General features: G+C 40.5%; 14 protein-coding genes across 20 annotated transcripts in view; 10 read left to right on the top strand and 4 right to left on the bottom strand.

Annotated features, from left to right (window-relative positions):
- Positions 1-3,587, bottom strand: part of lbhl (LBH regulator of WNT signaling pathway, like) — an 18,738-nt gene extending 15,151 nt beyond the window's left edge. The window contains exon 1 of the mRNA XM_027280652.1: positions 2,951-3,587. Within this exon, the coding sequence (XP_027136453.1) occupies positions 2,951-3,036 (86 nt within the window). The 5' untranslated portion in view covers positions 3,037-3,587. The remainder of the gene's footprint in view (positions 1-2,950) is intronic.
- On the top strand, positions 552-6,737 carry LOC109141194 (complement C1q and tumor necrosis factor-related protein 9). Its single transcript, XM_027280655.1, has 3 exons — positions 552-864; positions 5,297-5,366; positions 5,629-6,737. Exons 1-3 carry the CDS (start codon positions 811-813, stop codon positions 6,021-6,023), a joined length of 519 nt encoding a protein of 172 aa, XP_027136456.1. The 5' UTR covers positions 552-810; the 3' UTR covers positions 6,024-6,737.
- Positions 6,738-6,844: 107 nt separating this feature from the next.
- polr2i (RNA polymerase II subunit I) lies at positions 6,845-11,691 on the top strand. 2 transcript variants are annotated; one of them, XM_019270654.2, is made up of 6 exons: positions 6,845-7,021; positions 7,225-7,279; positions 8,998-9,071; positions 9,626-9,700; positions 10,527-10,578; positions 11,485-11,691. In XM_019270654.2, exons 1-6 carry the CDS (start codon positions 6,960-6,962, stop codon positions 11,545-11,547), a joined length of 381 nt encoding a protein of 126 aa, XP_019126199.1. In that variant the 5' UTR covers positions 6,845-6,959; the 3' UTR covers positions 11,548-11,691. The 2 variants fall into 2 exon arrangements, with proteins under 2 accessions (XP_019126199.1, XP_027136458.1); XM_027280657.1 differs by lacking the exon at positions 6,845-7,021 and adding an exon at positions 7,093-7,120.
- Positions 11,692-11,839: 148 nt separating this feature from the next.
- On the top strand, positions 11,840-14,187 carry pglyrp5 (peptidoglycan recognition protein 5). Its single transcript, XM_010733573.3, has 4 exons — positions 11,840-12,151; positions 12,279-12,474; positions 12,657-12,775; positions 12,940-14,187. Exons 1-4 carry the CDS (start codon positions 12,007-12,009, stop codon positions 13,113-13,115), a joined length of 636 nt encoding a protein of 211 aa, XP_010731875.3. The 5' UTR covers positions 11,840-12,006; the 3' UTR covers positions 13,116-14,187.
- Positions 14,188-15,883: 1,696 nt separating this feature from the next.
- On the top strand, positions 15,884-18,202 carry foxg1c (forkhead box G1c). The gene has a single exon (XM_010733600.3). The coding sequence runs from the start codon at positions 16,031-16,033 to the stop codon at positions 17,249-17,251; it is 1,221 nt and encodes a 406-aa protein (XP_010731902.1). The 5' UTR covers positions 15,884-16,030; the 3' UTR covers positions 17,252-18,202.
- A 2,767-nt stretch (positions 18,203-20,969) lies between these two features.
- snrpd2 (small nuclear ribonucleoprotein D2 polypeptide) lies at positions 20,970-25,347 on the top strand. The gene is made up of 3 exons (XM_010733574.3): positions 20,970-21,117; positions 22,235-22,414; positions 24,860-25,347. Coding segments are annotated over exons 1-3 (357 nt in total). The 5' UTR covers positions 20,970-21,115; the 3' UTR covers positions 25,035-25,347.
- Positions 25,348-34,904: 9,557 nt separating this feature from the next.
- On the top strand, positions 34,905-58,022 carry vaspb (vasodilator stimulated phosphoprotein b). 2 transcript variants are annotated; one of them, XM_027280552.1, is made up of 14 exons: positions 34,905-35,377; positions 48,712-48,883; positions 50,940-51,120; positions 51,996-52,062; positions 53,270-53,367; positions 53,722-53,978; positions 54,178-54,311; positions 54,511-54,562; positions 54,732-54,759; positions 54,888-54,927; positions 55,145-55,201; positions 55,778-55,853; positions 56,051-56,108; positions 56,200-58,022. In XM_027280552.1, the coding sequence occupies exons 1-14, from the start codon at positions 35,373-35,375 to the stop codon at positions 56,232-56,234; spliced, it is 1,260 nt and encodes a 419-aa protein (XP_027136353.1). In that variant the 5' UTR covers positions 34,905-35,372; the 3' UTR covers positions 56,235-58,022. The 2 variants fall into 2 exon arrangements, with proteins under 2 accessions (XP_027136353.1, XP_027136354.1); XM_027280553.1 differs by lacking the exon at positions 55,145-55,201 and having other exon boundaries at positions 34,906-35,377.
- A 615-nt stretch (positions 58,023-58,637) lies between these two features.
- LOC104921126 (clathrin heavy chain 1) lies at positions 58,638-83,375 on the top strand. 5 transcript variants are annotated; one of them, XM_019270695.2, is made up of 35 exons: positions 58,638-59,030; positions 60,759-60,966; positions 61,414-61,416; positions 65,472-65,740; positions 65,987-66,148; positions 66,312-66,425; positions 66,620-66,793; positions 68,980-69,177; positions 69,547-69,747; positions 69,985-70,137; positions 70,267-70,389; positions 70,692-70,829; positions 71,011-71,175; positions 71,309-71,489; positions 71,610-71,773; positions 71,926-72,051; positions 72,258-72,400; positions 72,525-72,759; positions 72,899-73,021; positions 73,219-73,364; positions 73,474-73,657; positions 73,760-73,952; positions 74,113-74,270; positions 74,414-74,578; positions 74,697-74,804; positions 75,150-75,317; positions 75,500-75,649; positions 75,773-75,904; positions 76,123-76,233; positions 76,395-76,565; positions 76,769-76,990; positions 77,902-77,922; positions 81,362-81,399; positions 81,491-81,566; positions 81,684-81,825. In XM_019270695.2, exons 1-34 carry the CDS (start codon positions 58,989-58,991, stop codon positions 81,519-81,521), a joined length of 4,920 nt encoding a protein of 1,639 aa, XP_019126240.1. In that variant the 5' UTR covers positions 58,638-58,988; the 3' UTR covers positions 81,522-81,566; positions 81,684-81,825. The 5 variants fall into 5 exon arrangements, with proteins under 5 accessions (XP_019126240.1, XP_019126237.1, XP_010731878.2 ...); XM_019270692.2 differs by lacking the exon at positions 81,362-81,399 and having other exon boundaries at positions 58,639-59,030; positions 81,684-83,375; XM_010733576.3 differs by lacking the exons at positions 61,414-61,416; positions 81,362-81,399 and having other exon boundaries at positions 58,639-59,030; positions 81,684-83,375.
- A 252-nt stretch (positions 83,376-83,627) lies between these two features.
- On the bottom strand, positions 83,628-87,412 carry cfap45 (cilia and flagella associated protein 45). Its single transcript, XM_027280061.1, has 12 exons — positions 87,238-87,412; positions 86,984-87,094; positions 86,712-86,824; positions 86,378-86,522; positions 86,125-86,295; positions 85,848-86,026; positions 85,492-85,621; positions 85,248-85,394; positions 85,005-85,118; positions 84,708-84,901; positions 84,368-84,592; positions 83,628-84,278 (listed from the first exon to the last, which is right to left on the bottom strand). Exons 1-12 carry the CDS (start codon positions 87,238-87,240, stop codon positions 84,212-84,214), a joined length of 1,599 nt encoding a protein of 532 aa, XP_027135862.1. The 5' UTR covers positions 87,241-87,412; the 3' UTR covers positions 83,628-84,211.
- A 1,572-nt stretch (positions 87,413-88,984) lies between these two features.
- Positions 88,985-92,911, top strand: slc37a4a (solute carrier family 37 member 4a). Its single transcript, XM_027280054.1, has 8 exons — positions 88,985-89,275; positions 89,672-89,904; positions 90,616-90,859; positions 91,220-91,378; positions 91,489-91,574; positions 91,771-91,884; positions 92,029-92,167; positions 92,374-92,911. The coding sequence occupies exons 1-8, from the start codon at positions 89,128-89,130 to the stop codon at positions 92,538-92,540; spliced, it is 1,290 nt and encodes a 429-aa protein (XP_027135855.1). The 5' UTR covers positions 88,985-89,127; the 3' UTR covers positions 92,541-92,911.
- A 101-nt stretch (positions 92,912-93,012) lies between these two features.
- trappc4 (trafficking protein particle complex subunit 4) lies at positions 93,013-94,896 on the bottom strand. The gene is made up of 5 exons (XM_010733580.3): positions 94,676-94,896; positions 93,940-94,114; positions 93,679-93,782; positions 93,361-93,487; positions 93,013-93,264 (listed from the first exon to the last, which is right to left on the bottom strand). The coding sequence occupies exons 1-5, from the start codon at positions 94,848-94,850 to the stop codon at positions 93,186-93,188; spliced, it is 660 nt and encodes a 219-aa protein (XP_010731882.1). The 5' UTR covers positions 94,851-94,896; the 3' UTR covers positions 93,013-93,185.
- A 146-nt stretch (positions 94,897-95,042) lies between these two features.
- rps25 (ribosomal protein S25) lies at positions 95,043-97,645 on the top strand. The gene is made up of 5 exons (XM_010733581.3): positions 95,043-95,172; positions 95,755-95,844; positions 95,955-96,138; positions 97,382-97,480; positions 97,577-97,645. The coding sequence occupies exons 1-4, from the start codon at positions 95,170-95,172 to the stop codon at positions 97,474-97,476; spliced, it is 372 nt and encodes a 123-aa protein (XP_010731883.1). The 5' UTR covers positions 95,043-95,169; the 3' UTR covers positions 97,477-97,480; positions 97,577-97,645.
- Positions 97,646-101,021: 3,376 nt separating this feature from the next.
- On the top strand, positions 101,022-111,662 carry sgcg (sarcoglycan, gamma). Its single transcript, XM_027280055.1, has 8 exons — positions 101,022-101,285; positions 105,608-105,809; positions 106,423-106,527; positions 108,253-108,340; positions 109,155-109,274; positions 110,107-110,179; positions 110,328-110,451; positions 111,282-111,662. The coding sequence occupies exons 2-8, from the start codon at positions 105,615-105,617 to the stop codon at positions 111,447-111,449; spliced, it is 873 nt and encodes a 290-aa protein (XP_027135856.1). The 5' UTR covers positions 101,022-101,285; positions 105,608-105,614; the 3' UTR covers positions 111,450-111,662.
- Positions 111,663-112,562: 900 nt separating this feature from the next.
- sacs (sacsin molecular chaperone) lies at positions 112,563-136,864 on the bottom strand. The gene is made up of 11 exons (XM_027280053.1): positions 136,359-136,864; positions 136,190-136,254; positions 135,821-135,929; positions 134,578-134,728; positions 131,429-131,519; positions 131,265-131,350; positions 130,725-130,836; positions 130,303-130,449; positions 128,276-129,761; positions 127,789-127,880; positions 112,563-126,090 (listed from the first exon to the last, which is right to left on the bottom strand). Exons 3-11 carry the CDS (start codon positions 135,841-135,843, stop codon positions 114,539-114,541), a joined length of 13,740 nt encoding a protein of 4,579 aa, XP_027135854.1. The 5' UTR covers positions 135,844-135,929; positions 136,190-136,254; positions 136,359-136,864; the 3' UTR covers positions 112,563-114,538.
- Between the last annotated feature and the right edge of the window lie 3,603 nt (positions 136,865-140,467).

The following is a 140,467-nucleotide window of genomic DNA, read 5'->3' as shown; positions in this document are numbered from 1 at the left end:
CTGGCCCGTTTTCACCCAAGACACCCGACCATTTTTTTATAACCCAGAACAAGATCTCAGAATAAAATGCGCCTTTCTGCATTACCTAATATTCTTAACACAGTCCCATACGTTGTATGCGTGGAGGGATTTTTCGTGATCGGCTACATCAAATGCCCCCTCAAAGCCTTTGAGTATTTATTAATTTTATCTCAATGAGTTATTTTCATTTACCATTATTTTATTAACTTGATGACCTTCCTGCACTCTACCTTTTTCGTACCTCCTTGTACTTGATTGTACTTGTTTCTAAATATTTTTTTTGTTTGCTTGAAATCATTGTACATTTAAAGCAGAGATCTGGAGGTTAGAGGATAATCGGTTACAGATAATGGATGGATTGAACAGCCTCATCCTGCATTGGAAAAGAGTTCATATAGAAGAGCAAAAAACATGTGTAGGAGCCATATGTGTGTGTATGTTTTATTTGACCACTAGAGTGTAGTATTTTTTGTTTCTGTCTATTTGGTAACCACCCAGCACCAGGTGTATATAATAGGATTGAAATCAGTTTGAGTTGAATGGTGGTGGGGAGCGCACCAGTTCTTACTGGCATCACGGCATTTCTTTATTTTTGCAATTAATGGGAACCTCACCCGAAACAGAAGAAACTTTTGCACATTATTTTGTTTTGCCTAAACCGAGAGAAGAACAATTCACAAACCACCAGTGACTAATCAAGTTTCTTTTTGGTAGTCACAACACAAGTAAGAACTGTATGGATGGAAAAAGGCATTATTGGAAGGAGGCTGCTGCGTGGATTGGGAAGCCATGGATCTTGGAAATACCTCTTCTCTTCACCAGACAGTGCTGCAGATGACAAAGGTAAATGAGACACAGCAGATAATAAAAACTAAGATACTGGACTGTGTTGATGGTTTGGATTTTGGAAGTGGATATCATGGATATATATGAAATGGAAAAGTTCATTGGAAACTGGAGGAATTAATTATCACCTGTAAAAGACTGAAATTATTCTGCTGCCAACATCACATGTTGACAGTTTGGAAATGGAAGAAAACGTTGAGGTTGAAAATGTTATTTCTGAGGAGTGTGCTGCAAAAAGTGATGTGGACAAAAGAGAGAGAAAATTAACTGTAAAAGGTGTTTCACTTCTACTGGAAAATCTACAAAAGAACTGGAAGTTAAGCTTCAACCAAGCATCCAAAATCAAGCTGAAGATTGGTAATCTGGTATCTGCCAAAATAACAACTAATACTTTATGCAATGTGAGAACCTTTTTTAAATGAGTTTAACAAGCTACGTGATGCTGCTGCTGAAACTCATAATGTATTGTTGGAAATGCCATTGCCAGAGGAGGAGTATAAAGGGCAACAAATATGGTTTGAGCAGAAAACTAACGCAAACATGAATATCTTGAATGACGTAAATAAATGGAGGAAGGAAGCAGCACTAATGCAACACGTGGCTGCTTTGGAAAAGAAACATGCACTGGAAGCTCAAGAGGAAAAAACTGCATTTTGAGCAGGAAAGATTAAAGACAAAAGGAACATGAAAATGGAAACCCTATTAGCTGCTGCTACAGCTCGAATAGCCATACTGAAAAGCAGTGTAGTGGGAAGTGACAACAACCATCCTGAAACCTGCTTGGTGCACGTCCTAAAGAAAGGAAATATGAACAAACACAACTCATAGAAAATCCCACTTCAGTACAACAAATGCAATCCCTTCAAAGGTCACTGGGAGGCAATATAACTGTCTTTAATTCACCACAAGACCTCAGGACACTCAACTAGGTACCACTCCACAAATGACCACAAATGAAAATGTAATTCAGAACATTGTCAACATTATGCAGCGACAAACAGAAATCACTGCTCAGTTAGTTCAACAGCAGCACTCAGCAACTCTTCCACCTCGGACAATACTAATATTTGACGGTGACCCTCTACAGTAGGGATCTTTTATCATGGCATTTGAACAGGGGGTTGGAAAAAAAAGTCACTAATCTCCAAGACTGCTTGTATTACCTAGAGCAGTACACAAGGGGGCGACCGAGGGAACTGATCAGAAGCTGCTATCACATGCCAAATGATCAAGGCTATGACAGAGCCAAGTATTTGTTAAAGGCAATGAAACGAAGATCGGAGCAGCTTACATGGAAAAAGCCTTAAGTTGGCCATCAATTAAAGCTGAGGATGTTTGTTCTCTTCAAACAAATGTATTTTTGAGAGGATGCTGTAATATGATAATAAGTTTACAGTACATGGCAGAGATGAATGTACCATCAAACCTGAAACAGCTTGTGATGAAACTTCCATACAAATTAAGAGCGATGGAGAGCAGCTGCATGTGACTTACAGGAGAGATGTGGAAGCAGAGTTTTGTTCTCTGATTTGATCCATTTTCTAGAACAACAGATCAAAATTCTCTCTGATCCTATTTTTGGTAACATACAAGACATGCAGACTACTACATCTAAAAGAGAAACTCTCAAAATTTTTAACCAGAAATAAAAATCCTGCAGCTTTCAGCACATATAAAGTCTACAGAAACACCAAACTCCCATGCCTTCTCCATATCAAAAAGCAAGGCTACGTCATGTTGCATATGTAAAGATGATCACACAATAGATTGTGTACAACTTAAGAACAAGATGCATCGTGAGAAACTTGATCTTTTAAGGCAGAATGGTGTTCGTTTTGGTTGTCTAAAACCAGGTCACGTCAGCAAGAGTTGCAAAAATCTTTTAACATGTAATGTATGCAACTCCAAGCATCCCACAATGCTTCACATTGCAGCTAAATTCAGAACATCTGGACAGCCAAACAACGCTGTTGTCCCTCAGCAGACCTGTGCTCGTACTGGGGGCAGTAAACAGAAATGTGTTCTTTCAATTGTACCTGTGCAAGTAAAGGCTAAGAATGGTAATAAAATTTTGACAACTTACGCTTTCCTGGATCCAGGAAGCTCGGCTACCTTTTGTACAGAACGCCTGATGAGACAGCTAAACATGGACAGCATCCAAGCACACATTTTCCTGCAAACTGTGGGATAAGCACAAACTGTAAAGACTCATGTTCTGACTGGACTAGAAGTATCTGGTTATGATAACAGGTTTTTAGACTTACCTGAGGTTCACACTCAAAAAGCCATGCCAGTTACAAGACACAACATTATAACAGAAAAAGATCTCAGAAAATGGCCTTATCTGCAAAAGATTAAAATTCCCAAGCTTGATGTTGGAGTGGATTTGTTGATTGGCACAAATGCCCCAAAGCTTTTGGAACCTTGGGAAATCATCCACCGCTGTAATGATGGACCCCATGCTGTTCGAACTCTACTGGGGTGGGTAGTGAACGGCCCACTTAGAGAAGGTGGAAGTGATACAGGGAAGACTGGCTGCCCTACTGTCACTGTCAATCTCCACTGATAAAGTGGAACAGCTGTTGATTACCCAGTACAATCATGACTTTAATGAAAGGTCATGTGAGGACACTTTAATGTCAAGGAAGGATATGAGATTTCTCCAGATTATGGAAAAGACAACTTGTCTTAAACAACCACTCCTGTCACTTTTTTTTTTTTTTTTAACAGCAGCATGTTTGACAGAGTGTGTGGAAGCTGGAAATGCACTGTTGGGTCGTAAAGTGCAAAAAGACGCCCTGGGACTCTAAAGGTTTTCATCAAACTGGCTTCTCCTTCAGGATTGATAGACAGAGCCTTGTAACAATGAAATCCTGTTCTTTTATGTTTCCTATTTTTATTTGTGCCTTTTGTGTCCTGTGTCAGTATGAAGGTTGTCTGAGTCTCATAGCACTCTATGGATTAATGTAGAAGTGTGATATTGATCTTTAGTCTTCATTCTATACAAAATACATGTACATGCTTGAACCATCAAACTTGATCCCCACTCTTGAGGGGTTGAGTTGTGGCGAAGCTGGGCTTGAGTCTCCCTCATTAAGATTCTATAGTGCGAGAAACAAGACAAATGGAGGATATTCAGGTTAACAGCAATTTGTCTACAATCAGCTGTGTGGTCTTCATAAATATTATGATTTTCATAATTTCAGATAAGTCCCATGTTGTAAAGAGAGAACAGGTTGACTTTTATTTCAGAGTAGATCTGGGAAAAGGACAACAGACATGATTAACAAAAAAAAAAACATAATTTCATTGATTTCATTGTCCCCACAAATACATATTAAATTCTGCAATATAAAACCCCAAAAATACAGTACATTCAGAATTAATCTATGAAATGTACAACATGAACAATTTAACTTAATTACCTGAAATATTTCCATCTTCCAATCAAAACAAAACCCCACCTCCTTTTGGTCTCCATAAAAGGGTACCTATAGAGGCATGCTCCCTCTTTACTCCCATGCCCAGAAGCATAGAGGATTGGAACCAGGTGACAAACAAACTACTGTTTAATTGTAAGCGATAAAAATGTATATAGCAAACAGTGAGGGAGTTAGCACTTCCTCACATCCCATGTTTTAGCCTATAATGTTTAAAAAGCTGGCAGTTCTTGCCCAAGGCATTTTAATATAGCTTAAAACAAAAATAGTTATGCAAATGAGGTTAAAAATGGGCAGTGAAATTTTTTCAAAACTACATCGAATAATTGCTCGAATAATAAATTGCTGTTTAAATTAGAAAATGGCACAACTTTCTCTGTAGCCGCCAACGGATAAGCACAGACTTGTCCTGAGTTTTGAGCCAATCACAACAGAATAGCACTGTGCCCTGAGGTAAAACTTGATAGTTTAAGTTTGTTAAACAAAAATGAGTAACAAAATGAGTAACCCAATGACTCTCATACTCATATACTCATACTGTTTAAGTAATGCAATAAAACTAACCTTTAAAGTGGTGTTTACTCAAACCGTTTGCATAGAATGAACTTTCGGGTTAACAGTGTACACAAGGAATGTTTGTCATTGTTGTTCTTCTGTAAGTCAAAACCTCCCCTGTCATTTAAATAGTATGCACTGGGGCTCTTGAGGTTAATGAACAGGTAGCACCTGCATATCAGCTTCAGCCTGTCTCTGCTCGTCATAACAACATTTGCAGCATTCACCTGCAAGACACTAACAGGTAAGAGGCTCCAGGTTTAACTGTTATTTATACCTGTGTGTATATAGTGTTAAAATGGATATCTTATAAGTGTATAGTGTTAAAGTTTAAACCTCTATAGGGTTTAAATGTTTTTCTTGCTATTACTACTATCTAACTTACCATCAACTTAGTGCGTGGATTAAACAATCCTAATTATTGTTTTCAACAGACACTCACTACGACATCATCAGAAGTCATGGCTTATGAACCAGGACGTGGAGACAACCTTCCTTCAACAGGTAAAACATAAACGGCATTTGTGGTATTATTAACAGGGTGAATTATATTTTAATGCAAATGTGACTTATTCAATACAGAGCTCCCACCTTCTCTTTATTCTGCACCTTAACGGAAATCAGAAAGACAATACATACTGGAGAGGGTCTTGCATTTTTAAGAAGTGAAACAATGTCCAGCTCTCCTCCCAACAATAATTTTCATACTGTCCCTAATTTTTTTTCACAAGTCCTAATTATCATAATGTCAATGAATGTCACCCAGGTACTGTAGCCTTCACAGCGAAGCTGAATGTCGATGACAGCTATCCCTGTCACTCTGGAGTCCTGAAGTTTACCACTGTGCTGGTCAACGAGGGAGAAGGTTACAGTCCTGACACAGGCATCTTCTCCTGTCCTGTGGATGGCTTCTATCACTTCACCGTGCATGTGTCTGTGTATGGGCGTGGGCAGTGTGCAATATTCAAAAACAGGGAGAAAGTAGTGTCTCTGTATCACACCTCTCTCCCTGATAAGTGTAGCCAAGTGGCCAGTATGAGCAGTGTGATCAAACTGTCAAAACAAGACGAGGTCTGGGTGAATATCTGGGGGCCTGGCAGAAATGATATTTTTGCAACTCAAGATAATGACACTGTCTTTACTGGGGTTCGTTTGGGTTAATGACATTAGTGTCAGTAAAGTTCTTGGAGGGGCTTTTTTTTCCCCATAATGAGCCAGTACCACTTCAGTGTATTCTTATTATTCTTTAGTGAGGTTTGTTACAATTAACACAGTTGTGCTTTTGCATCAATAATTTAAATGTTTTACTGAAGTAAACTGTGTTGTGCATGACCAATAATAATGTAATGCTGTATGGCTTTATTATAAACAAAAATAAAAATGCCTGAATGTTCTTTTTTCTTGTGGCTTCCCACACTTAGAGACACATTTTCAAACCTCTGAAAGCTATAGCACGATGGAAAAAGTGACAGAGCGCCACATTTATTGTCAGGTTTAGCTTCAAGCAATAGGTTTTCCTGTGGATTCAGACAGTGGAACAAAAGAGTCAGTATTTGTTTGGGTACAGTTTTGTGAGTACAATTGTGAGTTTATGGCTGAGGTCAGATAAGTTAAGCTTGCTAAGGTTTAAGGTTGTGCATTAAAGCTAGTGACAGGCATGTAGCCACATGTCTTGATGGTTTCCAGAGCAAATTTTGTGTTCACAGCTCTAACAGAAAATAATACTGTGGAGTCTTTTCCCTTTTCCTTCACATACTGAATATAATCATTATCAATAGTGATATTAGTGTCAAAATATCAATAAAGTTCTTGGCTGGTATTGGCTTTTCTTTTTCCACAGTTACTGAAATTAACATTGATTTTCATCTGTTCTAAAATAGCAGTAATGTGGGGCTTAATTGCAAATCAAGTACGCCTCAAATATTTTTTTCTGTCTTCCAACAGCTAGAGGCGCTGTCTCAGAAATCGTCACATCATCAGTGCACGCATGCGCAAATCGTCTGTTTTCAAACGAGTGGCAGTATTACGGCGGTAGAAAGCAGGCGCTACATTATTTACTATTTATCAGGTTTATCTTCAAACAGCGTTTCTTTAATAATGGATTTAGACACTGGAGCATACGAACCGGGATTTGTTGGAATCCGGTTTTGTCAAGAATGGTAAGAATAGACTTTAGATAAGTTAAGCTAGTTAGCTATCCAGCTAACATTTAACGTCACGCGTCAAAGCTGATTAAAGGCATGGTAACCTTAGCAACGGTGTGTTGGTAAACGGCCAACCGATAACAAATGTTACGTTTTATTCTGTAAAATTATCCAAATGCTTGAAAAACCTACTAAATACATTGACTTTGTTTTTTCAGCAACAACATGTTGTACCCCAAAGAGGACAAGGAGAACCGTATCCTGCTTTATGCGGTGAGTTTCCGGTTGAAATGGGTAGATAGCAACATAGTGTTACTGTTAGGAGGTTTGTATATATCTCAGTATGCCTTACTTATATACCTTAGTATACCTTACTCATATACCTTAGTATGCCTTACTTATATATCTCAGTATGCCTTACTTATATACCTTAGTATACCTTACTCATATACCTTAGTATGCCTTACTTATATTCCTCAGTATGCCTTACTTATATACCTCAGTATACATTACTTATATACCTCAGTATACATTACATATATACCTTGGTATACATTACTCTTATATCTCAGTATGCCTTACTTATATACCTCAATATACATTACATATATACCTTGGTGTACATTACTCTTATATCTCAGTATGCCTTACTTATATACCTCAGTATGCCTTACTTATATACCTCAGTATACCTTACTTATATACCTCAGTATACCTTATTCATATACCTTAGTATACCTTACTCATATACCTTAGTATACCATACTCATATATCTCAGTATGCCTTACTCATATACCTTAGTATACCTTACTCATATACCTTTAGTATACCTTACTCATATACCTTAGTATGCCTTACTTATATACCTTAGTATACTCATATACCTTTGTATACCTTACTCATATACCTTAGTATACCTACTCATATACCTCAGTATGCCTTACTTATATACTTTAGTATACCATACTCATATACCTTAGTATACCTTACTCATATACCTCAGTATGCCTTACTTATATACTTTAGGATACCTTACTCATATACCTTAGTATACCTTACTTATATACCTTAGTATGCCTTACTTATATACCTTACTCATATACCTCAGTATACCTTATTTATATACCTCAGTATGCCGAACAACCCTGGTGAATAGAGAAGAATCATTTACAACAGTATCCATCTGACATTTGCAACGTAAACGTAAAAGGATTGCAAAATATTGCACTATAGTGTAGTGCTGTATTCAGTTCACTACATTCTGTATTCTGTTAAATTGATAACGCTGATCTTAATCTTAGAATATTGAACCTATTGGACGTATATTTGATGTATTTTAGGGAACACATTCCTCCAGAAAAGGTTAAATTACAGCATTTAAATGTAATTGACTCTATATTATTATTCTAACATTGTCAAATCATCATAAGATGGCTCTGCGTTGCGAGGGAAAAGATATGATTGACTATAAATGTCTCAGATCAGTGCAATGAGTAACAGTTTAATAACACCTCCAGAAGAACATAAGCATTTGTAATGATAGATGAGCCATGTGTTACTCTGGAAACTCCTATTCATTATATACAAAATGATATATATAGTTATATAATATAATACAGTCCATGTATCTTGTATCTCGTTTCGGTCCACCTTCACTGAAGGCACACACATCTCATCAGGGGAAATTACTGAGGGACTAGGTAACCTCAGGACTCAGTGGATCATGTTTGAGCACTCACTAGAGTTTAGTTTATCTGAGGAATAAAACAGAAGTGATGCATGAGCCAACCCTTTGTTACAGGCTTTGAATCAAAGTGTGTTTAGTGTCATAAGTCTAAGTGATAAAACAGCGATCACTCCAAATGTGCTGATGCTTACATTAATACAGCATAGGCTTATATTGAGAGGAATGGTTTGTAGCACAAGAAGGCAGTGCACTTAAATGTCAATTTTTACTCCTGTATTAATTTACTGAATGCCCTGTGCACAGTGCAGGAACTGTGACTACCAGCAGGAGGCAGACAACAGCTGCATCTATGTCAACAAGATCACCCACGAGGTTGAGTAAGTAATAGAAACCACCATGCCAAATAAATGGCTACGATCTTGATTAGCTTGGAATTGATTAATGCTGTTTTCACTGCGTCAAAGAGTAACCTAACACCCTCTAAAAATCTCGTTTTTAATGACCTCCAATAGTTTTAACTTATCATGTTGCCGCAGTGATGTACAAGTGTACACGGGACCCTGTGGCATTACTGGTCTCTTTGGTTACAGGTGCAACAAAGCACATTTCTGTCTGTTTCTGAGAAACGCGTTTGAAACTTTTCAGCCTGGTGTTAAGTTACTGTTTAACAAATCGAGTTAAATGGAGAATCTGGACCCTTTCATGTGCACACAGGTACAGCAACCTTTTAATGGGATCTCTTTAAAAGTCAGTAAAAGAGAATCCCTTGATTTTAATTGTGCACAGCCAAACTGCAGAAATAACTAAACACACATTGACCGACTACTCACGACTCACTGTCTGTTGTACATACAATATTAAAACAATACATGAAACATCAATCAGTAATTGTTGATAAATCATCCAGCATCTTGCTTCTGTGTTTCTGCAGTGAGTTGACACAAATCATCGCTGATGTATCTCAGGATCCAACACTACCAAGGACAGAGGACCACCCCTGTCCCAAGTAAGTTTTAACATAATACATACATTGTTAAATATGTTTCTGTGAGCTCCTACAATTTGTTCAATGAAAGATTTTGTAAAATAGGATAATTATAGAAAATGTGATAAATAATGATAGTTATTATGGGAATAACTATTTGTTGTGTGCTTGTTGTGTTAATTTAGTATAGTTACAATTTTGTGGACATAAATCAGAGAAACGCACTTTGGTAGATTTGAAATCTGCATTAAATGAGTTTTGACCACAAGAGGGCACAAAGTTGAGTCCTAGATCTCTAATTCACAGCAACAGGCCTTTATATACTCCACCATATTAAACAGTTGCCTGAAGTTTCACTCATACCAGAAACAGAGCAAACTCGGTTTCTCATTGAAGTCTTTATTTTCACCACCTGACAAATAAAAGCTGAATATTAATGTGGAGTTGGCCTTGTTCTGAGGTTAATACTGTATCTTTACTTGGCTGAATGATTGACTCTCTTCACCAACCATGTATTTATTTCACTACTTCAGCTGGACACAACTATGTTCTGACTGTCCTGACTGGAAGTCATATGCTTTTTATGGGCATGTGGAGGCTGAAGTGACTAATCATACACATGGGTGTGGTTTAAGCTGGAGAGCTGCAGGCTGGGTTTCAAATCTCAGTCAGATCAACAATTCTGCGCATTAAACAACAGCCCCTTCACACCACAAAGAGAGATTAAGCTGGCTCAGCTCATTGCCACGACAAATTGCACACACTGCTTGACTGTCTGATGATACATTGTTACATTCAGTGTCTGTCTTTGTAATAGTTTCTAAAAATTGTGTTCCATCTCTGCCAGATGTGGTCACAAGGAGGCAGTGTTTTTCCAGTCCCACAGTATGAAGGCTGAGGTAATGACCATTTCTAATAAAATACATTATGCATGACATCTAGTCTTAATATTCTCTGTCTATGAATAGATTTACAGTTGTCCCTCACTATAACGCGGTTCACCTTTCGCGGCCTCATTTTTTTTTTAGTATAAATTTGCATGCTTTTTTTACAGTGTACTGTACATTATGAACTGTACTGTGTTCGGCGTCCTGATTGGCTAAGGGAGTACTGTACAAAATGCGTTCGGCTAGCCAGATTTACATAAATGTTCAATCACTAGCAGTGTGACTCTGAAGTGCTGTATGTTTGCAATTTTTCTACTCGAAAAACCCATAATGTCGATGAAACGAACTGCAAGGGAAAAGGCACCTGTGGTGGCACCTGTGGTCGCACCCAAAAGGCAGAAGAAGATGCTAACCATCGTAGAAAAATTTGGATAGTATTGGACAGTACTGTATTGTACTTATTTTTGTTAAATCTGCGAAAATTTGAACTTTGAGAATGTTTAAATAAGAGAGAAATGTGAGAAAATGTTAATGCCTGTCTGAGAAAAGTGTATAGAAGTGTGTGGTTAGGGGTTTTACGGCCTTAAATCATGTATAATAATTGTAAAAAATAAAGCTGATTACTTTGTGGATTTCGTCCTATGCGGGTTATTTTTAGAACGTATCCCCCGCGATAAACGAGGGACCACTGTACTAGCTTTTTGTGGTCAGCATGTCATTTTATACCCATTTGTGTACCATTAAGAGTACTATGCAATACTGTGGTTGTGCACTTTCCCACACTCACACTTATTATTTATTTATTAGATACCATCAGCATTTATCAAACTCATCCTATCATATATTTGATTTTTAAGAAGTGAATGGAAGATCTACTATTTTAATCATATGCTGTCTCATATCTGTTTCTCCTGACAGGATGCTATGAGACTGTACTATGTCTGTACGGCACCTCACTGCGGGCACAGGTGGACAGAGTAAAGCTGGTGATAATGGAGAGGTCTAACATTCGCCGTGTGTCAGTTTGTCAGAAACCATCTTGTGAATATAATGTATTAATAGTTTTTTAACAGTTGTAATTTTTTAAATGTGTTTGCTTACATTAAAAGAAACAGAAGATTCAAATGTCTCGAGTTTTTAATAAAGCAAATATGTAAATATTCTTCCAGTAAAAGCATACACGCTATTTGAATATTGCAAAACAGAGAGTACTGATTTCCCCTTGAAACTCCTATGACTAGATCACTTTGAAACAGTCGTGCTTGATCAGTGGGAAGGAAACTGCCAGTCTCTCTGTCACGCTGTGGAATGGTGACAATGTCGATTCAACTTCCTTCTTTTTCAAACATGTATATTCCAAACAACCTGTTAGGCAACTATAGAGTATTACTCAGCCTGCATGACTAGTGGGAAAGTAACGTGTGTGCTTATTAAAACAACATGTATCCACATGGAACAACAGAACAAGGAAGGTGTACTTGCCGTGACCACACCTCCTCAAACATTGATATTCCAGCTGCACAGGCAGTTGCCAGCCAGTCGTCAAAATCAAAGGAATCTGCGCACAGAGAGATGGACCAAAAAGGTATGATAATAACCATTATAATTCTCTTGTTGCATTCCATAATTGAATGAATCATGAAATGCAGCAAGACAACTTTTAACAATTTATTTTGAGTATTTTCTTGATCAGCTTTATAATTGCTTTTCAGTGAACATTGTTTCCAGGGCGCAGTGGGGAGCAGCTGCTCCTCGAAAAAAGGAGACCTTGAAGGACTGTGCCCAGAGAGTTGTCATACACCACACTGCCCTCCCAAAGTGCACAGGCATGAAAGAGTGTGTGGACCGCCTTGTCAGCATTCAGAGAGCGCATATGACAGAAAGACGCTTTGATGACATTGGATATAAGTGAGTAGTTCTGTTGCCTTCACTGCTCAAACCGTCCAGGGAAATATCATCTTTGAGTGATGTTGATATAGTATTTGATGTACAACATGGACATAATGGATGGATATAAATTATGTATTTCTTGAGTTTCTCCTAGTTTTCAGTGTTATAGGATCCTCAATCACAATGTCTGTATGTTTCAGTTTTCTTGTTGGAGGGGATGGTACAGTGTACGAGGGCCGAGGCTGGGGTGTGGTAGGAGCACATACCAAAGGCCACAACCATGACTCGCTTGGGATTGCTTTCATGGGCAATTACAACAGTAAGTTTGCTTTACTATTTGCATTGTGACTAAGTGTGATTAAGAGCATGTCATATGTCAAGGGAAGTGCATAAAAAGCTGCAGTTCCCATAAGCTCATGGGTGGTTTTATGAAATCTAGATAAGCTTTTCACATAATGATAATGCTGCTTTATTTCATTTCAGGCGACGCGCCAAGCACAGAAGCATTATCGGCAGTCAAACAGCTGCTGCAGTCTGGTGTTTCTCAGGGATTTTTACAGCCAGAGTTTGTCCTGTTTGGGCACAGAGATCTGGGGTCGACACAATGTCCAGGAGATAAACTTTATGCTGCTCTACCACAACTGAGGGGTACCACATAAAGTCACTGCAGAGTGGAAATGTCTTTCCCTACATTTTATCATGGGTTTCTCCTGAACTAAGGGAAGGTTTGTGTGTGTAACGGGTGCCGAAGGGGTCCTGCAGAGGGAGCCATCATATGAGATGGAAGCAATCGGCACTGGCTGTCTAATATGTGTAGTTTAGAAACTCAAAAAAATCACTGCACTTCAACTTATCTGCTGACAAACTCTCATGGTAGTTCTCACTTTTTCAATTTCAATATATTATTTCAGTTTGCTTTTTTTTTTGTTAAGTTACTGTGCAATATTTATAAGGTGGGCTATACATTTTACGGTGTAAGATAAATCTTCACATGAATTTTACTTGTTCTAATGTTATGCTACAGATCTTTTTATTTTCTTTTTTTAATAAATACAACAATATTATGACTAATTTATTTTTTATTTACATGAGTTCCCAGCAAACAGGATTAATTCAGCTAATGATAAAATCTACCATTCATAAACCTGCAAATTGTTTTTGCCGTGTTCTCATGCAAATGTCTTCAGGGTGCCACTGCGATATCATTGTAAACAACACAAGACATGACATTTAACTGAGAAAAAGATCCAAGGGGATTACAAGTGTTGAGACAACAATGCGTGCTTTCTGCAGTGCCTGAAACATTCCCAACAAGTGCTCACTTGTGCTGCACAGGGATTATGGAGGGAGGCCCCTATCAAATTGACTAAGAGATGGTATAATGGTAACAGATTATATGTGTAGTTCTGGTTGTCATATCTAATGTCTGGCATATGAACTGTAAAAAAAACACCCAGCTGAACAGTTGATTAATAACAAAGAAGAAATTTTAACAAGACATTGGATGTCTGATAAAGTAATTTACAACTGGCTGGTTAAGTATCACATTTAAAAACTGAATGTTCACTTGAACCACTGTCTTAAATTAATTTGTTGTTGTAATATTCCTAAACAGACTAGAGGTCAGCCTGTAGAAGTGAGGTGAACCTTTTTTTGATTAGCCGAGGTTTATCTTGTTTTTGGTATTTTTTGTTTTGTGACATTTTTGTCTGTGACTCTTTTTTTGGTTGAATTTCCTCTGTGGGAAATTCAACCAAAACATACACTGTGTTTTCTCTAATAAAAGGGAACTTTAAAAAAATATGTTTATCATGCTTCTAGACCCTATTTATGCCTTTTTATATATCTTATATCTCTTTTCCTGAAATGCTCATAAATGTCCTTTTTAGACATGTACAGTCATTTAATTTATGGTCAACAAAATGAAAAGCCTGTTTTGAGCTATTCTCTTGTCAAATTCAGTCTGAGAACAAACCACAGATATCCTGTCCTTTTTTGTCTTTGGGATTTGGAAAGTGTATAACCACGCTGTTCTCTGCTTCTGTCGCAGTCGTTTATTCACCGCATCATTGAAATGTCTAGCATGCTGAAAACATTATTAAATCTTTTTCAGGTGTTTGTCCGTGTAGCAGGATACCTGAAAAAGTGTGTGTGGTGACCTTTCAACCAACGCGGTCACATGTAGAGCATAATATAACACAGGGCTGTTTACTGTGCTTCCAAGAAGACAGTAAAACATTATCTGGCTTGCTGTCTTAACATGCCTCATTCACATCTGATGGGATGAATCACTGTCTTCATAAGTGAAGAAAAACAAATCACCTCACTCTCTCTTCCTTTAACTCTCTCTCTTACTCACACACATACACACACACACTTTAATGAATCCACTTGGCCTTCATTCTCCTGTGAATATTAAATAATAGTAGAAACACATAGGCTGCTTTTTAAAGAAATAATTTCACAGTCTTAAAAAAGAAAAATTGGTTATTTTGTGTCACTTTTGATGAAACCTCATTAAAAATGTATTTAGGAATATGAGCATGGTATCAGCAGCAGCAGCTATGTCTAGATGATATTTCCAAACAAATTAATTTGGATCACATTACCACAAAACCTTGAGAGAACCTGCAGAGATTGACAGTATGGCACCCTGTGATGGGCTGTTGGTCCGGTTTTCTGTCTGCTCAGTATTAAAATAAAATCTCTGGTGCATTTCCTTCTTTTTTCACAAAGATGAGATTGTTTTAAAACCTACAGTAACAGATTTAGAAACAAGTGAAATCACCTTATGTGATTTGCTCAGATTAGTTTACACAACATGCAACTTTACAATGCGTTATAGGCCGAAAGCACTCATTCATCCTTACTCATTTTTCTTTCTTTTGTTCGTCATTTTACCAAATCATGAACAAAGTTGCGAGGAGAGAAACGGAGGAAAATACCGAAAGATGAAGCCGGGCCTGAGGGCAAGGCGCGTGTGAGAGGGTTGAGTTTCATGAATCACGGAAGTGTTAGAATTGAGAGCGAGAGTTCACCGATCAGTCACACAGATTGACAGCATGCTCGTTTCATCCTGGATCCAAATGTGTTTTGGCACGGTTTGGGTGGGGGATCACGTGGGTTTGGTTATTCCAAAATATTTCTAAGATTACTTTGGATTCTTTTGATAATGATCCAGATTTGCCGTTGTCAATAAACATTTTAAGAAATCACATTCTGTCCTTGTTGTTTCTTTTGATTGTACCGAGAAAAAGTGATTTAATATGTGGTAAATAAAGGATCAAGTCCTCTCAAAGTATTTGGAACATGCACAAATTACGCCCCCAAACGTGTCACTGTTAGATCCAGTGACAGAGTAATGCACTAGCCTACTTTTTGCAGGTACAGTAACGAGTCCTGAGCTGCTGTGATCATGCGCATTTGTTGTCCCGCTGTCTGGCCAGTGCCTCTTTGGCTCCTCACCACTTTGAATCAGCGCATCTTTGCTCTGTGGCTTCAGTGACGCGCTCTGCTCTGATCACCGGACGCCTGTGAGGATTTTTACTTCAGTTGTAACTTTTCACCATTTAGGATGGAGGATTTGAAAACTTCCGACCGGTTATTTCACAAGTCCTCATTCAGCATCAGCAGCCTGTTGTGGAGACGAGAGGGAGTGATGGGTGACCAGGAGTCTCCTTCTCCGTCCCAGAAGCTGCGCGCCGCGCATCCAGAGAAGTCCGGTCCAGAGGGAAACTTTGGCGCTGAAAAGAACTGCGACAACCCCAAACAGTGCACTAAAGTAGAAACCAAATCGGTGACTGCTAATGGAAAGCGAGAAGGAAACAAAGGAGAATCAAAGAAAAGCGGGGGCGCAGAAGAAAGCGTTAAACCTGAGAAACCTCCTTTCAGTTATAACGCGCTCATCATGATGGCTATCCGCCAGAGCCCGGAACGACGGCTCACACTCAACGGCATCTATGAGTTTATCATGAACAACTTTCCATATTACCGACAGAACAGACAAGGGTGGCAAAATTCAATCAGGCACAACTTGAGTCTGAATAAGTGTTTCGTTAAAGTGCCGCGTCACTATGACGACCCGGGTAAAGGCAACTACTGGATGCTGGACCCTTGCAGTGAGGACGTCTTCATAGGTGGCACATCAGGGAAACTCCGGCGCAGGGCCGCAGCTGGCTCCAGGTCCAAGCTTGCACTAAAAAGGGGAGGAGGTCGTCTGATGTCTTCCAGCACTGCAACCAGCGTAACCTTGGCCGCAGCAGGTCCATTTTACTGGCCGGTGCCGCCGTTTCTGCCTCTCCAAACACCTGTGCGCACCCACCTCGGCGCAGGGACTTATCTGGGTTCTCACCCACGCTTCCCCAACCACGCTACATCGCTTGTTTCTCAGCGGTCCCGGTTGAGCTCAACAAGTGCTGCAGACGCCGACCGGTTCGTGCAGACGCACCAGGAGATGTCTTACATTGGAGTCAGTTGCGCGCAATCCCGTCGACACCAGATTGGCGCAGCCTGCACCGCTTTCTCCACATCCATCCCTGCATGCACCCTACCACTGTCGGATCCGTGCTCTTTTAACATGATCTCTGGACAAGCCAGCTACTTTTACTCTCACCAAATACCATGTGCCGCAACGTTTAGTCCGTGCCAAGAGGAATGCGCCGCGTCCAAGACGTCTCCCGGACAATTCTTATCCAAGAACGGTCACTCAGACCTCGGGGGATGCTGTAATGACTTTCCGAATTACTGCCCTCAAGTCAATTCAAGCCCTCCTTCGTCTTGGAATATAGAAAAATAGAGTAACGGTCTTATCTAAGATTTAAAATACTGCTGTAGAATTTAGATGAACAAAGTTAGTAAATAAAAGGCAAGAGTAGCATACGTAAAACAGGAGCCTATATCTGCAAACTGCTAAATTTCTTGAGTTTATGAAAAATATCCCGCAATATTTCTCTAATAATTTCTACAGTTAAAAATATATTGATTGAAAAAGTCAATGTTTTGCACTAAGTATTTCATAAGAACGCGTGTTGTGTCAAATTCACAAGAGAATTACGCATAAATTACACCACCTTCTGACACACCAGATTTTCCAAAAATGTGCAAAAATCTGTATATTTGTTATTTTGAAACACAACAGTGTGACCAGAGACAGGGTCAAATCACCATTTAAAAAAAAACAATGTAATTAATGGCTATACTCGCATCTGCTGAAGCTATATTCATATATACTGTTTTAGAAACAATGTTCTCCACTTCATTATTTTCCACATACGTGTATGCACTTGTCAGTATAGAAGTTGAAGTGATGTTTGCGCGCATGTGTCACTATTTTAGGCCTAATGCCACCATATGAAAAATATCCTTCAGCAAAATACCAGGGTAAAAAAAAAAAATCAATTAAAACATTAAATAAAAACGAAACTATGATTTTGTCTAAAGTTACTCGTTTGTCAGCACGCTGACCAAGAACTTTAAAGGTTGTTTAAATGTTGTGGAATAGCTCTGATATAAGCGAGTGTAAGCAAGAAAAAGAAAACTCCGGCTAACCTAATTTTTAAAATATGGAATTCTTTTTAAAATCCCGGGAGGTTTTTAAATGTAGAAAAGTTATACAGTGTACGTTAAAAATAATAATAATAATACAATGTCAAATGACAAATTAAGCTGCTCATTTGCTGCATTTATTGTCCTCGATTTTGTTAATGTTGCAACTATCACATTACTATTTAAATTAGTCTACATGTAATTAAACAATAAATAATGCATTTTTAATTGTGCTTTCTCTTCACCTCATTAAACTGTTGTTGATTGTTCTTAGTTGGCTGTGTTATTAAATGTTTTATTCTGAAGCCCACACAACAAGGAGACTGATTTAACTGTAAAAAAAATATATATATGACAGATCCCAGTGAAGTCTCGAAGACATCCTGTGGGACTCTATTTTCTTTTTTCACTAAGGTTCAAGAGTTCAAATGTGCACCTGAAGCTTTCTCGAGGAGACGTCGTGTTGAAACAGACTGTGAGACTGTGATGTAACTTCCACAGGTAGACATGACATTTCCAGCCTGATCTTATTGATCTGTCTCATGTTTCACCGGTCGGCTGACATCACTGCCTGTTAAACTTTCCTTCACCTCTCCCTGTCTTTCAGTCTGAGATATAAAATCATAAAAAAAAATACATGTATGAGGATACAGATTTGAGCAGCTCCCTGGACCGCTGCCTCCCTTTTAGACAAAAGACTCTTTATATCAAAAGACCCCAGCCCCGTCACCTTTCTAAGCCCAGTCACATTCACAGTCGCCTGTGGTTAAAGCAGACTGGGCTAGATCAGGTAACTTCACTGTTGGCAAACTCACAGTCTAGATAGATGCGATGATAATAATATTTTCATTACTGGCATGAGTAATTGTGGTCGCATCACGGAGAGCAAGGGGACAGAGCTCTGAATCAACAGGTTCATAGTGCAAGGTAAAGTTTTATACCCAGAGGCAGGAGTAAGGAGATACTGTTTGCTGTTAGTGTAATAAATAACCACCTTCTTTGACAGCTCTTCTAATAATCAGAGAGCTATAAATCACGCAGAACAGATTAATTAACAGATGGTTACACTTTGTCTTTAATACAAACGGTTGGATTGAGACAGTTTGGTGCTGATATCTGTTGCTGATCATGTTATGAAATACAACATGGTTTCTGGTTTCTAATGATGTTCACTTGGCACACTTGACATGGCATGTTGAATTTGCCAACATTAAGTGAAATAATTTATAGTTACATCAGTTAAGGAATGGTACAACATACATTTAAAGGTGAAGACAAGGGGAAATATCTATATTTATTTATTTATTTTGGTGAAAAGAAAGTAGTGTCAATTTTTTTTTGTAAGGGTAGGGGAGTTTATATATATATAAATCACAGATTTATATTTCATTTAATTCTTCATTGAAGGTCACAAACTCTGTCTTTCCTGTGACCAGGGGACACTGGTCCTTACTTTACATCAGGGATTTCTTTTCCAATCAAGATGTGATTGTAGGATCAATATGTCAGTTTTACAAATCAGAATGGACATCGTCATAGTTGTTAATTGTTAATAGTGACTGGATGTCACCTCTCCACTGAGTGGCTATGGCTCCATCTTCATAAATTTGTATCATAAACAAAAACAGCACAGTAAAATGTGTGAAACTGCATGTGAAATATTAAATGAATTAATTTAATTTGATTTAATTCAGCATCACATGTTGCTAAATGTCCCAGATGGGGAGGTCTTTTATTTTCTAGAATAAATTATAAAATTCAGTCCCACTCCCTGACCAAGTTATTTCCATGCAGTCCCCAAAGAATGCTTCAACAATCATATAAATGAAAATATAGCATATATATAAATGACATTTAAAATGTATCATAAACATATTTTTCAGTTGTTTCCGAGTAAACCTACAGGTTAATCTCTGATCTCTTAACTGCGAAAGTGTTTTCAGATTACTGCAGTCCCATCACATGTAAGACTAATGCCACGCTGAGCTCATGTTACAGTCCCACTGCTCCACAGTTTAAGATGTAAGCCTTTTTGGCTGAGCAAGGTGTGCTTCATAAAGATATAGAGCAGGTCTGGAAATCAATCCCCACACACTCGCCTCTCTCAGCAGCACACAGGCTGCCATTATACGCAGCAAGTGGCTTCCACAGGTAGATCTGCCACCCCTTTGAAATAAGGTGGGTGGGTTGTATACCTCCAGGCGTCTGTCTGTCTCTTGCCAGAAAGCCAATATCTCAATGTCTCATTGCTGCTGTGCAGATAACGTAGCCTACATCCACATTTCTCTCTCACACACACATACACACTTTTCCCTCGTACTTGTTGTGTTAAAGAGCAAAACAAAGACTTATCTGTTTGGGTCTGTGGTATCACTTTGGCTGCTCCCTCTGCCATCTCTTATCCCATGACAGTGTATATATGTGTACATATATTCCTATGTGGCCTCTTATCTTCAGCCTGTAGTAGTGGAACAAGTATACATTTCATTGTAAATAAAAATAGCAGTAGGTCTACCTGTGAACTGCAGGCCAACACTGTAAAACTACTCCATAATGTCAGTAAGCATTCAAAACTGAGCATACTATATACTCAAAATGTGGAGTATCAAAGTGTAAGCAGGCTACATATTATGATATAGAATATAGTCAGTAGGCTATAATAAAAAAAATTAGTCCGATTTTTTTTTACTTTACTACAATTATGTTGTGACATAAAATATCAAGGTAAACATGAGAGTAAGTAACATGTACATTTAAAAAATGTACATATACACTATATACAATAACACTACTTTAGTACATGTAGCGTATTTTCCACTGCTACCAACCTTTAGTAATAGTTTATGATCAAAAATACAAATCAAGTGCATCGAAAATATTATAATAAAAAAGATCAGGAAAATAATAAATAAGAAAAATAACAAATTAGGAAAATAATAAATATTTATAACGTGTTTGTTTGATGTGACCCGGAAGTGATTACGAAACTTTCAGGCGCCTATTGGTTGACCCGGAAGTAGCACGATCCACGCGAGTCTGTGAGAATCGTTGCAGATACGAAGTCACGAGGAAGGCACGAGCTTAAGAGGACTGTTTTTTTTCTCAATCATCAAACATGTAAGTGTCCGTGAAGATGAACCTGGTTCATACGAGGTGTTTGTCTCTGCACGCTGGATCGCAGCTAGCAGCTAACCGTGTTAGCATGTGTCCGGTTAGCCGCAGCTCGTGAAGCCTTTGTGTGTCTTTACTCAGCTGAGTTACAGCCGCGTTATTGTTAGAATATAAACAAACCTAATTCATACTTTTAAAACCTGCTTCGATCCAACAAAGAAGCGCTGCGAGTGGAAAGTCACAGTTTCACTAATATGAGCTAGTTAGCCGAATGCTAACACTGCAGTGTTTGAGCATGCGCGATGAGTTATCAGCTGGTTTAAGACAAAGGAGCCTGAAGTAAAAAGTAATTTAGCACCTGAAAGGTAGAGGTGAAACTGTCTTCTTGATGTGTGTGTGTGTGTGTGTGTGTGTGTGTGTGTGTGTGTGTGAGAGAGAGAGTCCTCTCATGATAAACAGTTTGTAGTGCCAGCCTGGTGAACTCTGATTAAACTTTTACATTACAGTGTTTTACAGATATATTTGTACTTCTGTCATGTGTATAGTATGAGTGTTTTACAGATATATTTGTACTTCTGTCATGTGTATAGTATGATCATTTTCTGTCCACGTCTATACATTTCTTACACATCAAGCATCCTGTGAAAACATCAAATTCAACTTTAAACCAGTTGAATCAAAAGTGTTTTTTTTTTTCTTTTACTGTAATATCACACTGAGGCTGTCAGTGTTCCTGATGTACTAATGCCAACATGCCATTCTTAGACTTTGTTGTCATTCAGCTGTACATTCACAGTGCACGTTTGAGTGAAATTTTGTTACAAAGGCTCAGAATAAACACAAGACATGGTGATAACAGTATAAACATAAAGTATATGAAATATAAAAGAAACAGAGACACAATAAAATTGTGACTTATTCACAGAAACGTAGCAGCTTAAAAAAAGGTATATGTAGCAGCAGGATGTATTGTTCAACTATGAATACTGCAAATATTAACGACGGTGTAAAGTGACTAGTGTCGTGTCTGTGGGAGAGCGGGTTCTGATCATATCTCACAACATTATTCATTTATTTATCATCCACATTTTAACCGGTGGTTGTTTTGTGTCATTCTTTTCAGGAGTCTGTTAACAAAGCCCAAGTCAGAGATGACTCCAGAGGAGCTCCAGAAACGAGAAGAAGAGGAGTTCAACACCGGCCCGCTGTCTGTGCTCACCCAGTCAGTCAAAAACAACACCCAGGTCCTCATTAACTGTCGCAACAACAAGAAGCTGCTCGGAAGAGTCAAGGCTTTTGACAGGTACTGAGCACAGTCACTGACTTATTAATCAACACATTCATGTAACAGTGTTAGAGTTTAATACTTGATTGTATCACATTCTTTCTAATTACTTTAAAATTAAAATGGTATTTTTACTTTACACAAATGGGCTTTACCTGCTTATATTATAACCTTGAAAGTCGGTTTAAAAACACTGATTTATTTTTTATCTTTTGGCTCCTGTCCCGATTTATTAATGAACACTCAGCTGTCTGCAAGATATGAGCCACTGGTATTAGTTAGTTAGTAAGTAAGTTAGCTAGTTACCTGAATCCTAACATTGAGCACAAAAGTGTTTGAGCATCCGTCCTCAATTAGTTTTTTTTTTTAAAATTTGTAGCAAATATCCAGGTGTATTATACTGGCGCCAGTCCTTGTGAAGTCTTGTTTATTATGCCAAACTACAAGAAATGCATCATCTTCTTAGCAGATTGATTCTCAAAAGACCAAAGTGTGTGAAGCAGACTGACAGACTCAAGAGGGAAGTCAGATGCTTTCAGAGTCTTCAAAATCCATTAGAAATTTGCACAAATTTAAATCTTAAATTAATCAAAATTGGATAATTAATAGTAGATAATTCCATTTAAATTACATTTTTGACAGTCGGCCTGATACAATAACACATTTCTAATCAATTACCGATCTCTTATTTCATTTATTAATGAAAAAGAAAAAGATATATATAACATTGGGCCGCGTGCAAGAAAAAATAATAAATTAATTATTAATAAAATATGATTTATATTCTTGTCCTACGTTTCAGAGTTTCGAGTGTTTCAAGTCAGATTCATGAAACCTAACAGGACATACCATATCAAAAACTGCTAGTTTCAGCCTGTTGAATGCCACTTGTTAATGTTGAGGTATATGTGAGATTTGTTAAGTCCTTAAAATTGCCACGGGCTACATTTTTCACTCCCTTCAAACAATGACCCGCAGTTAGTATCATTGGTAACACCTGTGTTTGCTGTACTATTTCAAATGGCTGCCGTGAAAAGGCCAGTGGTCTGACATGAGGCTAAAAACATCTCTAGAGGAAAGCTGTCCATGATTAATCTGTGAGGCGGTAAAGAGGATGTGATAGTGACAGCGATATTAAACAGGATAATATTAGAGCCTACAGAAGGTAATGTCGCACCGCAACAGAGGATGATACTGGACAGCGACCTGCATGAAGACCCTGAGGCAGCTGTTAAAGTGAGAATAGTCCCAACAGCTACTGAGCTGTGCATCGGCGCTTAAGCTTTTTCAACACTGTCTCAAACTACAATTTAAAACCAAGTAAATGTTGATCGTTGTCAGGGCGGTGTTTAGCTCAGTCGGTAGAGCAGCTGTCCCATATGCGAAGGCTCGCTGCGGAGGCCCATGTTCAAATCCCGACCTGCGTGGCCCTTTCCCGCACGTCATTCCCCATCTCTCTCCCCAGGTTTCCTGTCAATCTTAAGCTGTCCTATCAATAAAGGCAAAAGGCCAAAAAAATATATATATATTTAAAAAAAGTTGATCGTCTCAATAATAAAATGGCTGTTTTTTTTTTGTTTTAGTTTTTTTTTTACAATAAAATTATTTCAAGGATGGCATAAATAAAATACCATGGATGATTAAATTACAAATTGGCTCCCATTGTATTAAAACATGAACTATTTATTTGTTTAATTTGTTTATTCATTTGTCTAGTCTTCATTTAATTAATAAAGTAACTGTTTTGTTTTTTTGTAACATCTGTAAACTTTGTTTTTTTAACACCTATTCAGCATGCAGGAGGTATCAGGAGGTTGAATTATTTCACACTCCTGATGTCCCGCCATCGCTTCAGGACAGCGTTGTAACTGCCTGACAGCTGTGACAGATTCGCTGTGTGACCGCAGCAACCAAATTTATTTTTGTCCCCCTTCTTCGCTTTCTTTTTTTAAAGGTGGTGCAAAATATGGCCATTAAAATAACAAAATCTAAAAAAAACTCTGTTGGAACTGCTCTGGTGAACAGAATATTGATTTTGCATTAAGTTTGTTATAAATTGGGTTCAGCTCACATGCTCATCCCCTCTCCCTCTACTCCCTTTCCTGTCTCTGTCAAACTGTCAGGCTCTAATAAAAGTCCAAGAAAGTCCAATAATAATAATAAAATGTTTGTTATATATATTATATTTCTTAACATAAATGACTCACTCTGAATTCATTTAGATCTAGGTGTTATGAGTCGAACTAGGGTCTTCCCTTGTGGAGAAAGGTAGACTATTACCACTTGTAAATTTTGTTCATACCTCATAGAAATAAGTAAATAAAGAAGTATAAGAAGACTGATGAATATCACATATTCTCTTATACTGCTCATTCCTTAAGAATGAATCTGTTCTATAGTTCCTTCCAAAATAAAGTAATGCTTTCAAGTCCCTATGTTTGACATCCTCGCTGTCGTTTTCAGGCACTGCAACATGGTCTTGGAGAATGTGAAAGAGATGTGGACGGAAGTTCCCAAGAGCGGGAAAGGAAAGAAGAAGTCGAAGCCGGTGAATAAGGACCGCTACATCTCTAAAATGTTCCTGAGGGGCGACTCTGTCATTATTGTGCTGAGAAATCCTCTGATCACAGGGAAATGAACTGTTTATTTGCACCTAGATGAACCAGTCTCAGAGCATTTTTTTCTTCAGTTTTTTTGTCTGTTTGTTTTGTTTATTTGATTTTTCCTTTGAACGATTTGAAGATGGAGGACTACCGTTAACGGAAACCTCTTTGTTTTGTTTCAGTTGTTGTTCTTGGATCATCGAAGTCAAAGGTTAAGATACATAGTGACAAAACGATGTCTGTACTCATTGGAGAGCTATTCAGGCGCTAGAATACCTGGTTTTACATTATCAAGGAAAGTCTTCTGTATTTTTCATTTTAATAATAAAATGGTGACTAAATTCAAAAGTTGTCAAGTTTTTTTTATTGCTTTAAGCTTTGAAGTGGTATAATTCAAATTCCCAACATTCATATAGATAAATCTGTTACTCATTTAATTTTGGATATGTTTACATACATAGTGTGTGTTTACATTCTTCAGACCTATATAGCGGGGGTTTTATTTCCTCATGTATTCAGCACACCATCACATGTATCGCAGAAAGCCTTGCCAACAACTTTTTTTTTTTTCTTGGCTATCCTTGCCAGCCTCCTCCACCTCCACCTCCACCTCCTCTTCCCGCTGTCACCCTTTTCACTCTCCCCTGACAGCATCTTAGGTGTCGGGCTTGATTTCAGTCAGCAGCGCTCAATATGCGACAAACTGCCGTTTAAAGGCCCACTGCATTATTGATGAGACCAGATGTGCTGACTGTCACTTCACACCCTCATCTCTCTCCATTTCAGGCCGTTTCCCTCTGCTGCTCAGCCCCTCCTGACCACTTTGTTAATTGTCTTAATAGCTTAACAGCGAGTCTCGACTTACTTCTCTCTAACAGTTGGCACCAAATCTCTGCTCTTTGCTGCTTTCAAATGTAGTGGTCAAGTGCACGAGATTTTGATTGTGTCTGTGTGTGTGTAAATAAAAGGCTTGTTTGTGTGTGTTTTTTTAGTTTTTTTTTTACATTTTTTGGAGAGCTGAATGTTATCGATTTCTGTATGAGTGATGAAATCCCCTTTTGGTTTAGTCCTACGTCTTTATAACTCCCTGAAAGTCATACTTGTATCCAAAAGCCTCTTATATTTTTTTATACAAATCTACTACACTATGTCTAAACTTTCCTTCCTGCTACAGTATCCTGTTGTCCTAATATCTTTACTTTTCATCTATTATACCTTGCATTACACAACACCTTCCTGCTCTTAGTATTAACCCTATCATGCCTAAGGCCAGCACCTGTGGTAGATCTCTGTTTGAGTAGCAAGGCCTCACTGATTTACGGCTCTCAGGTGAAGCCTGCGGGGTCAGAAGTGGGACTCAGCCACAAGGAGAATCAGTCTGAGCACTGGACTTGAAATGTAGTGATACCTATTGCTCTTGTGCTCCAGGCAAATCTTGACGTCCACCAAAAGTTCGAGGAGATCATGTTGCCAGAGCCGGAAAACTTAAAGAAAATTTTGCACAGCAAGCCCAAGGCATAAGAAAACATAGCAGCTGTTAAAGGGCCCTGTGGCCACCAGGAGGCCCCCAGATGAGTCAGGTGCTTGCTTCGTTCATAGTTTAAATATTAAAGTTAATTTAGTCTGATGTTCTTTTTTGCTTCTGAACTGACTTAAGGTGTTGCATTAAATTTCATTTCAATAGGTTTGAATAGCATTTGAGCATTCAGCTTCTTGGTTTTAAAAGATATGTTTTATTGAGGCCATTTTTCATGTATATTTATACAAAAAAAAGGAGACAAAAGGAACAAACATACACAAACTCAGTAACCCTCACCACCCCCACTCTCAACCCTGGAATAATAGAAACAAACAGTATATAATAGTAAAGGGGAGCAGTTTTTGAAGTGATGTAATGGTAGTAAAGCCAGAAAAGAGCCCCATATCTTTTCATATTTCCCTGTATTCTGAATAAGATTTTTTTAGGTGTGCTCTAGGATGTTAATTCACTTAACCATTGTCTCTGTGATGGAGGAAACTCTGATTTCCAGTTCTGCAGATTACACTTCTTACCAGCTTTTACCAAGCAATATGGAATATTGTTTCATAAAGCTTGTATCTAAAGTTTGTATACCTTCCAAAATCCATATCCTTGTCAGGGGGAATCTTGATTGTTGTAGTTTCTGAAGCTATACTAATAATGTATTTCCAATAGGCTTCCAGACGACGACAATTCCAGAGCATATGAAGCAAGTCCCCCTCACAGGCTCATCGGCATTCAGTTTCATTCTTGAGCTTGAAAACTTTGTAACAAAATGAGTCAACTCACGGGTCCATTCATACCTCATGGTATCTTCATCAGTAAACTGAGCTGTCTTGGGTTGTCAAACAAGGTTATAAATATTTACAACAAAAAACAAAGACCCTTAAGATAAAGATGATTTCAAAGACGATGAGTTAAGCGAGGCTGAGATGATTTCTTACAGTGATTTCATTTTTATTTGCTCTGAATATTTTGCCACTGCCAAGTGTGTGAGTACGCCCCACCTAGGAAGTAATTGTTACAAATGCAAGAAGAGACGGCAGAGAAAAGCCAAGATATTGTAATTTGATGAAGATACATAACTGCATGTATTCAGCCTACTGCTCATGTATTTGTATTTTGCTGCAAGTGTGCAGCATTCATTTCACACATCTTATTTCTACAGATTGATATGTGATGAACAATAACAAATGAATGGTAATATGTCACAATTTATAATAAGTTATAAGTAATAATAAATAGTAATAGTGACCCTTGGGTTTGATGGCAGGGAGGAGGTTTTCTACTGTAACACTAACTAAGCCTTTAGTTCATGTGATTGTACATCTCAGCAGCAGCCTAATCTCACAGGAAATGTATATTTGTGTGAAAACACAAGTCAGGCTTTTTGTCTGATGTCTACAAAAAGTATAACTAAAACTGTAGCTATTAACTGATATAATTTACGGTAAACCTAACTTCTAAAACTGGAAATGATGAAGCACCAATTCAGTGATAATTAACACGAAAATACAAATATGTAGAAATGTTACAACAAAAAGGGCCCACAAATGTGTGGGTACAGCCTGCAGTTAATGTGATGTCACTCTGAAATGAGGCTGTTTAGATTAGAGCTTTAGATTAGTTTGTTAGCCAGGCTGGCAGGACTGTGAGCTCAGAGCACCGAGGGAGTTGTAGTGTTTGCAGCAAGAGGAGGTTTTTCAGGCCCGGGACACAGGGGAGTACAGACAGGGAGCAGGCCGGTGTCAGAACCGGAGCTGGGCAAACAGGACAATGGACAATGATGGAGGAAGCTAAGACAAGAAGAAAAAAAGAGTAATTGAATAACTGGCAAATAATTTGTGAATTTGTGAAATGAAAGGCTCAAAGACAGATGCCGAGCTGGACTTTTAAGTAATATTAGCTGGCTGTTATGTCTTGTGTTGCTACACCTGGTTGATGTTTGGCTGTTATCAAAGTTGTCATATATCTAATTTGTGATCATAAGTTAAATGCACATGTATATGGTATTGCATGCAAAATCGCAAATATACCTATTTCTACACAATGTTTCTCTCACACATATAGCTGCTTACAGGCCTGCATGATGGCCACATGTGGATGGCCTCATAAACTCTTTGTGTTAAAGGTGTCCAGTGGATGTTGGGCCACAGGCAAAATAAAGATAATTTCAGTTTTATCCTATTTAATCCAAGTGAAATTAATGTATCAAGAAACTGTTAATTGTTTTTTAATAAAACCCATCTCCAAATAATTACCTCTCAGTTGCAGCATCCTGTGACAAAGCACTGTCAAATAGCTGGCGGGTCTATTTGGAGATGCCTGAGATAAAAACAACTTTGTGGACCTCATTTGTTGGGTATCATCGTGCACTTCTCTCATGTTACTTCACTCATTTCAAAGACACTTCAAGAAGTCTCTTTCCCTCCAGATTTTGGGGAGGGTGAGAGAGATCCATGAGCAGGAAGGCAGATGTTTTATTCAGTAGGTAAGCGATAAGAGGGGGGAAGTGTGATTATGATAGCGATCGGCCATGCATCGATACTCGAGCCTCCGAGCAACGCGACACCGTGCAGCGCATCGATCGGACCCGGTAACCGGAGCCGCCGCAGCAGTTTGTTTTCAAGCAGAGCCGCGGTCCGGGTGTCAGAGCCCGGCCAGGCCAGGTGGAGAGAGAAGAGGAGCATGAGAAGGAAGAGGAGGAGGAGAGGGTATCAGCTCCGTGAATACACACAAACACTGCCTTCACTCATCTCTCTTTAAGTGTGAATGACAGGAACTGCAAGGACACATTCAGTGACAGCCAAAACAAGAGGGATCAGGTGTATCGAGCTGCTGCATGTAGAGCCAAGCCTATTTACAAACAAGCACTGCTGTAGTGTGCTCTAACTATATTTGTTAAAATTAAAAATATATGTGTTTAATATTTAGGGAATAACTTTTAGGAAATATTAAAGATTATTGTGTCTAAGTGGGTTCAGCCAGTGGTGATGTTCCAAGCTTCAGCAGGAATGTAGCCAGGATTAAATGTGCCAAGCACCATCCCCACCTAAGAAATGTTTGACTAACCTCCATAATGTATTATTATTATTTTACATTATTTTATCAAATCACTTTTTATTTTACTTTTCACTTACATCCTCTGTCAATTTGATCTCCCTACATTTTAGGCCAAAATGTTAAACTTCATGTTAACATTATTGGCCTTGGTAAAAGCAGTTAACAGTCTCAACTCAAGGCACACTTACTCAAAGTTTTCCAGTGTCACACAGGCTTCATCAGTGTAGTCGGCTTGTTCAAACCTTCTGTCATCCAAGCCATTTGTATGACTTTTATTTCATGTTGGTGGGGTGTGGTAACAAATACTAAACTTCTTCGGTTGTCTCATTTCTTTATTGTTTTGTCTAAAAAAAACATTTTCATGAAATATTTAGACTAAAGAATATCAGTCAGGTTTTAAAATGTTACAACTTATATATGAACATGTATCTAATAGAAGAATGTAAACTCTTGTCTATTGTCGTGTTAATCACTAAAATTGTCAGACCTTTTGCAGAAGACCTGGTGTCATAATGTCTAGTTCTTATTCAATGTGATGTTCATGAAAACTGATTGATAGTTTGAATAGATATTTGTTGTAAATATGTCCAGAATACATTTAGGATAAAAAACATTTTTTATTCATGTTCTGAGGCCTATTCTTTGATACAGATTACAAAACATTTCTACTGTTTTCAATGCTGAAACATTGATTTGATCTTTGATTCTTAATCTTGATGTACTTTCACAATGATTACACAACAGAAAATACAAAGGAACACAACTCTTCCAGTTTCTTACTGTGACATTTGTGTCTAATATATTAAGGTCACATTGCCATCTAGTGGATAATAAAAGTAATGTTTTCCAACAGGGCCCAAGCTTCAGCTCAACTGTCAAGTCAATTTTCATTTAATCACACAGCACTGAAAACTGCAGCACATTTAATGAATATTAAAAGCATCATCTAATCTGATACATCTACACATAGATTTTTTGGGGCCTTTTTTATTTGGACATTTAACATAGCAATCTATCTTGTCATGTGCAGATTTGTCACGTGCAGCAACATAATGTTCAGATATTAAAATCAAAACGAAAGTTTAACTCTAGAACCACCAAGGGGGTCGTTTTTACCCCCTTGGTGTGTTCTCGTTCAAAATAAAACTCCTATGTTCCTCATTTCATGACTTTTCCTAAAATGGGTTTATTGATTGTCTAATGAATTATGAGTGGTGAGGGATAAAAAGAGAAAAACAGGACCAATGGGATTCAGTGGCATCTAGTAATGTAGTGCAGATTGCAACCAACTGAATACCTCTCGCCTCATCTTCCCCTTCCAAGCATGTAGGAAGAACTACGTTTGTTGTGAAACTCACAAGTACGTGAAACGCCCTATATAGACTAGGGGTTATGTGATTTACCAATATCGCAGAGAACCGTGATATTTAAGAAATGAAATATTAATATCATGTGTATAATATGCATATGATTATATATGTAAATAATCCAGCACCTCTGAAATAATGACCATTTATTTCTGTTCTCATTTTGTGGTTTCATTCACAGTGTAATTGTTCTTTCTGTACTTTTTAGTGCAGTTATGGTCACAGACTTTCTACATATTTTTAGTGCAATTAATTTGCCAAAAGAAAGAAAACACATAATAAAAGTTAACAGTTAATTGAACTTATAGCTTTATTATAATTTTGTTTTGTCTGATTTTGTTTTTTTATAGATATTGTGACAATGTCTTCTGACTGCGATAATTGTGTAGTGAAAATTGGATATCATGACAGCCCTAATCTAGAACCAGTGTTTAGTTTGTCTGTTCTGGGCTACTGTAGAAACACAGCAACATGGTTGACTGAACAGGACCTACTCCCGCTGTAGATATTAAGGGCTCATTCTAAGGTGATAAAATCATAATGATTCCAGGTGATTATACATTAATGAAAACTAACTTATGCATATTATATTCCCTTTCTGCCATATTCTGTAAATTGATCCCCCTAAATCTTACACACTGGACCTTTAGGTTTAAGTAAAAATTAATTATTTCATTTTGTATTTTCGACTTTAAGAAGCAGCCTGATATATTTTGTCAGTGCGTAATGGTCCCAATGTGCTCTATGATGAGTTAAGGGCCTACATTTCAGGACATGTCATTTGGACAATCTCTGCAATCCTACTGCTGCCCTTTGCTAAGCTGGCCTCCAGCCCAGACGTCTTAGTGAACAGTTGTGTCTCGCCTCCCTCTTCATATTTTTACCCTCCTCCAGTCACATTCCTCCTGTCAAAAAGACAAGGACAGAGAATTGAAATGCTTGAGTAACTGTAACATTTATTCTACGTGTCCTCTGGGTTTCCTTAAAAATACTACTGAGCATTATTATGTCTGTTACTGTTAATCGATCTCTGGCTAACTGGTGCCAACCTCAGGTACCAGGCTGACGCTTTGTTTTCTTAAATGAAGTTCAGTTAAACTATTCTCTTTATTTGTCTGGCTATAACCAGCAGCGGAGGCTGAGGCTTTCAGACGCTGCCTCAGGACTTGATGTTTCAACAAGTCCTGCATATAAGCTGTAGTAGAAGTGCAGTCTGTTTATATAAAAGCCTCCCTCTACAAACTCACAGGAACGGAGAGATGTGTAGAAGTGCAATTCAGTCTGGTCGACTAAGCATATCCACTTCAAATGTTCAAATCCTGCTGCTCTGTGCTTCTTCAGTTCCTCCATGTCACACATGTCTGTCATTTAGTTCAAACCCATTGTAGAAACTGTGCTCCAAGTCTTGTGGAGGCATTCCTTGCTGCTGTCCAACAAGTCTCGGCTACAGACAGCATTGACCTACTGACGTCAAGCTGTGGAAATAAAGCTGTGGTAAAGCGGAGGAGCTCAGGAGAAACCTAAAATTACTGCATGACTCTTGTTAAATTCTTTACGGCTACTTTCTGGGAACAAGACCAACGTTTTGAGACTGGGCCAACACAAATCACACAAACACCTCTGCACATGTTTTAAGCGCACAAGCTCACACATGATCTGGTGTTAATAGCCGCAAAATTGCAGACTCAGCAATGGGACAGTTCAGCGTCAGTAGACAGCCGAGTTCACCGGGGACACATGGCTAAAAAAAACAAAAAACAAAAACAGTTGCTCAGAGCAGTCAGCTTGTATGTCTAAGTATGTGTGTGTGTAGAGAGAGAGAGAGACGAAAGGCATATTGGCTTTCTGGATGTTTACACATGCCATGCAGACGTAATGCATTCCTTTCTCATCCTCTCTGTCCCCATTAGGAAGAAGGAGTGCTTTTAGTGTGAGTTAAAAACTGGGCCATGACTCCTTTTCCTCTTTATTGTTAACAGAATTAGAAAGTATTACTTCAGCATTTAATACAAGCTATATAAGAGACTACTATTAACTGCAGTTGCTTCTTGTCCTATGATTTATCTTTTGAATCAAAGTCATGGTTAAGTTATATTTTTATACCAGAAACATTATGAAACTAATGAAATGTTACAGAAAGTATTTATGGAATAACCACGAAAGCCACAGCTGCTAATAGAAACCTGAAGTTACCCAGACAGCCAGCAGGGCGAGGTGGAGGGCTTGGCTAGGCCCCTGGTTTGGATGAGATGTTGCCTTCATGTGCTATTGGAAATTAAAAACACCAACCCCCATAAAAAGAACATACGGTATATAAATACCGTTCTGAGAATGGTGAGCAATGTGGGGTGCTAGATCACAGGGCATGTGTAGGATCAAATTATTTTTAAAAAGGTGTCCATCGCTATAGATGCCATAATAAAACTCTAAAACCATCAAATTATCAGAGAAACTGTCCACACCTACTTTCGTGAGTTACAAATGTCCCATATAACCAGTAAGTCCTCCGGTCAGTGAAACCAAAAGAAAATAACACCTTTAAGGTTGTGATTCCTGAACTTGAACTGAAAAAATCCTCCTGATACATATTAGGTCTGTGTTTTATGTCTGTTGCGTCTTATTAACCATTCTACTGCACTTTATGACATCTGCCCTTAAAGTATGCACATGCAATATATATATATATATATATATATATATAGATATATATATATATATATATATATATATATATATATATATATATGAAATAGTAGAAGAAGAGGAAGACTTGACTTGATGAGCAAATGGATAATCTGGTCCTCATTATCATGCTAGTTACCTATGTTAGTTATCAACTTGGCAGTTGATGATTTTATCTGATATTGAAGTAAAGTATTATTTATAAGTAGCAATGCCTCTATGGTAAACTCTATTACAAGTAAATGTTCTGGCATCCATAATGTTACTTGAGTGGAAGTATTGGGAGTATCAAGTATCAACATTCAGAAAGTACATCTCTTGTCTGGTCATTATAGACACATGTGTGAGCAGGATTTGTATTTTTTAGCTGGTCGAGGTAAAGCTCATTTTACTGACTTAATACAATGTTGGGTAGTTTAATATGTTTTATACATCAAATGTTCATCATCGTAGTACTGTGTATCTGCAGCTGTCAAATAAAGGTAATGAGTAAAAAGTGCACCATGAAGTGTCAAGTCACGTCAAGTGGGTTTTATTGCCATTTCAACCACATACACAGTATGCAGTGAAATGAGACAGTGTTTCACCAAGGATCATGGCGCTACATGAAACATGAAACATAGTGCAGACAGAACTAAATAAGGTGCATACACATTACAACACAAAATACAAAAGAGCTACAGACTTGAGAGTGTAACAGACTTGGATGGGTATGTACATATGCTACATATGGATATATACAGTATGATTAATATGGGTATATACAGTAGTGAGGTAGATCCATCCATCATCTGTAACCATCAGGGTCATCAGGGAGCCTATCCTTGAATAAAATTAAGTAATTAAGAGTGTGCATGGATTTATGTGCAAGGTGTACATTGTTTTATGTTTGCAGTTATAGTAACAGTTTGAATGCGTTTTTTTTTTTTATTTTGCTGTTATTAAACAGTCTGAAAGTAGAAGTAGCAGAAAATAGAATAGACTCAAGTTTTTAACATAGATTTTACCCGAAATACAACCACACAGACTCACACAGGGCTTTCCTATCCCTACAGACTGAGCTACTGCTGCTCCAAATGTAAAATTGTACTTACTGTAGTAAATGCATTTATTATTCTCCACAGTGGCTCATCATATTTCTAACTTCAGCCTCTGTGGCTTTTAACTGCTCGATAAATCACACACTCTCATCCCGACGTTGCTTTTAACGAGGCTCTCGTGAACGCACCTCGGGATTGTAGCCTGCTTTGAAGCTGGCGGGCTGGGCCGGACTCCAGCGAGTTCACACAGACCTACCGAGCGAGCGACGAGGGACGAGGGGGGAAAGTCCGGCGCAGACACACGGCTTTAATCTCCAGAAACAGAGCGGTAAACCAGCTCAAAGTGTGGAGAGAGAAGTTGCGGTTGTAGCTGTGTGTATATAGCCTCGCTGCTCTCTCGGCTTCACCTCCGTAGCTCGTACAAACCAATGTGGGATAGTGATTGGAGTTGACAAGCCCGCTCCACTACTGTATCTGCTCTCCTCCCTCCTCTCCCGCTCCACACAAACCAGGAAATCGTCGAGGTGTGCTTCTTTATACCGCTACTGGCTACCCCGTCTGCGGGTGTAGATGCGTGTTTTTTCCCCTCGTTTTTCTTTTTTTTTTTTTTATTTCTCTAGTTTGACACTTTAAAAGCCGGGCTTCATCTCTGAAGTCAGACAAACTTGCCTACGAGGAGAGGAGCTCCACTCTGGCCGAACAATGAGGTGGGTAAAGCGGCTCAAATCCCTTCATCTTCATTGTGTTTCCAGGCTACATTTTGTGTTTCGGCCACTAGTTTCCACAAAGGACGACTGTTAAATCCTGACCTTTTTTTTATAATGTCTGCCCTTGTAGTTTGATAGTAGTTTTAACACGTGAAATCGCATTTCTCACTCAGAAATAAGTCAAGCTTTCTCGGCTGTTTTTTTTTTTTTTTTTTTGGTGTGGTTTAATAAACTAACACGGGCACACTGGAGCAGGTTTTTATGACCTTCGCTTGTGAATAACCTGATTTAAAAAAATATAGTTATCTTTACCTGGTCAAGTGTGTCTGCCTTTTATTTTTATTTATTTTAAAGAGAGTTGGGGTTGTTGAGCAGGACAGATGACAAAAACAGTTTCAAACATGTTGCCTTTTGTTTTGCTCATTTGACTGCAGCAGTGCAAAAAAAGAAAAAAGAAAAAGTTCTGTGAACAAAAGTGTGTTTATAACAAAGGTCAGAGGTCAGGGTAATTTATAGGGCATGTGAAAGGGGTTCTTGCTCAAAGGCACTTCAGCAGGGTGGTGTCTGATCCATGCAGGGGGGGGGGACGGGACTCCTCCTTCAGCTGCACAATGACCACTTTGCCACCCCTGATGCATCTGCTGTTCATATCATGTCATGCATTCCTCAGCCGCACATTAAACCTAACCCTCTTCCACTATTTTTTTTTTCCCCCTCCTCCCGGGAGTGCAGTAAGTTTGAACAAAATTCACTTCTGCGCAAAGCTCCACAAATTCCACATCCTGTCACAGCCTGTGCAGTTGGCAATTACATGTCTCGAAGCCGCCGCTGTTACTCCGGCCCTTTTCTTATTTAAAAAAAAAACAAGAGTAGCACCCCCCGCTTACGTCAAGGACATACTTTCTGTTGTTTTTAAAGCTCAACGCATGCAGGTTTCAATTTGGACCCCGAGGTACAGCAGAGCACAGCGGTGCATGGCTGATAACCTGTGTGACTAGTTCTTTATCTCAAACCCATTGCACTACCCTTTCTGTAACAATATATCTCAGCTCGGCGCATGGGTTGGTCCCAGGTTTGTATTTGTTTTGCACATATTTCTGCAGAGTAACTTTGATTACAGCAGGAACAAGAGGCAGGGGCTGCTCGAAATCCTGCCACGGTCTCAGCATTTCATTAAACATACTCTCTACTAATGAGGCCATTAATTAACATATTGCAATAATCAGTAAGGCTTATTGTATAAACGTGCATTACATAATATGTGTAATGTGAATTTTAGTGAGCAAAACAAAAGAAAACACAGAATTTTAGAAGAAACTGCACCTTGATAATTGATAAACCTGCAGATTAGGTGTTATTGTCATACAACACATACACATCTATGATGACACTGTACATGGTGCACAATAAAATGATTACATGTCATTCAGCACTTTATTGTATTGCTCAGCTGCGACCATAAAACACTTTGGTGCTAGACTAGACTTCCCCCAACGACACCCAATGTAAATATGAAAGTGTCGAGCTTTTATGTCTACGTTCAGGTTTCATCATGCCCTTCAAAGCTAAGTTTCCGAGCAGTCAGCGGGTGACATCTGTCTGGATGATTGTTGGTCTGTTAGGTTTATCTGGATACTGCTCGCCCGCTGAACCGGCCTCTCCATTGAGGCGGGTTCACGACATGTCACCTTGTATAATAGGTAGAGACTGGAATGCAGCTCCACTCATGTTCATTGTCATTTGTCCCCGTGGAATGTGAATGTTGACACAGAAGAGCAGTCAGTTGGTCAAAAGTTCAGCAATTTGACCCAGTTGAGAAAACGTTTCAGCCATGAATGCTGACTTTAAGCAGCGTTTTACAACGGCCGTCAATAGAAACGTCCTGCTAACGTACAGCGTTCAGCACACATCTGTTGGTTCGAACTATGCTCGCATGTTAACTTTTGAACACTAAAGTTTCACTGATCACGTTTGCAGATTTCCTTCACGGTGAACGCTGGTGTTTATAGTATTTCAGACTTATCCTCTTGGTTAGGTGTCCCAGGAAGCGGATTCATCTCCATAGTGATTCACTGTTAACGTCAGAGGTGACTCCCATCTCCCACTGTGATTCACCGACTGGTTCTTTGTGACTAAAAGACTTGTCCTATCTGACACCAGCGGTGTGGCTGCCTCAGGCTCAAGAATTAACACACGTGACGTGAGCATGCACACAGGCAGGTGTAATGCTTTAACGCACTTGTTTGCAATCTAACGAGTTCCCCCGTGCTCAGTTTAGAAGCTTGACGTGCCTGGAAGCGATGCCAAACTGAGCTCCTCCGCTTTTCTTGGATGAGCTTATTATTGATCAGCCTTTTAAAAGCAGGGAAATGGCCTCCCCCTCAGTCTCCTTTGTGTCTCGGCTCCAGCTCTCTCTTTTTCTTTTTTTTCTTTTTTCTCTCTGCCTTGGCAGTAAATGGAAAGGAATGCAGCTCGAGCAGTGATCTTTGAAGTTTAGCTGCCATGTCTTCATCCTCTATCAAAATGTTCTTGCTAACTTCTTGACCTCAAGTCTCAACAGGTCAGTAGCTGTTATTCAAAGCATTTAGAAATATTATTGCGTATGTCCATGTAAGGATAACAAGATGAAACTCAGTGGTGTTGTGTAATGTTCACAGCAGTGTGTCTGCTGTGTTGGGATGCTCATTTTTCATGTCTCCACTTGTCCGGCTAATTCCCTTGCACAGTCAATGTTTTTCTTTAGAAGTTTGATATAACAGTTTATAAACAGACTACCAGGGTGTGTTTACTCCCTAAAACCTAGTTTAAAATTCAAAATATTAAACAAAAATTGCTTAATTATCATGTTAATGTTGATATTTTATGTTTAGAACATTGTAAAAACGGCATTGTTCTCAGCAGACGGACACATTTCTCACCTTCACTGTGGTTTTCATACACGTAAGACATTCTGCATACATGAATTTATTGCTCTTTTTATTGTGAACAGAAGCAGCCTTTTTAAATTTGTTTCCCAGCCAAAGCCCTCCTAACATTCATGCCTCTACCCCCTGTGCCCCAGAAGCAATAACAATTTGAAGTAATTGGGGTGTGCTTGTGGGAATTCATATCTATAATGGATTAAGAATAATGGCTTTATTTCATGCATCATAAAGAGCTGCATGTTGATACACACTTCAAAAGACCCCCCCAGTGCGTCGCCGTACAGTGGGTGTGACTAAATGATCACAAAGCCCGTATGCTTCATCACTCCATGAGGCTCTCCATTATTAAAATGGTCTTGCCTTGTGAGTTTGTCCACCACAACACCCAGTCACTTGCAGCCCCCTCCCCTGAAACAATTTACCCCTCTTGGTCCTCCCACCTCTCATACTCATAAATAGGCCATTATGCCGGCCTGCCTCTTGGATTAGACGCTTTGCTACAAGAGTTGCTCAACATACAAAACCTACTATTGTCTACTTGCTGACAAATCCAGTTTCCTGTGGTGGTCGATGTTTTTATTCTTTATTTGTGCCTCTAGGCTGTTATGTTCTCTCTGTATGGCAGTGTTTCTTCTGTGATCACTTGTTTTAAACTTAACCTTTATCCTAACCAACTTGTTGGTCATGTGTTACCCATAGTAAGTAGTTGTTTGTTGAGCTTGGTGCTTTGAAACTGAGATCTTTTGTCCCAATTTCTGGAGAAATTTGTGTCAACTGCTTGCAGTAAGTATTATGGATACAGTTATCATGACATATGCAATTATATCAAAATATACACGTGTATATACGGATATAGAGCTGTAACAAATAGTTTAGTCCATTGATAGAAAATTCATTGTCAACACTTGATATGATAATCTATGAAAATAATATCTGACCATGGCCTCCAGGAAGATGGGGGGGAGACATTTTTAACTTTTTTGTCATTCATAAATTAAATTATTAATGGATTAATCAAAATAAATAACTGCTAAACTGTTCAAAAATAAAAGTCATTCTTAGCTGCACCCCTGTTGGGATATACGTTATCCAGTAACTCAAGTACCCTCTCATGGATAAAATGACCAGATGGGACTGAGCTTGCTTATGGATAATTCAATAACAAAACCATGGTTGTTCTATAAATCCAATATGGGCATAAAGCAGTTGACTGGTCTAATAAAACCAGAGATATTAAAGGGATATCTACCATAGTATGGCAAAATCTTAAATTTCTGGTCCACAAATCGTCTTAGTTGTTTAACCTAAAAAAGTAATTGGGGTCCTAAAAGGTAAAGATGTTGCTGGTAAAGGCAATAGGAAACTACCTCTGTCAGTCAATCTGTTAATGTTTGCTGATTTCTTTTTTGACAGTGGAGATATTTTGTTTGTTTTTTGCTTTAACCAATTCAGGAGCAACTGATTTTTTTGTTTTTTGTCAACGAAGCTGTGACAGTCACTAGAAGCAATTATCTAAGAAATATGTCAGTTGTGATACCTGTTAGTTGACTTTCAAGAACCTGTATAGCTGCCTGGATTTTCATTGATGCTTGTAGCCATTTGTGGTATTTATACACTATTTTTACATTGATGTAGCTAGCTAAATATGTAGGAAGATGACCTCATCATCCCATCTGCAAAGCTCTGATAAGACAAACTGGTGGAAATTGCCTCTGTGGGAAGAGCACTAGAAATATACTCAACAATTCTTAGCTGTGTGTCACAATTCAGAGGCCTGAAACCAGGATAAGAGTGTGTGGGCATTTAGATGTCTGTATTTAAGCTTGTATGACTTCTCTTTTGGCAAAGATCTCACCAGCACCGGTGTGAAATCAAGCAAAACCAACCGCTCCACAGTGGCCTAATGAAATAAAAGACACATCTGCAACCCCTGTGGTCCTTTTGCAGTAGCCAAACATAGTGACATCATCCCAGCTGATGGAGGGCCTGAGCCTAACAGCATAGTGAAACCAAAGCTGGTTGTGGGCAGAAATGCCGTAGTTATATATTGTATGGTCAGCACTGCTAATGGATGCAAAGATACATTGGGTTCATCAGAGGTCCACTGCTTAATGGAGCGTAATGGATGCCAGTTAGTATAAAAATGCTGTGTGCTGTCAGACAGCCTAAACATTGCTATCTTTCAGGTCCTCAGATCTTCATTTCACTTATCTGTAGTGATGGGCGTTGCTGATACACAAAGTCTGTGTTCGATAAAACCGTATTGGCGGAAGCCTAGCCGATAATCATTAAGCTGCACTTATACTCTGAGAAGTAAGATAACATTGTCTCAGGAGAGTTTGTCCAGGACATGAGCTATGGGTTTATAACTAAACAGACCTGTTTTTAGTCTTTAGTTAAAGACTGAACCGTTTTCTGCATGGGTGACACTTTTGTGCATGAATAGCAATGCACGTAATCTTGTTTACAGCAACAATTTTTGCTGTGCTGGATGCTGCGTGAAGCGTCCACTCTGTCTCTTTCTGACCATTCTGTCCAAAGCGGCCGTCTGGTCTAGTTGAATAGTATACATTTAATTTGGGGAAGCTGATGTTGAGGTCATTCGAGTAGTCAAAAGAGGACTACCCTTTTGTTCAAGAGTCATGTGTTGAAATAGTTAATTCTCAATGCTCAGCCATGGGTGAATATTGGCCTGAATGTTACTTGCGCTGTTTTGTTTGTACATACTTTCAGTCAGCAACAGAATAAACATCACTAATGGGGATTGGCCAGTTTAGATCTATGTCTGTCTTTGTGCTTTTTTAGCTGCTCAGTTATCAGGTAAATTGAGTTGAATTGAATTCAGTTATCAAGGCCTTGTTTGGCGTTTGTGACAAAGCTTTCTAAATGTGAGATGAAAAAGTGGGCTGACGAGTTCTACAAGAGTTCTCAAACTCTACGTTACAGTTTGTTTTCCATTATAAACTTGTTCAGCTGCTGACTGGACAGTTGGCTGTTAGTTGGTGTTGTGCAGTGCCAAGAGGCTATTATCCAGGTAGCCGCTATCTGCAAAGTGGACTAACGTAAGGGCCAAAGTCTACACACTCATGCCTCAATGTCAGCGAGAAGCAGGAAATATTATTAGGCGTTGCCTTCTTGCTTTTCTCAACTTTGGGCTCAGAGACGTTTCTTCTGTAGCGCAAAGGAACGAGTGTACAAGTCCACGCAGCTGAGAGAGAGGGAGGGAGTTTAACCCAGTGGATTGTCCTTCTTCAGAGGAGTAAGGCCTGCCTCCTCCTTGGCCCGAGTCAAGGAGGATGTGCTCCAACCTGTAAAAGGAATTGAGCTCTGTGAGGAGGACAGAGGTGAGATGGTTCCAAATATGGGCATTGTGTGTGCCAGTCGTGGCCCACCCTCCCTCCCGAGCCCACATGCACACACACACACACACACACACACACACACACACACACACACACACACACACACACACACACACACACACACCGTACGCTCCCTCAGAGGCAGGAAGGAATTCATCTCCGCTCTCTGCTTGAAGTGGTCACACAACAAAATGAAAGTTCTCGGCCAAACGTCTATTCAACTTTTCCACAATGCTCTATAAACGATGCCAGGCAAAGGATGAGTCGGCGCTCAAAGAATGCTGAGGGGTTTTCTAAGTCAAGGAGTTTCAGCTGGAGATGTCTGACTTCATTCAGACAAAAGATATTTAGGAGAATAAGAGCTCATGAATAGCTGAGATAGCCTGGATGCCTGTTTCTGTTGGACTCGCAGAGGCAGAAAGCGCTAGCCTGCAGCAAGTGTGTGTATGTGTGTGTGTCTATTTGTGTGCCTTAGCAACATGCTAGGACCTGTGTGAGAAGAAACAAGCATGAGGAAAAGGACAAAGAAAGCGGGAGTTAGGTTACCAGCAGAATAAGGCAAAGAACCATGGTCTTTATTGTAGAGGGTAGGACAATGTAGGAAAACAACCTGCTTTCCTATTAAAGTATTTCCTTAAACTAACATTTTCCCATTTAAATTAGTTCTTTAATTTCCTTTTTTAGGTGGTTCTTTATAAAAAAAAAAGTTGGATTTTTGCTTCCTGTTTTGTTGAGGTATTCACCCACCAGCAGAGTTAGCGCTTGTGTTAAGATTCCTGTCTGTCTGCTCTCTACCTCATATTTGAAGAAAAGAAGCCGTAACAAAGGGAAGTTTATCCTCCCGCCTGCCAGTCAGGCTACATATTAACATTTATGGGATGGCTGCCTCTCACAGCTTAACAGGAACTGTACTTTGAAAACTTATCTTGTGCCTACTTTTACAGTCACTTAGATATTGACATGAGAAACAAACAAGTGCCATGACTCGTTCACAGAGAACTCAGAGTCCTGTGGGCCCAGCGCGACCATATATACATGACCCAAGGGTGCTTTTGAGGACAGTGTGTTGTCAGATGACCAGGCCAGCGTCAACGGGCTATTGTGTAGCATCCCCATGTCCGAGTCAACATCAGAGGTCAAGTACTGCCCCACCACCATGACCTCAGTCGGACCTCAGTGTAATGATGAGGCAGTGTTTTTTTGTTTTTTTTAATGATCTGCGTTTGATCATTTTTTAGGTCATTACATCTGCAATTCTGCACAAGTAAAACTTATTTCAAAGGAATATTTCAGGCTCTTGAAAATGAATAAAAAATATATTCTGATGCCATACTTGATTAACCACGCAGCCTAGGTCATGACTTTATCACATTATACAGTGGAGCATTCACAAACTGGCACATCTTGTGTTTTCTCGTGTTGCCTTTTTTTTGCGACCAACACTTCCCTTTTTCACCAATGTGTGCGGCTTGTGTCCCTGCGTGGAGCGTGACTTTCCCACATATATCTCGTGTCAGCTGTCCTAGCTTCACCCCTCACTTATGAATGAGTTCTCACTGTACACTGTATATTCTGCTCACAGGATGGCATAATGTCAGTCAATAAACAGAAATTCACCTGTAAATTACTATAAAATACGTGTAAAATGTTGTTCTTCTTTAGATATAATATACATAAAAGCATTTAAGTGGATGCAGTTTTTTCACAGTATCAATATTTGTCATGCATTACTGTCTGTTGAAATGCGGTCTCTATTTTTATCAGGCTGAGAAGGACAAGGGGGAAGTGGTTTGTGTACATGCACAGACGTTATTAAGTGACTTATTGTCATTCCCTGTCTGGTTTTAATGTGACGTTTGATTGCAGGGAAGGGAAAGAAAATAAGTAATGAATCACTGTTTGTTCATCTAAGGTGAAACCCAGCCACTTCTAGGTTCGCCAACGCGAGACTCGACACCTGCTTTTCCGTCTTATGTTTCGTATTTGTCTGCGAATGGTGTGCAAATCAATTCTCAAAGCTGTAGAAAAAAGACATTGTTCTGTGGACCAGACATGAAACTGCATGAATATCATAGTCAAATATGGTGCATGAGTAACACATGTTTCAGTCTGATCTGCTGTCTCTCTTACCACAGATGAAGATTATTCCTGAAGGCAAGAATAACTCAAACATGCCTGAACATTTAAAAACAATAACCGACAGGCACAAAGGATTTTCATATAAAAGTATTATAAACTCTTGGAGGAGAAAGAAGCCTGACGAATTAAGATGGACAGTGAGCCAGGAATGGCTGTAGAGACAAATTGTATTACTCTACTTAGTGTCTAGACAACACTGTAACTTCACTGTTGTGTCTCAGCCTCAGGACTGATGTCTGTTTGTCATATATGCTGGTTTGCTAAATCAACGGGGGGAATGTAGGTTTAGGTCTTTAGCTCTTTTTATTTATTTTTATCCCTGTCATATATAAATATGAACTGCAGTATTATGTAATATGTATGTGCCTGTATGAAGACATCTCTTGGCAGATCCTGCACTTGGTTAAACTATCTGATTCAGAGGGAATGGTGAAGGAAGTAGAGAAGAGTGGCGGAGGAGTGTGGAGGGAGGGTCAGGTAAACGGAGGAGGAGGAGGAGGAGGGAAGAGACAGCCACTGGGCCTGACTGTACTTGCCAGCACATTTGGGGAAAAGCTCTGCGAGCAAAGCCTTATACAGACATTTTCAAGAGCATGTGCCTCGGCTGTGCACTGCAGTTTCCTGTTAACCCCTCACTGACATAAAAATCCAAGGAGGAATGAGGAACTCACTCTGGCTGTCATAACGAGTGGAGACACATTGGATTTTTCCAAGTATATATGCAATTTGCATCATCCATGCCACCAATTCCTGTGCTGAAGTCCTCTGAAGTCTTACGCTGGAGGTATTTTAAAGGTTGGTGGCTCAAATCCATCCCAGAGCATCAGCCAGTGACCTATATGTGCTTAAGAGAAAACCTTCTTAAGTCAACCGGTCACTTAGTTAACTTGGCTCCACGACCAGCTTCAGTGTCCTCACTGGTGGACTGGTGGTCCTCGTTTGAGGAAGGACAGGAATAGATTGTTTATGACCGCGCCTGTCGCGGTTTATTCCCGTAATAAAACACAGTCCAGTCAAACCCAGCCGTGAATCTCCTGCAGCCTGTTATACCCAGTGGACCAGGTTAGCTCACAGACACACGTGTTGGCTGTTTGACAGGTGTGACGGTGCGTGCGTGTGTGTGCGTGCACAAGTCCCTGTCTTTACAGTGCGTCTGCCACACATGCTTTTAGAGTCTCGGTGTCCGTAGTTTTATCAATAATGCAGCCACTCACTCACAGCCTCACTCCAGAGCCCTCGCTTTCTCTGCCATTAAATATGCATCCATTTCCCAGTCCTATGTCTGTGTCCCCTCCCAGTTCCCATAAGCCCATTCTGCCCCACGCACACACACACAGAATGCTTGATGCAGATGAGATCAGAGAGCGTAGCAGTATTTATCCGTCCAACCTGAGGTGGCTTTAACCTGCTCAAAGTGACCAATGGACATTGAGCGGCTATGTGCTCAACATTGACAGTGGCCTTAAATCTCTCCCTTGTTAAAAATCCTCTCTTAATACTCTGTTGTCAAAATAGCCTTAGGAAAGTCCCATGACTATCTTTTATTTTCTTTGATTTAAGTTCAAATATTTTTAACCACATATCCAAGATGGTGCTGTAACAACAGTAACAGTAATTGATTTGTTTTTTTTCACCCTCAGCCTTTGAAGAACAAAAAACGATATTACATTTTGAGACCAATACTGATATTTGAGAGCACAAACATCCTAAAACTATGTCTGTCTAAACACATAACATGTACAAACACTTTTTAGTTAAGAATTTTGACAAAGATCTGTACTACATGGGTCATTCTACATCTGAAAAATAAACTTTAACTTAACTCAGTAGGTAGAGCGTGCACCCCACGTACAGAGGCTCAGTCCTTGCTGCAGCAGCCCAGTGTTCAAAATCCGACTTGTGGCCATTTGACGCCCTCTGTCTCTCCCCACTTTCCTGTCACTCTACTCTACTTTATAATTAAAGTTCAAAAATCTTATCTTATTATCTTAGATCCCTCCTCATTACAAGCCTCACCACTGATGGTTTTTCTGGCTGAAAGCATTTTCCATGAAATGTAATGATAAGCTTGACCATTTAGATATGCAAACACACACAAATGACTTGAAAATATATATATATTTTAGTTGTATTGCTTCCAGAAAATATAAGTAAAGTGCACAACATCCGCAAAAATCTCTTGAGCTACTGTACAAGTTGCCAAAGCAAAGAGGAGAGAAAGTCATTACGAACGATCAGACTAACATTCACTGTGTCTTTATAACTCTCGTGCCAAATAACACAATCACAGGAAGGAGTTTTGAAATTTATATAATACCCCTCGCTATGACTCCAAAGATGCCTGACGTGTTGTAACATTGTAAAGCACTCCCACACAGATTACATTTAATGCTTTTCAGGAGTACTCAGTTTATCGGGACATTCGTAGGCCTAAAAATTTTAAGTGGTGCCTGTTTTGGAGAAGAGCGAGCATCCCAAAATCCGTTCATCTAATCCCAACTCTCTGCTCATTATTCTCTCCATTCTTTTCATACTAAAGCAAACGTATCATTTCCAGTTAAAAAGGATCCAATTTCAATGTTGCCTACTCAAAGGAAAATATAGGACCTCCGTGTGTGTTTGTGTGTGTGGGCATTGATTGTTCAGGCTGAGGCCGTCCTTATTAGGCAGTGTTGGCAACAGGAAGTAGGTTGTGGCTTTGGTGCTGTGTCACAGGAAGTAGCAGATTGTATCATGGGTGCGACAGATGGCGGGAGAGGGGGAAGAGATGGATTAGGGGACTATGGGGAAAGCATGGAGGGAGGCAAATGAGGAGAAGAGGGGGAGGAATGGTAAAAAATTGGAACTGACAGTCAGCCACCTTTTCTTTACCTTTGTGTTCACCTCCACTGTCTGTACTCACTATTACTTGCTCCAATTTGTTTATACTTGCATGCAGAATTTGTTTATTACATATCGGTAGAATATTGCGGTATTCGTCTCTCCAATGAATGATTTGTTCACCCTTAGATCTCGGTGTCTGAAATGCAAATGCTGCTACCTAAACTTGCATATATGTGGGCATTCCTGAAAGCGTTGTAACTTGTGACCATTCTGCCTTCACAGGAACTATAAATAAGTGTTTTGTCACCGGCCTCACAAGCAAATGTCTTCTTACAAAAGTGTGTGGAGGTGGAGGTTGATGAAGAGCAGGTGGAAGATTCCAGGGCCTCGTCTCCTTTGGCGGAGCTCGGCACAACTTCCTGCCTTTGTCGGCCTCCATTGTTGTCTCGCCTCCCATCTTGTTTGCCATCAAGCTAATCTCTCTTTCTCCTCTCAAATCGACACTTTATTTCATTCCTTCCCTTAGTCGTTCACTTCAACATTTTGTTTTGACACAAGAGGTGAGATGCTGAACACTTCAGTTACACAAGCGGCAACGGTGTCAGTTTTTCCAGTGTGAGGGTTTCTCTGTTTTATATCATTGTGAATTTAGCGTGTTTAGGTGCTGGACTGTTGGTCAGACCAGATCATATTTGAACACACCATTTTTGGGAAAATGTGATGGGAACTTTTATACCATTTTTTTTTAAAGATTATTTTTTGGGCCTTTTCAAGCTTTATTTGATAGAGACAGCTGAAGAGTGACAGGAATGTGGGGAGAGAGACAGGGAATGACATGGGAAAGAGCCACAGGTCGGATTTGAACCCTGGGCTTCCGCAGCAAGGACTGAGCCTTTGCACATGGGGCGGCTGCTCTACCAACTGAGCTAAACACCGCCGCCACCATTTTCTAATTTGTATTAGAAAATGGTGAGAGTGGTCTGCAGTTAGCTGCAGCCCTAATTGCGACACCTAATATGGCTGTTGAGGCTGATCCTACTCTTTGATCAATCGTCATTGTGCTGTAGTTGTTTGACAACTTTCCGGACACGATATCCGTTTCAGAAACTCCACCATCAGCCTGTAAGCGCGTTATTCTGTATGATCCATCAGGGGTATGTTGATATCATAGTACATTTTTAAAAGCACCGTGTGTTGTGACTCTCATCTCTTAGAAGATTTATTTATAGTGGAGACTACTGCGTGTTTTGGTCTGTTTATCCATCCAGTGTCTCCGGTTCCTCCTCACCTCCCCTTGTGTTTGCTTCTTTCCTTCCAGCTGCAGACCACAGCACATACCGTCATTTAATAGCATTTCAAAGTGGTAGAATAGTGACATTATGATGTGGGTAAATAAGACTTTTGGCCAAATTAAAGATAAAAAAGCAGGTATTATATGGTAATTATGCTGTTATTTGATATTTGTCATTAGATATTGTATAAATCAATAGCAAGATTGTGTTGTTTCAGTTGAATTTAATCTTGCTAAGCTGTAGAAAAGTTATTGAATTCACCAAAGCGCATAGCTTGTCACACTCGCTGGGCAGAATATGAAAGAAATATGATTCTTTGTCAGCATCTTCTAGATATAGGCATGAAATTGTATTAATCTCCACAGATCTTCAGGGCTGTCACCAGAAAAAACAAACCAAATGTTTGTGGTACCGACCGCAAAGATCCTTGATCATATATTTTATGGGCTGAGTGTGCAATCTCCACCACAAACCTCTGTGCTTTCATTTTTGTGGTTCTAGTTTCATCTTGCAGTTGGCAGGACTTTCTGCAGAGGGACACGCTTTACACGAAAACCTCGTGTGTGTGTTGTGTTGCGTAGGCTTGGAAAGCAAAGGCAATTATGCACTGCTCTTATACATAAAACAAGATTTGTCTTCTTCTATTTTTCTCTAAAACATGAAGCTTTGTTGCTAGTACCTATTTTTGGAAGAGAATAACAAATTCCTAATTTACTAACCACATTCTCAGTGTGATTTTGTGATGTTCATGCAACATCAAATGAATGTTTAATGTCTGTTTTTCTGTCTTCCAGTGAGTCGAGTATTTGCCAGGCTCGGGCCACTGTGATGATCTATGACGATGGCAATAAGAAGTGGCTGCCGGCGGGCACTGGAGCCCAGGCTTTCAGCAGAGTCCAGATCTATCACAACCCCACCAACAATGCCTTCAGGATAGTGGGACGCAAGATGCAGACGGACCAGCAGGTACATCTGCCAGCTCTGTGTCTGACAAACTATTTGTGTGACTTTGCCTCTGGAAGTGGGCGGATGTATTTTTTTTGTGTGTGTATAGCTCATTCATCTGTGTTTGTCATGTGGCCCTGTGGGTGTCCGTTGTCTCCTGTAGGTACCTCAGGGTGTATGAGTAAGCAAGCATGAGACGGACTATCTTTGTATGTGGCCATTCATTCACATTATCTGTCTGATACCACACATTAGGGCTGGGTGCTGTATAAGCTATGATCATTTTATCAGCAATACCATTTTTAATGGATATGACAGCCTGGACTTTGTAGGTACTCCAGTATGACAAAGATCCGGTGACCTACTGAACTACAAAACCAGAGCTCACTGTTTTTACAGAAACAAGAGTACATCACCTCTACTGGGTTGTTTTATTTGATGGTAAATCTTGTAAAGTTAGGAGAGTGTGAGTGGCTTGCCTTAACTTCTCAACTTGACAGGACACTTTTGTTCACTCAGTGTTTTTGTGCTTTTGAGAACGAAAGAACCCGTAAAGAACATTTCTACAAATGCTCTAGAGGAAGCTGGAAAAGTTTCGTGTCTTGATTGCGTACAGCATGCCGCGATGATCTCCAGCGTTGGACATTTGTAACTTCTGCCTTGTACTCCAATACCTGCTGGAGAATAAACTAAAAGCTAATACCGTTTTATCAAAGCATAACTAGACTCTTATGATGAAAGATCCTATTGTAAAGACATTTTCAGAATAAACATCAATTCTCCGACTTAAAGTGGCATCTTTTGTGGAACTTGAGTCCATTTTGAGCAGGGCGACTGTCTGTCAAACGAGAAGCCATCAGCATGTTAGAAAAGGAGAGCAAAGAGGTTGTTATCTCTCCAGATTATGACTCACCACGTATCACCAGATAAAGGTGGGCAGAATCCAACTTCAAAAGCTGAGTAAACTAAGTCCGGGTGGGTCTATTCTTGACTACGCCCCTGCTCTCCCTGCTTGCCTCAGTGTCTCTCTCCTTCTTTAAACATTCAGGACTCTAAAGTGCTCCCCAGAGACAGGTCTTAAAGTGGATGATGTTTCCTGTGCGATAGTTAGCTTGTTCAACCATTTCCTGTGACAGTTTAGGAAGAAGCCTGATACCCAATAAGGACTCTATATTTGTGTCGGATGGGGATGTGCAGCTTGGTGTAGGATGTTGCTGGATGGAGGAGCTAATGAGAGAAAATACAGGGTGTCTGTATTTTATCTCTACCTCCATGTTCTCTCTTTTCCCATCTGTTCTTTCTGTCTGGCTGTGTGTATATGGAGTAACTTGTGTTGTTTTTATTTAGTTGCTCAAAAAAATACAAGTGGAAGTGTGGTATTAAGGTTATCCTGCAGGCTGTTTGAACATGCTGCTTTCTTTCACTTACAAAAAAAAAATCTTTTTATCCTGTTTTTTATTTTTATATGTTTCTGCTCATATTTGTAGTGCGTCCCACCTGGCTTTTTGAAAGGATATTGGAGAGTTTCGTTACTGTCTGAACTGCTACCCTCTTTTTTTTTTAGTGCCTGTTGCCCGCTATGATATTCACCCTGTCAGGGTCTCCTCTCCTCCTCTCTGCTCTGTGGTATCCAGAGGCTGTTAAACAAACAGAGAAATGGCGTGTCAGCACATTCAGGCAACTTTTTTTTTTTTCTCCTCCCTGTCTCGTAGGCTTCACGCCACCTGCTGGGTGGAAAATATAAACCAGGATAATCCAACAAAAATAAAGCGGACGTTGTAATTTTAGGCAGAAGCAAGGAATGTGGGATATTTGATCGTTTTTCCAGTTTTCTAGTGAGGGATGAGGCTTCAAGAAGCTACCCATTTTTTATTTTTATTTTTTGTCTTGTCCTTTTACCTATTTTGCATATTAACTTTAAACATCGGACCAGCAGGTTTGGATTTGGCTTCATATTTTCAAATCAAACCATGAAGATGTCGCTTTTTATTTGAATACATCCAAAAACCACACAATGACTCATTCTTCTCGCCAAAAAAGGCCTTTGTATTGATCATCTGTCCTCTTGCTTCCATAGGTGGTTATAAACTGTCCAATTGTGAGAGGTCTTAAGTATAACCAGGCCACACCCAATTTCCACCAGTGGCGGGATGCCCGGCAGGTGTGGGGGCTCAACTTTGGCAGCAAAGAGGATGCTACTCTATTTGCTAATGGCATGGCACACGCTCTGGAGGTCCTCAACTCCATGGCAGACGCAGGTAAATGAGTTCTAACTGGATAAACCCGATTCCATCTGTATCCGTAGCTACTTCAGTCTGTCACGGACCGTGTAATGCCTAGGTGATCTCTGTCGAGGTTACATGAAAAGTACAGGATCGCTGAGATTTTAGGTTCCCTCTGCAGTAGTTTTGTATCCGTCACGCAACCCACATATTGTGCCCCAATGAGCCTGGCAGCTGGTTTCTGATTACTAGTTTTAGTTTCCTCACACAGAGCGCTGGTTTGCTGCCCTTACATAGGATTATTTGGGCGTTTACTTTTCTTTCAAGCGAACTTGAAGAAATTCACATGAGATAAACAAGTTAGTGGTGTAAGCAAATAAGAAAGCATGATGTGCTTTGGAGGAATGTGCTTTGTTTTGTCTTGATGGGTTTTGCGCAGTATGATGCAAGATGGAAGCCCTTGGCTTTTTCATTTCTTGATGCAGCTTTAAGTGAATTTGCTCACTCAATTCACTTAGTATCAAGTAGCAGTAGTTTTCTAAGGTAATATAAACCTCTGCTCATCCCCCACTCCACTACTGATGTCTTCTGTTTATTCTGGTCAATAAAACCTGATGATGTTCTGGCATAATCCATGACTCAGCTACTGGAACGTATGTCTTCTGACTCTTTGTTTCTGTTTTAGACACCTACCTATCTACATAAATCAGACCTTTCGCTTATCTTTTGCTGTTGAACCACAAACAGAATTGAAAGGATAGTCACTTTAGTACGGCGTGGCAAAACTAGTAATGCCTTGAAGGAAAGCCTATACCACCCTCTGTCACACAGAGACTTTGTACAAACAGCATAGGTATAAAAGGTGTGTCAGATGGAACAATCATAAAAAATAATTTTCTGTGTTTTGGCAGGCTATGCGACCCTCCCCCGGCCAGTGTCAAATGGACCCTCTCCAGAAGAGCTTGAACAGCAGCGGAGGTACTTTTAGATTTCCTCTTGATAAAGCCCACTTTTATTGTGAATCCTCTTGGGTGTCCTCTGGGCCAGATTCAAGAAAAACAAAAATACAATGTATCTACCCAGCTGATAACCCACTGCCACATTTCTTCAGACAAGACAAGCTGGCTGTGCAATTCATGTGAAGTTTGCGTCTAACAGAAGCAGACATATCCCCTGGGTTTAGTTGCATAACAATCAATAGCAAGTCAAGCTGTCTTGGATTTGTGGCAACCCCGTTGGCAATGGTTTCCACACACGCATATGTAGAGGATTTGATGGCATTAGCCTGACAGTGCTAAACCCCCGGTCAGCCCCTTTAGGTTAAAGGTTAAAAAGAAAGCAAGGCGGGCACCTCTCACATCAACTCAACCTTGTCACCACCTATCTGTTCCAACCACAAGGACACATTGTGGCATTAACCTTTTAATCTCATTTAGACTAAAAGGTAATATGTTACACAGTCAGGGAAGCTTTGTGATTGGCGACAGGGACTGTCTGTCAAGTTACTAGCAGTCTCAGTGTTCACTGACCTACTCTGGCTTAGGGAGCCTTTAAAAACCAGCATAGATGCAGGTGTTGGTGAGTGTTATTTGCATGAATGCTTTTCTGAACAGACATGAGATTCACCAGCGTCGACATCTTCTCTTTCCTAGACAATAAAATCACAGCGACTCTCACTTTGTGTGTGGACCTGTGCATTTTTGAGTGGGTGTACAATATATATGTGCTGTTCTCTATACAGCTGTTGTTGGTGACAGATGTGTTGGGGGATGGGGGGGTGGCAATAGTGAACTGAGGCAGCTCGAATTAGGCCACCATGTCCAGCTGTGGACTTGCAATGGAAGGCTAATCAGAAGCTATGAAATCCACCTTTGATCCTTTTCTACCAAAGTCGCTATATTAAATACAAATCCTGATTAAAGCGCTTCACAACAGTGCCAAATGCTATAATTAGACAAAGTTGCTCGAAAACAATGGATGCTGCAAAAATGATAATCTGCAACCCATTTTCACATTAACTGGGTGTGCTGAAAGCTGGCATGACCCATAATGCCCCATTTGCTTTCTTACTCTGTGTCATATCTCATGAGCCACTCGTTTAGTCATAACAGCTTCATTTGTCTGTCCTGCTCACGAGCACGTTCACGTGTATTTGCCGCTGACAGATGTGTTTGTTTGTGCGTAGGTTGGAGCAGCAGGAACGGGAGCGACAGGAGAGAGAAAGACAAGAGCGGGAGCGGCAGGAAAGAGAGAGACTGGAAAGAGAGAGACAAGCTGCTGCAGGTCAGGAAACACCTGGACTGGTCAACATAGCTGCACTTAGCTATAATACAATCCTGTCTTTGTGGTTCCACCACCAGATCACCGTTTCTTAAGGCCTCCACACACTGATCTGTAGAAGAGGGGGAGGAATATCTTGATCACAAAACCTTGTCAGACTGCATGACAACCATTCTCAGTCAGGAGTCAGGATAGTGATTTTCATAGTACTGGCCATCATGGATTATGATTTTGGATCATCAGACCAACAATTTCGCCACCTTTCTCCCAAGATTGTCAACTGTCTGGGAGGTGACTGTGTGCCTGCATCACACTGTCACTGATTACTGATGCTCCCCACTTTGTTTGTTTTTTAAGTTTCTATTCCTCCAGCTCCACCACTGGCCCCTGGAGGTCCCCCTCCACCACCAGCTCCTCCACCACCCCCTGGCCCTCCTCCTGTTCTTAGTAGTGGTGGTGGTGGTGGTGGTGTCCCTCCTCCGCCAGGACCACCTCCATCGGGAATTCCACCGGCCCCACCCTTGCCTGCTTTAGGAGGAGGTGGAGGTGGTGGTGGAGGAGCAATGACGCTTGCGGACGCCCTAGCAGGTGCTAAACTCCGCAAAGTATCCAAGGTGAGACCAAAACAAATCAGCATGTCGTTGTGTTTTATTAATTATTTTAAATTATTATAGAATTCCACTGCTGTAATGATGCAATCTTGTTTCCCTGCTTACATAGCGATGGTACCTGCATCCATCAATGTTTGAGTCATCACGCCTGCACAATGTCTGCTGAACTCTTTTGTGTCTTTTTGCTATTTGCTGCCCTCAGCAGGAGGATGGAGCTCCTGCACCAAGCAGATCTGACTCCAACCGCAGCAGCAACTCTGGAGGAGGAGGAGGAGGAGGAGGAGGAGGAGGTGGTGGTGGTCTGATGGGTGAAATGAGTGCCATCTTGGCACGAAGGTGGGCGGCATCACATATTTGAACTTGAATAAAATATACAATGCCCAAACTCAATCAATGAGGCGTACTCTGTATATGAAGTAGCTTTGGTCTTTATTTCTGCCTTTTCTCTTCTGATTAATGATCATATTTAATATGCAGTATATGTTTAGTAAATTTTGTCTATTTAACTGTAAAACTTTATTCCTTTTCACATCAGGAGAAAAGCTGCAGACACTGGAGAGAAGCCACCTGTGAAGACACAAGATAATGTAAGGGTCAGGCTTTATGTCCATTTATTTTTAATGCTGCAGAAAATGCTAAATAAATGTGTTTTTATAAGTGGTCTGACACTGTAGGTGATGGATAGTTATGTTATAACATAGAACCAGGTTGAGAATGACTCACTCTTAACTGAAGGTCTTGCTCTTCTCTATACAGGATGACTCAGAGCCTCAAGGTCAAAGCGGTGAGGACTGAACATTTTTGTCTGTAGCATGGCACCTACTTTCATTCTAATATTAATTTTATGTAACACACAAAGTTCTTGTGTGTTAAATGTTCTCAGCTTACGTTTCCGTACCTTCTCCTTCTCAGACACCCTTAGAAGACCATGGGAGAAATCGTCTATGATTAGGTAATCCAGTTCTTTCCACGCTGCCATTGTCAGTAAATCTAACTCCTCTCGTCCGTGTTTGGTGTCTCGTGTTTGAACTCATCCTAAGACTAGCTCTCCATCAGTGTGAATGTGTTTGTGTACAAGTGTGTGCATCTACGTATGTTTGAGTTTGGAAAAGTGCGTGAATGTCTTCCATTTCCATTCTAAGAGGAGGGTGTGTGTGTCTCACTAACAGGAATAACTCCATCTCCAAGAGCATGGACTCCACTTCCTCATTGTCCCAAGGTTCCAGGTATACATGTGGTCCCGTTCACTTATGACATTAGCCCCCCTTGCTTTGCTTTTCTCTTCAGGGTAGTGCAGAACCGTCGGGTAGCATATTTTACAGTTGATAGCACCGTCTAATGGATCAGAGAATGGCATGTACCCAATGGACTTGTAGGTGTACCAGCCAAGCGTGTCATCTTTAAAAAAAAAAGTGTATAAGAAGGAAGCCTGACAGTGTGATTAATGCTTATTTTTCCATGTCACTTCTGTGCGCTGTGGCTCGACGCTGTCCTCTTGTGGTAAACTTGACCACATTCTGACACTCTTTATTTTTACAGCTGTCTTTTACGGTGGCGTAGCTTGTCTGTATACTGTCACTGTGCCATTTCTAGGCAACTATAGTGGTTACAAGGTGTTTAAATTCTCATTTTCGTACCTTTTGGGTTTCCGTGCATTTCTATTCACTATTTCTTCATCCCTCTCGTGTTATAGTGATGTGATGTGTCGATTGACCGCTGTCCTGCAGCGCCATGGACCTTCTTGGCATTTTGCGGAACACAAATATAAAGTTGTATTTGTCTGATTCTTGTCGTCTTTACAGGGCAAAACCTGCTGGCAACAATAACAGTAACGATTCAGGTGGAATGGATGACTCTGATTTAGAGAAAATGAAACAGGTGAACTATCTCGGTTTCTCTGCACCATCAATTCTTGAACTGAATGAGTGTGATTACGTTAAACAAGACACAGCCTGCACAGCCTGCTTTCTCCAGTTGGCTGATTTTGCAAACATCATGTAGACAAGTACTCTGATTACTAATTAAGCGTCAACTAAGATTGACTTTCTGTTTTTTTTTTAATCACTATTCTGCAGGAGATCCTGGAGGAAGTGCGAAAAGAACTACAAAAAGTCAAGGAGGAAATTATTGGAGGTGATTAGGAGATTACTTACTACTTATTAAGATTGAATTTTGCTTCAGTAAATGGTATTTAATGTTCGTTTTCTCCTCTCTTCTTTCGCAGCCTTTATTCAGGAGCTGCAAAAGAGAAGCACATAGTTCTGCTGAGTGTCAGGTGTAACGGAGGGATGCGATAGATGGAGGTGGTTCAGGCCCCGTTGGGACCTCTCCTCCACTGCGTCCTCCAATGTAGCCCAGGGATTTCTCTTTTTTCTTTTTTTTTTCTCCTACACATTTTCTCTTTTCTCGTACACAAACACATGTGAGCATACTTGCTTATGTGTACATCATGCATATTCACTTACATGTAAATGGTAACCCAGGGAACCTCCTCACGTCGCCATTGGGCACTTGACGATCACTCACTAATATTGCAACAGTGATCCATGCCATCTCTCCCGTGTTCATTCATCCATCCCGTCCCCCTCCATGTGTTCTGTTCATCCAAACCAACTCAGAGCACATAGCTACTGCCACAGTTCTTCAGATTCATCAACATGTACACTCACCGTACTCCTCTTTTCTACAGAAATCCCGCTACTTGTGTTTTCTCCCTCCTGCTATGAGACGCACCATTTACTGATAGAGCAGTCTTCAGTATTCAGGGTCAATGTATTAGTCGCATTTTTTACTGTAATAGCAAGATGCTGGCATGCTGGGATCCCCCCCCCTCCTTTCTCAGTTGGCAAACACATGTTGAACCTCAAACACTGCGACAGATAGTTCAGATCAGACATCTAGTATTAGGTTATTGTCTCCAATGATGGTTGGATGTGGAAAAACAACAATAATTGAGGATGGATCAAAGATCCCAACTCCCTGACTACTGCAGTCTCTTACACAAGTGGACTTTGAGCTCGCTCCCAGCAATGGCTAAAGAACTAAAACAGCACAACGCAAGCCTTCGCTGCTGCCAGGTAGAGAAGTTGGAGGAAGAGGAGACAAGCAAAGGGAATCTGATGGACAACCCGAGTGCTAAAAGTGAAAGGGGAGTGTCTTGTTGTTTTATGATGTGTGAGAAATGTATTCTCTTTGCGTTGCACTTGTTCCAGAGGGCGTGTGTCTGTGTGCCACATGCCTTGACAGACTATTCCCTCTCACTCAAAATGAGATATTTGTTGGCCAGTGCAGTGGTCCCACACTGTGCTTCTGATAGTTATTTTCTTCCATTCTAGCTGTTTTCTAACTTTGAAACATGAAAAATGGCCATGATGAGGTCAATTAATTTGGCCATGACCAACTGCCTTGAGAATAAATAAATAAATATAAATATATATATATAAGGAAAATATATATTTGTTTTGAGGGAAAATGTTAGCAAAAATGAAGTGGTGTTTCTATTTTAATTGAAATGATTGGTGAATGGGGCTTTTGTTTTCTTTTTTCAATGATTGTTTTCTTATGAAATGTTATTTTGGGTTTACCGTTTCTTTTTTCTAATAGAGTCTAGGCTTTTTACACTGAAATATTAAGAAAACGGCTTAGAGACACTGGATTAGAAATGCCTTTATAGTCGAATACAGCTGCTTCTTGAAATGCATTGCTTTGTCTTTGAGTCATCTTTGGGCATCCTGTTGTAAGATTTATTTGAATTCAGACTAAATGAACTTTTATGAACTTCCTTACACTGAAATCCAAACTTTTGAATTGGAGCCTGGCTTAGAAATGTTGTGAAATAGAAAAAAAAATGTAATAAAAACAAAAATATTTAACTTGAGAGGTCTTTCCCCCCATTAGATGGAAATATTCAACTATGTGGTTCAAGACAATAAAGATGTGCACACGAACAGGTGAAGTTAGACATTTTAATTACATGTTAGTAAAGCATTTGTTTGCTTCTAGGTGTTTTCCAATGCGTACATTGTTGGATTAAACCTTTTAAAAATCTGTCTGTCATGGATTTAAATGTAGTTTACTAATTTGTTACAGACGTCAGGGGTGCTGCCAGGAATTTTGGGCCCCATGACAAAAAAAAAATCGAATTGGGGGCCCCCTCTGCGCAGCTGTTGTCACCACATCTCTAGGATCTAACGATCCCATCAAAAGCTTTACATAACTCTAATTAAAGGCTTGCAACTGTTTTGCATCTTGTAGTTCAATACTAGTACTAGCACAATATTTACTGCTGGTGATTTGTGCAGTGCAGTTCACTATTTGATGCAAGATTAAAAGCCACCATAAAAATGTGCTAAAGGCCATTTTTTATTTAACTTTTACTGCCCAAAACACGTAAAAACAGATCATTCATTTCATTATTATATTTGATATATATATATATATACACACACACACACACTCGATGATGGTTTAATAATTTTATATTGGTGTTTACCTATTTTTTGGGGCCCCTGGACCCTAACCTTTCCCCCTATACATGGGGTGGATTATGAATTTGTCGTGTATGCTTATAATAATCTGTGAAAACTGCCAAGGGTAGAAACACAGGCACATTTTTATTAAATTAAAATTTTGAAAAATAAAAAAAGCCATCCTAAACACGGGGCCGGAGCCAGTGTCCTTCCAGAGCTCCCTAGATGCTTCCGGATTGGGAAGCCTCTGAGCCGTTTCCGCCGCCATTGCGGATTTTGGACAGAAGATCAGCCACTGCTATCCATCGATGCAGTGCAGAAAGCACGTACAAAAGGGGGATCAATTCAACACATTTACTGACGCCAGCTTTCGGAAACACGATTAACAGCGCCGCATCTTTTGCCCTTTTTCATCGTGTTTTTTTTCCACTGACTGGCTCCGACCTACACGCACAGTGAGGAGGTCGTAGCTAGCTACAGCTAGCTGCACGGCTAGAATTTCAGGACTCCGGAGAAGCTCAAGGAAAAAACAAAAAACTAAACCATGGCTCAAATCCTACCTATCCGCTTCCAGGAGCACCTGCAGGTATGTGGACACACACACACCTGCTGCCTCTGAGAAAACGCTAACATTCGTGTTATGTGTTGATTTCATCACACAGCCATCGTTTGACAGCTCGCTAGCTGAGCTAACGTCAGTACCCGCAGCAAATGAATGACCTCCCCTCCCCCGTTTAGCCTGTAGCTAACGACTAGCTCCTCAGGTTAGCAGCACTCATTCATTGCACTGATGCTGTCGCCTTGGCTGTCAATGACGACCACGGGGATAAACTGGTTAAACATTTGGCTGCATATATTCAAACATAATGCGGGGTTACGTTCATGTTAGCCGTTAACGTTAGCCAACTAACGGTTGACGTTACAGCGTGTGTCGTGAGGGATGCTGGACTCACGTCATGTCACGATAATCGTAGAAATGAATTCATCAAGCGCGCCGACATTAAACTTTATCGCCAGTTTGCTGAACTGCTAATGTTCTTATTGTTATCACATGGACCCTCTGGTGACAGTGAATTAAAGCCAGCTGGTGAAACTGGTCTGCCTGTGCCAATTAGCGTCATACAATAAGGTTATGTCACGACAGGGCTTTTTTTTTAAAGATATATATATATTATAATATCGATATATATATATATATATATAAGATCTCTAATATAATATATATATATAACTAAAGGCAGGCTGTGAGGATAATCTGTAAGGGTTTCTATTTAGCAAGTGTCACCTCTTCATCCAGCTGCTCGATGTCAACCAGGTGGACCACCCATTTCCTCAGAAATGACATCATATTTCTCCCTCTCATACATATACATCATCATTTTTAGATTAGAGTCAGTTCAGTCAGATTCAAGCTCCGCGTGGGGTTATTAGATGCGCTTGGTGTTCACACCAACACCTTCATTTCAAGACTGAACCCTACTAGAGGCAGGTTTCATAATAAGACCATGCACCTTGGATGACCTTTTGCCAGGGGACAGTATACACTCAGTTGCCAGTTTATTACATACAACTAGCTAAAGCTATCCACCCATCCATCTTTTTTTCTGCAGCCGCTTAATCCCCATCGGGGTCGAGGGGGGCTGGAGAGGCGGGGTACACCCCAGTTCATCACAGGGCACATTCACACCTACAGCAATTTAGAGTCGGCAAGCTAAAACTAATGCAGCCTAATTCTCAATAAATCCTACCTTCATGAAGATTATTATATTACGTTTTTGGAACTGTTGACCTGTAGAGACATAATTATTAGTTTTAGCTAGGTGTACCTCAATAAATGGCATCTGATTCTGTGTTTAATTACTTCATCATTTGGATGTTTATCCTTCAGTCGTGGTGTTGCACAGGTACAACTTGGTGCAATACGTGATAATGATATAACAGAACCTGTATGTATCTCAAAGACCAATATTGTAGTGCTGAACCCGTAATAAATTAGATTTTAAGTGCTTTACATACAGAAAACAAGACTGGAATACCAAGACCAATACAAACAAGGACTTTAAAGTTTTCTTTGCTCATTTCAAACCCAAAAAATCTTTAAAAGAAGGTAAAATCACAGTTTGAGTTGATGTGTAAGATTATCCTCTATAGTTGTTTTGTTGGTAATATGATGTCCCCTGGCTGATCACTTGGACTCTTGCATAACTGCTATCTTTACATAAAGTCTTGTACTTTACTGTATCATCTTTGACATTTTGTTGTAGTAAACGGTGTATGGCATGGGCTGCTACTAAAACATGCATTCATATCTCAGCTCCAGAACCTGGGAATCAACCCAGCCAACATTGGATTCAGCACTCTAACCATGGAGTCCGACAAGTTCATCTGCATAAGGGAGAAAGTGGGTGAGCAGGCCCAGGTTGTCATCATTGATATGGCCGACCCCAACAATCCCATCCGCAGGCCCATCTCTGCAGACAGCGCCATCATGAACCCTGCCAGCAAAGTTATCGCCCTTAAAGGTAAGCTCTAGTTCAAATTTATATCTAGTCTTGTTAGCACATAGCTTTGTGTGCCACCTAGAGAGGAGTGTGCTATGTTTCTGGAAACACATACACTGAAAAGTTAACAACAATTAATTAACAATTAAGTTTTGGCCGGTCACACACCATGCTGTGGTGCTTTTCTAATACACTGGGTCATTTGTGTAAATTTCGTTTGTGTTGTCAGTCAGTTATGTAGCTGTCACAGTCTGCTTTTCATTTTGATGTTCATATGTAGACCACCCCATTTCTGTTTGTCAAAAAAAGGTTAAATTACTATAGTGTAACACATTTAAATGTACAAGACATTGATATTTTAGGAAAAATAGCCAGTGGTAGTAAAAATGTCATGCTGTCATGAATGCTTTGTCTATTTTGCTTGTTTTTGCTCTTTTTTCATTTCCTACTGCTTTCTTATGTTTGCAGACGGTGAGTTGAATTTTACATATCATGAGTTGTCAAGTGTATGCACTGTCTTGAAATGTATGCACAATACTGATAGTAATTATAATGAATGCTTGAACTTATAACAACACAAGCAGGGCGGAGCAAAATTAAGAGGGCAGCTTAAACGACTGTATTGTTTTTTCTCTTTGTTTTTGTGTGTGTGTGTGTTTGTCCCATTTGCTACACTGTACATATATTTTATATTACAGCTGACCATTTTCTGAAACATACTGTACTTCAGATTTTGAAATGCTTCTATTAACCTCAGTACAGTATGAAAATAAGCACATAAAGGCTTAAAGTTAGCTTCAGAAAGGTCTTTTATATTTAATTATAGTCAACACCCCACCCACACATGTTTCTGCGGTGGGAAAATATTTCAGTGAAGACATTGTCTTGGTTGTGCATATCTCCCAAAGTTGACTTTTATGGAAACATAGGTGTGAAAAGGATGTTAATATCTTTAGTTTCATTACAGTTCCTGTGTCAGTTTTAAAGCAACATTGCATTTAGCCCCCTCTATTTCAGAGTGCATTGCCACTGTTGGCAAATGTTATAATTTCATACTTGCAAGCAAAAACTAGCAAGTCAACATCTTTGCTAAACATCAAGCAGAAGCAACAACACAAGACATACCAGCCAGCTCAGTGTCTGTCTTTCAACCTTTTATTTCACAAAGATCTTGCCAATGACTAAAAGTCAGTTCCAGATTTACTCTTGTCCAGTGACTTCTTGCTCGGACACCCTTTCTTTTTCTCTTCTTAGTTTCCTCCGTCATTATTCTCTTCCGCCTCTTCTCCTCTGCCATAATGTCTATAGTGGCTGCTGAGCCTGGTTACATTGTCCGCTTGCCCAGCTCCGGTTCTGGCATGACACTCGCGCCCGTCTCCGTTCCACTGCATCCCAGGCCTAAAAATCTCCACTTCATAGTGGTTTAAAATGCCTGTGGTACAAACACTGACACTCAATCTGATGCTCTCAGCTCAAAGTCCGGGTAGCCTGGCTAACAAACTCAGAAAACATTAGCTACAGTTTTATGGTTAAAAAAAAAAAAAAAAAAAATTGCACAGTGTTGCTTTAAGCTGCAGATCACAACCTGAATTTAATCGATTAAGGCAAATCATCTGAATATCCTGAAATGTTACAAATGAATGTTTGCCTTGGAAAATGGTTGGTAGTAATGTATAGTATATATGTTGTAAAAGGGCTAAAACATGCAGAGAAATGATGGTCATTAAATACGCAAGCAGTGACATTTAGGCTAGTCTTGAACAAATAGTAGGCCATTATACAGTGACTGTCTTTTGGACATGTTCCTATGAAGGAGGTCTTATAAGAACTGCGTGCCCCTGGTCTGTAAAGTTATAATCAAACATAACTTTAATATAAATAGCCAGCAATGGCCAGTACATTAATAGCGATTTGTAGATGATACACGTTTCTCCTTAATTATAGTGCTAATCTAACCCAGGGCTGGCAGGTAACAGAAATGGCAGAGCTGTGATATAATAATCCTAAATGTGCCAAACTTTCCATTAAGTTACAATATGTAGTATAAGAAGATTTCACATTTGCCCCCGGTGGCACTATCAAAGACACCGTGGCATGTAGTGCAGAATAATAACACAGGGAGATGCACACATAATTTGTCAATGAAAGAGAATGCTGAAAAGTACATCTTAATAGTTAGACTATCCTGGGTCTATTCTCGCTCCAGAGAGCAAGCAAACTGCGAGTGGGTGAGCAAGAGAGGGAAACTGAGCTGAAACTTTATTTGGTTTTTAGTCTATGCAACATAACTCTGTAGTTTATTACGATCATGTGTACAACTCGAGTTGATGATAATTATCGTGAATTAACCTGTGTGATCAAATATATGTGTTGCTGAAGGCACAGGGTCCGATTTGACCAGCTGTCCCCAGGACACTGTAGAGATCGAAGCCAAATGTGGTGCATTGTTTTGATTTTCTCTTTTTGGCCTGTGTTTGAACTAAACTGCCAGCTTAAATCTCATCTAGAAAATATACATTGCTTACACGTTTTCAATAATTATGTATAAATTGTCACAGCTTTGACCGTGACTAGGCCTACTGACCCTTGACTTTATGTCAGATAATTAGTCTTCAGTAGCTTATAAAACTTCAGTCTGTTTTAAGTGCAGCAACATTATGTAAGGTTTTATATTCCTTGTGATTTAGCACCCCTGGCGTGCAGTATCACTTTTGGAAATCTGGACTGCTGTAGGCGTGCATTTTTTTTATGATCACATTATTTGTGTCAAAAGCAAGTCGACAGCTTCGCTAACACAGACAAACACCAAGCAAGAGACATAGCTAGTCCAACAACAAGAAGCCCAGCTCGGCGTCTGTTTTTTTTTAGCCTACCCGCAGCTAAAAATTACATGGTCCAAGGAAGGTGTATGGGGCGGAGAGTGGGAATGATATAGGGACCATTCACCCAATTACAAGTCAATCTAACATCGACATTTTTAGGGTAGAAAAGTTACATAATGTTGCTTTAAACAGAGATGCTGATTAAAGGGTGAAACGTGTGTTATTGCACTTATTGTACTTTTTCATACCGATTTCCTGTATATGTGCTCGACTATTTAACATTTTCACTTGACTACTTCTCACCCTAGGCAGTGTATTTTTCAATCTACTATACACACAGAATTACATTTGTTCAGAAATTAAACTATACAGCTTTGTCAACCGTAAGCTGTATTTACAGTTAATTATAGGGTTTAGTTTGGTTGAGGCTTGCTTGGATCTGATTGAATCCAAAATAAATTACTTGGGCCCAAAAGATTGCATTGTCTTTCCTCCTAATGAGACTGAATTAGAGTAAAAAAACAAAACAACAAAAAAACCAAAATGGGTGTGAGTGCATCCGTCCAGCATCTATTCCATCATCACATCTGTTTGTGTGCTTTGTGGTCTTATTTTGCTAATCTGCATTCAGACCCAACCCAAATTCCCACGTCTCTCATTTTAGGATTAAATTTCGATGCAAATCCATTAAGAGCTATAGCGACATGCCCGGGTTTTTTTATTTCTCTAGTAGGTGGTGGGGGGGTGGAGTGATGGACACAGGCCATAAAGCCTCATTGTGACCGCACTGGGCAGCGTGTTTTCGTGCTGACATTGTTTCTAATTGATCTGGTTTTTATTGAATAGATCAGTAGTGAATTGAACTATTGTACCAAAACAACGTGGAAAGTCATTGTTGATCCATTTTAGAACAGCACAGAAGGCCTAGGAGTGATATCTGTAAATGTGTCCAGACCTAAAATAGCACTGTTAAAAAAAAACGCAAAGGGCTTCATTGATGTGGGTGTAAAGTTTAGACAATTAAACTGGATCCAGGAAGTCCAGTTTAAGTAATTAATACATTTTAAATGAGTCAGACACCAAAATATTACACAGCAATTTCCAATGAGACAAATTTCTAACTTATTTCCAATCATTTTAATGACAGCAGCAACACCCGACATCGCATTGCGTGGTGGAAAAAGTTGAGCCACGTTCAACTTTTTTGTCCCTCGCTGTGTCAACACAGCGGCCTCATTGAAGTGAATGAGGGGGCTGCTCTTTTTGATGCAGTGCTAATGTCAGTCTGAACACAGTCTAGTCTGTTTTTAGGTTTCTCAGTTTAAAAAATCTGTTTCATAAATTTATAAATTTTCACATCATCACGAGAGGTTTGCATATTAATGGTTTTCTCATTACTACCTTATTGCATCAGATCTAACTGAATGCAGATCCACCACCTGAGTGGTTGCCCTTTTGTTGGTCTTGCCTCTTGTTTTGACACTGGTACTGGCTTTTTGTATGGTCCTTTGGTGTTACTCAAACCAAACCCTAACTTGCAATATTTCTCCAGCTATTGGAGTGTGGTATGCCCAAATGGTATGTTTACTCCCAAAGTCTGCCGTGGGTTGTGTGTGTTAGCTTTAGTCACTATACTGATATTAATATTAGGTTGTAAATTCATCTGTGTCGCGGTATATTGACCTCAGCTCTTCATGTTTTCAGCGGCAAAGACCCTGCAGATTTTCAACATTGAGATGAAGAGCAAGATGAAGGCTCACACGATGACAGACGACGTGACCTTCTGGAAGTGGATCTCCCTCAACACCGTCGCCCTGGTCACAGACAACGCAGTCTACCATTGGAGCATGGAGGGTGACTCTCAGCCAATCAAAGTCTTCGACCGTCACTCCAGCCTGGCAGGCTGTCAGATCATCAACTACCGCACTGACGCTAAACAGAAATGGTTGCTGCTCATTGGCATTTCAGCACAGGTAAATCAGCTGTGTGCTGTGAGCTGTTTCAACCTGTTTCTGGAACGTTATGTCACAGGAGAATAGCAGTTTAATACACAAATACTACAGCGTAAATGCATATTTGTACTAGATATGAGAGGTTATGTAATGACACCGCTTTCATTGCTCTCAGTAATGCTGGAAGCAGAGGTGTTAGAGAAACAATGCGACTATAATTTAAATGACTCTAGGCTTTGGCTAACTCTCCTTTTGTCTCCTCTTCAGCAAAACCGTGTTGTCGGAGCCATGCAGCTGTACTCGGTGGACAGGAAGGTGTCTCAGCCCATCGAGGGGCACGCTGCTGGCTTTGCACAGTTCAAGATGGAGGGCAATACCGAAGAGTCGACTCTGTTCTGCTTTGCCGTGCGAGGACAGGCAGGAGGAAAAGTAAGATTTGCTGACAGCTGCAAAAAAAAAAGAGAGCCCGATTGACTTGGGTCGGTGGGAATCAATAACTCATAAACAAGCGTTTGGGAGCAGGCAGAAACCAAATCAAATTTACTACATTTTTTAAAAAATCCCCAAATGATTTTTGTCTTTTTGCGTCTAGCTGCACATCATTGAAGTGGGGACTCCACCAACTGGGAACCAGCCATTTCCAAAGAAAGCCGTGGATGTTTTCTTTCCTCCAGAAGCCCAGAATGACTTCCCTGTGGCCATGCAGGTACAGAAACTACTTATGAGGATGCATGTATAGCCTCTATTTGTCGCACACCAAAATGTGTGTGAGACACACTGGAGTTGCAGTACTTAACTGGTTAAGTTCAGTGTCTTGTTGAGGTAATCTGGAAAATTGGTAATCCTTTTACACTTTTCAAACACATTTGTCATGTCTTTGTTTTTTTTCTGTACGTCTAGATCAGTTCCAAGCAAGATGTTGTCTTTCTCATCACTAAATATGGCTACATCCACCTGTATGACCTGGAGACTGGAACTTGTATCTACATGAACAGGATCAGCGGAGAGACCATTTTTGTCACCGCACCCCATGAGCCTACTGCTGGTATCATTGGTGTCAACAGGAAAGGACAGGTAAGCCTGTAATAGCTAATATGGCCCCTCATCTATCTACTCCTAACTTTACTATTTTTAATGACATGACGATGCATACAGTGCAAAGGCACATTCTTAAGTAGGGATGGGAATTGATAAGATTTTTACGATTCCATTATCGATTCTGCTTAACGATTCGATTCTTTATCGATACTCTTATTAATTCTCATTTGGGGAAAAAAGGAGAACAAACAGTTTGATCAGCATCATCTAGAGTAGGTAGTGAACTGGAGCAAGTACTAGTACAGCTGCCAGCCTCTGAGCCAGCCAGACTCTCTCTCTCATAGTCGTCTTCTAAATGTAATGCAGAAGGCATTCGTTTAATGTTAACTGTTATAGCATGTTTTACAAAGAAGCACATCGCGCTAACATGGTAGGCAGTGTGTTTTTTACTTTCTGCAGTAACCGCAGAGGTGGTCATAGCCTGGCTGCTGCGAGGTTGAGATTCATCTCCAGTCCGAAGCGTGTCAAAAACACGGCATTTATTTAAAAATATTGCATCTTGTGTGCGCAAATGTTTCTGCATGTTCGTCGTGTTCCCTCCCGACGCTGTTATCTCCACTTTGCAATGATTGCAAGTCGAGCTGTTGCCATCTGTTTTGGTAAAATGCAGCCAAACTTTGGAGCGTTTGAACCGAGTGGGTGCCATTGTTTACTACCGATTGCACTGCACGTGCAAAACTTGCGTAAGTTACGTGCGTAATTTGTCGTGCTTGCTGGAATCGAGCGTCCATAACTTCTTGCGGAAGTTACACAACGTAATTTATGCTTTCTGGAATCGATAAGAGAATCATTAGATAAACTGCCAAACGATTCCATGGACTTGAAACACAAGAACCGGTCCTCGATTCCCATCCCTATTCTTAAGGTCACAGCAACAGCATACATAACATGGATGCATGTTCATGTTAAGCTTGTGCATTGTCATACTCCACCTTTGCCTGCATGTTAGTTGGCATAAGCATTGAATAAATTGGCTGTAATGATTTGCAAGTTTGCAGGGATCTCAGATTAAACAGAAATATGAGTTATTAAATCTTTGACAGGCGTCAGGAAATGAAGCGCTTCCAGATCTGACAACGAGAAGACTCCCTGCAGGTCGCTTCTTATTTAAATCGGCTGATGAAATGTCATCAGGTGTCTGCGGCTGACAGATGACTGGTACATATTGGGACACTGAGTCAGCTGCTTAATAATTGTTCATTGAGTCGCCAGGCTCATGATCCGTTTTTTACTCTTGGGTTTTGTGCAAATTGCAAGACAACTAGGATTTGGGATTTTGGTATTGCCAAGGTTTTTACTAAAGGATAGAAATGGGGAACAAATGCTGATTCAAATGAACGTCTTACAACACAAATTTCGACATAGATTTGCAGACAGCAAATTGTTTTAAAAAAGTATATAAATCAAAATTGAACATAGATACATAGGACATTTATTTCTAAACCCGCACCAGTTTAAAATTTGGTATGAGCGTGTCTGCATACTAAACTGTTAATGGTGACATGTGTTGGTGATTCACTTTCCCTGTGCCATGTCAGCCCTTTTGTATGTCAGCGTGGGTTCTTGGGTGTTGTCGTGTGACCTTGACTGAGGGAATCTCCGAAAATAACAGGCTGTAGCAGCATCTTCGGTGTCAGGCAGCATGTGACAGTCACAGCAGGAGGGCTAATCTTGGCCGCGCAGACTACACAATCTAATCCTGTTATTGCTGTTGGCTCTGACCTGCAGGCCTACTGTATACAGCTCAGCGTGTTGCACACACAGGCGCGCACTCAAATGTAACACTACACAGGACAATGGACTAATCCCTTTGTTTAATTTAAGGATGTGACATGCAGACAAAAAACGTACCATTTCATTATTAATTAAAAGTGCACTGTTCATAGAGAAAGGTGTCAGATTGCAGATAATTATGAGTATTTGCATTCATTACAATAAGTAGCCTGTGTGATGCCCAAGATGAATTATTGTAGATGTTTTGGGTAAATAATCATTGTCTGTTGTAGTGGCAATTGTTTTTTTTTGTTTTTTTTTTAATATGGTGAGGAATAAATACATAAAAATGTAACATGAATGCTGCATTGTTTTACCCTCGTCCCTTAGGTACACGTTCTGTTCTGTACAGATAATAAAGGATGCAAATGTATTTGTTTTTTTTTCAGGTGTTGTCAGTGTGCGTGGAAGAGGAAAACATCATTCCCTACATCACTAATGTGCTCCAGAATCCAGACCTTGCTCTCCGCATGGCTGTCCGCAACAACCTAGCAGGTGCTGAGGAGCTGTTTGCCCGCAAGTTCAACACCCTCTTTGCAGCAGGGAATTACTCAGAAGCTGCCAAGGTGGCAGCGAACGCTCCCAAGGTATTGCCAGTGTGCTCACTCAGAGGGGTCAAACAATGTGATATCACTTGCAGTTCAACTAATATAAGCTCAGCGTGACTGTTAAGACTGAGCAGATTTCTGTAGCTTAGCATGACAGTAAACACCACAGAGGTACTTTGTATGTTAAACCTGTTTTGATTTACAGACCAAACAGTTTAAAAGCTGTAAAAGCATATTGACTTTTTTTGTATCTGTGACGGTCTGAGGAGTTTCTACAAGGAAGACATTATAAATTCATTCTCAAGTCATTAATGTTCACCTAATGTAATTGTGCATCGCCGTTCTTCTATCTGAATCTTCCCGCTGACACTTAATTACTTTGTCTATCCATCCGTCTTTCTTCTCCAGGGTATTCTGCGGACCCCAGACACCATCCGTCGGTTCCAGAGTGTTCCAGCCCAACCAGGCCAGACATCTCCCTTGCTCCAATACTTTGGCATCTTGCTGGACCAAGGCCAACTCAATAAGTTCGAGTCTCTGGAGCTTTGCAGGCCTGTGCTCCAGCAGGGCCGCAAGCAGCTGCTAGAAAAATGGTTGAAAGAGGACAAGGTACGTGTCCAGCAATAGCGTTTATAGTGTGAAGTCTTTATCTTACCTTTAGAGGAATTATGTGACTAATTCCAGACTCAGTTCCTCTTCTTTCAAACACATCAGTGCTGAGGCTTGAACGATGTTTAAGTCTACCTGTGTCATTTCTCTGATTTACTTTTTCTGAATTGCTTTGCCCTCCCCTCGTATCTTTTCTAAACCTGAGATCAACGTCCGTCTGTGTCTGTCTGTTTACAGCTGGAGTGCTCTGAGGAGCTTGGAGACTTGGTGAAGTCTGTAGATCCTACTCTTGCTCTCAGTGTCTACCTCAGAGCCAACGTCCCCAATAAGGTCATTCAGTGCTTTGCAGAGACAGGACAGTTCCAGAAGATTGTCCTCTATGCCAAGAAGGTTTGTAACAAATGCCTGAATGTATTTATCTTTTAAGTGATTCTCCAAAAGACTAAGTGCATGGTTTGCAGTGTGGTAATCTGTGTAACCAGAAGTAGTCCTATGCTTAAATGAATGATCACCCTGCAGGTGGGCTACACTCCAGACTGGATCTTCTTGCTAAGGAATGTAATGCGGATCAGTCCAGAGCAGGGCCTTCAGTTCTCCCAGATGCTGGTTCAGGATGAAGAGCCACTTGCTGACATTACACAGGTAAAAAAACAAACAAACAAAAAACACAATTTACCATGTATTCATACCACAAGCAACTTGCATGTCAGATTAGAAGAAATTCAAAGTGGGTTTTAATGCATGTGTTAGTTTTCATTAAGAGGTTTGCACTGTAGCTTTTAGCAGGTACTTTTGGTACACTTGTACTACTTGGGGCGTAGATGGATTAGAAGAGTGACCTCGGCAGACGTTGACAACTTCCTTATACCCAATAATCAAACAACAAATTGAATGTAATTTATGTGTATGACATTTATGATAATTTCTTTCCTTTGTGTCTCCAGATTGTTGATGTGTTCATGGAGTACAACCTGATCCAGCAGTGCACGTCCTTCCTACTAGATGCCCTGAAGAACAACAGACCCATGGAAGGACCATTGCAGACACGCCTGCTGGAAATGAATTTGGTCCATGCACCACAGGTACATGGATGACCTACAAATGTAACACCACCAAGTTTGACTGACAGAAGTCTTTAAAAATTCATAGCTTTAATAATCTATGTTTCCTTTTACCAAAAATGTTATTTATGGTTTATAGTTTCCTGTTAACGAAGCTTCAGACAATGTTGAAATGTCTTTGTCCCTGTGTCATGTCTTGCAGGTTGCAGATGCCATCCTGGGCAACCAGATGTTCACCCACTATGACCGCGCTCATGTGGCGCAGCTGTGTGAGAAGGCTGGTCTCCTGCAGAGGGCGCTGGAGCATTATACTGACCTGTATGACATAAAGCGCGCTGTGGTTCACACACACCTTCTCAACCCAGAGGTACAGCACAAAAATACAACAAAACTTTGACTAGTTGTACCAGTTTACCACTAAACCACACTAAAAAATTTATTAATACATCACGATTTATTGGTTTGTAATTATTACATTGTTTTCTGTTTTGTCTCTGCAGTGGTTGGTGAATTTCTTTGGCTCCTTGTCAGTAGAGGACTCTCTGGAGTGTCTGAGGGCCATGCTGTCTGCAAACATCCGCCAGAACCTGCAGATCTGCGTCCAGGTCGCTTCCAAGTACCACGAGCAGCTCAGCACTCAGTCTCTCACTGAGCTTTTTGAGTCATTCAAGAGCTTCGAGGGTAAGCTAGGAGCATACTGAGCAGCAAGCAATCTTGCCTGCCCTGTTCATTTTGAGAAAACAAGTTTTAAGATAGTTGCAGTTAGTCCTCCTGTTGATTTTGACTTTTATTTTCTTTCAGGTTTGTTCTACTTCTTGGGTTCTATTGTGAACTTCAGCCAGGATCCAGAGGTCCACTTCAAATATATCCAGGCCGCCTGCAAGACAGGCCAGATCAAAGAGGTGGAGAGAATCTGCCGGGAGAGTAACTGCTATGACCCTGAACGTGTGAAGAACTTCCTGAAGGTCAGAAATGGACCACTGCAGAATAAATGCTTCACTAAGAAAATAATCTATCCTATCTGCTGTTAATTTATCCAGATTATTGTTCAACAAATCAGGCATTTATTAGCCAATACAAATGTTAATATACAAATGTTTTATATTTGTTTCTACAGGAGGCCAAGCTGACTGACCAGCTGCCTTTGATTATTGTGTGTGACCGCTTTGATTTTGTCCACGACTTGGTCCTGTACCTGTACCGCAACAGCCTGCAGAAATACATTGAGATCTATGTACAGAAGGTACAGTACTACCTCCAAGCCTGATGAAAGCTATTTTTTGATATCCTAAGCAGTAAATTAAGTAACAATTAACTCTATATGTATACATTAAAAAGGTTTTGCTTGCTCCTCCATGTTTGATACAACTTTTAACACCTGCCTTAAAATAAGCTATTGTTGCACATTTGTCTTTGACTATTTAGTAACTTCATCGTCATTTTTTCCAGGTGAACCCCAGCCGTCTGCCGGTAGTCATTGGAGGGTTACTGGATGTGGATTGTGCGGAGGATGTGATTAAGAACCTGATCATGGTGGTGAGGGGGCAGTTCTCCACAGATGAACTGGTGGCTGAGGTGGAGAAAAGAAATCGGTAAGAAGAAGGAATAGCTGAGTCAACTATTCACAACCTAGTCTTATCAAGTCACAAGTCAGCAGGTTTTCTCTCCAAACCTTGCATCGGTGCTGTGAAATCCTTACCGTGTGTCTTTCTCCAGATTGAAGCTGCTGCTGCCCTGGTTGGAGGCTCGTATTCATGAAGGTTGCGAGGAGCCTGCTACCCACAACGCCCTGGCCAAGATCTACATCGACAGCAACAACAACCCAGAGCGCTTCCTTAGGGAGAACCCCTACTACGACAGCCGCGTGGTGGGCAAGTATTGTGAGAAAAGAGACCCCCACTTGGCCTGCGTCGCCTATGAAAGAGGACAGTGTGACCAGGAGCTGATTCATGTGAGTTTAAACTGAAATCATATTTTCAGTGAAGGCTCTTTGCTCATTAATGTTTCCTGTTGTAGTCTGATGTGCAGACATGACCTTTATGACATTTCTGAACTGTCCATCTTAACTGTTTTTGTATATTATGCTTTAGGTGTGCAACGAGAATTCACTGTTCAAGAGTCTGTCTCGCTACCTTGTACGTCGCAAGAACCCTGAGCTGTGGGCGAGCGTGCTGCTGGAGACCAACAATTACAGAAGACCACTCATCGACCAGGTCCGGCCTCTTTGCATCTCTGACACTGAATTATGCCACATGAATTTATTTATTTCAAGTGTTAATGAAAAAAACGTATTACAGACTTATGTCAGTTTTGTAACACAGAAGGCTGACAAGTGTGTTATGAATGCTAACGCAAAGGTAGCGTTCATATTTGGTATATTTAACTCGTCTGTTGTCCCTCTTTGCTGCAGGTTGTCCAGACAGCCTTGTCTGAGACTCAGGATCCAGAGGAGGTGTCTGTTACAGTCAAGGCCTTCATGACTGCAGACCTCCCCAATGAGCTCATCGAACTTCTGGAGAAAATTGTCCTGGATAACTCTGTCTTTAGCGAACACAGGTGACCGAGGCTTGATGTTACCTGTATATATATCAGATGTTTCAGGCTGTGATTCCCGAATAAGACCCTCACTGAGATCATCTTTTTGTTGGTGTTTTTTTTTTTTCAGAAACCTCCAGAATCTGCTCATCCTGACAGCCATTAAAGCTGATCGGACACGTGTTATGGAGTACATCAACCGTCTGGACAATTACGATGCCCCAGACATTGCCAACATCGCTATCAGCAATGAGTTGTTTGAGGAAGCCTTTGCTATTTTTAGAAAATTTGATGTCAACACCTCTGCTGTGCAGGTCAGTGGATGACTACTCAACTTTAAAAAACCCTAAATATAATGGCTACCAGAATGAATGAGCGTGATGTGACCTGATGTGAATGTTGCTCTTTTTGTCCAGGTGCTGATTGAGCACATTGGTAACCTGGACAGAGCTTATGAGTTTGCTGAACGCTGCAATGAGCCACCAGTGTGGAGCCAGCTGGCCAAGGCCCAGCTCCAGAAGGGCCTGGTCAAAGAAGCCATTGACTCTTACATCAAGGCTGATGACCCCTCTGCTTACATGGAGGTGGGACAGGCTGCAGCCCAGAGTGGTAAGATGAACTTCATTAGTTCTTTTGGTGCTAAATGCTGAATGCATTGTGTTGTCATTTGTTGATTTATTTAAGGAAGACACTTTTTAAATGTGTTTTGCAAGCTATACAGTAGATCAAGCTGCTTATGAAACTAATGGGAGTTGATTGTTGTGTGCAGGAAACTGGGAGGACCTGGTGAAGTTTCTGCAGATGGCCCGTAAGAAGGCCCGGGAGTCGTACGTTGAAACAGAGTTGATCTTTGCTCTGGCCAAGACCAACCGCCTGGCTGAGCTGGAAGAGTTCATTAACGGACCCAATAATGCTCACATTCAGCAAGTAGGTCCTGGGAAGCATACAGACACACACACACACACACACACACACACACACACACACACAGCAGTTGTTACTACTCAATTCTGTTTCCAGTTGCTGTTTTACTGATCTCGCTTTCCTTTTTCTGTCTTATGTCCTTTCAGGTGGGTGACCGTTGCTATGACGACAAGATGTACGAGGCAGCCAAGCTGCTTTACAACAACGTGTCCAATTTCGGCCGCCTGGCCTCCACTCTCGTGCACCTGGGAGAGTATCAGGCTGCTGTGGATGGAGCTCGCAAGGCCAACAGCACCCGCACCTGGAAGGAGGTGAGGGATGATGATACTGTTTTATTTATAACTCTGTGCTGAGAAAAAAATCCCACGGTGACTGTAAAGGCACAAAAACTTTTAAGCACCTGTGTTATACACATTGTTTCTCCTCCAGGTGTGTTTTGCGTGCGTAGATGGGAAAGAGTTCCGCCTTGCCCAAATGTGTGGCCTGCATATTGTTGTCCATGCCGACGAACTGGAGGAACTCATCAACTACTACCAGGTAATTGGGACTAGTGTAAATCTCACCTGTTACACTTGCTATGAATGCCGAGCACATATACTATCTAGAATCAGATGTGTTGCACTTAAATACTGTTTAATAATGTCAAAGCTTATCGGCGACATTTTATTATATTGCACCTTATGGCAATAAATCTGAAGTGTCTGTAAACATGAGTTTTGTTGACGCTTGTCCAACATTTCTTGCCTCATGTATGATACTCAAGTCTCCAATGTAATCTCTTCCCCTTTTAAATTAACTGATGAAAAATAGGAATTTCAGGTTTTCTAGTGTGTCTTTTGTTTGTATTACTGTTTTCAATGGTGTGGTCTCTGTACTCTCCAGGATCGTGGTTACTTTGAGGAGCTGATCACCATGTTGGAGGCCGCCTTGGGATTGGAGCGTGCCCACATGGGTATGTTCACCGAGCTGGCCATCCTCTACTCCAAATTCAAACCCCAGAAGATGAGGGAGCACCTGGAGCTCTTCTGGTCCCGTGTCAACATTCCTAAGGTAGGCGAGGAGGGAAAAACAGCAAAGCATGAGTTATTATCAGTTATGTGCAACATGCACATGTGACTTCCCTAATAAAGAAAGCGGTTTTCTAGAAGCATGGCTTGATTAAGAGTGGTCATTCTTTATGATAACTTTTTACCAATTTAAATATGAATTCAACTTAAGTGTGTGTGTATCAGGTTCTCAGGGCAGCAGAACAGGCTCACCTCTGGGCAGAGCTGGTGTTCCTCTACGACAAGTACGAGGAGTATGACAACGCCATCATCACTATGATGAACCACCCATCTGATGCCTGGAAGGAAGGCCAGTTCAAAGACATCGTAACCAAGGTAAAAAAAATAAACAAAACACTTGTATTCGTATACTATACTATCATATACTATTAAAAGTTCACTGACATATTATTATGTTAGAAATTTGATATGTTCAATTGAATGTGTTTTTCATTGAAGGTGGCGAATGTGGAGCTGTACTACAAGGCCGTCCACTTTTATCTGGAGTTCAAACCGTTATTACTGAACGACCTGCTCATTGTCCTGTCTCCAAGACTGGACCACACACGCGCTGTCAACTTCTTCAGCAAGGTCCCACACCCTTCATTACTTTCTGTAAACAAGTGTTGGTTGTATTAAATTACAAACTATCTTCTGAAAAATGAAATGATTAAATGATAATGCCACCGTGGAACACTAAAGTTTTGAGCGAGTGTTCCCCCGCGTGTGACGTGCAAAACAAAATGCAGTCAAATAAGAGGTGACATGAAAATCGACATTAATATTTTTTTTCCGTATCCTTCGTTTAGGTGAAACAGCTTCCTCTGGTTAAGCCTTACCTAAGGTCTGTCCAGAATCACAACAACAAGTCAGTAAACGAGGCACTCAACAACCTCTTCATCATTGAGGAGGACTATGCGGTATGATATATTAGTATTGTTCATTGTGTATTATAAAATACTTTTTAGATCTTTTCATGTTGGTTGAAGGAGGAAACATTTTGGATTTGTTTCTTTCTTCTTGCAGGTTAATTGTTTCCTGAGTTGCTTCTTATAATGCCTCCTCTCTCTCTCTTATCTAGGCGCTGCGCACTTCCATCGACGCCTATGACAACTTTGACAACATCTCACTGGCCCAAGGCCTGGAAAAGCACGAGTTGATTGAGTTCAGGAGGATTGCAGCCTACCTTTTCAAGGGCAACAACCGCTGGAAACAGAGTGTCGAGCTCTGCAAGAAGGACAAGCTCTACAAGGTGCGTGGACACTAAAACACTTTCAGTACATACTCAATATCTTTCGAATAATCTAAATCACAGCCCCTGAAACCCGTGTAAAAACGCCAACATGGTCACTCACAAGACCTTGCAAACCATCCTTGAAGCTTTGGTGACACCTAGTGGGAGAACCAGTGCCTTATTTAATATATTGAACTGTAAGCGTGCTTCCATCTCTGCAGGATGCCATGCAGTACGCATCCGAGTCCAAAGACATCGAGCTGGCAGAGGAACTCCTGGCTTGGTTCCTGAACGAAGACAAGAAGGAGTGTTTTGCAGCTTGCCTATTCACCTGCTATGACCTGCTGCGGCCTGATGTGGTGCTGGAGACCGCCTGGCGACACAACATCATGGACTTCTCCATGCCGTACTTTATCCAAGTCATGAGGGAGTACCTCTCTAAGGTGGGTTTGCCAGAGGTAACCAGTGTGTACAAGGTTAGATGGCTTCATGAGGAGGTAGCATAACGGAGAAAAGGAAAATCGAAGCAAATCTAAGGTAGTATTTGTAAACCCTTCCCCATTTATATCTGCTAAAATGCTTTTGCAAATTCTATTCAGCTCTACAGACAGTATCACAAATAAAGCCCCTCAGTACTGCCTATTCTTTCCTCCATTCACGCTCATCTTCCTATGCTTGTGTCAGTCATGTGTCATCACCTGTGTTTTCCTTTTTCATTTGGGTTTCAATCCATTCGAGCTACTTTTCCATACAAATGTGTTCCAGAGGAGATTCATAACTGCTGTGTCGCTCGTCATGCCATTTATCTCTGTTACACGGCAAAGAAATACGACCCACCTGTTGCTTTCATAACAGACAGCAGACCTGAGTGAAGCATTTATTTGCCGAACTTGAATTGCCAAGTTGGTGGATTTTACGACATCAAAAGAAATTCAGTTTGTCATATAAGTTACACAATCGTCTTGCTTGTGGCTCTATACTTCTTAGCGCTTGTTGCAGTTTCCTACTAGAAAATGGCTAAATCAAGGGTCATTTGTAAATCTCTGCGTTATACATTAAACACTGAACATTTAGCAGATCTTGTTTGTGTTTGAACCTATTAGCCAACACCTATTTTTTTTGTTTTCACTCTGTTGTAAGCAACAAGAGGAAACTTCACAGTACCAGAGTCATCTCAAGTCTGCATTTGTATCAAAAGTGGCGTTATTACCCGCATCTCTCTCTCTCTCTCTCAGGATTTTTGTGTTTGTGACAAGTCGTCTGTTTGCTCTTTTCTCTCTGTCAATTTCTATTTTGGGAGACTTCCATTTGTTTTTTTTCCTCCTTAAGTTGCCTCTCTGAATTTCCTTTCCAGGTTGATGCGATAAAGGAAAAGGTGAAAGTCGAATCCATTTTCTAATCATTCTTTTTGACCCCTCTCCCCTCTCCTATAGCCTGTAGTTTGGAGGAGTAAAATTAGCAGAAACTGCATGACCCCCTACCTCCCCCCCATGTCACTCTGCTGCTTCTGATTGTAAACTCCACATCTCCACTAGACCACCTATCAACCCATGAGACTCCAGAGCGGGGCTCTTCACACCCATCCCTCAGGGCTCTGCTAGGTTTGCTGGTGTCAAGTGATAGCTCTGGATCAAAGAGAGAGACACTCAAAAAACTTGTTTCAAAAAATCTGTTTTTCCCAATGTGTTTAAGACTTTAGATCCTTCTCCTCCTTGGCATCACTCCTCTAATAGTTAACTTCTAACAGATGTTGGTAGGATCTCAGTAAACATTTTTTAAAGTCTGTGTAAAGACAATTCTGAGATTTCTTTCAAAATACTTTAAATATGTTGGAAAATAGGGTCTGAAAACATGAAAAGATGATATATAAAAACGATATATAACTGAAATGTAGAGTTAAAATAGTTTTTCAGGCCACCCTGAGCATACCCCTGCACCCCTAGCAGAGAGATAGAGATCGAATTATCTCGCTCAGATTGTTTCAAAGTTAGTAATGTCATTTTCTGAACTCATCTGACGCGTTTCAGTTGCTTCAGAATTGCTGCTTGGGTATAGGTTCAGTGCATCCAGCGGGCACGCCCCCATTTTTACCAGATTTAGACACCTAATTTCATAAACTTGTCTATTTTTTTTTGGTTAATAACACTTTCGTCTTTGGTCTGACAAACTCAGAAATCTTACTTTACACTGACTTTAAAAGGTTGTTGTCAGGCTCCTGTTACCTGTCAATACATTAGCTCTGACTAAAACTATCCAGAATTGGCTCAGGGTCTACATTCTTGTTTTTTGTGTGAATACTACTTTTAATTTGTAGGATTATAGTTCAAAATGTCACCTTAGAATTTGTTGTTGTATATTCTTGCACTTTTTTCAAACAGCAGTTTTGCTGATGAGGCTTGTTGCTTATTTTACTTGTTCCAAGCCTCACTTAAACCAACATGTCATCACTGAAAACAGCTGCTCACTGCAGCTGACGACAACACTGAGAGCAGTGAGAGTGACCCAAAGCACTCAGGTGAATGATGCTGAGAGGAGCTACAGAGCGTGGTGGTAAATCACCGTCAATACCGTCAAAAAGTCTTTCTTCTCAAACACACTGAGCCATCCACTTAAGCCAGCAATACCCATCAGCTCTCCTCAGGTTTGGGGTGAAGAGCGCCACTCTGGAGAACTACCTCACCCGCTGTGGTCAGATCCTTTTCTCACAGAACTGTAGATCATTTCTAATGTTAAACTGTCTCGTAACACCACTCAGCTGCAGTCTGCTGCTCGACATCATTTTGACCGAATATATTTATGTTGAGAGGGGCGAGGGTGCAGCAGCGCAGACTGCAGCTAAAGGGTAAGAGAGGTGAAGTAATAGAAGAGTCAGTGAGGCATTATTTTAGTGAAGTGACCATTCTTTCAGAGACCCTTTCTCCATGTCTGCTTATAATACTGAATCTATCTCAGTGCTTTTAAAGAACATTTTAAGAGGGGGGTATTTTTTTTGCAGTATATGTCTCTATTTCTGTTCTTTGAGTTGAGTTTACAAGAACAGATAATCTGTAGTTCAGCTGTACTCTCTGGGGAAAAACTACATGTAGAGCGACAAGCATGCATTTCCCCCTCCCTCTGTAGCATCAGCAGCACTCAGGCCAGGTTAGGAGACATCGTTGTTGGCTGTGCCTGCTTCTGGAAACATTGAACTGGCTGTACAAAACCATCCCCTCCCTCCACCACCCCTCTTTCACACTCCTTCCACTATGCTCTGTGCTTCTCTCTTTCTTTCTCGTGCACTCTTCAAGAAGAAAAATAACTAAAACTGCCGCTTCAGCATGTCTCTCAACCCTTTTTCCTCTGAATTGAAACAACAGCCTGTCTTTTCTTGAAACAGCCTGCTTTAACCAGATTGACTGACTGTAGTGGTAAACCAGACAGTATGTAGAGAACTGAACCCAAAACCACCTTAAGATCAATGAAATCTATAAAGTATTAAAGATGCGCACCATCACAGCTGAGGGCGATCTCTGAAGCTTGTTGCTGGCTGCTTAATTCCTTGTCTTTTGTCCTCTCTCCGTCATCGTCTGCCTCTGAGCTGCTTAGCGAACACTGAAGCGCCAAAGAAAAACCAGGCAGTCGATTCTCAAGGCTGCTACATGCTTCTCGTAGCTGTTCGCATGCAAGGCACTGACTTAATTGGGGCATGTGTGACAGCTGCGGGCATGTAGCTTCTCAAAATGTTCTTGCAACTTACGAACACACTGACACAACTCTACACATTGTTGAGTAAGAGTTGTTTATTAGAAATGATGGAATAAGCAAACAAAACAGCACCAAATCAATGTTTACTCTTACCTGCAAGTATTTTGTTACTACATGTAAAAATAAATCAATCATACACAACATATTTTGTTCATCAGTTAATTGAAAGCATAGTTGTTTGAACAGAAATCGTATGTGGTGGGTTTTTTTTTGTTCATCTCTGGCTGTATGGACTGTTTTCTAACACTCTAGAATCATACGATTAATTATTCAGTTAATCAGCAATGAAGATAATAATCAAATGCAGCCTTATTTTCAACATTAATTGTTTGTACTATGCTGTAAAAATATGTATAATTCAAAATGTCAAATAAAGGTATCATATGCTTATTCCTATAACCCCAACATAGACTACAAAAATCTATTAAAGGTCTCTATGAAGCATTTTTAGAGCCGTCCCATGCACATATAAGGAGTGAGTGAAATAAGTGTTTGTGGATGCTGCACACAACTTAGCAAATGTATTGTATTACTTTGTTGTGTCAGAACCTAAAGGCATCTTCAGGGCTCAGTCTTTCAGAATCACGTCTTCGTGGTTAGCTGAAAAACGTATTGACAGAAATGTAACCCAAGGCTAATTTGAGGCTAACTGGTGTGCATCTCTGTCCACCGACTTAAAAACACACAAACAAAACAAGTGAAACAATGGTTTTAGTAAGTCTGTTTACGCTGGTGAGGGGTTGGTTCTCTACATACTCCACATTTTCAACATGTTAGAGTAGATCATTTGGGTGGCTGGATGGTGGGACCATTATTGCGTAGTAGCTATTTGTCTTTGTCTCCCCTCCTAATCCCCTAATACTTTCCACAGAGAAGTGGATATCTATCTGATGTAGACGATCATAGCCAAGTTAGAGTAGCCACTAGCTCTCTAGGTGCAGTAACTCCTTTTACCTTCTAGAGGGCCTCCAAGACATTAGCAAGGCCTGCATACCGCAGCCTGTTTTTTGTTTTTTTGTTTTTTTATTATTATTATTTAAATCTGGACTGTATTCATCTTCGCCTGTCAGGAATGGTCCCATCCGTCAGCCAGTGAAATAACCCAGAGGTCAGTTTTCTGTACAAACCCGGCGTCTGAGCCCCATCGGCCGCAGTCTAACTGAAGCCTGACGCCGTCACTGTTGTTGTGTTTTCCACAGGTTGACAAACTCGAAGCCTCCGAGTCTCTGAGGAAACAGGAGGAGCAGGCTACTGAGTCCCAACCCATTGTTTACGGTAAAAAAAGACCACACACGCACGCAGATGATAGCTGATGTAATGCAGTATTTTTGGCACTATGACCACGACCACCCTCTCTCTTCTAACTACTCATTCTAAATGTTTGCGTTGCAGGCACACCACAGCTCATGCTCACAGCAGGGCCCAACGTGGCCGTGCCTCCTCAGCAGCCCTACGGCTACGGCTACACAGCAGCACCAGGCTACGGCCAGCCGCCACAGCCCAGCTTCGGTTATGGCATGTGAACACACAACCCCAATCCACTCCCCCCCTCGACCCCATCATGACTTGACCTGACACCTTCCTTCCGTCTGTCCTTCTCTCTTTGTGTTCCTCACCAGCTTCCCATGGTCTTCTACTCACAACAGGGGCCACAAGCAAGCAACAGCCCACTCTTGTTTTTCTTTTTTCTTTTTTTAAATTATTATGTGTCCTGTTACATGAGATACATTTAACTGCATTGAAGGACTTTTATTTGCATTGTTTGAAGAGAAATTGGACCACATGTTTGTTAGTTTGTTTTTCACATTCCATATTTATGACTACTTCTTTAGAGTTTTTCTTGTGTTTTATGTTCGTGTCATGTTTTTTTTGTTTTTTTTTAATTATTGGTTTATGGTTTGTGCAGAAGTGGACTTGCTAAAGCTCAGCAACGAACCTTTGAAGTAGGTGGAGGAGCATTGGATTTTGCACTCGTGAAGAAATTAATGTAGAGAAGCTCTTACTTTTGATGTACTGAACATGTGAACAGCTTACATTGTCTCGTTTGTCTGTATAATGCATTTCATCATTGTATATTCTGAGGAGAAAAAAAGGTTACATATAATATTTGAACATATATTGCCATTTCAATGGCTATAGCTAGCAACACTAAGTGATGATAGTATATTCTGCACAGGCGTGTAGCTTTATGGAGTTTTAAATGCATACAGACGTATGTCACTGTGTGAATGAGGGTGTTTGTGTGTGTATGTGTGTGTGCGAGAGTGTGACCGTAATGGTCTAAATAAGAATTTTAACCCTCTCTCAGCCTGTACTGGGCGATCCACTCCACCCTCCTAGATGTTAGCTCTCCTTCGTTGGCTCCATGTATTTAGGTGACCTCTTGTGCCGTGTACAGTGCTTGTGTGAGACTGTATCTGTGTATGTGCAAGGACGGGACCACGGCTACCAAACCCCAGGGCCCTTAACCCTTAACCGTACCGTGTGTGTGTATTTACTCTGAACCCTCCTCGTGCTGAGGTCCGTGTATGCCAGGTGTTGTGGTGTTTCCCTCGGTCACCGTTATTTTTTTTTTATTTTATTTTTTTTTTGCGTGTACAGATGTGTGAACATGACGAATTGAAAACTTTTAGATGGAGACCCCCCCGCACCATCTTGTCCTCCACCCACTTTCCTGTCCTGTTTCCTCCTTCGTTAACGCTTAGCAGCACGAACAAACAAGGAGGCAGAAGAAGACAGGCCGGTGGAACCTTTGGTGTCCTATTGACAGCTTGATTAGATCCATAAACACTCCTGTAGGTTGTGTGTTTAGATGGTTTCGATGAAGAAAATAGGTTTCAGTACATCCAGTTCTTTGTCAAGAATGGTCTGAAATAAGAGCCTGTATTTACCTTGATGTACTTAACTTCCTTACATGCTTTAGGCTGTGTGTGTAAAGTGTCATCCTAACCCTAACATAAGTTGAATTCCTTTCTGTTGTCATGCATATTAGTAATAAAGGGGATCTGTCATTGGTAAGTGGAAGAATATGACTCAACTGAAAGGGAAATACTAGCCTAAATAAAAACTAAAAATTGTACCCAGTCTCCTGTGGAGTCAGTGTGTGTGTGAGAGGAAGTAATGTCTAAAAAAAGACATTTTATTCAGTTGTTTTGTGTGTGCTGCCATCCTAAAACACCATCAACTACTGAAACGTGTACATACCAGTGATGAAACACTCATGAAAATGCAGAAACCCTAATCAGTACATTTTTACACTATTCACTATTCAACATTCATGCTTACGGTCATATATCATCGAAGTAGAAGCATGCAATCGTAATTTCTTCATCTCAAACAATTTATTGAAACAAAAGTTCACAACAGAAAATGTCAGTGTCTCAGTTACATCCTGGCAACGACGTCTCATGCTGTTCACAAGTTGAGTTGTTGCAACCTGCTGATGACACTGTGACGCTAAGCTCAGTGGTAACTTCTCTCCGAGTACATCCTGTTCAAAGCCTCGCACTGGCCAGGTACTGCTGATCGATTGTTAGGCGTCGTCTTGGTCTCATGATGTCAAAATGTGAACAGCATAATGAGGAGGATTGTTTAAATACTAAATGTCATTGAACCAGAATGTTTATTTGTCGATTCATGGATCAGACACTTGTGATTTTTAATCACCTTGTTAGAGAACAGAATGTTATGCAATAAGTACTGAAACGCTGAACAGTTGGACATGTGCATTCAAAAGTTTAGACATGGTCAAATTAAGTTCACCTGTAAAGGTTATAGTGCATTTGATCTGAAAGCTGAATATTAATAACTTTTTGTGAGTAGTGTATGTTCAAGTTACATTAATACTTGAAACATTTTTACTTCTTAAAGAGCGGAAAATGGGATGGCTTCACATCATTTAGGGTCCAGTTGTGAGTGAATCAGAGTGCGTAGCCTCGGGCCTTCCTTTCCACTTCACTGCAGTACTTTTCAGAGAGCCCTGTAGCCCTACATGACAAACAAATACATGTCAGTTTTATTCTCTTAATACACACACACAATTAAAAATCATGCTTCCATATAAAACCTGTACTTACTTGAGCTCTTGCAGCTTCTTCTCTTTAATCTCATCGAGGCGCATACGTCTCTGCCGAGCCTCCTCCATCAACCCATCAGCCTCCTTGAATTTTTCTCTGCGCTTAGCTATGGCCGAAAGCTCACGTTCTTTCACCTGCTGTCGGATTTCCTCTGCGTGGCGCTGGGCCTTCTGACGCTGCCTCTCCTCCTCCTCCTTCTGTTTGATAATCGCCTCCTGTTGCACCCTGGGTGGACAAAGTAGATATGAATATCCTGCAGTAGGTTATAAGTGGTACTCTACTTTTCCTCTGACTCTTAAGGTAAGATGATCCGATGATGTGAAAATGAGTTTGAGCTTACTTCAGCACCCTCTCAAACTCTGCCTTCTCCCGGCCGGCCTCCATAGACAGGAAGTGCTCCTTACAGTGAACCTGCTTCAAGTGAGCCGCCCTCAGCATCGCCTCCTCCTGGGCTTTCTTCACAGCCCGCTCTAACTCTTTTCTCCTCCACTCCCTGTTTGTACTTTCCTGGTTCCTCCGAGCACGGAGCTCATCCTTCCAAACAAACAGGCACACAAACACACTACATTTAGACATCGATTCCCAGAAATCTTAAACGCAGCAGTGACGGTGGTCAGCTGCAGGTTTCATTCCGAACCTGCTCTGCTTTGTAGTCTTTTGCCTTTTCTTGCCGAGCCCTCAGCCTGGCAATCTCCAACTCCTTCTCCTTCTTGATTCGTCTCTGCTCTGCTTCATATTCTGCCTCCCTCTCCTGCAGAGGTCATGAAAGATCAAGATGTGAAACACACCCTTAAAAACTAAACACTATTTTAATGATAAATCCTAAATAACTTAAACATAGAGCTAGTTATCTATGGAGATAATTTGCTTTCCATCTGACCAGTTTGTTTTGGATGTATTCCATATCTCTCATGTCAGCCAGCTTCTCCTCCTCCCTCCTCTGCTCCTTGGCCCGCATGGTCTCAGCATTGATGCGCATGATCTCCTCCTGCAGTCGCTGCTGCTCCTCTCTCTTCATCTCCAGGGCCTGGCAAAGGAAGACAACCGGAGAGGTTGCAAATATGTGACTCTGTGAATGTTTTTATATTCAGTTATTGCGTGAGTTGTCTCTGCGTGTTGTGCACCTTGAGGTCTTCCAGGTTCATTTTCTCCTGGTTCTCTCGTATCTGCTGTTTCTCATACTCTTTCTTCTCCTCCTGCATTATCTTCTCGTCCAGACGTTTCTGGATCTGGTCATGAATTTCCTGCATCCCGCTGAAATATAACACAACACACACATGAGAACTATACTAAACCAGATGCTCTTTGCCTTTACTGCTTGAAGAGGCAGGTGGGTCAAGTGAATTAGCATTTTGCCCTCCCTACTAGAAAATGCCATCAGGTTGGTAAAGTGTAAGAATATGTTTTCAACTTCATTCATCAGATCAAATCATTCCACAAATGAATTTTGTGTGTTTTCCCAGTAGCGCTCTCTTCGCACCTGATCCTCTGCTGCTTGTGCAGCTCATCGATCTGCGCCTGAGTCTCCAAGGCCTCGCGGCGCGCCACTTCCATCATAGCATCCAGACGCTTCTCCTCCTCTAAAAACTCCTCCTCAGAAAGTTTCTTTTCCTGGATTTGGGCGTCACGTGTGGCTTGACACTGAGCATCTAGAATCAACTGAGGGGAAAACACACACGTACAAACAAACTCAGTAGTACTGATAATTTGACAGTTTTTTTTGTTTTAACTTTCACCATCCACATCTGCCCTACTACCTTGTTGAGCCTCTTGATCTCCTCCTCCTGCTCCATCCGTAATGCAGTGGCCTTGGCCACCAAGTGCTGTGCACGGTCCCGGGCCTCTATCTCCAGCTCAGTCAGAGCCTGGTTCTCCTTACGGGACAGGTCTGCCTCCAATATTTGACGCTTCCTTTCCTCTGCTGCTCTCTGGATGAGAGATATATATTTTTTAAAAGTGTGAAGAGCTTATTTATTGTAATTCAGCTAATTAAAGGACCATTTTTCCTACACGTTCTTCTTCTTTCTTCTTCTGATAAGTCTCCTTCAGGGCCTCCCTCTCTTCCTTGGTGACAATCTGGGAATTTGATGTGATGCGCTCAAACTCAGTTGAAGGTATAATGATGGACTCTCCTGAAGGATCCTGGATTGGGATCCTGGCATAATGACAGGAAATATGTATTATGAAGGAGCTGATTATAAATCAAGTTTATACATTATGTTCTCATAGTATCACACAGTAGCACAAAACTAAACTTAAATTTCCATCTATTAAAATATGTAATGGCATTTTCAGATCCACAGAGCCACAAATCTTTGGAGTATACCGGTAAGTGTTAACGCACCTGAGGTTGCGAATGAGGTCTTTGGTGATGATTTGAACGATCTCTTCATCTTGGTTCTTCTGGGGCTGATTCTTGGCTTTGGAGTTTGCTCGTTTGTCTGATTGTGATGATGCCTGGAGGTAAAGTTAACAACACCTCACAAACACACACTCATAACATCTGTCCACCCTTGCAGTATATTATAATCTATATCAGATGTTTAAATCCATAGCCATAAACTGATTGAATTTCATTGTCTGGTGTGAGCTGTCATGTGTACCACATTCACTCACCGGTTTCGGGCTCCCAAACAGGGTTTCATCCACCTGAGAGGTGGCCGCCCTGGTCCGGTACCGAAAGTTATAACTGCTGGTCCTTGACGCCCTGGAGCTGAATGCCTGTCTCTACATGAATTAACATGATCACATTTGTGAATTAATAATCATTAACTGTTAATAGTGTCAGCATATACACCGAAATAAAATTTTAAAAGTATGATTTAGCAGGAAGCTATATGAAAAAGTGGTTATTATGACCTGAAACTTACCATGGTCCTTGGTTAATGGTGTCCAGGGCAGAATGAATTAATATCTGATTGAAGTTTTTGCGACACCCGTCGAACATTTAGGTTTGTTGACTGTTGCCATGGGAACGAACTCGACGCCTTAGAAAGAGGCGTGGCTAGTCAACGTCACAGTGTCACGTTCTGGTGACAGGTACACCAGGCTCAGCTGTGAATATTAAATATTTATATTCAATATTTATTTATTTATATAAAAAATATTTATCATTACTGTGGCAACCGATGATGTAATAAAGTCCAATAATGTTATACCTGCCAATAACGTAATAATTTAGGCCATTTTAAATAAATAAATTTAAGTAATAAAGCCAATAACGTAATAACATTTTGCCAATCATGTAATAAGTCATTACGTTATTGGCTTAGCATTAAAAAAAATCGTTATCCGATAATGTAATAATACATATATATGACTGCATTTCTTGATAATAAAATATTATTTTTGCAGTTTTTGTGCGGTTTGCTCATCAAAAATATATTTAGTGAATGGTATAGTCGTCATATTCATCAAGTGTACGTGTACTATGCGTACTACTCTCTCTCCTTAACTATGGTTGTAAGAGCCAGTTTAGAATTATTTGTTGCACAAAATCTTTATTCAGAATATTGTTTATTTAATTTCATGCTAGAATTAAGGATGGGAACAGTGGCCATGTGACCTACATGTGTTAGCTCGGTGTCAGATGAAAAAGTCTAATCAGTCTAGTTATTACTAAGTTATTACATTATTGGACGTTATTACATTATTGGTTGCTACAACGTCAGAGATAGTTTTGATGTGACAAACGGAAAACAACAAGAACAATAAACAAAGAGGATAAAGATAAAGTTATTAACTCCAACGTTAAAAGTAATATAACTTACATTAAGCTAACAATAGGTATTGTGCAACGCGATATTTTAACATTTACACTAATTATTAAATTACTCTTTAAGTCAACATTTCTATCACATAGTTGCTTTTGTTATTTGAACACAGCTGTGATTAATGACGTGGCTGGGCGGCGCCATTTCATCCACATGATGCGGAAACTTGACAGTGTGCAGTCAACAGTGAACCTCTCCACAATGACAGCTACAGCGAAAATCTTTTAAAAAGTCCAAACAGCTGTGAGGTGGACACAGATAAAAAAAAAAGAGTTGGACATACAGAGGTATTGTTTTTTTGATAATATACGTGCTCCATATTTTACGTACTGTAAACTATAGACGCATTTTCGCTTCACTTGAACTTAACATGAGATAAATGAGGGCGTTTTGTCCACGCTTACAGTTACATTTCAGACATTTCCCACAACTCACTCTGACTTTAATGTCTATTTTGCAAATGTGTTCACGTTTTGTGCACTAATTTCCGTCTGCCAGATGTTTTGCTGTTGAGGATCTCTGCACTTCACACACCTTCACATGGAGAGGAGCTTCCCCCCCCCCTGCTCTGCACTGACTATTGGACTCAACAGTAAATCATTAATCACATCAATCTGTGGATAACATGCTCAGACAAATGAAAAGAACAGCAAGTTCAGTGCTGGAGTAGAAGGAACCTTGGTTTTGTAAACAGGTGGAAGAAATCAAAACAGCGTTGATGTCACAAACTTATTGATGAATTCTTTTTCCAGCCCCTCTGGCCTGCAGCACATAGTAACAACTCAGATTAAATCAGCTCCCGCTTAGAGAAGTTGACCATTAACTTCCCAGACTGATTGGAAACACCAGCTGCTTCTCTACAGTGGATCCTGAAGCAAAGTTCACTGTCACAGGCAGCAGAAGACTGTCAAACAGCAGGAGTTTGCCTGCCCTTCTCTGGATTTGTCCTCTGTTTTTCTCCATTTTTATAGGATCAAATCTGCAGCCATGGCCACAGCAAGTTATGGATACTACCGAGGCACTATATTTCTGGCCATGTTTGTCGGCTACACACTGTACTACTTTAACAGAAAGACTTTCTCCTTTGTGATGCCTTCTCTAATGCAAGAAATTAAGCTGGATAAGGATGACCTGGGTATGGGACATTGACTATGCTTCATTTTGATGTTTTGCAAGTGCTACATAGGTAGAAACATAATCACAGTTCATGTTGTTACAATACATAAGTAGTATTTTTAACTAATACGTATGCCTTACAAAGGTCATTACCTTTTTGCAACTTGAGCATTGTAAAAATCCAAAACTGGACTGAACTTTCATACACGTTATCACATTGACTTACCCTCACATGCTATATACATGCTTTTATTACTATTATTTCTGTAATAATAAATAAATACATTACACTGTTCCTTGGTAGTTCTAGATTACAGTGAACGACTATCGTGCATGTGTTTTCTGGTCCTAAATATCTGCTAAGTTTGATCTGCTCTGTGTTGTTCCTCTTCTCCTGCCGTCCCTTTGTGCTCAGGCATGATCACCAGCAGTCAGTCCTTGGCCTACGCTATCAGTAAGTTCATCAGTGGCGTTCTTTCGGACCAGATCAGTGCCCGCTGGCTCTTCTCCATTGGCCTGTGCGTAGTGGGAGGTGTCAACATAGTCTTCTCCTGGTCCTCCACTGTTGCTGTCTTCTCAGCCCTGTGGTTTCTCAATGGTCTGGGCCAGGGCCTCGGCTGGCCTCCCTGCGGCAGGGTGCTGCGCAAGGTATCCAAGCCACAAGCCAGTATATCAATGCACATATTAAGATGTTTGTTTTTATTCTTCTCTCCTGTGTTCTAAACAAACAGACACATTGATACAGCTTCTAATTACCCGGGAACATGCAGTATGTTAGAAACACAACCCAAAAGACACATATAATAACCAAAAATAAGGACATATGCAATTATTAGAAGTTACATTTGTCTGCTCCTTTGTTATATTTGTAATAATTCAGTGTTCTTGACCAAATAATAATTTCCAATCATGTAGTTATTAAATAATATTGATTTCATATCAATAAGGTCACCAAATGTTCCCAAACGCACCTGTCTTTAAAGCCACTGAGAACTTGTTTCAGAAGTCTTATATGTTTCTCTATTACATGAGATATACATGGCAAAATACGCACATAGTAAATGTAAAGAAAGAAACATCCTCAGGTGTTATTTTTTTAGGGATTTAATAAAAGCTCAGATAATCTTCATCGGGACTGTGTGGGTGTTTAATTAGATTAGAAAATTGAGTGTTCGTGTTGGACCCTATTGTTCATTGTAAGAATCCAAAATGTGTTTTTAGGGTCTCCTAATATCTTTGTGATGAGACAATAACTGCGGTGGCTCAATTATTTCACCCCTCCTGTGCATCAAAGATAATGACACTTCCTGTCAGTTCTGTCATGATTTCATGCCATTATTTATTCTTTTCTGCCCTCAGTGGTTTGAACCCTCTCAGTTCGGGACATGGTGGGCCATCCTCTCCTGCAGCATGAATCTTGCTGGCAGCTTGGGCCCCATTATTGCCACGGTGCTGGCCCAGAGTTACAGTTGGAGGGTAATACTGTCGGTATCAGGAATGATCTGTGTGGTGTTCTCCTTTGTCTGTCTGCTGTTCATCAAAAATGAGCCAAAGGACGTAGGGCTGCCCAATATAGAGGTATCGGCCAAGAAGAGCAAAGGAGGTGAGACTGACTTTGACTGAATGATTTATAATAATTCTTCAGTTTGAACTAAAGTAGTATATATGTGTGTAAACGATAACACATAGCTCTGCATGTGTTTTCAAACTGCATGTGCCTCTTGTGACTAAAGGTCGGTGGACTCTGTACCCAGTGTGCCCCTCACATGTCACTCTTGTGAGCTTTAGTCTAGCTCATACAGTCAAAATGAAAGAGTAGCATGTATGCAGGAGGAGGTGTTGTGTGCATTAATCTGATTAGTGGCAGAGATCCCTCCTACCCCCACCACTGTGGATGGTAATGTTTCAGATGTATACAAGAACACTATATTAGAAAATAATACTCTGCCTGCTTCCTCTTCAGGATCCTCCGGTGATGAAAGCACCCTGTCTGAGTTCCTGCTGTCACCTTACCTGTGGCTATTGTCTGTTTCCTACCTGGTGGTGTTCGGGGTGAAAACAGCCTGCACTGACTGGGCTCAACTGTTTCTCATTCAGGACAAGGGCCAGTCTACGCTCATGGGTATGGAAGAGGGTTAAAATAGACACCTCCGAGTTCTGCTGAGAAATATGTTGAGACTAATGTTTTATTGGCTTATTATTCCATGTGAATCACAATATTCTTCTTCATAGGTAGCTCATACATGAGTGCCCTGGAGGTTGGAGGTCTGTTGGGAAGCCTCGCAGCAGGTTTCATCTCTGACAAGGCTGTGGCCAAAGTGAGTTTGCATATTGTTTGATTACAACAGTTTCCCACAGTAAGTTTCACAACCTTAAAATAACAATCGATTCCGTCTGCTTTTTGGTCTCCATTGTTAACTGTGGATTTTTGCAACAACAGAAAGTAAACCAGTAAAATTCTGCTTACTGCCAACAAAACCAACTTGTCTTTATACATTTCCTTATTTTGTACAGCAAGGCGTGAGAATCTACGGCAATCCTCGCCATTTCATCCTCATCTGCATGATGGCTGGGATGTTTGTGTCCATGTACCTGTTCAGAGTCACAGTTACTCCTGACAGCTCAAAGGTAACTGTTCTAACAGGGACATGCCAAAGGACAAGAATTAATGACTTTCGATTTATTCTTCTGCTGTTCTGTTACTATACTTCTGACTGAGTGATTCTTTAATGCAGCTCTTTTCATTAATGTAGCTCTCATTTTTACATCCAGGTGTGGATACTCAGCTTGGGAGCTGCTTTTGGTTTCTCCTCTTATGGACCAATTGCATTGTTTGGAGTTATAGCCAATGAGAGCGCCCCATCCAACTACTGTGGGACATCACATGCCATTGTCGCCCTGATGGCCAACAGTAAGTCGACTGACTTTGAAGCTGTTACTAACTGCTACATGCCTTCATACTAATAATACAACTCCATTCCAGCGTTTCTTAGTGAGAGTACTGTGAGATACTGAGCCACACAGCTCTCCACAGGACTGACTTACCTTTGGTGTAGCAGATTCAGACTCAAACCTTTTTTATATCCTGTAATCCGTGCACTTTTGTGTTTTCCTTAGTTGGCGGCTTCATGTCTGGACTACCATTCAGCACCATCGCCAAGCACCATGGCTGGGAAATGGCCTTCTGGGTAGCAGAGATCACCTGTGGCGTCACCACTATCGGATACTTCCTGCTGCGCAACATCCGAACCAAGATGGGTCGCGTGTCCAAGAAGGCAGACTAAAACATCACTACACCTCATCCTCTGCACCCAGAGGAAAACTGGATACTTTGAGCCATTATAAACATAAATGGATGCTCTGAGAAGTTGAGCACTATTTCAGCCTTCAACCTATTTTGAAAGGTGCTTTTCTATATACAGCATTCACAGTCACTGTGTATGTCAATAATGAAATGTGGCAACAGAAACAACCAGTGAAAGATTTTGTCTCCAGAGGCTACTGATGTATTTCAGTAAGAGCACAGCATCTGGTTTAGAAACATGTATATTATACTAAAGCTGTATTAAAAACAGCTTTGAAATATTGAAATTACAACAGTAACATGATGCTCTTTTTTTGTAGAAAGGTTTGAATAAATGATACTTTGTTGTTATGTTGTTTTCAGTGACTTTCAAAGTTTAAGTTCAATGTCCAGCAGGCTACAGCGAAATAACACAGAAATCGATACACGTGCAGCCAAAAACAAATATGATATAAAGTGTTTACACACAATATGTAATTTAATCTTTCAAGTATTTACAAAATGACGTATTTACAGTTTGTTAATTGCAAAGACAAAGAAAATCCACCAACTTAACTTAAACCACAGTCATGTGAAGTCAGTTGTGGTTATAAGTTAGAGCACATTCAATCTAGTCTTCTCTGGTTCACGATCCAGCTCCAAAGTTGCCGGCTTTCTCTGCAATCTCCAGTGAACTCTTCAGATTCTGATCAAAGAGTTCACACCTGAAAAATCACACATTTACAGTGACATCAGAGGACGCAATCTAAAATAACAACACCACAACATAGTTGAAACATCATCCTTATTCGCTCTCTTACCTGATTGGCATTTCCAGAGAATAAAATGGGTTCTTGAGGGCAAAATCTGAATAGATTTCATAAATCTTCCTTAATAGCGCATCAATACCAGACTGACGAGGGTCCGCCAACACAATGAACTTTATTCCTGAAAGAGGAGATGGAACAATCAGTGAAAAAAACCATTTAACAGTTTGAAACAGCTACTATCAAACATACATTACGTAAATGAGGCATGTTGAGGAACTGTTTAGTATGAATGTTGCTGACTGGGTGGATTATCAATGGGGAAGTGGAACTGAACGTCACGGTCTCATTGCACTCACTCACACGACTGACCTGTCAGGGTCTGAAAACAGTGGAGCTTGAAGACGTCCGTTTCTAGCATCTCAATCCCTGAACTGCCAACTTCAGGGGACAGCTGTGAACCTATAGCAAACAACCTGGGAAAAAGACAGACAGTCGAATGCTTAAGACAGAGATCAAATGATACTGACAGCTGCCAAATCTACCTCATCAGCCATGCATGACTGATCCACACAAGGCCAGCGCTTAACAGTAAATAGCTGGTGCAAATGTGAAACATGGCTGTGGACTTACGAGTGAAACATAGACGCCAGCATCAGCTTCTCGTTGGAGCTCAGGCGTGCCCGTCCAAAGCGAATGGACACTGGATAATTTGCGGGATCCTTCAAGTATTCCAGGATGTCCTTTCCATCTGCTGTGTTTTTACCAAGCACATCAACTCCATTGATGGACAGCACTGCGTGGCCCACTGCAGAAGAAAAACAGGCGCATTATAGAGTCAGAAGTCACAGTTTATAGTCAAATTTTGTACAATGATGCAGCTAAGGGACATCTGTAACATTACACCAAGGCCACTTTATATGCATATTAATGACCACACACACACACAGACAGGCTGCAGCATGTAAGAATTTTAGCCTGTCCATGGGACACACTGTCCACATTTGGTCGATTTATTACTACATTTACGCCTGAAATACGCCTTTCTGACGTTATACAATTACCGGTGTTTCGGCTCAACGAGCGACCATGTTAACTGGCGACAGTCGGCCGAATGCACCTGTGGTTGTCGTAGTGACAACGGGTGTTGAAAACAGAAAAGCTGTCCTTGTGAATGCCTCTGTATGTTTTCATTAACGTTACAATGTCCAAAAAAAAAAAAGACTATTTGACAGCAGAGTGTCTCTTCCAGTTTCAACAGCTGTTGTAACTACGACAACCGCACGGTCGCCAGTTAACACGGTCTCTCGTTAGACCGAAACACCAGCTAGCTCGGTTAGCTCGTAATGAGCTAACGACCAAACGTTACCTCTGATTCCGTCCCGCTGTCCGAACGAGACGACGACCTTCTCATCGTGGTGCTTCAGCACTAAATCTAAAGGATAGCTGAATGTCTTCTCAGCCTCGGCCCTCGGCACATAATTGTCATATTGGTAAATTAAACCTCCAGCCTTGTTCACCACATACACACTGAAGATCACCATTTTTGCGACGTCGTCCTGCCCCAGCTGACAAACGTGTCACGTGACAGTAAAACGTCAAAAGAGACGAAAAATCTCAATGATACATACTTTGTCAGTTTTTGTTTATTATTTATTCATTTATTTTAATTCAGACAATAATAATGTGGTGCTGTAGTTCATACAGCCAATAAAAAAATGACCAAAATCAACGAAAACGATAATAACACGAAAGAAAACTCAATTTCCCATAACCCCCTGTTCCATTTCCGCATATACAGGTTGTCTAAGGGGCTCTTGCACGGGTGGACTTCCTTTCGCTCCGACATCTTGACGAGGAAACATGGTGAGGACAGTTATCACACGTTTTAGCGAAACAAATCACACATTGCTCCACGTTTCTGGTGCTCATCTCGAGTTCTGCTTATTCGGAGCAGCTGTTCTTTCCTGTGCCGTGATAAAAGCGTGTGGATGAAGCAGACGGATGTTAAATTTTTTACTCATTTAGCGCCTGGCTAGTCAGCGAGCTAGTCCGCTAACGCCACCATGCTTTCATGCTACAGTGAGCTTACAGAAAATGAGCCGAACAAAGTTGTCACTCATAATACCCCGTGAATGATGAGTATATGTATGAATGCACACTTGACGCTCATGCTGAACAAACTATTACGATTTATGTTTGTAATAACACTGAGAATAACTGGTGATGCTAATTGTGAGGCTAGTAAAGACGCAGACAAGGCCACCCCATGCCGGCCAGCCGAGTTATCCTCCGGCTGCTCGCTCTCTCTCTCTCTCTCGGCAGTCTTTATGCAATAACTTACAGTTGAATACACCGACATTAAAGCATGTGCTGACCAGTGCCACGTGTAGCTCTGAATGCGAGGCTGTGTAAACAGAGAGTTTAACTTTTTCTCTGTTTTTTCAGCCTCCCAAGCAAGACAAGAAGAAGGACACTGGGAAGTCCAAGAAGGACAAGGACCCAGTCAACAAGTCTGGAGGCAAAGCCAAGAAGAAGGTACGCAGCGGTCGATGTTTGCCCTTTCACATGTGATGTGGTTGTCGAATAACTCATGGCTAGGTCTACTACAGAGCTTCCCCTAATCGCGTTTCTTTGGTTCTGAGCAGAAGTGGTCCAAGGGAAAAGTGAGGGATAAGCTCAACAACCTGGTGCTCTTCGACAAGGCGACCTACGACAAGTTGTACAAAGAAGTTCCCAACTACAAGCTCATCACCCCCGCTGTCGTGTCAGAGAGGCTGAAGATCCGTGGCTCTCTGGCCAGGAACGCCCTCCAGGAACTGCTTGCCAAAGGTGAATTTTTAGCCCCAAAATGGGATGAACGGGGTTAGATATAACACCTGCATTCAAATCAAATGTTTGAGTTTGGTTTTAACACATTGGAAGGTACTAGGTGATGCTCTTGATGGGCATTAGGGTGTGACAGACAGTGCAGTGTTTTGTTTTAGGTACAAAATTTGGATGCTTTTTAAAATATTTAGGTAAAATAATCCTTACTCATCTGTTGTTCATGTATAGTTATTTAATACACCAGCAATATTACAGCTTTTTTGTTGCTGAAGTCTCAGTTTGTCTAAAAGTCCTGACACAAGTGGTATTTTAGCCAAAATTAAATCTTTCCTATGAATGTTTTATCACCTTGAAAAACTTGATCCAGGGAAAAGTCTATTCAGAGTTAGGGCTGAGTGTTTTTTTTCTCAGTCTGAGTTATCTCATCCACTCGAATACACGTCTCTTGCATTACGGATGGAGGTAATTCTAACTCTGCAGAAATGTTTTTGACATCCACCATATTTTGATGTAACCTAAGCTCATCCCACCAGTAATCAGCACTTCTTGTTGGCTGTGTCTAGCGTTTATAAATGCTTACACACTCTGTATCCATGCCAAAAAGTCTTGAAGCAGCTCCATCAGTTTCAAAATGACAGTGATTTGCATGGGTAATGTGTAGAACGCCACCTACTAACATCCAACACTAATCATTGATGCCACAGTAATTTTCTTTTTGATCACTAACTCATCTTCAGATATTCAAGAACGAGTTCCTCGAAGAAAACGAGCTGTCCAGCACTGAATTCTTTCTCAATTTCAAAGTTTTAATGTATTTTTTGGCACTCCACCAGATTTCAGGCAAACTGTTTAGACATCTTAATGGTGGACTTGTTTCAGTGTCTTCCTGAAACAAAAGAACAGTTGTAATTTTTTAAGTTTTTAAAAGTGTCAAAATTGAGGCGGTAATTCTGCAGCAGTTCATTTTGCTGTCACCTCAAAAGGTTGTGGTTATTACTAATATTTCTTTAGATGCACGATAACTGTTTGTAACACATTGCCAGCGTTTACATCTCGTTCTCTTAGAATAAAACTAAATAAGAGTGTAAGGATTTGTCAGTGAAACTCGACTTTCACTGACATTTGATCTGTTGTACACATCCACTAGTCGAGTGAGTTTACAGTGGAGACTAAAATGAGTGAATCAGATGGTTAATGTAAATGTGGTGCTGTATGCTGACAGAACATGTTTTTTTTTTCTTTTCAGGCATGATCAAGCTGGTGTCCAAACACAGAGCACAGCTCATTTACACACGTAACACCAAGGGTGGAGATGAGGAGGCAGCAGCAGAGAAGGCATAATCAGGTACGACAACAGTAACTGTCTGCATGTGTCTGTTTTATCTTTTGGTTTGAATTTTTAGCCACATCCACTGACCTGCACTTTCTCTTTGTCTTGCAGGTTCTCCTGTTTGCTTGCTTTTGTTGAGCTGTTTGTAATGAAAGGTGAATAAAAACTGAAAAGACAAAACCTCTGCTGTGTACTTATTTGTTGTTCAGGTGTCAATAACTGGTTTATACAGTTTTTCTCACAATTAATTTCAAAATAAACTTAATATTAAGAATTTGAAACAAGAAAAATAACAACATACTATAAGCTAGGAGTATAATAAGACGAGGATAGCACCAATAAAATATGCACCAAGCAACGCAATCTTCTTTTGTTCCCACAGTCTTGAGTCAGAGCTTGTCTTTGTGTGAAGTTATGCATATACTCGTCAGTCGCATGGATTTCTTGAGTATTCTTGTATACTCCCACCTGAATAGCTGTATGTCTGTCTGGTATAAATAAGGTAATGTCAGTAACTGGAGCTGGTCCCTGGTCTGGTTGATGCTCCTTTTGTAAAGTTGAGAAGCATCAACAGCGAAAACTGTCTTTCAATGCACGATTGTGGCCTTTATTCTTTGTACAAATTCTTGACATTCTGATGCTGAAAACCAAGTTGCAAAACGTGTCATAAAACCGAGGGAGGCGCTACTTGGATCTGACAAACACAAAGCAGGTGGTCCTGATTAGAGAGCGCTGTCCAAAAGAAAGGGAATGGGGTTGCTCTTGAAATAATAGTACTTTGCTATAATGTACAAAAGGACCTAAATTAGGTGAAATGCATTTTTAATCTAGCCAGAATAAAAACTTAATTTTTGTACTTCAATAAAGCAGAGTGCCTTGATTTTTATTTTTCCTTCGTGGGTGGGTATCCACCAGAATTAACTGCTGCTAATTGGCGTATTTTAAAAATGCATTCACTTGGACATTGTGTGCATCCTCACATATAGTAGCACATTTAAGGCTTTCCAGGTATTCTTCTGTTCAGAACAGCACACTTGGGATGAGGGTTGCGTGTGCTGATGGATGCATTCACAGCTCATTTGGTGTGTGCATTATGTTCAATTATCATCGTCCTTGGTAATGGAAGTTCTCAGTTCTGCACCTACACAATGCACTTAAGTTGTCATCCAATAAATCCAAAGGGACATCCTGATTCGACTGATCTTGTCAGCGTAAGATGGATCATTTCTAACTTGGTGCAAGAGAATAATCATTGATGTCTTCTATTTGTCTGTTAAAAGCCATAGGCAGTGAAAGGTTAGGAGATCTTGATAAGAAATGGCATGAAATTAAACTGACTCCACTGTCAGATGTTTGCTCAGGGCATGAAAGACACAGGAGTCTTGTGATGGATGCTGTCAGATGTCCCTTTGTCCCTCTGTAGCGTTACCTCGAGCAGCAGCAGCAAAACAAGCTGCAGGATGCACGCCACTGACAGATGCACCACCCGTCATCTCCTCCAGCATCTTCCAGTGAGAACACAAAGACATTTACTGGCTGTTTTTCAACAGAGGTTACTTCTCACCGATATAAGTCACTAGTGGCTTTTTAACAGACTGTCACGCATGGAAGTCAGGGGTTTATTTCCTGGGGTTTGCTGCTGCTTCTGTATGCAAGTGTCTGGTATATAGAAGCAAAGAATGAATCTGTTAGAGGCGTGTAAATGATAAGATACATGGAACACAAGCATTGCGTGTAAAGCAAACAGTGTTGTCTTTGTGTATGCATAATGGTGTTTTCTGTATGTATAACATGGAGCTCATGTTCCTATACTTCTGTGGAGTGCAATCATGTTTGACCTTTCTACACGTAATGAAATAACAGCAATCAGTTCGTAATTTCCCTGCTGCATCACTGGAAATTAATGGAGTGCTGGCTCTGAATTCCAATATTCATTTGTTCATAAGTATATTACATTCTTTTAAAGCACCACATAGTCACACTAGTGGCTGATTAGTCTCTTGCACAGGGTGAAGAGAGTGCAGCTGTGCTTGTGAAGGCAGCAAGACCCATGTAAAGCTACACCATAGAGAAACACGTGATTGTTTGTTGTATTGGCTTTTGCTGCTGGTGGTCTCGGGAGTACACATCCATACGGGAGGTCAGAAGTGTAATGTGACTGTACCTTTAAGGTGTGATTTGTTCTGCCCTAACAGGTGCAACAAAGCTAACAATAGAGTCGAGAGATGTTAATCAAGCTCAGCGCGTGCACACCCACACAACCCCGAGAGGAGGTCTAAAGCAGGCACAATAATTCAAATCACCCGTGTAGATGTGCAGGGCCTTGAAAGTGACATTTTAGAACCATTGTGGTCAAACAAAGGCAAATAACAGAGCTGGGGTCCAGCAGGTACAATAAGAGTTGGTACACACAAATCTGTGGGAGCATTAAGAAAAACACAAGCATAAGTAAAAGGGAAAAAAAGAGACAAAAGATTAATGATGTTTGAATTCCATTTAGCTGCTTCAGTTTCAGGGTCCTGGTATGGACTTACTGATATGATTGAATAGAATAGAGTTGATGTTATCAGGAAGACCTGTGCTTTTCCTACCATAACAAGTCAAAATGCTTCACGGCAGACATTTTGGCAGGAAAAAGCACACGTGTAACTGATAACATTAATGACTACGTATCATTTAGTCAAAAGGTCTGCTGTAAAACAAGGCCCCTTTCCCAGCAGAGCTTCACCTAACTTCAGCCTGAGCAGGCACTAACCAGTAACAGCCAATAAACTGAAGACTCCTGTGTGGGTGCGTGCCTTAAAATGTTACAAAGAAATAAATCCCCCTGTTTTTGACAGCTTCGATTCTTGAGCACACGCACAATGTGAGGTGCAGACATCTTCTTTTCCAGTGTGCAAATGTTACCATGTAGCTTTGGGACTCTTTAAGCTGTCGCCAACAATGAATGTCAGTCAATCTTCGATAGGTGTATCAAGCAGCTACCCCTGGTGATGTAAGTGTCACCTTAAAATCTCATGGGGCCAAATTCTATTTAAAATGTCAGTCAATTAAGGAGCAATGTACACACAAACTATGTATGTGGAAATGTTTTAAGTTGTTATATTATTGGTATTTATAAAGTTCTGAAGATAAGCTGTCGTGTGTCTTGTAACTGAAATCTCAAACAATTTCCATTTCAATAACTCTAACTTCCTTCCCCCGACCCCTTCCTGTCTATTAATATGCTGTGTTTGCTGCTCGTCCCTTCTGCCACTCTGACTTACTAACCTGCCCTCCTCAAGGTCCGCCCCATCCTGCTGACTGTCACCCAGTGAAGCTCTCCAAAAGACCAGCCATGACTGAAGTCTCAAATTAGACTGGTCTGCATGCAAGCATTGGGCTGGGCAATGAAAGTGACTCACTGGTGTGCATGACAAACTGCCTCTGTTCATTATGGATGGTGTGTGTGTGTGTATGTGTGTGTGAGAGAGATTGAACCTCTACACTGATGGTTAATTCTCCTCCTCCTCCTCCTCCTCCTCTCTCTGTTTCTCTGTCTCTGTCTCTCTCTCTCTCAGACACACACTGGTGATACTCAGATGTCTGCAGGCAGAGGGAAAGAGGAGTCAGAGTGGGTGTGCAGGACAGTGGGAGCGCCGTCTCGTGGTGATCCGTCAGGGCACTTCCAGAGCTGGATTTATGGCACGCAGCTGTTGAGTGGCTGACAGACGTGTGAGGAGCTCAAGTGCCGCTGCTGCTTCTCAAGCTGCTCGAACCAGCCCGAGCTTACTGTTGCGTAGGAAAGAGGACCGTGTCTGCTGTGCCTCAACACACAACGGTGAGTAGCCTTTCCTTTTCTTCCAGAAACACCCTGTGTCTCGTTGTTTCTTTCATAACTTCCTCTAAAGATAATGTTTAAGTGTTCTCTAATGGCAACCTTTGACCTACTGTACAATTTTCCTCCATGTCTTTCTTTTTTTGTGACCCGTGTTGTGCTGTGATCACTTTGTAGTCCTTACAGAAACAGTTTGGGATTTATTTTCTGGTTGCCAGCTGTCTGCTGTTTTACCATACATGGCCAGCAATATTGGCACACAGAAATAACTTTGTGAACTAGCACCTCACTAATATTTCTAATGTGTGTTATGAGCAATACTCCAGTGTCTTATTGTCTTTCATTAGTTATACATGTGTAACATATGTGTACGTGTGTTTGTGTGTGTCCCGTGCTGCTTTTTTAAATTTAGTTCACAATGCTGCATCCTATTTTTAGAAGTTAAGGCATCACAGCAGAGTGGAGACATGACGACGGCCACTGACTTCACAGACACAAACTACAGCCCTGTGCTCAGCTTATGTTCTCTCCTCGCCCCACATGCCGAGCTCCTCTGAGAATTCCACTGCGAACGTCCCCCAGCTAAACAATTTGAGCTTAACTCGCCAAAACTTTTGATATTCGGTGAGGTCGAGCCTCACCTCAGAGGGAAGCCTGGATTCTCAATTACAGCCGGACCCTGTGGATTTTAGGCACGCGGTTGGCTTGTCCTGCTCGGCCTTCGCTCTCATCCAGAGGTCAGAGACAGGGAGACAGAGCCAGGCAGGGAGCATCACTTGTTTAAGGTTAATTGAGAGGGCGCCCTAGGACAAATAGCCCTGCTAACTGTGCTGAAGTGCTCTTCACTTTTGGGAGCAGCTTTGGGACTGTGTTAAAGGTCTACAATGCCTTTGAACCTTGCATTTAATCATCTCTCCTGTGGTTTAGGATTACTGTTTGTAAAGTTTTAAGTTTTTTCTCATTTTAAAAACAGTTCCCCATCACCAGGAAACTGGAATAATAAAGACATGGACCTGATAGAAAAACTATTTTCTCACTAAGTCTAAGGTCAGACTATATTTCCGACCATAAAGTCCCATAAATTGAGCATTCCTGGCACTTGAGCGGCGAGACTGTTCGGGGAGTGTTTATTTGGGTTGCTATGGAAGGATCAGGCTGTGGCTGAAGGGCTGGTGGTAACAGTGAAACTGGAGCTGGAAGACGCCTTTTAAGATCCAGCCTCAAAGCTGCTTCCTCTTTCTGCTGCTGCTGAAGTACAGATGCCTCTTAATGCCTTCATTTAATGTAATTAGGCTGGGTTGGATCAAATTCATTAACATCATAATGAACAAATCCAGGGCTCTTTCATCCTCACCACTCATTTGCCAAAAACGCAGAGTGGGTTAATCAACATGTTAACACGCAAACGATGTGTGTTTGTTAATAGGTATAGTGTGGGGATATTGGAATTGGTCAATTTAGCAGACATTAATTAATCTTGGTCTTTTCGGAGAGCTCCTTTAAAAAGATTTTTAAAAAATTTAAAATTAAAACCCAACTGGATCCACGTTCATGAAACTACCTGAGCAAAGACATACTGTAGCATACACCCTCAATAAAAGTTGCTGTTGCTCTGCTGCGTTGCTGAGATTCAGTTAATCATTATGACTCATTCTCACAAGTATGATTAATATGAGGTGTATACAGGACAAAAATGAGCATTTCACATAACTCACTCCTTATCAACCTTCACTCTGCTCTCCCCAAATAGGACAAAGTCATTTTTTTCCCTCCGTTTTCAGGCAACATTCATTTGTTTGGTTGTGAATTAAGGGCTATTCATCACAGCTGGACTTGCAGGCCATGTGGCAGTTCCTGCAGAGAGGTGGATTTGATCATTGAAAATACTTTAAGGCGTTTTTGCCAACAAGTCTCTCCCTGTGTTTACTACAAACAGCAAGAAAAGAGCCGTGGAGACTACAGGCCTTTATTATCTTCGGACTGAAACATCTCCTCACACCCCAGAAGCGAGAGCATGTGCTTTTATTCATCACCCCTTGCTGGGAGGGTGGAATGATATTTACTTCTTTATTTACAGAAGCATGACTTATTTGTGTTTATGTAGTATATCACTGTATCCAGATTGTGTCGGCCCATTTCTGCTTGTATCATCACAGTGGGATGCCTTGTTGAACATCTGTTAATGTCAAAGAATTACGTTTTGGTTTGAAAAGCAGCTCCTTTAACATGATGGAAAACACCTTTACTGTGGCAGTAAGATGCAACATCTGTCCCGTATGCAAATCAGTCTATCTACTGCCGTCTGATCCCTGTCAGCTTCAGAAAACACTGCTGAGACAACCTAGATACGTCTTTGTTCAGATAAGTTTCCTATAAAGTTTAGATGTGGTGGCTCTAAACTATTGATTTGGAGCCAGTCTGTTTCTTAGAGAAATCTGCAGTGTTGGTGTTGGGTGTTTTATTGGCTCATAATAATAAACCAGTGGCATTTTCTTTAGGCCTTGTCCTGAGCGAAAGCCGCCTTCTCTGCAGACTGTGTCAGTTTATTAATTCAGATTATTCAATAGAAAGTGACACAATTCCTCTCTCTCTGCCGCCTTGTGAGGTTTGTGCCGACCTTGGCTCTCTACTGTGCTCAAACACACCCTTCCCGTGTTGCTGTTGAAATCTGTCCCTGAGGGTTCCCATTGCCGTCACTCTGTCAGATGGTCCAAATGTGCTGACTTGGGGGCTCGCTTGAAGGTTCTGAAGTCCTGCAGTTGGAGCTCTGTCCAACCTCATGTGAACTGAATACAGAAAACTACTGTGGTTTGAAATATGCTGACATTCATCTCTTTGGTTGGCTCATTGATAGCCTGCTGCTGTGTGTGCTCAAGTACCGCCTCTGCTCTGTAATAAGTGGCATTTCCCTTTGCCTTTATGAAAAACTGCTGGAAAGTCAGTCAAGTTTTCCATTGGCGCAATGAGCCAGATATCCAGTGAGTTTCTGGCTCATGAATGGTATAATGCGCACTGTGTGAACAGCGCATTGTATAGGGTGCAATTATGACAGTATGTATGCATACGATTAAACATAAAGGCTTGAAAAAATTTTCCGATTGTACACGATGTGTGAAAGCTTTTTGTCAGAGATCAGGATCAACGTCATGACTGCAGAGACGTCAGAGTGAAGAGATTCCACTTCAGAACAAACCCAAAGGGAAGATCTGTTGTTGCTTACCATGTTTCATACCACATTATTGTTTTGATTCAAGATACTGATAACTCATTGGTGTTTGAATTATTTCTCTGAACCTTCTTCAAGAGGATGGCTACGAATTCATGAAATGGTTCCAGGAATGAAATAATAAAAGGAAAGGAGAAATATTTTCCACTTATTATATAACAAGTAAGCTAAATGAATGGAATGAATGGAGGAGATGTTGGACTGGTAACCAGTGTGTGCAGGAAATAAAACATCCATAAGCACAAATATGTTATTAATTACTATGACTGCAGACTTTACAGACATACTTAAAGCTGCTATTATCATCATATCTCATATTAACAAAGATTGAAAGAGATTGCTTGTAGCGACAAACACATACATTTGAACCAAATTTTGCAGTTCCCCTCAGCTCTACGAAGATTTATAGCAACTTTTAGCTAATATTTCTAGTAAAAGTTTTCCAGCATGCAATATTACAGTTTTGGTTAACTTTCATAAATTTCATTGTTATTTTCAACCAAAACAGATCTAAAAACTCACCGTACACTACCTGCACAGAAATGGCAGATGGCCCCAGTTAGCAACTTAGCTTAGCAGCTAAGGCGTGGCTGCTTTGATTGACAAGTGGATGCTGTTACAGATGGTTTTCGTGAGCACTATTCGGCCTGCCTCAGGTCCACCAATGATGCATGTCTTTGCTGATTTTTAGAATACCTGGGAGGCAGAAGAAGCAGGACTGCCAACATGGCAGCGGCCAGCGGCGCATATTTTTAGCTTCAAAGCGTCACTTCAGAAACCTATTTACTGTCAGTGGTGGTGACCAAAAACAGCGCTAAAAGAGAATGAATATGGGACTTCGATCCATCAGGTGGCCAGAAACACAACTGATAATATGTCAGTGCTGCTACAACAAATTTCTCCAAGTGATCAAAATAAGAAAGGTTGTATTGGCTGCCATAGATCGGCATCTCTCTCTGTGTACCCACTTACTTTCCAAGACCTGTTATCTCTGATCCCTGACAAGTTTCATCTTCATGTGTTTGTTTTTTTTCTTCTTTTTTTCTTTTTAACATCTGTTCCTGTTGGTCCTGTACCTGTCTTTGTGTGTTGTGCCCAGCCAGCAGATGGTGCGGGAGCAGTATGTTTCCACCACCCAGGGCAGCAGCACGCCCAGGTCGGTGCCCGACCATGTCTACAAGATCGGCATCTATGGCTGGAGGAAGCGTTGCCTCTACCTGTTTGTCCTTCTGCTCATTATCATCCTGGTGGTCAATTTCGCCCTCACCATCTGGATCCTCAGGGTGATGTGGTTCAATACGGTATGCTTGACTCACCTTGGCAGTTTGTGTTTTCAGCTGGGGTAGTTTTCACTCCTTTTTTTTTCTACCTTCCATGCTTTTCTTTTTATCTTCAGTAGCACTTCCTAACATAGATAACATAAGTTTTTATAATGTATCTATCACACTGACCCAGGGACCATGCTTATCAACAGTAAAAGCAGCAGTATTATCTATCATTAATGGATATTTGGCTGTCTCAACAAGATAGTTAATGTGTTTTTAATTTCATGGAGGCTTGTCAGCTTTTTGTCTCAAGGCCAGATACAAACTGTGGATTTATACAGAAGTAAAAGCCCCTCACACACACACACACACACACAGTTACACACTGTTGTGAAGTGCCTTTACAGCTAAAGCAAGTGGCTAGTTTATATTCACATGGCACAAAGTCCTACAGGGAATACTACTGTGTTTTATACTTGGAAACCGTTGAAGTGGTAAAACCAAAAATTTTTCTAACTTGCCATATTTTGGATTCTTACCTTGTTAAAAAAGCTATTATTCATCTCTGCTTTCAGGTTGTGATTTCCCTGTTAAACCAGATGTGCTGTATCGTTATCTGAGCACATTTGTGTCCTTATATTGGTTGTAGGAAGGGATGGGACTCCTACAAGTACACTCAGATGGGGTCAAACTGGAGGACGGCGAGTCAGAGTTTCTGTTCCCCGTCTACGCTGAGGAGATCCACTCCAGAGAAGTAAGATAATCAGGAACACACAGCTTTTTTGCTCCCCTTCCCACATTTTTCTTTACTCCCTCTTTTCCTCCCACTCCACGCTTTGTCCTCCTCCCTCTTTAGTCTTCTTCAAAGCTCATTCTCAGACTACTTAGCTCAATTAAGTGGCCTGACAGCTTGGCCATTATTTCGTCTCACTGTTTACCAACTTGATTGTGAGTTGGATCTACGCAGACTACACATGCAGTTATCATCTAAATCTAATTCCTGACACTAGAGCAGTTTTATATCCAGCTGTAGTGAGTGAGCTGCATATTTCTGACTCTACTGTTTTTGTTCTTTTTGGGGAGATGTGTCAGAGCAAACTGGATTTGGCAGTCCCACACAGTGCACGTGGTGGTTCAGTGAGCTCCCCATTAACCTCAGGGATATTTGTGGTGGAAAGTAGTTTATGGCCCGCCTGCTAGCAGCAGATGGGAACACTTTGCTGCAGTTGTTTACATGTTATGGCTTTTCTTGCTCATAGCAGCAATTTTTTAACATTTTTTCTTCTTTATGGGTCTCATTAAAAAGGCAATGTATTCCTCATTTATGGACGGACCCTTTCTATAATGTCTTCTATAGATTTCTAATGAGATCCAGGATTTAGGGAGCCACTATTTTGTTAGATCAGTTTTATAAACAGGGTTTCCTTAAAGCTGCAGAGGAACGGAGATGATTTATCACCGAGGCTAAAGATTTGAGAAAAATATACTTAGTAATAGTAATGACTCACTCAATTAGCTGATGTCATATCTTCGGTTAATATTTGTGTAAAAAGTGTGTTCCACATTCTAATAAGGCACTATTAATATTTTATATTTTTATATTTATATATGTACATGCTCTAACTAATGACTACTATTACTGCTTAATACATAATTTCATAGGTCAGCCTTGATTAAGAGCAACCTTTCAGATTGTGAACAATCTCTCTCTGGTTGGTGTATATCCTCCTCCGTTATTTATAAATGTTAATAAGTCATTACTGAGGGATCATTAGAATAATACAAGTCTGCAGTTATAAATGTTATGTCTGTCCATTAAAGGAAACTTTCTGATAAAAAAAGGTAGATTTTTCTCAACCTGGCAACCCAACAGTTATTTTAGTTAATTAGTCATAACTTCATAAAGAGTTGCAAACAATCTTCCAATGCTAATATCAGCATGCTAACATGCTGATGTTCAGCACGTATAATATTCAAAATGTTCATCATCTAAGATCATCTAAGATTGCTACAAACGCTGTAGCTGATGGGAATGTCTGTAGTCCTGCAGACATTTGTTAGAAAATCAGCGACCTAATAATGGTGCCGAAAGATCAGGAGATCACTAAAGTCATTACAGTTCATCGTGACCTTTCCAAGCAATTGATACAACACTTGATGAGATATTTCACTAAAAAACCCCAAATGTCAACATCATGGTGCGCTAATGGAAGGTCAGAAGATCACTAAAGTCAATATGATACGATACACTGGGAATTTGTACAAAATGTCATGACAATCCCTTGAATGAGATATTTCAGTTTGGACCAAATCCGTGGACCAACGTTGCCATCCCTATAGCCATGCTGCTACCAAAAAACTCATAGTTTACGTGTTTGCCAGTCTTACAAAATACTCACAGACGAAAGTTGTCTGATTTGATTTCTGTGTTTTAAATGTATATCAGCATGGTAAAATGGCAATTGGTTTTTTTTTTCAGGACACTTCACTTCTAGTGCACTCATCGGAAAATGTTTCCCTTAATGCCCGCAATGAAAACGGTGACGTCACAGGAAGGATATCTGTTGGTAAGAGCCTGAAAGGGGACACATGTACACACAGAGGGACGCATATAGCACTCACGCATAACAAAGTAACCCATTGATGTATGAGGGCAATAATAAAGTCGTTCATGCACTTGTCCTGCAGCAATTTCTCATCCAACATTAACAGTGACAAGAAGCCATCTTTCCATTTATAATCTGTTAGATTTCCATTTAAAATCCATTAAATGCAACATTCGTCTCTCTACCATTGCCTCTGGGTCGTTCTGTATTACACAGAGGGCCCAGGGCCTGTGGAGGATCATATTTGTGCTTCTTTTATGGCTTACAAGCGTCTGCGTTGGGGTATTTTGTCATAATTAAAAGGCCAACAAATGACCCAACTAATTGCAGTGTTCCACAGTGCCGTTATGTGTCCTTGATCATTAAGCCATAAAAAGCATAGTTTGCATGCTCTCGGCCCTCTGTGAATAAAAGTGAAATGCTTGTTAGAGAAGATTACATGCCGGTTCACAGTTGTAGGTGTTGAAGTGGGTTAAATATCACACTGACTAATCTACCTGCTTCAGAGTCCCCTCTCACAGGGCTGTGAACATTGATGTAGTGAAGGGTAAACTGAAATAACCTCAGAGATGTTACCTTTCAGTTTGAGGAGTAATTGGATCGCCCCATTTACCTCCTAGATTTTTTTAAAGCTGAGGGTTGTTCTCTCACAAATGTGCCGAATTATATGCAGAATTGAAAAGTATAACAGGAAAAGAAAGATTTGATTTTGATGATTGCAATATGTCCATGTCCCCTTCAGGTATTCTTCCTGTTTATGTTTTTGTCATTGCAGGTCCAAAAGAGGCTGAGGGACACACTCGAAATCTGCTCATTAACTCCAACAATGACAACATGCTGTTCGCTGCAGATGGCGACCAGGCTGTGATTGGACCAGACAAACTACGAGTTACAGGTATACCAACGTCTGCCACCTGCTGTTTCTTTGGAAATATTGCACACCTCTTGGCAAAATCGTTTTTTCTGATTTGGAAAAAGGTAATATTGACAACAGATGTGAACTCAACAGGAGCAATTTGATTTGATGGCAGGTATCTGTGCAAGACTCCAGCAGCCAAGGACAAAGGCAGATGCAGTCGTTTTCATAATCATTCACGTTATACGTTGAGTGCATGGATATCTCTAAAGTACACCTGTATATAAATGAAATGTCAAGAGTCCAGTGCGTTAAAGGGTGTTCTCATTTTCACTTTTGTGCCAACAAAAGAAATATAATACCTCAGTACCATATGTCATGTTACACACCAAAGCATTGAAGGGTAAAGTATTACACTATCAAGCTGAACCATCTCCCATTATCTTTTCTGTCTCTCAGTGTCCATTGTGTGTATTGATGGTGTTGCGGGTCACTGACCGCACACTCTGGTGGCTGATTAATGGTGAACAGAGTGTCAGCTGATAGCTTCATTATGCCTGGGGTCATTTTGATCTACAGAGAGCAGCACACAGCAACTGAGGAGCTGTTTAGTAAAATCCTCAACCAAAGTCGAATGCTTACAGTTTGTTTGGGTTTTTGGATCCAATTTTACCTCTTCTGTCTCCCCTCTGCTTCTCTTCATCCCATATTTCTGTCTAGTGATGTCCAGCTCTTCTGTTGTCAAGTATTGTATTAAATAATGTTACACCCACAGGAATAGGATACGTGTACATATGTGTGCATCAGGCCCTCAGACTGCAGTAGACTCAACCTCAGCTGTAGTATGTGAAAGTATGCATCTCTTTATCAGGTCCTGAAGGAGCGCTGTTCCAGCATTCAGTGGAGGTGCCTCTGCTGAGATCTGAACCTTTTAAAGATCTGAGGTGAGCATTAACACATCAAGACTAATGTGAAAGTATCAGGTTGTCATGTTGGTTGGGCCAAGTCCTTGCAGTGAACGCATTTAAAACAAAACAAAACAAAACAAAAAAAAAGATTTTACTTCTGTAACATTTACCTATTTTGCTTTAGGTTAGAGTGTCCTACTCGCGCTCTCAGTATGGACGCGCCAAAAGGAGTTCATATGAAAGCGCTGGCTGGCAACATCGAAGCTGCATCCAACATGGACGTTATTCTGGAGTCTAGTATAGGACTGGTAAGAAAAACACTGTTCACGCTTTTAAACGTCTGCTATGCACCAACTTCAGGTCGGTTCTTTCTTTTGATTTCCAAGGGATTATATACAATATGCTTTTCAACAAACATGCTGCTTCACGCTTCTATAATCTCTCACAGTCACACCTGAGAGATTTTCATCCAAAAGAGCCTCACTCAAGTGCAGTTTGATAGTATTGCAGCTTTGATTGCATTTATTAAACAACTGAGAGAATTTGTTAGACCAGGTCCACAAAGTCCAACAGAGCTAGTAGGTATTTAATAAGTCAAAAAAGAGCACCAAGATACTCATCTGTAAGCTGTAATGAGTTCAATGCCTTTTAAACTTCTAAAACATTTGTTTGGGCTCCATAGATCTGCTGTGATGTCGTGGTTTGCAGTTTCCATGTAACTGTTTAGAGTGAGCTTTGGTGATTATGGTTGAATCCGTGTTGGGTAATTCCTAAACTACTTAAAGTGTTTGTATCACAGGCACTTTTTTGACCTTTTTATGAAGGTGACAGTGTAGTTATAGACTATAACACAACCCCATTTCTTTTTTCTTGCCTATGGTATAAGACTGGATGTTAATGTGCACTGAACTTGTCCTGAATACTACTAAAAGTTACATGAATGCTCTCATTCTTTGAGTTTATCTGCCACAGGAATGTGGACTTTATATTACATTCTGTGGTCCTTCCTTATGGACCAATGTACTTATTAGACACTGCTGACTGGATGCCCCCCACCCCCAATTTTTCCTTGGTGATTCAATGCAACTCTGTTGTTCTCCTTGTATCGTCCTTGCTCTCCACGCTGTCTGCTGTGCAGCTGGTTCTGGACGCAGAGACAGTGCGCATGCCGAGCCTGCCCCAGAGCGAAGAAGGCGTTTCTGGAAATGCTCAGGGTCTCTATGAGGTCTGCGTCTGTCCCAGCGGCAAACTCTTCCTGTCTAAGGCGGGGGTCACCTCCACATGCAGCGAAAATCAGGAGTGCTAGAAAGACTCTGACACGTTAATCGATTTCCCATCTCTCAGTAGATGTATCTTCTGGGAGGCAACAAGCACAACTGTTTATATCTGAGTTTTTTTTATCTTTATACCACAGTGGATCTATGATGATTTCAGCACTCAGATCCCACTGGCACATAGAGGCCTGTACAAGTTCAAATGCCTGCTGGCGTACATGTTGGAGATGCCATGAAATGCATCTTTTTAGTTGCATTTATGACCTTCTAACTATTCAACTGAAACAAATTGGCACTCAGTTCCAAATTTATTTGCATCAGAGACAGATTTGTGGAGATTTTTTTTTACACACACAGTATCATGGCTGGGCAATGAGGAGCTGGTAACAGCTTACATCCTATGCAATATTATCTTGTGGTGCAATAAATGAAAGTGACACATATCGAGGGCTTGGAATGATAAAGATAAATCTCTCAAATGGTGACAAAATGTTATTGAAGTATTTATTTTGGTTTACTTATGCCGTTTTGGCTCCAAGCCCTTGATATGTTTTTTTCTTTCTTGGTGTTTAGCATGTTTTTTATTTAATTGGAGGAAAAATGAGCAAAATGCTGATATATATTTTGTCAATGTCATAGTCACTTCAGAGATGGATTTTTTTTTCTTTCTTCTTAACTTAAATTCATATACACCACTAGAAAACAGATTTGTTTATTGTTTAGTTTCAACAGCTCTATAAGGTTGAGATTAATGTGCCATGTCCTTACCATGTCAATGGTACTTTAAAGTGTTAGTTGTGTGGTATCAAGTGTGTTATTATGTTTTATTTAGTTTATAAGATTATGTACGTTTGGCCTGTGTTATTTTAAAGCCCTGCATAAGCATGTAATTATGCATTAATGACAAGACAGACATTTTATTTTACACAACATGCATGGCAGGTAATTAAAAACATCTGTTTCATCTGTTCTCAGTTCACTACATCAAAAAGGGTAATATTTTGTAATGATAGTTACAGTTTTTACCATAATACCAGAGGTTACCATCAGTTTATCTGCAAAGCTGTTTTTAGCATAATTAACATTGCAACAGCTGTGTTATTGTCAGTGTTGATAAGTAGAGAAGTAGTTTATAGCTGTGTTATTGTCAGTGTTGATAAGTAGAGAAGTAGTTTATTTTCATTTCTCACATAAATTCAGGCATATTTTGATAAAGTGTGTAATGTGTATTTATTAATTTTGTATGTTAAATAAACTTTGTGCTATTCTTCTATGAAGTGTCTGCACTATTTACTCATATCTATCTTTTTTTTTCTAAAGAGTGACCTCTAATCAAATGCACTAAAGCTGTAATATGGATGGAGTTTTTATTGGCTCTCTGATGCACTCTAGTGGAAAAGCTCCAGGAGGAACAAAACAGACAGACAGCACAAATGAATGAACTCAACACCAGCAGGCAGAGAGAAAACTTTCTGATCTTTCAGTAGTTCCCAAGGTGTATATGCTGCATCCCATATGGCCTTTATGCACACCTCCACATGATAATACTGGCCTGGTTATGATCAGTTAATTTGTGGACAGTCTTACAGAATTGCGTCTCGAGCCTCTCAAATCGCATGTCTTAAATCAACTGATTTATTAGGATTGTTCAGGTTTAAATGAAAAAGGACCATCTGAATTTGTCTTTTATGAACCTACAAACCAAAACAGACATCCAGTTTATTTAAGGGGAATTTATTAGGCCTTCCTATGGCACAGTGTACATCAACATGTATGATACACAAGGTTCTCCACGGTTTATTCACGGAGACACCCTTGGTTGAGTCACCTCAAGCCTGAGGTGTAATAAGACAACATATACCAAGAAACACATCTTAAATTATGTTTCAAAATGACATTTACAACATGTGGTCAGTGTCTGTGTGTGCGTGTGTGTAGTCCTTCACATCAACAGTAAAATAAAGCCAATAATATAGTAAAAACACACTAGCACCATAGTTTGGTGCTGTTCTACGGTATGTTCCTTAAACCAGAAAAGTTAAAATTACGAAAAAACATATGAACATGGTTTAATGCTGGCAAAAGTTTATATGTTGTGCCCAAATTATAGCATATATACTGTATATGGCTCTTTATTTTGCTACTGTCCTACTGAGTATTCCCAAACCATCACTGTAAAAAGAAACAACTTTTGGATGACTTGTTGAAGCAAAAGCTGAAGTACAGTCATCACTGCTCTCCTAAACTTAACTTATAAAAGCAGATTTTCTCTCCGCAGGGCCCCGGAAATTCACATGGTTTATATGAGCAGGTAATGATGCAAAAGACACCAAATGTTACTGTATAGAGCACAACAGACATTAAAACACAGCTGTAACAAAACAAAACATATCTCCAATGAAAAAAAAATCTTTTAAAGTAACATAAAGGGCTTTCCGTTCACAGCTGGGTTCTCCAAAGTTACTGGGGTGACACAAGTGCGAGTATATGAGTTTCAAAAAAGTGCTTTGTCCATAAACAAGTGACTGGCTATGTTACAGAAAATTTACAACTTTTACAGAAATGATATGAAATCAACCATAAAAATACAAAAAAGAAAATTTACAAACATGATTGTAATTTCCTCGACTTTCTGAAATCTTGCATGACAGTAATTGCAGTACTTGACATTTAGAGTTTATCTATTTCTTCATTACAAGCACATCCTTTCAGTACCACTCAACTGATTTTCTGTAGCAAGAAAATATAGATATTTATATTTTTATAAAAGATAAAGTAAAAAAAGCAGCAGATTTTTAAATCTAACTCAGTGTGGGGACTTTGGTAAACAAAACATATTGCTTAGGCATTTGTACAGCATATGCAGAATTTAGTTTTTTTCCCATTGTTACAGCAAATCAATATTAAGACAGCCTAATAGATTATGGGAGCCATACATTTATTTACTCTGCATGGGCAAAAGCACCCTCATCACAGGTAGAAACTGCATATGTACCATAAGCTGCCAGCTGGATACTTCAATTTTGTGATATACATGATCTGTATTGCACACAGCCACGGGTGTCCTCTATTCCACAGAGGATCTATGCATACTGTAGCTTAATTTTCATCTTTAACAGTATTATATTTTTTGCTGCACAAAGGTTTCAAGCTTTATGATAATCCTTGCGGTACATTCCATAACTCTCATTGCCACCTCAGATGTGTATCTGTCATTAGGAATCTGTGGAAATGGCAGGAGATCAGGATAGCGAGTTCTCAAGCTGTCTACACCATATCCCTCCAGGATCTGAACATCATTGGCAAGGCCTGTTAATTGCGAGTTGTACTCTTCAACCTTTTGAGCCAAAGCAGTTGGCTTTACATCTTTGTCTGATTTTCCTCTGACTGCATAGTCGGCAGCTATCAGTGCAAGCTTTGTAGCCAGGTAGCATTTGAAACAAACCCACTCATTGGCATTTTTATGAAGATCATTTCGAGCAGCAGAGTAGTTCGCTCTTGCTTGTCTCAGCCACCTGCGGGCTTCCACAGGGTTTCCAACTGTCTTGAATGTAGGGGGCACAAAGAAACGGTGAGAATGTGATGAACCTGCATAGCTTGGATGTTCCCTGAACTGTTGCCTTTCTGACTTGTGATTTGTTGCTTCTTGGTTCCACGATGAATAAAACCTTTGAAATGAGAACTTCTCTGATTGAAAGCGGGATGATGATGTGGAGTAGGATCTCCTAGAAGCTCTGTCAGTATTTTGGTGATCAGTCAAAGATTGTTTCTCCATCCTGCTGATCTCATTCTGCAGGTGCTTAAACACTTCTGTGGCGATGTCCAGATTGTCAGCATTTTTGTCTGGATGCCACTTGAGATACAATCGACGGATTATCTTCTTTCTCTCTGTCTCAGGAAGCTTCCAAGCTTGTTCAACTACTAAAGTCACTTCTTTCAGAATCTCAGGCAATGCATGAAGTTTGATCTTTTTTGGAGACTGCTTCTGAGGCGGGGGTCTGAGATTTTCTTTACCAGCAAATAGAGGAGGGATCATTCGTAGAACAGAGGAACGACTTTTTGGGCTTGTAGGAGTTGATGGGGCACTGGTGTCTCGCGCCTGGGTACTTTCATCTTGTCTTGAGAATTTGTATAAGTCAAGGGAACTGACTATTTTGTACTCACTGTAACCAATGTCAATCTGGAAGCATTTTCCAAGGAAACTTGTGTTTTCCTCCTCTTCTCTTTCTACTTCTTGAACTATGATGGCATATGTATAGGTAGGCTGGTAGGACCCATACATGTCTCCACCCTCAGAGTCTACAAGGTAACCCACATACTCTCCTGGATAAAATACATTCATAGGATCCATGAGGAGTGTGTGATGTATCTCAGCTGGTATAGGGGTTCCAGGGAGGGGTAGCTCAAGTTTTGAAGGCTCTGTTGAGTCATATTTAACCCCAAGGTTGTCTAGCTTCTCTGTGATTCTGTAGATGTCATTACAGCCAAGCATGGCAATTAGATATGATGTGTCAGAAATCAAATTGTCTGTAGCAGACTTCAATGTCATTGCCAGTGCTAAGAGAAAATTAATGTCTTTGCTGTCTGAATGCTGGATGTAGAGGTGAATCACAGCTGTCCCATACCTCTTGAGGAAGGCAAGTGTTTCGCTGCGGCTGTGTGGTATGGGACTACATCCTTTCACCCTTAACGTTGTCTGGAGTTTCTCAAAACAGGAAACTTTCAGTCCTTCACAAAGTGCCTTGCAGAGACGTATGGCTTTTTCCTCATTTACAAGGTATGCATTATCATTCTCATGTTTCATTATTCTGATCAGTCCTGTAATAAATTGCTCTGATGACAGCAACAACTGAAGGCGACCTTGAAGTGAACAAAGAGCTCCAAACTGACACATTTTTGGAGAATCCTCATCAAGTTGCTCTTCAAGAATGCTACTCAACAGTCTTGGCCTTAGTTTCTGTGGAAGTAGCATAATCAGCTTTGTGTGGAAGGCGTGATCTTTGCCCAGATAGCACTGGCTCATGTCCACAAGCATCTGAACTCCAACATTACCATGAATTCTGCTCTTGTAATGTGGGGCATCATCAAACACCAAGATATTGGATTTTGCCAATCTACCATCATGACTTGGCAGATAAAATATCAGATCTCTGAGATTGTCAAGATCTTTGCGAATTTCCACTGGATCATTATGGAGAGACTTGAACAATCCTGACACAACCCTTTTCACAGTTCTCATTTCATTTGGGTCAAGCTGCTTGCCCTCTGAACTTCTGTAAATTCGCCACAGCACTTCGATATACTGTTTGATTGACACAACATCCTCTGTGCCAAGAAGTTTGAACAGTTGATGAAAGGTACCAAGTTCTAGAGGTAATTTGTACAAGTAGGGTTTGAAGTCAGATTCATTGTCCAAATTAATGACAACCTCTTCAGGTTTCAACAATTTCCAGCCATCTTCAACCATGACAAATGCCACCCCACGGAGCTGGTAACGGAAATCTCTTTTATCTGCATTGAGGAACTCATAGGTGGACCTTAAGACTTTGTTCCTGGTTTTCACCATTTCATCATCTGGATTAGATATATTGCAGATGTTCTTGCAGTTGCTTATGACTTTCTCTAATGGTGGGTCCAAGTTGACACCTAACATGTTCAGCACTTGGTCAAGTTGTTCCTGTCCAGTGAGAGTACTCCCGTCCTGGTCCTTTATGCTTGATGGTGTAGCTTTCTCAGGTAGAATTGGGCAAGATGTCCAAAGCAAATGAATGATATCTGTTTGCTTGAATTTTGGATTTACCTGCGACCCACTGAAGCGAATCAGAGGAAGTGTGCCACTCATCTCTTGGTACTGTGAATGAAGCTTGATGAGTTCTTTGGGAGCTCTCTCAGGACACAAGAATGGTATCATTGAGAGCTCTTTGAGAAAAGTACCCTGGAACAGGTCGGTCCTCTCTTTAAAAATGTGGTTCAAGAGAACATCAACAATGGTTTGCACTTTTTCTTTGGTCCAGCTCTCTGTTTGGGATTTGATGCTGACCTCTTTTGCAAACTGAAGAACTTGCTGCTGTGACACTTCATGCTTAAGACCAATATTTCTCAGAAAGGTTATCCATGAGGTGAGCAACAATGTCCCATTTTTGGGTTTTGAGACTTGCTCAACTTTCTTAAAAAAGTCACTTGTTATGAATGACTTTGCAGGTAGCATAACTTCAAACACCTTTACTGTCTCATCATAGAAAAACTTGGTTGGCCTGAGTCTGTTTGAGTAGTCATAGATGAACAACAGTCCCTCCAATTTCTCATACAGCTGATCCTTCATCTCGCATGATTCTTCCATTGATAAAAGTCTCTCCTTCAAGTATACAATGTGTTCAACTTTGGCATCATAGGAAAGACTCTCAAACTTTGGCAGCAGATGTTGAAGATAGATTTCCAAGTCATCAATTGGCATACAACCAAGGAAGGTGTACAGTTCTTTTAGCTGTGGACTGTCAGCAAGAAAGGCAAAGGAGGCTGTAGTAGCCCATTTGTCAATGTCGGTCATGGGAATACTTTTTGCCAGGACATAGTTTGCTGCATAGTTTGCAATGCTGATGTATCTCCCACTAACTGATTTAAAGCATGGGAGGAGTTTTAGACTCTGTACATCCTGTTGTGTGAGGTTAGCTAGGTTGCAGTTGAAGTACAACAGAAGAGCCTCAAAATCCTTGTCAGTCAGGTTTGCTGCTTTGAATGCAGATGTCTGAATCATGTACTCTACAGCTTTCAGAACACTTGATGGGTTTTCAATGTTTGCTGTGTGCTGTGCTAGAAAGGGCATGATGGGATTTTCTTTGACACAGATTTTGTTCACTGCAAGCTGAATGCACCCTGCTTTCATTAGGGTGTGAAAGACTTTGTCATTTTGGCCTTGTGGAAATATGGCTATGTTCATCAAACTTAAAGGTAAAAGCACATCATGCTCAGGGACAACTATCTTTTCTCTTGCCAGGAATTTGATTCCAGGTAGCAAAGCCCAGTCCTTCAGAATGTCAAGCACTGTGTCGAAACTAGGTTTGATGTCCACCTGATCTTCTTTAACAGCGATATTCTCACTAATGAAGTTCCACACATTTTTCAGCCAAGATTCACTTGCGAAGGTGTCTCTCCACTTTACAGGGATCTTTGTTCGATACTCTCTTGGAAGAACAGACCCCAGTAGTTCAGCAAAGCAGCTAATGTCAAAGATCTTTGCAGCTCCTTCCTTCAAAAGGATTTTGCTGTACCTGATGTACAATGTATTCATGAACATTTCTTTCCTTGGTGAGATTAGCTCATGGTGTGGTGTCAGGAACTTTGGTCTCTTGGAATCAAACACCTGTAGCATATTGTCCATTGTTATCAACAGAGGCAAACCTTCGATTTTGACCTCATTCACATCTATGTCTTTAAAACAGTAGTCGACTAGAATCTTCAAGTTATGAACTAACTTGTAGTTTGACTGTTGGAGACGGCAGGGGAGTTTTCCAACATGGCAAGAAGTGTCTGGTGATGAGAAAGTGTGAATGAAGTTGCGGACATCCTCTGGTGTCACATAACTGACTGGTATCCCTGTATCTTCCAAACACAAGTAGAGATTGGCTGTCTCATCGCAGCTGTGAACCAGGTTGAAACCAATATCCAGAAGCAAGGTTTTCAGCCTGTAGACATTTTCAGCCACAGACTTCCTTGAGGTGATGTTGTACTCTGTGTTTTTCAAGTGCTGAAGCTCATCTTGTAGCAGATTATCAAAATAGGCTCTGCCTTTGTTTGCAGTGGATGTGTTCACCCATGAAATGTAAATGACAGAGTGCATATCAGAGTTGTCACTGTGCGCTGCTCTGACTACAGGAAGCAGACGCTTCAGATCTGCATGGATAGAGTTGTACACTGCTTTAACTAGGCAGTACCAATCTGGCTGAATGTCAAGTCTGTTGGCTGGGAAGAAAAACAGATATTTCCGCAATGTATCTTTAACAGCATGAAGAGGTGTTCCTTGTACTATGGTCAAGGTAGGATCAGGCCCGGGGAAGTATCGACGCTTAAGCTGAATCAGCAGTTCCACACAGGCAGGGGCTATCAGTGATGTCATCAAATTGTTATTCCAGTCACTCCTTACCCCCACCCCATTGTCATCTCTCCATAGGTTTCTTCTAGCAGAGTCTAGGGCAAAATGCCCATTGACATGAAAAGGTAAGCCAGTCTCCAGTGAAAGGGGCAAAAAGCAGAAGGCTCTGTGGGGCTTTTTGTAGTTGTGGCTTACACATGCAGCTACCCCTCCACGTGGAAATAGAGTTATGTCTTCATTTTTGTGAGCTGAGACAACACCTTTTGAGACATTTTCAATGTTAGGGAAGCCTGAACGGTTGCAGATCATCCATGTGGTTAAATTTCCATCAGTGTCCTCTATGTCCATTGTGTAGGTTATCTGCTGTACTGGGATCGCACTAAGCTGCTTCTTTTTGGTGACACTGTCAATGACTGAGGCATGAAACTGTTTGCGTTTTAGCCGATCACCATCTGTTATTTTGGCTGTCACAGAATAGAGCACTTTTAGTTCTCCAGATGCATGATCAATTTCACAGATTGATATTTTCTCCATGTGGTTGAGGAACATCAGAAGCTCTGCGCCATCAGTTTTTAGCTTATCCAGAAGGTTTTGCACCATTCTATCTGATGCAGGGACAGAACTGATCTCTGATGTCTTTGCCATCTCCGGAGAACGGATGGGGAATCTGAACATTGTGCTGCGTTCTAATTTAAAATGAACTCCCAGGTACAGATTTAGAACATCAGAAAACTGAGATCTAAAGTCAGAGTCCAAGTCTCTAAACATTCTTCCAGGACTCACAGATGTTGCTCCAGGTGCAAACTGTGCATGTGGATCAAAGATGCACAGAATGTCGTTGTTTGAGATGAAGGATGGGCAGTCAGTGATGTGATAGACAGAGTTGAATCCTATGCCGTACTGACCAGTTTTGCCTGGATTGGCCTCTTTTGTTCCTCTTCCGAGGTTCTGTATACCTCTGACATCATCCTCCGTGAAAGGTTGATTGTTATATACACAGAGGGCAGGGCCTTGCATTGGGATCCATTTATCATCAAATATTCTGTCTGTGGGGTGTGTCCTTGAATCAAACACAAAGTAAATTTCAGTGGCTTTGGCATCATCTGCATTTTGAAGTAGCTCTTTTAGCATCTCTTTTTCTGATGGATAAGCATTGAGAATGCTTTTAATTCTGCTTGTGAGCTTTTCTTTCTGTCCAAACTCACTCCCAAGTGTAGTGAAGCAGACATTAGAGGCATACCTCTCCAAGGCTTTGTGACGTTTTGGGACTGCTCCTAATTTCACAGCAACCTCTCTTGGAATATCCCCATGACAGTATTTCACGGTAGAGTCTCTGACTTTGATCCAAGGGCAGTCATTGTAACAGAGTGATTTTGATGGCTGCAGTGTTAGATTGGAGTCAGGTAACAGAATCCCACCATAATTCGCTCTGCAGTATTCTTGGTTCTTGTCTCTTATCAAGCCCCATATTCCTTCACTAATAATTCTGCGAGATAACTGGAAGTTCTCCTCAGTAAGTGCCTTTCGCCCACATTCTTGCTTCACAGTTTCAAGAACTGCTGAGAAATCCTCAACTGTAAAGTTAGGCTGTACCCCAACATTTTCAAAGAGCTCACGGCAACTGTTTCTGTATTTGTTAGGGAGCTGATAAAGATGTGGTGCTGCATCAAAATTCAGGTGGAATGCAACTTTGGAGGGGCTGACATAGGTGTTCTCCACTAGGATGGAATTGAACGCTTTTAATTCCTCAGTTATTTGTTCTTTTGCATTCTCATCCTGTAGCATTTCCTCATGAAGAAACTTGTAACATGCATTTGTTATGTTTTCCTGATACAGTGTGACACCATCAAATGACTGAGACAGTTTCTTTAGTTGACTTATGACCAGTCCAACTGAGGGCTTCCTTATTAGACCGAGACAGTCCTTCACAGCCAGTGACATTGCACCACAACCTTTGAAAGATGGAGAATTCTCATTCAGGATTGGCTTCATTAGACACACTGTGTCCTGATGTTCAGTTGTGAAGAGTTCTCTGGCATTGAACATTGTTGTTGGGGAAAACTTGTTTCCATGCCATGGCAGTGAAAAGCCTGCAGGTCTTGTCAGGAATGGAAGGAACTTGATTTCCTGTAGCTTTTCTAAGAGCTCAGTTGTTCCTGGATCTCTGACCTTTAGTTTCTCATCAATAAGACTGAGTATTATACTGCTACGAAAGCATGCAGCTGTGTGGTCATTTTCATTAAGATCAATAACAGATTGAGCACGTTCAATCAGGTCCTCCCATGACAGATCATCTTTAACCATGCCTAACTGCACTAGCTTCACTAAACACACAGGGTTTAGGTAGTCTTTAGAAGTCCCTTCAGGAAATCTTCCATCATCAGTGTTGTAGAGTTTAGCAACTCTTCCCTCTGGGTGAATCAGCCTGGAAGGTAAAACCAATTCCTTATTGGGGCCAGAGCATGGGACACAAGGAGTAACCCTCAGGATTGATGCAAAATCTTCAAGTTTTTCATTCAAGACATAATGCATCAGTGGATCTCGAAGTTCTTTGTCAATTTCCTGGATGTGAGGGAAAAAGACATCTGAAAAGAACTGCTTCTCTGTCAGAGTGTTTTCCATCAACTTCCCTTTACACCCAGCATCATCAAATCCCTCCTTCACCCAGTCAGGCAGCTCAACAGCACACAGGTTTTGTGATCCACTCTTCTTGAGGTATTTCAAGAATATCTTGAAAGCAGCAGGGCCAATGTCTGGCCTACCGAGTAAAACATCATCAAGAAATCTGACGTATTTGATTGACACCCAGGTTTTGCCATCTGAGAAAACCTTTGCATGGTCACTGTCACCTCCTTTGGCTATTTCTTGGTAGACACCCTGGCTGATCAGTGTGAAGTCATCATGTACCTGGCTTGGATCTGGCCATGCTGCATAATAGCTGTAGTCAAGCAGTTCTCCACTTTCAGCCATAGACCGTAGCATTGCGAGTGCTGCTAAATAGGCCTGGACAATGACATGTCTCATGAACACAGAATTCCACTGTCCTTTAGTGTCTGTCTTCCAGATCTCTTTTCGATTGGATGTCACAGCAAAGCAGCCATTAATATGGACTGGTAGGCCTGTTTTGATTCTAAGAGGTAGGTAACAAAATACCTCTCCAATTGGTGTGGCATTTGTCTTCACCGTCCATTTGCGATTCTCTTCCTCTGAGAGCAGAACAGCCACTCCTCCACAAGGCACTAGTCCAAGTCTTTTTCCGCTATCACTGAGGGAAAACTTGAGTGCTTCAGTTACATCCATGCATGAGCAAATAAGCCAGTTGGTGACCTCGACTGCCTTTTGGGGCATTTCATCTGTGAGTCTTCTTGTCTGAACACCTTTAGCAGCCATCTCAAAGTACTGGTTAGGATCTTCTTCTGAACCTCTGAACAGTGGCGAGTGGAGATCAACAATGCGTTTGAACACGTTATGAAACTCCTCTACCAAAACACGTATGATGCAGCCAGACTTGGGAACATCAGCAGGTACCCTGTTGGTGCTTGCTACTTTCTTCATAACCTTTGCTGCGGATTTTAAGATACTCAGAGGTCCATATGAGGCTTTGGATGACCACACACTTTTGTTGATGCTGACGACATCTTGTGCTGCTGCTGGATTTGGTTCCTCATATTTCAGGTATTTTAAGACCATACTACCAACATGCTGAGTAAACAGAATGAACCGATGACCACATATGCTGAACTCATCAACCAGGGAATAGATGTCTGTAGTGTTGTAGTACAGACTACTGATTTCACTTAGTGAGGCTTCCTGCTCTGTTCTGAATGGGAGTCTGAACAGTGTCCCATTGTATTTGTATGGGGAGTCCTGAGCTAGAGGAAGCTGGCAATTGAAGACGTTAATGAAAGGTTTGAACTGGTTGGGGAATTTCCTCAGCCTTTTCTGTTGCTTGCTCCAGTTTATTTTTATCCCTGGATTAGATCTGTCTCTGATGTGCTTGCTGATGTGATTGATGTTTGGATCAAACATGATCATGAACTCTCTGCTCATTATGATGGGTATATCAGTGACATGATACACTGAGTTGAAGCCTAAGCCAAACTTTCCAACTTTGTCTGCTTCACATCTCTTCACTGATCCACCTAATCGTGTGATGTTCAGAAAGTCTGTGTCTGAGAATACAGAGTTATTGAAAGACCATAAGGAGGGCCCGTGACAAACAATCATGCCAGGGTCAAGGAGATTCTCTCGAATGTCAGTGTTTTTTCTCATGTCAATCAGGAAACTGCACTCTGTTGCACTTGCATCATCTGCATTCTGGAGGAGCTCTTTAAAAATGTCTGCTACAGATGGATATTCCTCCAGGATATTTTTTATTCTCACTGTTAGTGGTTCTCGTTGGCCTGATTGTTCAAAGCCAAGGTTCTCTGGGTTTATCAACCTAGTACTCAAACATGGCACTTTCAGCCACTCTGCAGTTTTCATGGGGATGTCATCATGGACTAATATAATGGGCTCTGATGCATCTTCAAGTAAGTCATTCAAATCATCAACTTTGATGTCGCAGTAGGTGCATTCATGAATGGGCTTCATTGCTAATTTGTTTGGGTCCTTGTAACAAAGAATTGGCACATGCATGTTAGTTTCTACAGGTATCTGACTGTTGTACAGCCATCTCAGGATGTTGATCAAAAGTAAGATATCATGTTTGCTTTCCTCCTTTGTAATCTCTCCTTCACATCTTTGTTGGATGGTACTGATGACTTCAAACACATGGCTTGGGACAACCTGTTCAACTGAACCACAAAACTTGAAAAGCTTGTGAAACTTTCTAATTGTCTTTGGCAGGGAGTATAGGTAAGGCTGCAAGTCAAGATCAGGCAGAGGCTTTAGGACTGTATGGCCAGGTGATGAGAATGTCTTCCCTGTCCACACCCAATCAAAAGGCAGTGATTTCATTGCTTCCCTAGCATCCTCAAGATGAGCCTGCATGAAAGCATAAATCTCAAACAAGATCTGCTGGAATTGATACCAATCCTCTGTGGTGAATGCTTGAGATTTATGCCAGTCATTCACTGCTTTCAGGTGCTGTAATACTTGATCCACCTGTGGCTCTACAGTTAGCTTCAGTGCCTTCTTCATACCTGCAGAGGTGTGTTCAACCAGTGCTACTGCAGATCCCACAAGCACAGCATGGGATATGTCACACATCTCAGACAAAGAACAGATATTGAGAGTATCTCCAACCCAAGCAAGGGATTTAGGGTAGGTTAGAGGTCTTTCTTTGCAGACAGGTACCCATTTCAGTTTTAGCAATGATGTCTGAGCATCAGATGATTTCACCAGTTTGGTTTGTCTGTTAAGTATTTGCAGCAGTGTTTTTGCCTTTTTGATTATGAAGTCCCACTCAGGTTCTTTGCTGCCTTGTAACTCCTCTATCTTCTTTGCCACTTTAAGTACATCTTTTTCACTGAGCTGTACTTCATTTCTTAGTCCCAGTTGTCTGAGTGAATGAAGAATATCAGGGGAAGACGTGAATGTACTTGTGGGAAACCTGGTTTTCTCTTCCCTGTAGAAGAGATTCTGTAGAATCTCCAGCTCAGGATCAAAAAGATCAGAGGCTTTGACGGACTTTCCACAAGGCATCTGAACAAATTTAAGAGCAGAAAGCCATCCGATTACTGATGAGTTTTCATTTTTCAGAAATGCCAGATGTTTAAGTGCCCAGAGCATGATTTGAGTTATCTCATCTGCTGTGTAAAACCCCCTCTCAATATCCTGAATAATCATCTTCAAACATTCGGTTGTTTTCACTTGTTCCACATTTAGCATCTTGATGAGGCGGATTGACTCCTCGTCACAGCAGCCAACAAGATTTAGGGATAGTTTTACTTCTTGTGGTGGATACTTGGCTCTATGATGTAAAGCTCTAGCTCCTCTTAGTGATGTAAAGGCTGAGCTACCTTCAGAGCATGCCCCCACTTTCTCAAAGATGGAGAGCTCAAGAATGGTATGCTTTTCCCTCTCTGTTATGTCAGATAGTCCTGAAAGAAAGTTTCTGAGCGCAATCTTCTCTTTGACTGAGAAAGAAGAGACTTGGGTGGACAGTCGCTGTGTTGACAATCTATCCATAATTTGCAGAAGCACACCAGGGGAGGAAGGATGGATGTAATTCTTTAGCAGAGGGTGCTGCAAACATGAATCCATCTTTTTCATCACTACTCCTCCAAGCTTTTCCATGATGTCAAGAAGGTGTTCAGAAAGTGGTGACTCTTCCTCATTCACAAGAATTATGGGAGATGGAGTTTTGAGACGGAGAATCTTAACCATGTCCATGTTTTCCTCTAGTGGCACAAGTGGGATCAAAGGCATGTCTTCAAAGGTACTTAGGTCATCAGCAAAATGTATGTAGAGATGCTTCCATATCATCTTCAGCCAGGAAACTGTGGGATGCTTCAACTCCCTATTTCCAGGTTCCCATTGGACAATGAAGTCTCTAGTTGGCCAGGCTGCCGATAGGATGTCCTTGATGAGTCGAGCTGATCGTTCAGGGTTCAGCACTTGTAGCTGAGTGCAGGCTCTACCTGTTCAAATGACAGAAAAAATAAAATTCATTAGCCTCAGTTATTAGTATATCATTATAGAAGTTGATAAATGTTAAATATCACAGTTGACAAAGATAGGCTTGTTGTTATTAACAACTGTTATTACCGTTATACAATGCAGCAGTCTGAAGATGACACAATTTTGCTTCGCTCATTGATTAAGCTTTTACTCAGAACAGATGTCAAGTCCGCGTGCACAACAGAGAATTGACAGTTCTCTATTTCAGAAATCAACATGAAGCCTTCTTACTAATTAAAAACTCTCTGTGCTGTCACTTGCGTTCAAGTTCCTTTTTTAAATGGTAAAAGATTGCAGCTGAAAAAACAGTCAAAACAGTCTTGACAATCTACCAAAATCTGTTTCTAAAAAGATTAGAGAGCAACAGTGTACAAACAGATTCAGTTTCTCTAAAACAAAATATAAATAATTAGTATGCACAGAATACTTACAGCAATATTGTAGCACATATTGCTAATGTACAACATGCAAACACACTTGCACAAACCATGTTCTGTACACACACAAGCACACATACACAGTTTGATATTTATACTTAAATCAAGGAAACTACAAGAAACCTGTATAAAATAAGTTGTGATGTTATGAGTGAATTCACTAATGCTAACACTTGTTGATGCTGTTTAACTTGTTTTAGTTCTCTGACTGCATTACTATGGTGCTCATTTACAGTCATGCATTAGTTTAGGTTAATGGAAAAAGGGTTTAATACTTCACACACTTTGAAATACCTACCTGAGCACCCCCAAAGATATTGTTGCACTGTAATTCAAGTGACACATTTTTAGGATGAATTTTATGTTTACTTTTTAAATAAAAAAACAAAAACAAAACAATAAATTTCTTTTTTGACCTGCCTGTAAAATATAGGGGTTAATAAATTAATGATAGCTTTCAGCATCAGCACATAATGATGAATTGCTTCAGCCTGTCTGTAATGTCTCTGCCGCCTAATGCACAGTTTGGAAAAATAGATAGATGGGGATGGAGAGGGGGAGGGCATGTGATTTTAGAGGACCTGAGTAGCTCCAAGTAGTCTCTAACATCATCCACAAGGGCAGGGCCATGAGTGGGTAGCAGTGTACAGATTTTTAAAGAACATAAGATGCTACTGACAGTTAAGCTTCTGTAGACACTATGTCAGGGACCGTACAATAATGTTCTGTGTTTTTCACTCTGGGCTTAGAGAACAAATCTGTTACTCAGCATATTTCTTCTGCCTGCCTGGCTCACTGCCCTTTTGTCATAATGATGAGTGAGTGTGGCAGTGAGTGCACTCGTGATCTGATCTCATGGATCGGGGAAATGTGTGGCACAAAAAGAACTCTTGCATGAATCAGCATGCTCACTCTCTCTTTCCCTTTCTGTTCTCCTAAATGATCTATCAGCAGCACCACTTTTAATGCACTGCTGGCACTGCAGGAAGGTAAGGTGACCCAGCATTATTACAACATGGCTGAACCCATGTCATCACAGGGACAGTTTCTGTTTGTATAGTTTATACTTTACTTTGCACAGTGCTTTAAGGTGCCCCTAAAATCTAACTCACAGTTTTTTAGGGTCAGCTTTACTGATATTATGTAATATTATGTACTGTTCAAAATATTTTATAATGGAAAAGTCTCCTGGTCACATGTATTTTAAATATGTTACTTTACCTCTGCTTTTGGCTGCTTTCTTCAAACTGTCCATTACTGAAGGTTTAATGTTCTCCGATATGAACCGACCCTCAAGTCCTGGATACAGAGACCTTAGGACAAAGCAAAGGAAAAAGGTAAAGAAATTTTAATGTTCAATAATTTACATATCCAAGGCTTGATTCTATTATTGATCTCATCATTTGACTCCAAATAAACAATGCAGTAAAGCTGAGAAAAAAAGAATAAAGTTTGTGTAAAAGACATAAACATTCCTCTGAATACTCAAAAGAAAGCCATGTTTCTATGTATAAAAAAGCATAATTTGTATGATGCCTGTTATTTGATTTGTTTGAATGTAATTATTGTCTGACTGGTTAAATCTGATCCAAAATACAAACAGTTTAAATAAATAATATAAGATAAAATAAGATTTTGAACAGCTTGGTTGAAACACAGACTTTGCCGCTCTATGTAGTGGAAATACACTATTTCACTTTATCTCTACCTTGGGTATTCTTCAGATGCAATGTAAATGGAATCCTTTTCGGTGACAGAAGATGAAAACGCAGTAAACGTCTCATCTTGCAGCGGCAACAGCTCCAGTCCAATCAGGTCACTGTAACTGGCGTCACTAAGCACAAACTCCAGCAGTAACAGCTTCTCCTGTGGGGGACCTTTGTGTTTGTGCTTCCTGATCACCTGCCGCAACAAAGATGGAGTCACCTTTTTCACTTCTGTGGACTCAGGCATGTAGGCAGCCAAGACAAAGTCCACGGCAACAGGCACCTTTGCCACCTGCATTCCTGAGCTTTGGAGGTAGTTGATCACAGTCTCTAAAATGTCCTCATCTGTGTCCAGCTCTGAGAACACAGCCTGGTCCACCCGGATCCAGCTCTCACTGAGGGAATAGATTACTTGCTGCTGCAGCAATTCATGGAACAGCGGCTGAAGGATGGGTTTCCAGCGGGACTTGACCTGCTTTGGGTCTGGCCAGGCCTCATAGGTCCCTATAGGGGACAATGGAAAGTCTTGGTCCTTTTTTGTCTGTACCCTTTTTATAGCCTCAGTGATGAGTGTGAAGTAAGCCCGAGGGATGACAGTGATTATAAGCAGCTCATTCCACAAGGCCGCTGGATCCCTCCACTGGTCCACCTCCCGCCACTTGATACTCCTACGGTTGTCTGTAAGGCCAAAGAAGCCACTGACATGAACTGGAAGCCCTGTCTCACTCTCCTCCCCGGGGGGAAGAGGAAGGAAGCAAAAAGCTCGACCTGAGAAACCAGATGTGGCACCTTTATCTTCTCTGTTAATCAGAGTAAGAGGCAGAGCGATGCCAATAGTAGGCATGAACTTCAAATCATCTGCCAGGGAGTCCAACTCAGCACACATTCCTCTGCCCCCAACTCCATTACAAACCAGCCACGTCATCCTCTGAGTCTCTTTAGCGGTTTCATCCTGAGTCTCTATGTTAACCTGGTAAGTGACGCATGTGATGGTGGAACTGGGAACACCATTGCTGTAGCTGTCTATAGCTTGACCCAGTGTCTTCAGTGCATTCGGCCTTTCTAACTTGTCATCAGTATTCTCTGTCGCTGTAACCTGAAACAACATGCGTTCTGTACCGTCAGACTCACGCACATGCAAGGAGATCTTCTGAACACTCTTGAGGAAGAGCAGCACAGTGTCTGCATCTGCTTTGAAAGACTCAAAGAGCTCCAAAACCTTTTCTTTGTTGTAAATGTTGCCACTGAGCTGCGAGGGTTTCAGGCGGAGCGGGAAGCGGAATAACGTTCCAGGAAAGCTGGCATCCTTAATGGTTTTCTCAGAGCTCCCAAACATCCCGATGTAGGGAGCAAACTGGTCAGCCAGTTCTGTGATCTCCTTGATGTCTGTCTTCAAGTTCCAACACTGTCCAGACTCATGCACTCCAAACAGGGTCTGATGAGGGTCCAGCATGGCAATCTGGTCTCCACTGAATATACTGGGAACATCTAAACAGTAACAAGAAAACACAAAAACTATATTAAAACACAAACATGTTGTTAACTCTACAGCGTAAATAATATATTTTTTCATCTTCTTCATCACGTGTTATATCACTGTAAACTGAATATCTTTGTTTTAGGATGAAGTGAAGAGACGATGCCTCTTTTTACAGATCAAACAATTAACTGTGAAAATAAGCAGATTAATTAAAAATGAAAATAATAATTGGTTGTAGACCTACTTTAATTAAAAATGTATTTCTTTCAAAAAGTTTTTTGCATTTTAAGTATTTACATTCTAGGATTTAATAGCTAGTGTTGCACTGCTTTGAAAGTTTACCAATATGCTTTTATCAAAACTGTCATATCACTGGATTTCTGGACATGTACATCTCAAATTAATCATTAGAGTTATACAAAAGTACTTTACAGGAAGATTCTTTACACATTGTATTCTTAGTTTTTAAACTGATTCCATATGAGGTAAGAGCTGGAAGCAAACATTTTATAACAGAAATTATGTTGAGCATTTCCAGACAGTCCTCACCTGTCACATGGTACACAGAATTGAAGCCAATCCCAAATCTTCCAACTTTCAAAGGGTCCTCTCTCTTCCTGCTTCTCGCAATTTCCTGAATCCCGTTCCAGTCTTCCACAGTGAACACAGCATCATTGTAGACGTACAATGCTGTACCTGCAACACAGTGAGGTAAATTCACAGGACAATCTAAAAACACATATACAGTAAATGTATTATTTTAATAAAAATTAAGTAGCAATGAAGGTTTCCCCCTTTGTCTGTTTACAGGAAGGTTAGAGCAGAAGATCAGCTTCAGAACCTGCCTGACATTTAAGCATTCAACTTCTTGCCAACACAAGGGCTTGAACTTGTGCCCTCCTTTTAAAAAAAGAGCATCACTGATCACTGGGCTATCCTTGGGTTCTTAATTGTTTACTGTATCTACTCACCTTGATGCTGAGCCATGTTAGGTGACCACAGTGACTCCACCCCATACTCTGTCTCATCGTACATGAACTTGACTTCTGTGGCTCCAGCATCCTCAGCATTTTGAATCAACTCCTTCAAAATAAAACACAGCAAATACACATTTTTATGAAGCCAGGGCTTCTATTGTGATTTTTTTTTTAATGTCAAAGATATCAGCTTATTTGATGGATGCTTTTGACTAAAAAATGCTTACAGTAAAATAAGCACATTATTAGAGGGGACGGCACCAATGGGAGTACACCCTGATAATGATGCACCCATGTATGGTAATATAGCTGATGGCAGCAAGTAAAGCCAAAATAAAAGTATGTCCTTTGTTTTTGTGCAGGCTTGACATTTTTTCTCTTTCTAAATCCCATGATATCTGTGTTATATGTGTTAGCATTTGCCAGGAAGAAATCTCAACACACTGTTAACATCTAAAAGAGAGCCAAACATCAGGCAAACATCCACAAAACAACGATGCTGAATGTGTTTAATGTCTGTAACCTGACACTTACTTTAAGAATCTGTCCACCTTCAGGATACCTTCTCAAAATATCTTTCAGAAATTCAACCAGTGGTGGTGTAGTCTGTCCAAACCTCCCTGTAAAATCCAAACCAAGTGAGCCACAATATTGTAAGAATTGATCATTTTACGAAGATGTGGTGGTTTTAATCTTACCTCCGCCTTTAAGGCCTCTTCCCTCCAGTGTGACAGACACTTCAGGGCTTCCAACAGGCACCAAGGTCCTGATCTGTACACTGTCATCCAGCTGGGAGGGGTTGATATGGAGACAAAGCAAAATTAAACATACAACAACACTGTGTCTCACTGAGAAAATCAAATGTATTTGAATGATCTGGTCTGTTATGCAGAGAACATGCCTTGTGGAAATTGTAGCAAACAACAAATTTAGTTGTGACTATAAAGAATAAAACTTACATTGCTACTCTGGCACAGATACTTTGTTTCCCTCCTAAATGATCTAATTACTGGAAATTTATTTTCCAAACTCTATCAGATGGGAGTATTTGATTGTCATATTCAGTGTCCTGGGAGAGGATTGTCAGCTAATGACATGTTTGCAACCTTTATAATGTAATTAACGGACAGGAACTGGAAAACTGGAAAACCCCACAGCCTCCCAGTTATATTTTGTGTAACAGTTATATTTTGTGGTTAAGGGATGTCACCCAGAACTTAAAACAAGAGAAATTCAGTTTTGTGCTTCGTAGCTCTGCCAACAAATTTGAGAAAATGTGGTGTAAGCTTGAAATTTCCACATATAGTATATAAACATAAACTTGCATTTAACATATTTGTCAAACTAAAAACCAGCAAACACAATTTAAGTTTTTTAATCAAAGGTAATAAGTAGGATTTCGTAGCATATGATACTCCATTTCTGCCATAATCTGTAATTAGAGGCCCCTAAATCTGACACGTTGTACCTTTAATGACAGTAATTGTTTTTGTGTTTACAGTGTATTGTACGTAACAGCCCTATACTGTGTGTCAGAAAAATGTTATTATGAAAGATTTCATGAACAATGAAAAAAAAACCTTCTATCATAAACTTTATTTTACTACTTAATGAGCTCATAAAACAGTTTGAAAGCCAACTACAACTGACTGTCATTTTTATGACAACTATTAACAAATTTACGGTTCCTCCCATTAAGGTTAATGTATCATCAGTCTCTCACAACAGCAACTGTTAAATCTTTTGTGCTGTGTTATTGCATACTTTAGTGTGACAGACAGTCCTATCCCGGTGCACCTTTCCGAATCAATGCAGCAGGGAGCCAGAGTTGGTATCAGGCCTGATACTGCTGCTTGTGCTGTTGCTGAGTCTTTTCAAGGTGAAACTGTGACCCACTGCACTCAGCAATGTTTTCAAATCAACACGCTGCCTAGCAAACTGAGCTCTGCATAAGCAAAACCCCTAGTCATCATCCTCATCATGGTCACTGCACCGCTCAATAATCATTTGTACAATTCAGGATGAAGGATGTGAAGTCTTTAATGTCACGTTAATATTTAATATGGAACAAAGAGTTTACAAGCTATAGTAGTCACACTTCCTTTGTACTGAGGACTTGAGAAATTCTGTATTCTTGTCTCAACATTTTAAATATGTGTGAGACAGACATTGGCAGCGATATAACTGAGTATCTAAATTTATATATGCCTTATGTATTGTGCATTTAACATTCAACTGGAGAGCAGAGTGCTTTGGTTGTACATCTTGCTCTCTTAACAAGGATGAATATATATTAGGATAATAGTTTAAAGTGATTTTCCTCATTTGGCTCCTGGGCTTTCATTTAAGAGAACCACAGAGTGACATTTACAATGAATAATGCTTTTGAAGCACACAGAAAACAAGCTAAATTTGCCTTTTTAGTTTCTCCTAAAGCACATACCACTCCTAACCTAAGTACAGCGTCTGGCATGATGCCTCTTCCATCAGACTGCTGCACATTTTAATTGCATCAGGCAGAAGAGGAATACAAGCTGAAATCTAGAATTACATCTGAAGAGCACAGTGGAAAGTTTTTCTTTCATTCTGGGAAACAATTCCTATTATATAATCCTCACAATCAGTGCAAAATGCAAGGCTTAAATCGTCCTTTTACTTTAAAACATTGTCTGAATTGTAGGACCTTCTGACCTTCTGTGTGTATGCGGCATAAGTCTGTAGGTGTGGCTTGCAGCTAATTTCTGCGTATGAGATCGGGGGGGCTGTCAAGCACTGACCACCACCTGGTGCTTTCCGTCAGCTGAGCCCCAAGATAGGGGATCATCTCCAGTCATGTTAAGCCATACACTGACATGACCATCACAAACTACCACACAAGAGCCATGCACTTACAATTAAAACTACTGACACATCTGTTTGATTTAAAATAAGATTTTTATAGCATTAAGATTATTAGAAGGTCTATAACTATTGCATTTGGTGCCTAGTCATGTTAAGTCATATTATATCTTATTATATTTGACTGCAGTAATCTGAGCTGATGATGTGTTCAGGACCACTGCATTACTCCAACAAAAGCCTGCAGTATGGATAACGGAAGATAAGATAAGATAGATATGCTCAAATGAGTTATAACATCAATAAGAAATAACATCTCAACAATGCAGACACTATTAGGTCAGTATCACATCATTTGTCCCTGCAGCTATGTCATGGGGTTTTGTGAACAGAAAACAGATTTGTGTTTTGCTGCTGGCAATTATCAAACATCAAATAAAGAAACCCTAATTATAGCTGTTTTTCCACTTCTGTAATGTTAGTCGTAAAATGTGACAGAACCACAGAACAGCAAGAAAACTAAATAAAATGAAAAAATAAGATACTTAGTTTAGCCAAGAAGAACACAGATTACGTGACATGGGCAAACTTAATAAACTTGTGTCATGAGAGTGACTCAATGAAACAATGTAAAACATTTACTCATGACTGACTGGGATTGTGTCCCTACTAAATGACATACTTCTAAACCTAGATTTCTGTGTTTTGTCCTATGGTTTGGACCAAAAAGCAACACTACTTTCCAGTTTCTTCTTGCTCTCCAAGATTTTTGTGATAGTTTAGCCAAGCCTTACAGTACATGAGGAAACAAGAAACCAAAACACACAGTGTATGAACACAATGAACAGACTTCTTTCCCAGTTAATAACTTTATAATAACTAACCAGTTATTATCTTTTTGGACCTTTTTTTTTGCTGCTAGTGAATTGTTACTTGGAAAAAGTACAAACTAAACACATTTTGAGATATTAGAAGTATATTTAATCTGCTGTAATGAAAAAAATCATACCACTCTCCCATTGTGAGTCAGCTGTTGTTCTTTGACAGGCAGGTTTGTCTCCTCGTACAGTAACTGTTTGACATCTTGAACAGATGTGAAGGGAGAGACCTGGTAGGACCTCAGGCCAATGTACTCATGACGAACTGTCACCCGTGGCAACCTAAAAAAAAAAACACACACAGATAATACCCAAATGTTGTTTGAGGTGTGAATTAATTTGTGCCTGGGTAGACCTTTTGAATTATTAACACAATCATTTGAAGATGATAAAATATTTGTTTTTTTTCTGCCTTTATTTGGTTGACTTTATTCGTTGCAGTCTTTATGACTAGGCTACCAGGGTGTCCTAATGATCGAACACTTAAATACATATAATGTTTACATTTCTGCAGATGGGCGTCATCTGTGCATGTACAGGATGAAATCAAAATGATTTCCTCATTATTTGGAGCACACCATCATGTGTGCATTGACAAGACTACATAGTCACTTTGGAGAAAAGCAGATGTCAAATTTGATCTTGACTCTTGAGAACACGAGAGTCTTGCTTACAGCCGTTATTGATCAAAATTTAGGTTAGGAAGAAACATGAGAAGAGACACCTCAGCAGGTCCATCTGTTCGTGGTCCATTAGTGCTGCTTAGACATCTGTATTGGCTTCTAGATTTTGATTTTGAGATCAGTATACCTTTACGTATACAGCCTGAAGTACTGCAGGGTGACATGCTATCCTTAAAAAGTAAAATCTTTAAAAGTGTTGATTGATCCTGGCAGAGAGCTGTGTCGTTTCCCATCAGCACTCCTTTACAATTACATACACCGGCTTTCACCCACTATAGAATGAACTGCGCTGCTATTTAAAGGTGTTTCACTTATGTAAGACAAAACGTATAAGTTAGCCTGTTGACAGCAAGAAAGCAACATATTCTTGCTTATTCAGCAGCAGGGCAGAGGACCCATGCAGCCAGATCCAGACTGGTGCATTCACTGGAGCTAGGGTGGGTGTGGCATCCAGCACGGGATGGTTGATAAATCTCCTCAGCCTGTACTAAAACAACACAGGACCAGCAGATCCGGTGTGAAGACACATTGCAGTGATGAGCCTGAATGCTGCATCTTTATCCATCTGTTAGTTAGGTTGTTTACAACTTTAACATGACGACCAGTGAGTGGGGGGTGACACAGGCGGGCCTGCCGGCTGCTAACATGCTAGTAATGTTGTGAATATCTTGCAGTGGACATTAAAACTCACCACGGGTCTGGACAGTGGGCCATCTCGTCGCTGTTATGTGTCCCGGCACGCGCACATTCATTGGACTATCTTCTGCACCGCGCGCAGGGATACTCCGCCCGGCAAACGGCTGAAAAACGGCACAACGAGAGAACCGTTATTAACCGTTATTATCCCGTAAACACCTGTCCGTTCAAAACACACACCGACACCTTTCGTGTGGCGATACAGCGAGACACGTACAATAAATATGCTGCTGTGTTTGCGGCGGCTAAGAGGCTTTCTTTTAACCGTGTTTGGCCGGTGCCGGGTGATTTATTTAGCCTCTTTAAGGATCGTTATCCCAACAACAACACACTCACACACACACACTCACACACACACACTCACTTGAACGTGTCCAGCGCGCGCCGCTAACGGTCCTCTGCTTATACATTTCACTCCTGGCTGTGTCCCTGGAAACAATAACAACAACAATAGCAAGTGACATGGCTGTTTCCCTCCGTCAACATTACTGACTCCTTCAAAGGCGATGTTCTAATAATAATGAATTACACACTGCGTGAGAGAGCGAGGCGGCTCTGAAGCGAGAGGCTTCACTCCCGCGTCGCTTCCGCGTCGTCAGGCGGGACTCAGCGGTCTCAAATAAGCTCCTGCCTCCTCGCTGAGGGTTTAAAAATGTGTGTCAGCGAAACCACTCGGTATATAATTTCTTTTTGGTAGGCTATTTTTTTAAGCTTTCGTGTTTCACAAGTTGTTACTTCTGTAATACGAAAATAGACTGGTGAGAAACAATATTTCATGCGCATGCGTAATAGCTTTTAAGTCATTAGCTCGCTTACTATATTTTATTTTATTATGAACATGATGGAAGATAGCTGAGTTAAAGTCATGTGCCGAGATGAAGAATCAAAGAGTCTCACTCTGTGCAATTCAACCAGCCCAGTGATCAGGAAGTCAAACTATTGATATTACATTGACAATGATAAGTGAGTGACTGGAGTACTTCCAAGGCTTGGCTGGGCTTGAAACACTCAAACCCAAAGAAAAAAAACGTCACGTTGATTGATAGAAGCTGCATTAATTGATTTTTTTTTTTTTTTTTTGGACCACTTGATGACAGAACACTCCAAGCTGACTTTTATCTAATTAGTTAAAAGTTATAACTAGCATATTATTAAACAGTTCATCTCGTTCATATTACCCTCCTTTCAGATCTCAACCAAGCTACTGAAAGAATGTCAGTCTTAATAACATTAGCTTAATACATGCTGATTCTGCTCTTTCAGGTCAATTCATTTCATTACATTTCAGGAGGCAGTTTTATTTTATATAAAAGCAATTGCAAAATGTAAATTATAATGTAAAGCAGAATAAAAATCGAGAAATATATATAATATATAACAGGCAGACACATAGAAATAGAGTAAAGTTTAAAGGCCTTTTCATTTTTATTTATCATTCATATTCAGTTTTGAATATTTTCAATAGACGTATCAGTCATGAATTCCTAAAATCATATTATTTCTTAATAAAAAAATATGTATTGCAAAGTGGTTCTTTTTGAATGCTTCATTTGTTTTGTTTGTTTTTTTGTTTTTTTTGTTTTTTTAATGATCAGTCGACATTTATTACTTTCACTGATTACAGTTAAATCTAGTGGCACACAGACTAGTCATGATGACTGAAGATCAAAAGGATCAGCATGCACATTAATAACACCATCATCCAAGCTGTTGATATAACATTACTGGTGAAAAGAAACCGGTCTAGCAGTCTACACCTTTGCTCTCTGTGTAGGTAGTCCTGCAGGTTATAGCTGTGATAGTCGTGACATGTGTAGCCTGCTCCCCACTCGTGTCTGCTTGCAGCCGCATTACTTTGATTAGGCTGAGTGGCTTATGCCGCTGAATTCTGGGACTTGTGGTCAGGACACCAAAGTGATCAGACGCCAGCACACTGCAGTCAAAGATGCGCACATCAACTTTGTAGACGGGAATTAGTGGCTGGGCCTATCCTCAGAGCTGATCAGCCACTTTATATTAAGGCCCTCAGATGAAAACCATTCACATGCACCAGACAATTTATTAAGAAATTCCTCTATTCATTTATTTCCATTTGGATGACCTCGGATGCTGACTGTCCTGACACTGATATCTGATGCACAAGACCATGCAAACTCTCTCTAATGTTTTGAAAACATCTTTCAGGGTGGTGCAATGCTTTTTGACAAAACCAGCCGGATTACGTAGAAAAGTGACATCATCACCTCAAAGTCAAGGACTCCCAGCACCTTAAAATATAAACTGCTGTTTAAATGCTAAGTCTCCTGAGAACGTGCACTAACCTACTGAACACTGTCCTTTACAAAAACAACTCTATCATTTACTGATTCAAATAACATATGCAAAAAACATACATACATGGTACATAAAACTTACCAGAGTAGCACGACGTCAGCCACCGTGGGATATATTAGAGACATCCCTTTAAGATTAAATTATTTTCAGTAAAGATAATGATGCATTGTTTTGCAATCTTGAAATATCCTTATAACTAAAATGGATTTCCCAGTGCCCTATCGCCCCAGTAGCCTACATCTTAATGCCGCATTGGAGAGAGAGAGAGGGATACTCACATTATCACATCACCAGCAGGCTGGAAGCAGCATCAGTGCAGCATCTCTGTCCTCTGCAGGGTTGGAGGGTTTAACTTCCTTTAGATCACTGTATACCTACAATGTTATCCGACATGAACACTTGGGGATGGTTGTTTGACTGAGCTGGCCTCTAGAAGAAATGTCTAACAGTCGTCAACACCTCGGTACAGTTTCATACTGCAGGGTTTAACGCACAGGTCTCTTAAAGCGACAGCAGCTGTATAATGCGCCGATGGGACACAACCAACACAGCAGCAAATATTGGATGGGCGAGTAGAATAGAATAGAACTCAACCAAATGTACTACTAATACTTTATACATTATAATACATATTATAGAGTAGAATCAATAACTGTAAAGTCCATGAAAGAAATAACATCATCAACTGAATAGAATACAATAGAATAAAATATACTGTGAAATATGTAAATTGAATAAAATAATATAATTTTTATAAATATAATGGAATCACAGACTGTGTAGTCTATGACTGGAAGAAAACAGAGGCATAAACTTTAGAGTTTATAGGCATAATCGAGTGGAATAGAAACATCAACTGTACAGTTTATAGAGTAGAATAAAAATAGAATGGAATAGAATAGAATAGAATAGAATAGAATAGAAGTCTACTTATCACAGAATGTTATGGGTGCAAAATATGCAAATATATGATATGAGACTTTAGAATAGACTACAATAGAATAGAGTGGAACCATAGTCTGTACAGTTCATAAATAGAACAGAAGACAACAGCTGAAGAGCAGAACAGAACCATAAACTGTTCAGTCTATGAATAGAATAAAAGTCTACTGGTCACATAACATTGTGTGTGTGTGTGTGTGTGTGTGTGTGTGCGTGTGTGTGTGTGTGTGCGTGTGTGTGTGTGTGTGTGCGTGTGTGTGTGTTAGGTATACAAAAACATGATAGAACAGAATCATAGACCTACAGTCAATGATAAAATACAATCATCAACTGTGGATATGAATAGAATAGAATAGAATAGAATAGAATAGAATAGAATAGAATCATATAATTTACAGTGTATCAATATAATATAATCAGGAGCTGTGTAGAATAAACTAGACTAGACTAAACTAGAACAGGATAGACTATACATATAATATTAGAGCAGAACCATAAACTCCACTGTTCATAAATAGAGAAATAAAACAGAATAGAATATATCTTCATACCTCCGAACATAATGTATACAGAGCATGCAAGAAATGATATAATACTAAAGGAAATAATAGAATAGAATAGAATAGAATAGAATAGAACAGAATAGAACAGAATGAGGATGTATGAAATAATGTCAATACACACCTTAATGACAAAACGGCTCAACAGACGCTACATAGCAGACTACAGTTAACACTTTCACCAACCTCCCAGTAGATGGAGACAGCAGCAAAGCTTGAATCTCTTCTGACTGTGGTACAACACTCTTGCAGATAGATGACTTGTCACAGTGAGGAGCAGGTCACCAGTCTACAGATGTGACCTCAACACAGTGGAAATCAATACATATAGTATATATTTTTTTTTTCTTATTGTGACTGCTACAATATGAAACTGATGTTCTGTGGTTTTACTGAAAAGGACAAAACTCATCGAGGTGATGAAATGACACAAACTTTTAGAGCAACATATTTCTGTACACATGCATACATGAAGCAATTTGAATATTTATATTACACAATACGTAAGTAAGTAACGACTAATTACATTTGCAAAGTACACACTGATTTCCTGGAATCGATATGCAACATGTCCGGGCATGTACAGTAATTGGCCACTTTTGCTGCAGTGCTGAACTTTTGTCCTCTGTGTCTTTGCCTTGGCGCGCGTGCACACACACACACCAGTGTGCACACAGCACAACCGTATGCCAGAGGTGGATATGATCATGTACATTTCATGTCAACATGGCTTTCGTCAAACCAGTTGAATCTTTTGTTGCCACAATCTTCACAAATTAGCTGTCACATCATGACAAGACAAGACA

The sequence above is a fragment of the Larimichthys crocea genome, chromosome VII (assembly GCF_000972845.2).
Source record: "Larimichthys crocea isolate SSNF chromosome VII, L_crocea_2.0, whole genome shotgun sequence".
Taxonomy (NCBI): domain Eukaryota; kingdom Metazoa; phylum Chordata; class Actinopteri; family Sciaenidae; genus Larimichthys; species Larimichthys crocea.
This window is presented reverse-complemented; position numbering and strand designations above follow the sequence as displayed.

Excerpts from the sequence above, each read along its gene's own strand:
- LOC109141194 (XM_027280655.1), top strand. The coding sequence starts at position 811 with ATGGATCTTGGAAATACCTCTTCTCTTCACCAGACAGTGCTGCAGATG. Across the intron at positions 865-5,296 it reads CAGTGCTGCAGATGACAAAG|ACACTCACTACGACATCATC; the intron begins GTAAATGAGACA and ends TGTTTTCAACAG. Across the intron at positions 5,367-5,628 it reads AGACAACCTTCCTTCAACAG|GTACTGTAGCCTTCACAGCG; the intron begins GTAAAACATAAA and ends AATGTCACCCAG.
- polr2i (XM_019270654.2), top strand. The coding sequence starts at position 6,960 with ATGGATTTAGACACTGGAGCATACGAACCGGGATTTGTTGGAATCCGG. Across the intron at positions 9,701-10,526 it reads GAGGACCACCCCTGTCCCAA|ATGTGGTCACAAGGAGGCAG; the intron begins GTAAGTTTTAAC and ends CATCTCTGCCAG. Across the intron at positions 10,579-11,484 it reads CCCACAGTATGAAGGCTGAG|GATGCTATGAGACTGTACTA; the intron begins GTAATGACCATT and ends TTCTCCTGACAG.
- pglyrp5 (XM_010733573.3), top strand. The coding sequence starts at position 12,007 with ATGTATCCACATGGAACAACAGAACAAGGAAGGTGTACTTGCCGTGAC. Across the intron at positions 12,475-12,656 it reads TTTGATGACATTGGATATAA|TTTTCTTGTTGGAGGGGATG; the intron begins GTGAGTAGTTCT and ends TGTATGTTTCAG. Across the intron at positions 12,776-12,939 it reads TTTCATGGGCAATTACAACA|GCGACGCGCCAAGCACAGAA; the intron begins GTAAGTTTGCTT and ends ATTTCATTTCAG.
- foxg1c (XM_010733600.3), top strand. The coding sequence starts at position 16,031 with ATGGAGGATTTGAAAACTTCCGACCGGTTATTTCACAAGTCCTCATTC.
- snrpd2 (XM_010733574.3), top strand. Across the intron at positions 22,415-24,859 it reads AGAGTCAAGGCTTTTGACAG|GCACTGCAACATGGTCTTGG; the intron begins GTACTGAGCACA and ends TGTCGTTTTCAG.
- vaspb (XM_027280552.1), top strand. Across the intron at positions 51,121-51,995 it reads CAACTCCATGGCAGACGCAG|GCTATGCGACCCTCCCCCGG; the intron begins GTAAATGAGTTC and ends GTGTTTTGGCAG. Across the intron at positions 53,979-54,177 it reads AACTCCGCAAAGTATCCAAG|CAGGAGGATGGAGCTCCTGC; the intron begins GTGAGACCAAAA and ends TGCTGCCCTCAG.
- LOC104921126 (XM_019270692.2), top strand. The coding sequence starts at position 58,989 with ATGGCTCAAATCCTACCTATCCGCTTCCAGGAGCACCTGCAG. Across the intron at positions 75,318-75,499 it reads CCCGTGTCAACATTCCTAAG|GTTCTCAGGGCAGCAGAACA; the intron begins GTAGGCGAGGAG and ends TGTGTGTATCAG. Across the intron at positions 76,234-76,394 it reads TCATTGAGGAGGACTATGCG|GCGCTGCGCACTTCCATCGA; the intron begins GTATGATATATT and ends TCTCTTATCTAG.
- cfap45 (XM_027280061.1), bottom strand. Across the intron at positions 85,622-85,847 it reads CACAAGCAGCAGAGGATCAG|CGGGATGCAGGAAATTCATG; the intron begins GTGCGAAGAGAG and ends GTTATATTTCAG. Across the intron at positions 85,395-85,491 it reads TGAACCTGGAAGACCTCAAG|GCCCTGGAGATGAAGAGAGA; the intron begins GTGCACAACACG and ends TTCCTTTGCCAG.
- slc37a4a (XM_027280054.1), top strand. The coding sequence starts at position 89,128 with ATGGCCACAGCAAGTTATGGATACTACCGAGGCACTATATTTCTGGCC. Across the intron at positions 89,276-89,671 it reads GCTGGATAAGGATGACCTGG|GCATGATCACCAGCAGTCAG; the intron begins GTATGGGACATT and ends CTTTGTGCTCAG. Across the intron at positions 91,575-91,770 it reads CTGACAAGGCTGTGGCCAAA|CAAGGCGTGAGAATCTACGG; the intron begins GTGAGTTTGCAT and ends TATTTTGTACAG.
- trappc4 (XM_010733580.3), bottom strand. The coding sequence starts at position 94,850 with ATGGTGATCTTCAGTGTGTATGTGGTGAACAAGGCTGGAGGTTTAATT. Across the intron at positions 93,783-93,939 it reads CTGGCGTCTATGTTTCACTC|GTTGTTTGCTATAGGTTCAC; the intron begins GTAAGTCCACAG and ends TCTTTTTCCCAG. Across the intron at positions 93,488-93,678 it reads CTGTTTTCAGACCCTGACAG|GAATAAAGTTCATTGTGTTG; the intron begins GTCAGTCGTGTG and ends CTCCTCTTTCAG.
- rps25 (XM_010733581.3), top strand. Across the intron at positions 95,845-95,954 it reads GAGGCAAAGCCAAGAAGAAG|AAGTGGTCCAAGGGAAAAGT; the intron begins GTACGCAGCGGT and ends GGTTCTGAGCAG. Across the intron at positions 96,139-97,381 it reads CCAGGAACTGCTTGCCAAAG|GCATGATCAAGCTGGTGTCC; the intron begins GTGAATTTTTAG and ends TTTTCTTTTCAG.
- sgcg (XM_027280055.1), top strand. The coding sequence starts at position 105,615 with ATGGTGCGGGAGCAGTATGTTTCCACCACCCAGGGCAGCAGCACGCCC. Across the intron at positions 106,528-108,252 it reads AGGAGATCCACTCCAGAGAA|GACACTTCACTTCTAGTGCA; the intron begins GTAAGATAATCA and ends TTTTTTTTTCAG. Across the intron at positions 110,452-111,281 it reads TGGAGTCTAGTATAGGACTG|CTGGTTCTGGACGCAGAGAC; the intron begins GTAAGAAAAACA and ends TCTGCTGTGCAG.
- sacs (XM_027280053.1), bottom strand. The coding sequence starts at position 135,843 with ATGGCCCACTGTCCAGACCCGTG. Across the intron at positions 129,762-130,302 it reads TTCTGTGTACCATGTGACAG|ATGTTCCCAGTATATTCAGT; the intron begins GTGAGGACTGTC and ends GTTACTGTTTAG. Across the intron at positions 127,881-128,275 it reads GCATCTGAAGAATACCCAAG|GTCTCTGTATCCAGGACTTG; the intron begins GTAGAGATAAAG and ends CTTTGTCCTAAG.